Genomic DNA, 144179 nt, shown 5'->3' on the forward strand with positions numbered 1-144179 from the left:
TGTATTAAACATGTTTTAAATATTTTTATATTTAGCACTTTGTTTATTTTGTTTTACCTTTATAATTTTTATGTTATGCTCTTAAGAGGTTTCACCTTTAATCCCATTTATGAGTTATTCACTTTAAAAAAAAAAAATTTTTATTAAACTTTATCACTTATCTGAATGTATACTTGGTCCCTTTGATCAGCATGTACAATATCTGCATGTGTACCATCGTGTGTGGTGGGGCAGTTGATAGGGTCCATAAAAAGAGCATGGGCCCTTGAGTGCCTTGATGTGTGTTGCGGTATTGCCACAAATCATTATTCCTAGGGACAACTCTGATAAGGGAGCATAACTAATACATATATCTTCTGTTTGTACATACTGAGATGTAGATGCAGATCGCCATAATGCTGTGGCAGGCAATGTTCACATGTTTGTTTAAAACATGGCCATTGTATACGCTACGACGTGTACCGCACTTGGCACTACAAAAAAAAAAAACAAGGCAGTTTACAGTCGCTACTTGTCCAAAAAAACGGCCACAGAAAAAAATTACATTGCACACTATGCACGAGGCGTTGTCAAGGATTTGAATATATGTATAGCTTGCTCTATTTCTCTTCCTCTGTCTCTCTCTCTGTCTGTCTGTCCCTCTCTGTCTATATTTCTCTCTCTATATATATAAATATATATAATCTATGTACAGTAATATATATATATATATATATATATATCTAAATATATATTAAAATAGCTATATATAAATATATATATAGAGAGAGAGAGAGAGACAGAGAGAGACAGAGAGGGACAGACAGACAGAGAGAGAGATAAATCAATGTAGTGAAATAGATATACACAGACATACATACATACATACATACTGTAAACTTTCGCTGTTGTAAATATAGATTAGTTAACTTTAAACTGCGCCATTACATTTATTATGGGGGTCTATGGACGCACGATAGGGACGTGGTCTGTGACGTCAATACGCTCCGATTAATATTTTTGCACATGCGCACCATAAAATACTGATTATAAATGTTCGCTTCTGCGAATATGTATTCGTTTAATTATAACTGCGCCATTACATTTATTATGGGGGTTTATGGGCGCACGAATAGGGCGTGGTCAGTTACGTCAATACGCTCCTAATAGTTTTGCACCAGCGCACCAGAAATTACTGATTATAAACGTTCGCTCCAGCGAATATGTATTCTTTGAATAAAAACTGCGCCATTACATTTATTATGGTGGTCTTTGGGCGTACGATTGTGGCGTGGTATGTGACGTCAGTACGTTCGTATGTTTATATAAGCACATGCGCACCAAAAATTACTGATTACACACGTTCGCGCCAGCGAATATGTATTCGTTGAATTAAAACTGCGCCATTACCTTTATTATGGGGCTCTATGGGCGCACGATTGGGGCGTGGTCTGTGACGTCATTACGTTCGTATGTTTATATAAGCACATGCGCACCAGCCTCTTCTCCATTCTACAATGAGTGAGGAGAAGAAGAGGGCGTCTCCACTGGGCAGGGTGGAGCTATCCATGTTCGTCCAGTTGATGGACGAACAAGATTACGATATGATCAGAAGACCATATGACAGACCGAATTCTCGAAAGGAACGCATTTTAAGAAGAGTTTCCATCAAGCTCTTTGAGAAGTTTGGGGTGATGAGGACCAAGGACCAGCTACAAAAGAAATGGTCCGATCTAAAATTAAAAGAACCAGACAAGCTACTTGAAATAAGAAAAACGTTGCGTAAAAAGAAGCAAAAGAAGGAGGGTAAGAACTTTGTTGATGTTGTCATGCCTGTGGAATGGATGGGTGTTTAATGTTTTTGGTGGCTATGGTGGCAAACTGTGATTGTGTATGTTAAAGGAAGTTTGTAAACTACTACATATATATAGAGAGAGCGAGTGTGTGTGTGTGTGTGTGCCTGTGTCTCTTTATCTCTGTTTCTCTTTCTCTCTCTCTCTCTCTCTCTCTCTCTCTCTCTCTCTCTATATATATATATATATATATGTATATATATATGTGTGTATATAAATATATACACATATATATATATATAGTTATATATATATATATATATATATATATATATGTATATATATATGTGTGTATATAAATATATACACATATATATATATATAGTTATATATATATATATATATATATATATATATATATATAGATATATATATGTATATACTACATATTGAAAAGTGTTGTCACTGCAAAAAGTACATTTTTAATGAATATTTATAAAACGCAGTGTGTGTATATATATATATATATCTATCCCTCCTATGTATTTTTTTTTAGTATGTACTTTTTTTTTACAAAACTCTTTTGATTTATGCCTTTTTTTATGTCGGCAATTACTGTTCTAATAGACTATTTCTTTTGGGGGGGTGGGGGGTGGTTTGTTTGGCTCCATTTATCATACATGGTGTCTTTGTAGGCCCTAGCAACCATATTCCGCCGTTAACATTGCAAATAGTAGGAATTACAAAAAGCGTAATATAGTTGGTTGCTAGGGGGTACTGAGTATTCCACCTTGCGCCTGTAAACCACACCTAATTGCAGCACAGCTTGTTTACGAACGTATTGTTCTGAACGCAGGGGATGTTGACCCGAAATTTTATTCGCTTGAGCGAACGAATGTTGAAGGCAGGCGCACGCACGGTTCCCATGAATGTTTAATTGCCTGTTGAAATACATTGTAATTTGTAGTTTATAAATTTTCAAAGTTATTTTTTTTTTTTTTGTTTTTGTTGATTTAGCTCTAAAAGACAAAAAAACAGCAAGGAAGCAGACTGTGCCAGAGACCCATACACCAATAATTGGTAATTTTTTTTGTTCACTATGTCCATGTCTTGCATAAAAGGGAATGATTGGTTGTTTGATGATTACAAATATTATTATTCTTTCAGCAATCGACGAAGACAATGCAATGCAAGTCTCCGAGCCAACTGAAACTGCGGGACATCATCACAGTCAAACAGGTTTTTTTTTTGTTTTTTTTTTAAAACAACACATCTACATACATGTGGTGGGGACTAGATACACTATTCCACGAAACTATTATTGTTCGTTTTTGGACGATATCGACCGCTACGGACGATAATTGTTCTGTGGAATAGAGTGCAACGATCAGCCGGCATCGTTCTCGTTCATGTTGGCTGATCGTCGCAGTTGCTTGTTTTTCAACATGTTGGAAAAAACAGATATAGCAGCGATTTGCTGCCGTTGCTCCGTTGAAGAGGAGCGTCGGCAGCAGATGCTGCTATATCCTATATCCACGCCGCCCCCTCCCGCACTCACCCGCTCGCTGCCGCTGCGTTGAATTGCGGCGGAAGCGAAGGGCGAACGAGGAGCAAACGAGCACTGACAGCGCTGGCTTGCTCCTCTCAACAACACGTGGAATTACGGGCATTACAGCATATATCCAGCCCGCTACGAGTATGTGTTTACACATACCATCTGTATGGTATTGAGATATATAGATATATATATTTAGATATATATATATATATATATATATATATATATATATATATATAGAATCATCTGAAGTTTTTCCAAGATAGCTGAATATCAAGTTATTTGTTTGTATTAACTAATGTTTACTTTAACAGACACCGCAGCAGAGGCCAAGGAAATTCCTATTGTTTTGGATGATGAGGTCATCGACGATAATTGTAAGTTTGGTAGACTCTCGGCTGTTGTCAATGTAGTCGTGTGTGTGCGCCCCTAAAAAATTTTAAATTTCTATATTCTTTTATAGTCGTTACCCAAGTGGATGTGGCAGATTCAAGTGAGCAGGACCCGGTTGCAAGTACAAGTTCACAGACTGTGGGTAAGTGATAAAAAAATATAAGGCCCCTTCATTTTTTTTTATCCAATAATGTTGTACTACATTGCTGATTAATATATATGTTCTCTTTTTTTAGACCAGCAAGATATTCAACTGCCAGATTCCAGTAGCTGCAACCGAATAAAAAAACTATTACAACAAGGGTCCATGGAATTGCTTGCTATAGAGCGAAAAGTGAAACATCTACAAGAAATACATAGGCAGCTGAAAGAAGTGTTTGAGGCTCTACTGAAAGCCGGAAAGTTTAATTGAAATGTCATTACTTGTTTGTAAATAATTTTGACAATTTTGTTGCTGTTCTAATTTTTTTGTTAATCGTATGTGAGTGAGGCCATGGTACTATTCTGTTCATTGTAGAAAGGCCCTATTCCACTTCCTATTACACTTTCCCAGCTCCCTGCCGCCGCTATTCCATGCAGCAGCAGTGAGCGGGTGAGTGCAGGAGGGGCGGTGTGGTGCTGCCTGGGTGATCACTGATCGTCCGCGCAGCACATAGGGAATAGCAGCGGTATGCTGACAACGCTCCTCTTGAATGGAGCAACGGCAGCAGATCGCAGCTCTATCCGTCGCTTGTTTTTCAACCAGTTGAAAAACAAAAAAACTGCTTCGATCAGCCAACATAAACGATGTTAAGGCCGTATTCCACGGGCCCTATTGTCCCGTGGAATATGGCCTTAACAGCATTCATGTCGTCCGATTGTTGCAGTATCTTAATTTTTTCATTATTTTTATAAACAAGCGACTGATATAGCTGCGATCTGTTGCCGTGTCTTCGTTGAATATTATCGCATACCGCCGCTATTCCCTGTGGGCTGCGCGCACGATTAGTGATCACCCAGGCAGCACCTCCCGCACTCACCCCCTCGCTGCTGCCACGTTGAATAGCGGCGGCAGTGAGCGTGAACGAAGACCAAGCTAGAACGCAGAGAGCGCAAGTTTGATTGTTAATATCGGCCCGTGGAATAGGGGCTTTTGCTGGTCGATGCACTCGATTCCATGGGACGATTAACGACCGAGTACGGCCGATAATGGTTTTGTGGAATAGGGCCTAATCTTTCCTTGTCATATGGCCTGAAGCCTCAGTTTGTATTTACATGTGTGCCTATATGTCACAGGCGTTATTTTTCTCTCTCAAAGCTTTTATATGTTTAAGTATATAAATGCTGAAACGTCATAAAGTTGTCGACTTTTTTTCTTATTAAAAACAAAACATCTTGTGTAGACATTGTGGAATGCCGCTGGCTCATATAATAGATATATATATATATATATATATATATATATATATATATATATAATAGATATACACACACACACACACACACACACACACACACACACTTTGCGGTTGTGCAGACGGTTCAGCTGCACAGGGGCCTGCTAAGTACTCCCCCTTTCAGCCACACTATTTCCCTCTGAAGACTCCCACACTCACCATCTGACAACCCCCACTCACACTCTAATATACTGCTCATCGACCCTCTAGTGTACGGCAACCGTGGGGTGCACAGGGCCTGTGCACCCCACGGATGCCGTATATTACAGTGTAAACCATCTACCGGCAGGTTCCACCCCACCTGAACATATGGTGGCACAGTATGGAGGATTATTACTATATTGGGGGTCATAGAAGGGGATGTTATTACTGTATGGGAGGTCATAGAATAAAGTGAGCCCTCCGAACAAAGAATATGTCAGCTGTGAGTATCAATTGGCTTTTTTGGCAGAACATTTGGTAGGGGTGCCAGAAGTGGAAAAGGTTGGTGGGATACAAAGTGGGGCACAGGATTTTTTTGGACAAGGGGCTCTATGCAGTCTGGGGCCAGCCCTGGCCAGCTAAAAACTTTTTGGCTTACCACACAAGGTTACGATCTAGTTGCTCATTTGACAGCTATAATCAACCTAGCAAAAGCAATCAATTGGCCAAGTAGCCTATCAAGACATAGGACACCTGGATGCGAAAGTGCCATGACACACAGATTCTGCTACTCAACCTGTCAATACTTATGTACCTCGGCACAAGTCACTGGTTTGAAGGACATTGTCCTTGTGTATAGTTGATAAGACATTAATGTGTATAAAAGTTAAAAGTACTAATTAATTACACTCAATGCTTTATTTATTGAATTCTGACAGTAATTTCCAAAAATACAGAACTTAAAACAAGGGTACAACAAGACAAGTCTAGTATGCAACTATTTTGGATAATTTGTGTGATAAGACGGGGTATTTTTACAAATAGCCTTCTTGCCATGGCACAGACCCTTCCCCGTTAAAATAATTTTTGTACAAATCCCGGGCTGTAATAGCGTCGTGACTGTGTCGGTGAAAAGATGTAGGCTGTAGGGATGTAAACTGGTCCACTGCATCGATTTGGCCAGATCCACTCTCTTCCCTGGATGAAGATAAATAGGTTTGACTCTCATGGCGGCGGAGGAAATTATGCAATACACAGCAAGCCATTACCACTTTGTCTATGTTTTCAGGCTTGAGGTTAATAGCCGTGTGGAAGATTCGAAATCTATTGGCCATGATCCCAAAAGTATTTTCCACCACCCTCCGTGCACGAGACAATCGGTAGTTGAAGATTTTTTTCTCCATTGTGAGATTCCTGGAAGGGTAAGGTTTTAGGAGGTTTGGATGCAGAGGGAAAGCATCATCGGCGACAAAAACAAAATTCAAATTAGACACAGTCTTATCGTTACCAGGCAAATGCAGAGCTGACTGGCGCAACCTCTTTGAAAACTCAGTCCGCTCCAAAACACCCCCATCTGACATTCTTCCATTTGTACCTACATCCACCATTAGGAATTCATATTTGGCATTGACAAGAGCCATTAAAACAATTGAAAAAAAACCTTTATAGTTATAAAAATAAGAACCAGAATTTGTTGGCTGCGTAATCCTTATGTGCTTGCCATCAAGTGCCCCTCCGCAGTTGGGGAATTGCCACAGCTCTTTAAATTCATCTGCGACAGCCAGCCATTCCTGTTCTGAGCTTGGAAACTGCAATATAAATTAAAAATTTTAGGGGGGTTAAAAAAATATATAATTTTTAGGGAAGGTGGTAAATGAGTTATAAATAACACAAACAGTTGACTTTGTTGTTCAGGGGCCTTTACCTTGAAGTACTCTGCTTGCAACGATGTCACTATAGCTGTGCACGTCTCTGGAACTATTCGAGATAACATCGGCTGTGAAATTGCGGTTGTGAATTTTAGGTCTTGTAAAGACCTCCCTGTGGCCATAAAACGAAGAGTGGCCGCAAGTCTTTGTTCGGCTGGAATAGCCGGACGCATCACAGTGTCATGTTTTTCAATTAAAGGACGTACACGATCCAATAGCTTTGAAAATGTATCAGAAGACATTCGAAGATAATTACGGTAATCATCGGGATTTCTTTCCTTTAACTCACAGAGCAATGGCATATGGGAAAATTCTTCACGCTGCTGGAGCCATTTCTTTGACCAAAACCGCGGACGCTTTGATTGCTGTTCCTCCATTTGGATGTCCAGTTCTTCTTGGTGATTAATCAGCTCAGTCAAAATTTCCAGCCCACGCTTTCTCTTCAACATTGCCATTTCTAATTGCAATGAACAATAGAACCACCAGAAATCTCAATGTGCTTTGCTCTCTGCAGCTCAAAGGCAATGATCAAAATGGAGACTACAAGCTCCGGAGGCGGGTACAGTAGGCTGGACAGTATCAAATTGTCAAGGTTTTTTTAAGGTTTTGTCACACCTCTCTCACACCTCCAACTTCTATTCTCCGCCTACATTATCATCCTGGCGAACGTTTTAACGATCATGTAACGACCGCAAAATAATCGTATCCTTCACATTCCCACTACATTGAATGTGTAATCGTTCGTAAAAAATAGTCGTTTATTGATCGTTAACGAACGGTCGTTTGAGCGAGTTTATGAACGATAATCGTTCCGTGGAATAGGGCCATTAACTGTGCCACATAACAGTTGGTGGCAATAACTATCACACTTGCAGCCAGTTAAAATGGATTAAAGTTGACTTAACCTCTGTCCTGTGTCCTTGTGTGTTCCACATTGAGCAAGGAGAAAAAAAAGAAGACCAAAGAACTGTCTGGGGTCTTGAGAAGCCCAATTGTGAGGAAGCATGAGCAATCCCAAGGCTACAAGTTCATCTCCAAAGACCTGAATGTTCCTGTGTCTACCGTGTGCAGTGTCATCAAGAAGTTTAATGGTGCGTTCACACCTACAGGATCTGCAGCTGATTTTTTGCAGCAGATTTCATTTAAATAACTGAACACAGCGTCAAATCTGCTGCAGATCCTGTAGGTGTGAACGCACCCTAAAGCCCATGGCACTGTGGCTAACCTCCCTAGATGTGGACGGAAAGGAAAAATTGACAAGAGATTCCAATGAAAGATTGTGCGGATGGTGGCTAAAGAACCTCGACTAACATCCAATAAGTTCTAGCTGCCCTGCAGTCCGAGGGTACTACAGTGTCAACCCGTACTATCCGTCGGCGTCTAAATGAAAAAAGAGACTCTATGGTAGGATACCAAGGAAGACCCCACTTCTGACCCAGAGACATAGAAAAGCAAGGCTGGAGTTTGCCAAAACTAACCTGAGAAAGCCAAAAACTTTTTGGAAGAATGTTCTCTAGTCAGATGAGACAAAAGTAGAGCTTTTTGGGAAAAAGCATCAACATAGAGTTTACAGGGGAAAAAAGAGGCCTTCAAAGAAAAGAACACGGTCCCTACTGTCAAACATGGCGGAGGTTCCCTGATGTTTTGGGGTTGCTTTGCTGCCTTTGGCACCGGACTGCTTGACCATGTACATGGCATTATAAAGTCTGACAACTACCAACAAATTTAGCAGCATAATGTGAGAAAGCTGGGTCTCCCTCAGAGGTCATGGGTCTTCCAGCAGGACAATGACCCAAAACACACTTCAAAAAGCACTAGAATATGGTTTGAGAGAAAGCACTGGAGACTTCTAAAGTGGCCAGTCCAGAGTCCAGACCTGAATCCCATAGAACACCTGTGGAGAGATCCCAAAATGGCAGTTTGGAGAAGGCGCCCATCAAATCTCAGGGACCTGAAGCAATTTGCCAAGAATGGTCTAAAATTCCGGCAAAGAAACTCATTGATGGTTACCGGAAGCGGTTGTTCGCAGTTATTTTGTCTAAAGGTTGTGCTACCAAGTATTAGGCTGAGGATGCCAATACTTTTGTCCGGCCTATTTTTGGAGTTTTGTGTAAAACGATCAATGATTTGACTTTTTTTTTTAATTGTGTTTTGTGTTTTTTCATTGCAAACAAAATAAATGAAGACATTCTTACCAAAGCAATCATTTTCTGGAAGAAATACAGTATTATCTGACAGAATTGCAGGGGTGCCAATACTTTTGGCCAGCACTGTAGGTAATTCAGGAGCTACATAAAGAGAGCAACTCATGGTGCTATACTGTTTATGTAACACAAATTAAAGTCAATGGGAGTTACACAAAATGCCTAAAACAGCAACTAGCCACCATTTGTGGAGATGTGGTCCGGTCAAGTTTCTTAGAATATCCATTACATGTCCGTTACATTTATATATATACAGTATAAGAAAATTGTCTTTTAGTTTATATGTCTCAATCATTGGTTTTGCACTCCCTCTAGTGTCAGACAATACACATTAATGTAGTTAAACAAAAAGGTAACAAATAGAGATTAGCGAACCTGGAGCATGCTCGAGTCGATCCGAACCCGTTCGTTCGGCATTTGATTAGCGGTGGCTGCTGAAGTTGGATAAAGCCCTAAGGCTATGTGGAAATCATGGATATAGTCATTGGTTGTATCCACGTTTTCCAGACAACCTTAGAGCTTTATCCAAGTTCAGCAGCCCCTGCTAATCAAATACCGAACGTTCGGGTTCCGATGGACTCGAACCCGAACCCGGTTCACTCATCTCTAGTAACAAACCTATAAAATAACTATTAGTGGAATATCAAGAACATTCAAGTAAAAGTACAAAAATGGTATGGTGCCATCACCTATACCCTAAGAAGTAAGACTAACAGATGCACTTTATACTTTACAATTAAAAGACTCTTTCATGGCTTTGTTACCATTTCCAATCTCTGTTTTTAATTAAAATAAATAAAAATAACATAAACAGAACATAAAAAAATAAAAACAAATAAAAGTACAAACTAAGCACGCGTATTATAAGAAAAAACCTTCTTTCTGTTAGGCTATGTTCACACTGCGTAAGTTTCGTAATAATCAATGGCTGTGATTACAACGGAACTTACATAGTGCTGCCTTCTAAGGAATCCAGGCCAGAGAGTATACACATGATATACACTCTGGCCGGGATCGCTAGCGGGGTTGCAAGAAACTGACTTGTCAGTTTTCTGCAGATGCTATTCAGTGAATAGCGGCCGCAGAAAACCTGTCTGCAGCGGGGAATTCAGATGCTGGCGCGCACGGATACGCCCGCATGTGAATTCAGCGGCAGTGAAGGTAATCCGGCAGGTACTGGTGTACCAGCCGGGATGATCTTCTCTGACTCCGGCCGTTCCGTGACCCGGCCTGGTCAAAGAACGGCCGGTGTCTTATTACGTGGGAACATGGCCTTATACTGTAAATTATTTTAACTATAAGGCTACATTCACACACAGTAAAATAAAAACAAACAATGGCAGTCACATAAGTCTAAAAAAATTATTTTTTTTTCATAAAGTTCTGCATTAAAGGGGTTATCCAGGCTTAGAAAAACATGGCCAATTCCCTCCAGATACAGCACCACTCTTGTCCTCAGTTTGCGGGTGGGGTTTTGCAGCTCAGTTTCATTGAAGTGAATGCAGCTGAATTGCAATACCACACACAACTTGAGGACAGGGGTGGCGCTGTTTTTGCAAGAAAGTAGCTGTGTTTCTTTATAATCCTGGATGATTCCTTTAAAGTCTATGGAAACGGATAATATCAACACATTATAGGTGATCATTGGCGATCCAAGTATCAGTAATCTCTGTGGTCATTAGACTTTTCAGAGACCCTTGTAACATAAAGGTGCTGTTCAAAGTTGAAACCTCTTTAGTTATAAGAAGAAAGGCATGACAACCCTTTATTGGTGTTCTAGTAGTTGCATTTAAGTCTTTATTTTCCAGACTGTTTTATGGTCTCTGAGGTCCATCTTGGAGGGTTTCCATATCACAGTGTGAGAAAGCCTCACTGTTTATGGCTGCCATCCACATAGTTTAAACAGGGAATATCTAGGCATTGTCCTAATGCCTCTGACTGATATACAAGTGGTGATTAGAGGTGTTGGGGACATTGACTATGGTCTGAGTTAGCAGAGAACGTCTATTTCATTTCTTGATGGATAGAGTAACCACCCATCTTTTTCATCTTTGAAGTATGACAAACTTATTTTATTCCTCTATCAAGAATTCTCTAATTGTGTTATTTTTGGAAAGTTGCCATTGTGTTTCTTGGAGAAAGAATACTTTATTTATTTTTTAATTTTTAATTTCAAGACAAACATTGGCTTTTTGAGTGGTTTGATGTCCTTTGATCAATTCTGGGAGTTAGCCCGAGGACATAAAGTGGAAATGTCATAGTTGAAACTGGTAATGTTTCTCCTTGAAGAGGGCGCCATAAAGACGAGTTTAGACGTTCATGCTCTACTGGGAGATCTGGATAGAAGGACATGCAGAGCAGCTCTTGAATTCCACTCCTTGAAGGTAGCTCTTCCTTCCAGTCAATTCTTCACTCCTTTAAGAAGCCTTAGAACATGACTTTAAAAGGTCAAACCAGAAACTCTTCAGATGATGTGTAACCTTCTCTGCTGGAGGAGTTTCTACCTTGGCTTATTAAATCGCCAGTCACATTCTAAAGGCCCTATTCCACAGAACGATTATCGTCCGTATTCGGCTGTTATGGTTGATAATTGTACATGTCGGCTGATCGTTGCGTCATTTGTCTTTTAAACATGTTGAAAAACAAATGACTCATCTGCTATACTATGGGCTTCCCAGACGATCTAGCAATCACTGGGGCAGCCCATGACGATAGAAGTCCACTGACAATAGAAGTGCACTGACGATAGAAGTCCACTGACGATAGAAGTCCACTGACGATAGAAGTCCACTGACGTTAGAAGTCCACTGACGATAGAAGTGCACTAACGATGCAAGGAGCCTAGTGTGGTGGAGAATGGCCTGTTAGGGCCTAGAGGTCTTGTTGCAACTGTGACCTCTTCAACCTATTATTTTAAACCATACCATGACATCATAGGTCAACCATGTTAGAAAAAGATGGGTCACAAACTTGACCTTTTGTATTTTTAGTTCTGCATCCAAGCCAGTTTTTTCTTTACATAATAGCCAGGGGACAACATCAGATTTTAGGCATGTCTCATTCATGGAATGAATGCCTGGAATACTCCATCTATCTATAAAAATCCTTGTCAATTTCTTGTCAACAATGTGTTCTCCAGAACACTGGCCTTTATTGACCTCTCAAAAAATGTCAGTACAATATATGAGAAGATGAGAAGAATCTTCCCGTGAGAAGATTTCACACCCTCTCTACACAAGCAAAGCACATCTATTCCTCTAATCTCCTGGCACCATTCTCATTGGAAAGAAAGTCTTGAAAACTAAAAATGGTCCTGTTATGTTGTAAATCAATGTTTTATAGCAGAATTCTCAACATGACCAGAACAGAGCTGGACTAGAAGAAATTTATCAATTGTAATAGTTAACCCTGTAGTAAGAATTACATCTAAAGGGGGTATACCCATCTGGGACACTCATGGCATAGCCACAGGGCATGCTTTAAAAGTCTTTTAGATGCAGACCTACCTTTTCATACTGAGGGTTCCTCAGTCCTCTCTGGCCTCTTCATGGCCATCAGAGGAGGTAGGGAAGCCAAAAACAGCCAAAATTGGTGCATTTGTGTAAATTCCACTTACTTTTACGGGTGTTAAAGTGCCGCCCCCTTCCCCGTGTTCCCCCCCACCCACGCTAGACCCGGAAGTGTTGGTCCAATATACTTAAAGCATTCGTGTCGACCCCCGTCCGCCATCTTGTGACAATAACGTCGTCTTCGGGAGGACGGCCAAACCGCTCCATCCGTCCCTCATGCCGCCCCCCCTATGCCGCATCATCAGCTGCTCAGCCGTCATTGTCACAAGATGGCGGACGGGGTCGACGTGAATGCAGTAAGTATAATGCACCAACACTTCTGGGTCTAGCGCGGGTGGGGGGAACACGGGGAAGGGGGCCATTCAAATACATAACACACATTACAAAGTTGTCTAACTTTGTAATGCGTGTTATTTTGTGAATAAATGTTTAGCGCCGCACTACCCCTTTAAGCAAATGGTGTAGCCCCTGGGCTATGTCTTTTATGTAACTCCAGGTTGGGCTATGCTGTTTGCAGAATTTTATTCGCATTTCCTTTCTTCCCAGAATTCCCAGTAGAGCAGGTATGGCCTTTAAAGGCCCTATTACACAACTGATGTTGATGCCAGCTGATCGTGGTCTCTCAACATGTTGAAACGGCCAGATCATGACAGCATCGCTCTGCTGCTCATCGCTCCATACAATAGGAGTGGTGGCAGCAGTTCTATGCTGACTTAAATGCACCACCCGGACGATCTTAAAGGCCCTATTCCACCAACAGATCTGACGACAGATTATCTGCCAAAGATTTGAAGCCAAACCCAGGAACAGACTATAAACAGAGAACAGGTCATAAAGGAAAGACTGGATTTCTCCTCTTTTCAAATCCACTCCTGGGTTTGGCTTCAAATCTTTGGCAGATAATCTGTCGTCTGTTGGTGGAAAGGCCCTAAAGATTGTCCAGGAAGCCACTCCCGCAGCTCCCCACTTGCTGTCTGTGTGTGTAATCCCACAAACAGCGAGCACTGACCTGACAGGTCGGCACTCACTTTCCCCTCAAAATTGGGTAACTCACCAGCTTCGTCTCTTCTGGGTCATCTGATCACCTTCAGCACCCATGAACAGGACATAGATGCAGGTCCCAGAATGGGACCCCACATCTACATAGCACATCCCATGTCCTGTGAAAATGCAATATCATATATACCATTACTTTAAGTGTAGTTTTCTTACAACCAATATGCCTTGTATGTTACTGCAGCAATTTTCCCATGTGGCAGAGGCACAGAACGCAGGGCCCTGACCTTACATCTACTATTCCTGAGTGTACTCATGATATTACATCTTATCCAAAGTGGTCATCAAGCAGTTAAAAATCTGTCTGTAAACATGCTGCAGTTTAATGACACCACTGCGACAAGTTTCTGCTCAACACTTTCCTCGGGTCCAGGAAAGGGTGGGTCACATTTAGGGGTTTCCTGAACTTTTTATAGCTTGATTGGCAACACAGACACACGTTCCGCGACACCCCAGAGAATCCTGTTTTGAAACACCATGGTTCCTACACAACACTGCATTTTGTTATGCAAACTTTCTTTTCATATACTTGTCTCGTTTTTATGCTTTAATATATACCTGTTGGATATGTACTGTGTTATGCCTCGCTGCATTGTAATCCTGCACTTAGAGAGGTACTCCAGCAAAAATCTTTTTCTTTCATATCAACTGGTTTCAGAAAGTTATATAGATTTGTAAATTACATCTACTGAAAAATCTCAAGTTTTCTGATATTGATCAGCTGCTGTATGTCCTGCAGAAAGTGGTGTATTCTTTTCAGGGTGACACGGTGCTCTCTGCTGCCACCTCTGTCCGTGTCAGGAACTGTCCAGAGTAGGAAAGGTTTTCAATGGGGATTTGCTGCTGCTCTGGACAGTTCCTGACATGGACAGAGGTGGCAGCAGAGAGCACTATGTTAGAATGAAAAGAAAATGTTTCCTGCAAGACATACAGCAGCTGATAAATACTGGAAGGCTTAAATAGAAGTAAATTTACAAATATATATAACTTTCTGAAACCAGCTAATTTTATAGAAAATGATTTTCACTGGAGTAACCCCCTTTGGGCTGCGTTCACACTACGTATATTTCAGTCAGTATATGTATATTTCAGTCAGTATTGTGGTCCTCATATTGCAAAACCAGGAGCGGATTCAAAACACAGAAAGGCTCTGTTTACATAATGTTGAAATTAAGTGGATGGCCGTCATTTAATGGCAAATATTTGCTGTTATTTTAAAACAACGGCTGTTATATTGAAATAATGGCCGTTATTTACTGTTATATGGCGGCCATCCACTCAATTTCAACATTGTATGAACAGATCCTTTCTGTGTTTTAAATCCACTCCTGGTTTTGGTTGCAATACTGACTGAAATATACATATACTGACTGAAATATACGTAGTGTGAACACAGCCTAAAGTTGATCAGCTGTGATGGGATCATACCTGAGCCATGTAGGTTACCATGTCTCTCAATGCATTCCTGAATCATTTTTGCAGTGTGGCTGGGGCATTATCCTGTTCATGGTTGAGGGTAAGCGAAAAAGTAATATGCCAGGACTCAAGGCTTCCCAGCTGAACTTTACCCTGCACATTGCCCATCACACACCTCTGCTGGCTTGCCTATTTCCATAGTACATCCTGGTGCCATTGCTTTCCTAGATAAGAGACCTACAGTACATGCACCCACCATCCACATGATGTAAGACAAGACATCAATAAGCCTTGAGATAGTAATCACAGCTTACTGTGCAGAGGCTACCTCACACATCGATAGTGACGGACAGCTTTCCCCTGCTGGGTACTGTATACTATAATAAGAATATACAGTACATGGGGGCTGCCTTGTAACAATAGCGCTGTGCGGAAGCACTGGAACAGAATGGAGGTGCAGGGAGTAGGGACCAGGGCTCAGTCACCTCCCCCCCACCCTGCAGTTCCCAACGTGATTGTTGTTTGTAGCAGAGGGGTCCATGTCACCCCTTACCACAGCCTTACCAAGTATTTAAGAAAGATAAAAAACTAAAATAAAGTTACTATCTGAGGTACCCCTTTAAGTGCTATGCCTGAACAATATAGACACACCTATATATATATATATATATATATATATATATATATATATATATATATATATATATATACTCACATTATGTACTGTGGTATGACTGCTAAAACCACTGGTGATTTGTAGTGACCTATCACACACCAACAAACACGTACAGTGCTGACTACAAAGAGTTGTTGTGGAAACATAATTCTATAGAGAAGACATTTCTGCAGTACCCCTAAAGGCTTGTCAAAAGATACTAAGGGAAAACAATGAGGAGGTTAGAAGAATGTAACCTGCTTGTATGTTCCTATAGTGCACGGGGCGCTGAAGATAAAGGTTTCGTACCTTAATCCTCAGCACTGCTAATGAGGTGTTTTGGTGCACTAGGGATGGGACTACCTCCACCAGTACACCAATCTGCTCCGGCCAGATCGGTGCACTGGGGGGCAGTAATCCCGGCCACAGTGCACCAAAACACCTTTTTGGCATAAAGATTAAACACAACCTATATAGCCAAAAGAATTAGCCATATATAATTGAGCAGTCTAATGCTGCGTTAACACGGAGCGATAATTCGCCCAATCGATCGTTTAACAGTTTTGAAGCAACGATTTGGTTTTTATAATGTTCAGCGTTTAGACGAATAAATCATTAGAAAAATCGTTTGAAAATGCGTAAGAAAAATCGTTATTGCGATCGTTTTTAAGATCGCTTAAGCCCATCTTTTACATAGGGTAAATCGGTGAAAGACTGTTTACACGAAGCGATTGGCGAATTTTCAGCGAACGAAGAACGACGATTCAAGAACATGCTGAAAGATCAAAATGAACGATTTCTCGCTCGTCGTTTGCTGTGTTTACACGTTACGTTTATCGCTCAAATGCGATCGTTTATGCAAAAATTCGAACGATAATCTTCCGTGTAAACGCAGCATAAGGTAATAGGAATCTCAACTATCTACACACCGAGAGGGCTCTACGTACAGTATAAGTGGTCACTGGTCCTCTTTAATTCACCAACCTTAAACCTACTTTGGTTACAACGTACAAAAAGACATCAAAACACAGTAACATTCTAGGGGGGGAAATATCTACACCTGATACTTATTATTCATGATACTGATTCATTTTCAACAAGAAACAAAAACAAACATAAAGCCAAACATCCACAGGATAGCATTATTCTAGTTATAGCCCGGTCAGTCCGGTTGGTTCTTGGCTCATTCTTGTGTAGTCCTTGTTTCTGTGTCTTGCAGTATTCTGTTATCTTTGGTTTTTGCTGCATTTCTTCTTTAGTTCAGCACTGCTCAGCTCCAGAGTCTATTTGCTATTTGTGTTAGGTTTTGCAGATTGTGATAGGGTTTGCAGATTATGGTTTTTATTGAAGGGATTTGCAGATATGCAGTGTCCCAGAACATGCAGACTACTACTCCTATTATGGCCATTTCTCTTGTTGTGTCAATGCCTGTTCTGGTAAGTGTTTGCACTGCAACTGCTGCTGGTTTTCCCCTAGTATTCTCTGGTAATGTGCATTCTCATGTGTATTCTCATGTATTCCTGTGTATTATTACAGTGTACAGTGGTATGCAAGGCTGTTGATCACGTGACCTGTAACCATGGTTCCTCCAATGGCTGACTAGCTCTGGCCAAGAGCAACCATGTGACCTCCCACTTCCTGCTGACAATTTGGTCTTCCCCCTGCTTCCAAGCAAGGAGGTTGTGTGGTTCTATCCTCTCCCACAGAAGAGTGACTAAGTCTGCTGCTATATACAAGTCTTCGGCTGTATCTGCCTGCTCAAGTGTCCGGAGTCTTCTCTCTCATCTGGGTGTCATTCCGTTATCTCTCCTCATCGCTGCAAGGATTCACAGCAAGTATTATTCTCAAGCTAATCCACCCAGCAACGCTATACCTCTCATACTCCTACTCCCATCATCCGGCACGTATTCTCACAGCCTATGCAGCACCACTCCTGCTTTATTTGTCAAAGCATGCTATATACCCGGTTGCATCCGGACAGAACTGTTGCTACTAGTTACTTCATCTATAATAAAACCGCTGTTACTGAACCCTGGCATTGGTGTCCACTAACTGGTGCCCTGACTAAGTGCAGCGAAGAATCGCATGCCCATCATCACCCGCAGATTCCACAGACCGGCCCTACAGCTGTGCTGCCCTCAGGCCTATACCGTGACAAGTATACACCCTGCAGCTGCCCCGGTCATTGCCCGCTCATAACACCAGCACTGCGGAAGTGGCCCCCAGGGGCCAGGGCATCGCAGATACAGTGAGGGTCAGTGTTCGGGGATAGGTCTAGGTAGTTATTTAGGTTAGATATAGGGTAAGGTAGTTAGGGCATGTGCACACAGGCATAATCCACACCACACCCATTTGCGGGATGCACTGCAGCTCTCTGTGGACTACAGGCAGCACAGGGGGACAAACCCTAAAGCTCCTATTTACATCAATGAGAGCGTCAAAGTATAACCGCTTGAAGAAGAAATAACATGTCACCTTGTTATCTACATCCTACTAAAAACAGTAGAACTCTTTAATGGATGGGTTCTTATTTTTGTTAGTTTCCCTGCTTTTTTCTTCTTGTTACTGTCTGGTTGTTACATTATTCAGCTCTAATGTAAGTCCTGAGGGTATCTGAGTAATAGGAGCCACTTTTAGGACCCAGGAAGTATGGCTGCTATAGTAATGCTAGAAATACGTTTTACAACATTTTAGATCCCTACTTTTAAAGTCAATAATTTTCGCTATTCATTTAGCAATATAAGGATGAAATGTAATGCTTTTACATAAGTTTGTGCTGTGCAGGAAGTCACATATATACACAGACAGATATACAGTAGTCAGGGCTGTATTAACAGCTGCTGCTGCCCTAGGCACTAAACCTGAAGACGCCCCATCTTCACGCACCTATTGGCGATGCCAGACCTGACCAATACCACCATACCCCCCATCCCCTGGAAAAGACACCAGATTTACTGGCAAGTCTGAAGGGAGGAGGGAAACTAAAAAAATAAACACAAAAAAATTATTTTTTCTGTCCCCCTGCTCCCTGGTGCTGCCCCCCTGCAAGGTGCTGCGCTAGGCACCAGACCACGGGTGCCTAGTGGTAAATACGGCCCTGACAGTAGTAAGATATATATAGAATACATGTCTTGACAAAAACTAGCTTTTCAGGATGACGGACACTTCAAAAGGCAATGTCACCCCCTAGTGGTAAAGGCTAGGCAAACTCCTGCAATGGAAAAATGTACTATCCCTTGTGTTCACAATTCATAATAGAAATATATACATGAAATATCTGACAAGTCATGTGTAATATCTGCTAGCATTGCTAGGCCAGAGAAGGCTGGCTGTAATGCATCTCTACTCTTAGGCTAGGTTTACACATAGAGGAGGATTTACGAAGTTTTATCTTACACAATGTTCAGTATTTTTTCTATTTTATAAACATCAGTGTGCACCATCTTCTCCCCATGCTCATTTTTAGTTTTTGGTTAAAAAAGAGGGCCATGATTTAAGAATTTTGTGCCTTTTTGGACAGGGTTATTACATGGAACTTTGTTAAAAAGTCACAAAATATAAGCACAGCTCCACTCAAAAGGTGGTGCACAAACCAGAAAAGTGCACTTGGAGTATGAGCATATATATAAAACACAGCCGCAGTCTGGTCAGTTTTGCCTTAATAAGAAGTGGCATAAAGGAGAAAGCGCAAAGGGCTTGTTCACACTGAGCAAAAGAGGCGGAATTTCAAGCGGAGCCCGTGCCACGGACACCATTTGATTTCTTACATGCCCCCTCTCAAAGAATTGACGTGAAGAGTGATTGACAGGGCTGGGAACCAATGGCTCCTTGTCCTATCAAGCAGGGGCGTAGCTAGAATTCATGGGGCCCCATAGCAAAAAACTGTATGGGGCCCCCCTCCCCTATATATACTCGGTGATGTGGCCAAATAAAAAATTCTCTTGTGGCCAGAGGCAGAATCCTATGGTTATATACATAGGTGCAGGAGCAGACTACCTTTTGCTTAACCCTTTATTTACTGAGGTGTGTAAGTGACCCAGTGTTCTCTTACATGCTGCAACACAAAAAAGGGTTAATACAGAAGACAATTAGCTCTCTCCTTTGCTACTTTGGCACTGATAACCCCTGACCTCTGCAGCAACTCAGAGAACAGAGGTTATCAGAGTAGTCAGGCAGAGAGCTAATTGTCTTCTGTATTAACCCTTTTTTTCTGTTGCAGCATGTTAGAGAACACTGGGTCACTTACACACTGCAGTAAATAAGGGGTTAAGCAAAAGGACACAGGAGGCTCTTATCTTCCCCGGGCCCCCTCCCTTTAGCGGCGCTAAAGATCATGATGTTTTCTGAGACCAGCCGTTCCATGACCCGGCACGGCCGGTCTTGTGCAGTGTGTGAACATAGCCTTAGGGTGCAGGTGCAGATTTACAGATTTGTACCCCATAAGCCAGGGGTCAGGTTCAGAAATTAGGGTACAGGCAGAGTTCATCATCCTAGGGGTGCCTTTGCTTAATGTCACCAGGTCCAGGGTTACAAACACAGAGTTTAGAGCTTTGTTTCTAGTTAGGCTCAGGGTCCACATAGCAGATTACAAACCACAGTCATTTGTAGACAGAAATCAGCGATGGAGTCAGCAGCCAGTGCAACATACACTACTGTTCAAAAGTTTGGGGTCACATTGAAATGTCCTTATTTTTGAAAGAAAAGCACTGCACTTTTCAATAAAGATAACTTTAAACTAGTCCTAACTTTAAACAAATACACTCTATACATTGCTAATGTGGTAAATGACTATTCTAGCGGCAAATGTCTGGTTTTTGGTGCAATATCTACATAGGTGTATAGAGGCCCATTTCCAGCAAGTATCACTCCAGTGTTCTAATGGTACAATGTGTTTGCTCATTGGCTCAGAAGGCTAATTGATGATTAGAAAACCCTTGTGCAATCATGTCCACACATCTGAAAACAGTCTAGCTCGTTACAGAAGCTACAAAACTGACCTTCCTTTGAGCAGATTGTGTTTCTGGAGCATCACATTTGTGGGGTCTATTAAACGCTCAAAATGGCCAGAAAAGGAGAACTTTCATCTGAAACTCGACAGTCTATTCTTGTTCTTAGAAATGAAGGCTATTCTATGCGAGAAATTGCTAAGAAATTGAAGATTTCCTACAACGGTGTGTACTACTCCCTTCAGAGGACAGCACAAACAGGCTCTAACCAGAGTAGAAAAAGAAGTGGGAGGCCGCGTTGCACAACTAAGCAAGAAGATAAGCACATTAGAGTCTCTAGTTTGAGAAACAGACGCCTCACAGGTCCCCAACTGGCATCTTCATTAAATAGTACCCGCAAAACACCAGTGTCATCATCTACAGTGAAGAGGCGGCTGCGGGATTTTGGGCTTCAGGGCAGAGTGGCAAAGAAAAAGCCATATCTGAGACTGGCCAATAAAAGAAAAAGATTAAGATGGGCAAAAGAACACAGACATTGGACAGAGGAAGACTGGAAAAAAGTGTTGTAGACGGATGAATCCAAGTTTGAGGTGTTTGGATCACAAAGAAGAACGATTGTGAGATGCAGAACAAATGAAAAGATGCTGGAAGAATGCCTGACGCCTTCTGTTAAGCATGGTGAAGGTAATGTGATGGTCTGGGGTTGCTTTGGTGCTGGTAAGGTGGGAGATTTGTACAGGGTAAAAGGGATTCTGAATAAGGAAGGCGATCACTCTGCACCGCCATGCCATACCCAGTGGACAGCGCTTGATGGGAGCCAATTTCATCCTACAACAGGACAATGACCCTAAACACACCTCCAAATTGTGCAAGAACTATTTACAGCAGAAGCAGCAGCTGGTATTCTATCATAGGTAATGGAGTGGCCAGCGCAGACACCAGATCTGAACCCCATTGAGCTGTTGTGGGAGCATCTTGACCGTATGGTACGCCAGAAGTGCCCATCCAACCAATCCAACTTGTGGGAGCTGCTTCTAGAAGCGTTGGGGGGCAATTTCTCCAGCTTACCTCAACAGATTAACAGCTAGAATGCCAAAGGTGTGCAATGCTGGAATTGCTACAAAAGGAGGATTCTCTGACGAAAGCAAAGTTTGATGTAAAAACAATGTTATTTCAAATACAAATCATTATTTCTAACCTTGTCAATGTCTTGACTCTATTTTCCATTCATTTCACAACGTATGGTGGTGAAGAAGTGTGACTTTTCATGGAAAACACAAAACTGGGTGACCCCAAACTTTTGAATGGTAGTGTACCATCAATAACCGGACCTGAGCTCAGTACCTAGTACACCACTATGATAAGTGTGCGAGGAGAACTTATTACCAGAGAGAATATTGAGGGATTTGGTGTCTATTAAACTTTCAGGATCTGGGACCTGATATTAGAGGGTTGGTCCGAGGTCTCAAAAATTTAGGAGGTCTGGTATCTGACACATTTAAAGGGTATAATTATGTAAAGAATCTAGTCTGGGATCTAATTTAGGGCGTCTAATAAGGTTATAGGGCTGGTGTGGATAAATCCGTCTACTGAGAAGGTCTGGAGTCCTGTTAGTTAGGGTTTCCAGGTCTGATTATTACTGAATTACTTTTAGGGTCTGACATATACGCAATGAGGTTTGGGGTCTGTATTTAGAGTTCTTGCCTGGGTCTGAATTATTTGGGGGCTCAGAACTTGAAGCGAGGAGACAGAGATGTCTGGCCAACACCATAGTGGAAACTGTAGTTTTGCAACAGATGTTTTACGGCCAGTACATGAATTCGCCATGACAACCAATCGGCCCACAGCAACAATCTATACCGAAACTAGCGCTAAGAAAGCAATACAGTGTTTACAATACTAGCTCCGCCCCCTTGCGCGCTTATGCACGTAATATTTTGACGTCGTTACGCAACGTCCGGTTACGTGCGCATGCGCTGTAGAGCTCCGGAGTGAGTCTGCGTTCCGGGCACTGAATGGGAATAGGCGATTTATAACCGGAGAAATTCCTGTCATCATGGTGAGCGCTGTGCGGTGTACCGGCACCTTATCTCCGTGTACAGTGATGCGGGGGACAGCCGTGTGAGGCGGACGTGCTTCTCCTGCGCGCTTTCGGTTTCTGTTTGCCGGCTGTGTCTTGCTGTGTCACCGGCCTCCCGCCTGGTGCCGAGCTCATAGCCTGGCTATATACTGTGAGGGTGGGCTGAGGGTTGTGGCCCTCGCTGTGATCCGTAGTGTGGTCTCTGCCTCTGCCTACCAGCCAGGGCTCTGCCTTAGGGTCCGTTTACACAAAGATTTGAAGCCAAAGCCAGGAATGGATTTGAAAAAAGGAGATATCTCAGTCTCTCCTTTATGACCTGATCTCTGTTTATAGTCTGTTTCTGGCTTTGGCTTCAAATCTTTGGCAGATAATCTTTCTGTGTAAATGGACCCTTACTACTGGACTAACCTGGAGTTATCCAGGGATAGAAAAACATAGCTGCTTTAAGAAACAGCGCCACCCCTGTCTGCAGGCTGTGTGTGGAATTATATTTAGTCTCTATTCACTTCAATGGAACTGAGCTGCAATACCACACACAACCTGGACAGGAGTGGCGCTGTTTTTTGAAAAAAAGCAGACATGTATTTCTAATCCTAGGTTATGCCTCAATCCACAGGAGATGTTATGGGAGACTGACGGGGGGGGATTACCTCTGACTGCATATGCCCTCACTTTTGGGCCCAAAGCTTGTAGCCACATATATTATATATTATATAGCGCATTATGATCTCAATCTTGTTTTTCAGAACACCAAGGCCCTTTCCTCCCAGCTGAAGGACAGCATCCCAATCGCTGAGCTCTCTACTCAGTATGGTGGATATGGAGTTCAGGATACTCTGCGAGCTGGGTATGTGACACATGGATGTAATTGTGGAGATTTAAAGGGTTTTCATCAATGACCTCTCATCAGGATATGTGATCGGCAGCTGGCACCCTGCTGATCGGCTGTTTGCCAGAGATATAGCACTCACAATACAATAGGAACAGAGCAGGGATCGGACAGCGCTGTACATTGTGTAGTGACAGCGCTGGGTTACTGCAGCTCAATTCCTGTTAGGGCCCTATTACACCAACAGATTTTTTTAAGCCAAAGCCAGGAATGCACTATAAATAGAGAACAGGTAACAAGAGGAAGACTGAGATTCCTCCTCTTTACAAATCCATTCCTGGTTTTGGCTTACAAAAATCTGTCAGATAATCTGTTGGTGTAATAGGGCCCTTATCAGCCGGTTAGATGTAGCTAATCTGCTGATAACTCCCTATAGCGCGCTGAGGATGAAGGTAAGTTTCTTAGTTTTATCCTCTGCGCTGTTACCGTGATATTAGATGTTTATTCCCTTTGCTAATAAGTCACTTTGGCGCACTAGGGGCGGTATGGGGTTGTATGTTAAAACTCATGAGTGTTTATGTGACATTTGTACTCGATGTGCCGGGCTTTTACTTTTCCTCTCAGTTGTTCTCCTCTGAAAAAAACAAAATATAAAAATATTGGGAGAGACTAATGAAACTAACAGAAAAACTACTTGGTGCCCGCGGTGGCCGATCACAACACTTCTTTCATTTTCTACCTTGATTTTGTCCAATGAAAGCTGAGCTGTGATGGGTTGCTGTGGGCAGCAAAGAGTTTTATAAATCTGTAACTTTCTTCTTCTATTCATTACTAATATGGGTGTGGGCTATTATATATTGATTCACATAACCATGTCACCCAGTGTGAGAGACCTTATGTTTTTATGGATGAAATGTCACTTAGTTGTAACACAACAAAGTCAGATACTGGCATTGCAGGACTAGGAAAATAGGAAAATATATATATATATATTCAAAATAATTTACACCCTGTTTTTTTTATTGCAGGTTTTCCAGTGTGCAAAGTGACCTCTTACCAAGCCATAGCCTAGAACTGTCAGAGAAAAATGTGAGTATTAATCGGAAGACAAAAAAAAGTAGTACATTGTATGTTTAATGGCTGCTGATCTACCTGTCAGGATCTGAGTCCATCTCTGTTGATGGGGTCCATTAAAGGGGTTGTCCAAGAAGCAAAAGAGGGCTGAAGCCTTCCAATACGTAGAGCGGGCAGGCGTATATCCTGATCATGATGGAGCTTAATAGCTGAATGATATCACCCATGGTGAGATGACATAGTGCAGCTATTGGATATTGTGTGCAGATGAAACCACAACATATGTTTGCCCCTTACATGTCTTGGAGGACTTAGTTCGGAGATTAGAAATAGTCAGAAGTGAGCGTCGGTGAGCAGAAGGCCTTCCTACGCTCTTTAGACAACCCCTTTAAAGGGATACTCTGGCAAAAAAAATGTTTTCAAATCAACTGGTGTCAAAGGTATACAGATTTGTAAGGGACTTTTATATATAAAATCTCAAGTCTTCCACTCCTTATCAACAGCTGTATGTTCTGCAGGAAGTGGTTTATTCTTTCTAGTCTGACACAGTGCTCTGCTGCCACTTCTGTCCATGACCGGAACTGTCCAGAGCAGAAGAGGATTCCTGTAGGGATTTACTGTTAGTTCCAGTCACAGACTGGTGGCAGCAAAGAGCATTCTGTCAGACTGGGTGGAAAGCTCCACTTCCTGTGGGACATACAGCAGCTGATAAGTACTGGAAGACTTGAGATTTTCGAATAGAAAGAATTTACAAATCTGTATAACTGCTTGACACCAGTTGATTTGAAAAAAAAAAAAAAGTTGATATCCACAGCACCATCTTAATCCAACACTTTTGTGACACAGACAAAAAAAAATCGATGAGATTAGTCTTGTTGATTTTCAGGTGGTCAGTATAAAAAATACAGTGATAGGTTACGTGGCTTCCTATGTACTTGTGTCTGGGATTGGGAAAGTAGATTGTGAGTCTTTGGGGGGCAGAGACCGATGGGGACAATCTACAGCACTGTAAAATATGTAACTATTACACCTTCATGCATCTATTGCTAATATTTTTCATCTTGTATAGTTCCAGATAAACCAGGAGAAAGTCAGTTTCTCTACTCTAAGAAACATCCAGGGCTTGCATGCACCTCTAAAGCTGCAAATGGAGTTCAAAGCAGCAAAACAGGTACTTTATTATATTTACTTATAGAGGTATAAATGTGTGCATACATGTAGGCAGCTTGTCATAATGATAGGCATGTCTGTCGAGCACCAAAACACAGTAATCACTGAACTTAAGGAGAACAGTGAAAAAAACTCCAATGAAGTACTCAAGAGTCTCCACTGATGCTCCCAAAAATTTAAATATGCAAAAAAAAGTCCGTGGAGTCTCGGTTGTGAGTTTCAAAACACGGGATAGCCAGATATCTCTAGCCTGTTGCCACGGGGTGCCTCCATGATGACCACCCTGATAAATAGCCCCTTATGTCCCACTCGGTTGCGAGTATTGGAACATAAATAGGGAAACACCAGGGTGGCCCCTTTTTGTCAATGTCTAACTCAAGGTACGAGTATTGCGATCATAACAAGGGCTTGCCAAGGCAGGCTTCCATCCACAGCTGTCTGTGGATCATGGAGGCACCCCGTAGCAACAGGCTAGAGATATCTGGCTAACCCGTGTTTTGAAACTCGCAACCAAGACTTTTTTTTGCATATTTAAATTTTTGGGAGCATCAGTGGAGATTATTGAGTGCTTCAATGGAGTTTTTTTTCACTGTTCTTCTTGAGTTCAGTGATTACTGTGTTTTGTTGGTTGATTTGTCATTGCCCCAACTAGCCAGAATCCTACTCCACACTGACGATGGGTAAATACCCCAAAACAGCTGTCTGTGGATGGAAGCCTGCCTTGGCAAGCCCTTGTCATGATCGCAATACTCGTATCTTGAGTTAGACATTGACAAAAAGGGGTCACCCTGTTGTTTCCCTATTTATGTTCCAATACTCGCAACTGAGTGGGACTTAAGGGGCTATTTATCAGGGTGGTGTGGTGCTCTCCCTATCATGGAGGCACCCCGTGGCAACAGGCTAGAGATATCTGGCTATCCCGTGTTTTGAAACTCCCAACCAAGACTCCACTGACTTTTTTTTTTTGCGTCTCTGTCGAGCACTCTAAGAATACACTATGTGACAGCTAGTCTTTTAGGATCACCTTTTTCTGGGGTAAACACAGTTTAATGTTTTGTACCATCAGCACTATGGGGGGGGGAAAATTCTGTACCTTATTGGTGCTGGTATCCTGGTGACAGTCTTTTTTTTCTTTATTTTTTTTTACAAAACGCTGCTCAGCTCCTGTGCTCTGTGCCATTTAATGCGGCCCAGCTCTATGTACTAGAGGCGGGCCCGGCATCCCCATTGTGGTGATATCCCCTCCCCTTGGTGACGCGGCCCTGCTTGATTTTAATGGAGATGCATCACACATCAGTGCATAGAGCCAGGCCAGTGCACGAGAAGAAAACTGCGCCGGGTGCAGGAACGGACGGCAGTTTGAAAAACGGACCGTGTCAACGGTAGCCCGACACCGATAAGAAACCAGTTATACTTGCAGTCTGGTCATACTAGCATCAACAAGGTCCTATGATGGGTTGGTTCAGGCTCTACTGAAGTTAGTGAATATGCCGCTGACATAAGTATAGAGTGTATGGGGACCTTTAGTGGCATAAAGTTGCCCTTTTAGCAGGCCCGGTGGCACATGCCCTTCCTTCCTGATAAACACTGTAGGACTTTACGCTGAAAGAACTCTCCCTCCAGGGTTATAGTTCTTGTAATTGCGCACCTGATATTTAAAATGTGGATTCTAAATTTTAAAAAATTTTTTGGGGGGGGGGCCCAAAGCTATAGGCCCAAAAATGCTATTTTTAGTTGGGACATATATGGTTATTGTATGGATTGTGATTATTATTTATTTTATTTTTTTTGTAGATTCAACGTCTTCCATTCCTGCAGAGCTCTAACATTGCTCTGGACACCTTGAGAGGGAACGATGAATGTATTGGCTTTGAGGATATTCTCAATGGTAAAAGTTCTCATTCCGTCTGTCATTGCAGCCAATACTGTGTAAGGCCTCCTGCACACGTCTGTGTCCGTTTTTAAGATCAGGAAATACTGATCCTGAAGCCTATCAGTATTTCATGACAATAAAAACTGAACTTAAAAAATTTAGCTGACTTTGCTTCCCTTCCTGCCTAGCCAGCACAGAAGTGATGTCACTCAAACACCTCAGCTCTGGGGGGGAAGGGCAGATTCTGTATGTATTCCGGATGCTCCCATAGGGTTCTATGAGGCATCTGTACTGGAATTCCAGATAAAAATAGGACATGTCCTATAATTTCTGGCCCTATTTGGCACAGGTACACTCCAGGAAAAATCTGGACGCCTATCCGCGCCTAATAGAACCCTATGGGTTAGGAAATAAATCTGGATTTCCTAATAAGAAATCTGGATAGATTTTCCTCACATGTGCAAGAGGCCAACTCATGATTATCGAATGTCTTTTTAGGGCCGCTTCACATGTAGCGAATCACATTGGATTTCACGCTGCAAAATCCACAGTGATTCCCGCTACTGTGAGTTTGAATAGGGTCACATACCGGCACTGGTATTTTCATTCTGCTGCGAGTATGTAAATGCCAGCACCCTTAACCCGTCACCACCCCGAGCATACGTCACCTGGCCCGCGCTCTGGCTGCTTCTGAGGTTCCAGACTCCCATAGGTCCCGCCCAACCAATCACTGACTGCGACGGGGCCGTGCACTGATTGGCTTAGCGGGACCTATGGAAACTGGGAGCCTCAGATGCAGCCAGAGCGGACCAGGTAACATATTCTCCTGTCAGCAGTGGGTTAAGGGGGCCAGCATTTACGTACTCGCAGCAGAATGAAAATTTCATTGCCAGTATGTAACCCCTATTCAAACTCACAGTATCGGGAATCGCCATGGATTTTGCTGCGGAACTCGCAGAGTTAAATCTGCTGCGATTCACCACGTGAAGCTGCGCTAATGGTGTATACATGTACGGTATATATCCAGCTAGTAATATAATCTGGACTAACCACGATTCTCTTCTGCTCTTGTGATCACAGATGCTTTCAGTTTTCACAGTTGCGTATATCCTAGCGATATGCCAGCTTGCAGAGTCCTATTTAAAGTTGGGTTTGTCTTATTTCTCTGTGTGGGACAATGTTTGATCTCCACAAGAGCACAGGGATCCAGCAGTGTCATGCCAGTAGCAGCTCTGAAGTTTGCCAGCCTTTCCTTTTATCATTGTATCCCCATGCTAATAGAAGTAAAGGCAGAGGAGTCACAAGGCATAAGTGCAGGAAAGAAGCGTGTCTGTAGCTGACCAGCTGCCATTTATGTTTTGCAGATCCTGCCGAGTGTGAGATGATGGGAGAGCCCCACATGATGATGGAGCACAAGTTGGGCTTGTTATAATAAATTATTTCAGCTACTTGAATAAAATGTTCTGATTCTTTTGTAAAATCTGTGGACTGTTTTGTAATCTTTTCCCTTCAGCTGTATAACATGCAGCTATTTCTGATTTCTGAAAACTACAAAGTAAAAATGCTACAAGAAAACTCTGGTCTCTTTTTACGTTTAGTGAAACTTACTTGAAATCACTGGCAAATGCGGTTTTATGTTTGGGCTTGTCTACTGCGGATATCAAAACCTTACGATTTCTGTAATTCCAGCAAATATTGTGCCTGTTTATACCAATAATATACAGTGTTTTACTGTGAGATCCTTACAAGGTACATACATTGGAGGAGGCTAGGAAAATTTCAATTATTAAAAAATTGTAAATTACTTCTATTTAAAAAAAGTCTCCAGCCTTCCAGTACTTATCAGCTGCTGTATGTCCTGCAGTGAGTGGTGTATCCTTTCCAGTCTGGCACAGTGCTCTCTGCTGCCACCTCTGTCTTGTCAGGAACTGTCCAGAACAGTAGCAAATTCCCATAGAAAACCCCCTCCTGCTCTGGACAGTTCCTGACAGGGACAGAGGTGGCAGCAGAGAGCACCATGTCAGACTGGAAGGGATACACCACTTACCGTGGGACATACGGCAGCTGATAAGTACTGGATAGCTTGAAGTTTTGAACAGAATAAATTTACAAATCTGTATAACTTCCTGCTAGAGATAAGCAAATTTGCAGTATAAAAAAAACAACAACAAAATTCTTTGTTAAACTTGGCCATAGCATGTCAGGCTGCTGCTCTTGAACTCTGCTCCATGTGCCTGGAAAAGTTGACATGGCGAAGTGTAATCAAGCGCTTTGCTATGTTAATATTCAGGGCTGCGGAGTCGGAGCTAGTTTTGTCTGGAGTCAGAAAAAATGTACTGACTCCAGCTTTAAAAAAAAAAAAACAATAAAAAATCTTAGAATTTAGAATTGAGTTTTGATTATGAATTTTATAAGTTTTGCTCATCAATATACTTTATGAGCAACATTCCAATAGGACACTGGCCCTATTACATAAGGGGGGTCATGGAAAAGTTGTCGGTCACTATTTTGCAGTTTGTTTCTGAGCGGGAAGAGTCCATTGTGTGGGGGAAGATCTGTGTTGTTCTCTTCCTGGATGCTGGATGATTGTATATGAGCAGCAGTGTAATATGAAGATATCCTGTGTAATATAGAGAATATATGCAGCAGTAACCTCTGTCCTCAATGTGTTGTTTTATCTCTGGGAGAAGATTGTGTGTGTGTGTGTGTGTGTGTGTGTGTGTGTGTGTGTGTGTGTGTATATGTGTGCTATGGCTGCAGCAGGCTGTGTGTGTGTCTGTGCGTGCTATTGTGTTCTCCCACAGTCACCTTCTATATCGGGTATCTGGCAGTGTTAGCAGTGTATCTTTGTGTATGGTGAATATTTAGTTAAAAAAGCATAGAAGATTGTAAGCAGGAAAAGACCACCTGCTCCATCTAGTCTAGTTGTGAGCAGTTCAGGACACGGAGGCTGGAGACTGGCTGTATCCACTGCACACACAGGAGAATCTGCTTTATATACAGTATTTCTTTTTTCACTCAGAAGTCACCCCAGGATCATGTAGAACATTAGGGAGAAGCTGCTGAGCCAGTGTGATAAATAACTCCCCTGGTATATGACTGGCCATTTATGAAGGAGCAGGAGTCGGACCTGATAGGATACTGACTCCACAGCCCTGTTAATACTGTACTGTCCGCCACCAGTTCATTTAAAAACATTTTTTTTCTCCAGAACACCCCTTTAAGTCTGCTGTCCCATCAGGTCAGCTATGTAGGGGTTTATGGACACAATAAATTCCCAACATTGGAAAAAGGCGCAAATCTTCCTAGTAGGCTGCATGCACACAACTATGTTTAGTCCATGAAACTCTGTGTCTGTGTGCCGCTCACGTTTCATTGACTGAATATGTCCCTACAAATAGAAGACTGAGAATGGTGCTGAATTGGGTTACAATGCGCTCCCTAATGTCCAGAGTAAGGGCCTATTCCATGTTCCCGGCACAGTTCGTATGTACAGACTGTGTGCAACAGAACAAATTATCGGAACATCATGTATCATTATGATGCCAGGAGCTCCAAAACAGTTTAATTCTTCTTGGAACTGTACTAACTTGGCCACAAGGCTGTCAGTACAGTACCGAGAAGCTTTAAAGCAGGGATTGGGAACCTTTGGCCCTCCAGCTGTTACAAAACTATAATTCCCATCATGCCTGGACAGCCATCCAGCCATGATGGGAATTGCAGTTTTGCAACAGCTGGAGAGCTGAAGGTTCCCAATCCCTGCTTTAGGGTGGGTTCATACTGCGGAATTCCGCCGGCTGTCCGCGCGCCTTTCCGCCGGCTCCATAGACACCATTCTATGGGCCGGCGTATTCCGCTATCCGCCGAAAGAAGTGACATGTCACTTCTTTTGGCGGATAGCGGAATACGCCTGCCCATAGAATGGTGTCTATGGAGCTGGCGGAAAGGCGCGTGGACATACTGCAGAATTCCGTGTAGTTTATCCGCGAGAATTCCACAGTATGAATCCATCCTTAAACTGTTCAGCAGAGCTTGAACATTCATGGATTTGGGGTTTATGGAGGAGATGGCATTCGACCAACAGGTATTTAAGGTAAAATGGGCCCCTTAAAAGGTGGTTGGGGTATGACAGCTGTCTCACAGAGTTATTCCAGTACCTAGTAACTTGTTCTTAGTGGATAAGTGTCTGATCACTAGGTCAGACCGCTGGGACCCAACTCTCCCAGCTAAATTAGGTGGCAAAACAAGTATGGGCTCTGCTGCTCCATTCATTCTCTGTGGAGCCAATAGAGATATCTAAGTGCTCCATAAAGTGAATGAAAGAGATGTGCACAGTATTGTCTTGTTCTGTTCAGCCACAAGGGTCAGCTCACCATTGATCAGAAACCTTTATTATGTGGATAAATAAGGTTACTGGGTGCCCCTTTAAAGAGGTATTCCCATCTTGACAATGTATGCCCTATCTATAAGATAAGGCATAACTCGAGAACAGATGCACGACTACGACTGGATGGCGTCATAGTCGTGCATGTGTGCCAACACTCTATTCATTTTCTTTTGAACCCCTGGAGATAGATGAAAGCAGTTTCTGTTATCTTCGGTGCCTCCTTAGACTATCAGTGAATGGGTTTGAGGGTTCTAAAGATGGCATGGGGCCCCAGTAGTTGGAAAGCGCCCCCCCCCCCCATGTACTATGTCATGTATTTCCTTTACACAATGCTTTGAAGGTGGGCTGTTTTTCCAAGAATATGCTTTTGGATTACTTCTGCTTTGTAATATATATTAATGTGAATAGCTGGCAGCGGGAGTGCTGGTATCATGTTGGTGCAGAATAAGTATAAGTCTGGCTAATGATGGTGCGAGTCATATGAGGACGAGGCAGATTGTAGGCTTCAGTTACCGCAGGTCCCCGCTGGGCTCCCGGGAGAGGAGAGCTCTATTACCACTGCAGGTTTTGGCTCAGGTCCTTATTGTGATCCTTCAGTTTAGGTTTTGCAGGGTTTATATTTTCAGGCCCACAATGTGCTTAGTCACTACTGCAGCTGCTGAGAGGCGGCCGGGGAGTGCAGCTGATCTGTATGGGAGGCAGCCGCTTTTCTCACTGAGATTAATCAGGGAAAGGGCTGGAAGTGAAGAAAACTCCTTGTAAGCAGATTTCTTTCAGCTCATTGTGGAAATGTATTCTGATTGAAAATTGTGTTATGCCGCTTAACTGCATTTCCAGAGGATTAGATTGCAAAAAATGTGAGGATTTACCACAAAATGTGTAACTGGCCTATAAAGCTCTGAATAAACAGACATCTGACGTTACAGGGTATAAGGTCTGGTATAGGACTTGTGGCCATAATAAAGCTATAGAATACATCAATGTCATTTTTTGCAAGTTGCAATAAAACTTATCCAATGGACCCCTTCTCTATCCTTGAGAGTAGAGACAGTAGTGCTGGGAAAAGCTGGATCCGGGATCTGGGAGAAAACCGGCACCGACTTGAAAGGCAGCCGGCTGATGAGCAGAATGCAGATAGGAACGAAGTGGTTTGCTTCATTCTTACTGTAAATTCACTCATCTCTAGTGAGTCCACAAATTGGTTTTCCGCACACATGGTGACTGATGGCTTCCCTTGCATGAGCATATATACAGGTATACAGCTGTGTTATTGTAGATCTTGTACCATATGCATCTCAGCTTACATCAAACTGGAACAAAATTACAGGGCAGAACTCGTGTAATTGCTCTCCCACCCCAAGGGATGAGTGGGCCTCAGTGCTGCTCACCAATGAAAGTGTACTCATGCTGAGCAGAAATGGTGGTTGCCAATGATATTGGAGACATCAAGAAGAGCGCCATGTACCAGCCACGGTTGCATTTGGTGGTGGTAGTAGTACAGTGTACAGGGTAGGTGTGTCTAGTCAGTAGAGAACCCGTTGTGGAGTCTGGTAACTCTATACCCCAGAACCTCACTGACCCAAGGATCGCCCTTTAAGAAGAGTGGCGGCCATGTAGGGCTGGGCAGTATACCGCAAAAATACTGATACCGTCACTGGCGTTGGTTAACCGACCTCAACTCTGCCAGGACAGTATCTGCGGTATTCCCCCCCACCCACCCGGCGGCCGCATGCTCTGGTGCAGGGAGAGAGAGGGGTCCCGGGTGGAGAGGTGGAGGCGAGCCAGGACGCACATATACTGCTGCAGGGCAGGGGATGGAAGATCCTGCTGTGTGGGCTGGAGAGGAAGGCTGTAGATGTGACAGGCTGCGCACAGGCGGCAGCGTCCCCTCCAGTGTGAGCTCAGCGCTGCTGCTGCCGGGCGGCTCACTTCTCCTAGCTTCTTTGGAAGCTGCACGGTGAGCCCTGCCCCCCTCTCCCGCATATATAGTTGGGGTCAGGTATGGGTCGGCACCTCCATGCTTCACTGGCCACCGCACTCTGTCTCGCACAGGAATCCTCGGAGCCCCGTTATGTTTTGTCAGTGCTGGAAGCAGCCATGTGTGACGCTCAGTCCGGGACACAGGTATATGTGCTACAGCACTGAGTGACAGGGGCTGAGGATTCCTGTGCGGGAGAGAGAGAGCGGTGCCTGGGGGAGGAAGGAGGTGTCCACCCCATACCTGACCCCTGCAGCCACTGAGTGACTGGGGGTAGATATGAGAGATAGATAGAGAGAAATAGAAGATCATCTATCTATCTAAATCACAGGAAAATAGTAGCAGCACTTCAAGAGAGGTAGAAGTCAAGACCTGGGACCGTATTTAAATAGTATAGGAAAATCCACAGCACTCCTAATGCAATTCAATGTGCGATTTATTGAAAAAGCAAGTGCAGCATACAGACGCAACATTTCAGCAGCTATTCGCCACCATTTTCAAGCTTGAAAATGGTGGCGAATAGCTGCTGAAATGTTGCGTCTGTATGCTGCACTTGCTTTTTCAATAAATCGCACCTTGAATTGCATTAGGAGTGCTGTGGATTTTCCTATACTATCTATCTATCTGTCTATACATACACACTAATATATATATATATATATATATATATATATATACACATACACACATATACACTGTATATATAGATAGATACATAGATAGATAAAGCAAACAATATAGGCAGCACACTAAACGAACTGTGGAGGCCAGCAGTCGAATACCAAGTCAGCTAGTAAAAAATAGTCTGCAGCACTCTGATGGTGATACAAACGTGAATTTATTCCATATAACAATGTGCAGCAAACTTCACAAGTAATATACGATGTTTCGTCGTCTCCTACACCATTTTCAAGTGGCATTTGAAAATGGCATAGGAGACGCCAAAACGTTGTATATTACTTGTGAAGTTTGCTGCACATTGTTATATGGAATAAATTCACGTTTGTATTACCATCGGAAAATAGGGGTTTTCAAAACGGGTGTGGCTTTTAAAAGGGGCGTGTCATAATTATTGTTCAATATATCGTTACCGCGGCTAAATGTACGATAAACCGCGATATTGATTTAGGCCATTATCGCCCAGCCCTACGGCCATGTCTCAGCAGCCAATAAGTGAACTTGTAAACAGTGTGAGACGTCACTGTGAGGCTGTAATTGATGACACATGACATGTTACTGAGACACTGACACTTTTTGTTGGGGTATACCCACTCCTGTGGATTATTTAAGATGCTGAAACTGCATATATATTATACATTATATATATATATATATATATATATATATATATATATATATATAATCACTGGAGTAGTATATCTTTTGTAGTGAAAGGGTTAATACGACTTTGTTCGTAAACCGGTCAGGTTACCATCCTACTCCATGTAATGATTAGTACAATGACACACATTTCATGAGAATGTTTGCATTTGTTTAATTTCCATATGTAAATGACAACGTCCTGCTGGCATGATTCCCATTACTCACAATTGTATATGGTACGTTACATTTATCTCTTTATATCTTCTGACTTGTCCTTTATTATAATATATACATCTATTCCTCAATGTCCATAGATAAAATACATTTGTAGTTAAAGAAAATATACATCTGTATAGAAAAAAGCATTACAAATCTTTGGCAATAAATTGAAGTCCTATCCTCTACCTTACAGTGGTTGTCTTCGGACAGGTGATGATGGTTAAGGAGGTCCCACACTCTATCAGTGTAACTCCATTCTCACCATAGGTCGGGGTCCCACCTGTTAATGGTCACTGTCACTTCCAAAAACCTTAGACATGTCAAAAGAGACACGAGAAAAGTTTTGATCAGTTCAGATATGAGTGTCCAGACCCCACTGATGGGTAGAACGGACTGGGGGAGGCGTGCACTAAGCACCCCCTCTACCAGCTCTGATTATGCAACAAAGATGAACTCCGATAGTAAATCTATAGGACTGTCTCTTGTCGCACGCTAAGCCACATGCTCCTTCTTGCTCATTCATTGAGACAGTTTAACAATGAAAACTTTTTGTAATAATTCTACGACCTGTCCAAAGGTGGAAGTGACTTTTACATTGTCGCCTGACATTAAAGGGGTAGTCTAGGCTTAGAAAAACATGGCCACTTTATTCCAGAACCAGCACCTCTCCTGTCCTAAGTTTATAAATTCTATTCAGAAAATCTCAAGTCTTCCAGTACTTATTAGCTAATGTATGTCCTGCAGGAAGTGGTGTATTCTTGCCAGTCTGACACAATGCTTCGCAGCAGCTTATAAGTACTGGAAGACGAGCTTTGGAACTAGACATCATTTTCAAATCTATTTAAAACTTTCTGATGCTAGTTAATTAAAAAAAAAAAAAAAATCTCTAAATTACCCCTTTAATATTTGTCCTAAGACTCAATCTATCTAGTGGTCACCACATTCTAATTACTATGTCAGCCCTTTATGAGATGAGCAAAAGTGTTCTGTAATGGGTCTCGGTAAGCCGGACCACAACTATCATCCTAGTGCAATGTAAATGTTAATACGAAATCAAGAATTCACAGACAGCAATCATAGCATAGGGCATGATGGGAATTGCAACAGCTGGAGGGCTGAAGGTTCCCCATCCCTGTCCTAGGGGGGCCCTGTCTGGTCAGCAAACTATAAGAATATCCTTATCCACTTACAGCAAGCAGAGATGTCCTAGAGCTGAAAGACAAAATATATAAGAAAAATACAAGAGATTAAGCTGCATTTAAATATATTACTACATGAATCCCTTTAAGTGCATTGTTAACTATTTTATAGTTAACTGTACAACATATAGAAATACTCTACATAAAAGTACCACAACAGTCTGGAGCTGCAGGCTGCAGATAGGAAATGCCCAGCATTCTCAGGAGCTTCAGGAGATTACCCTGAGATACCATGCTCAATGCCAGGAGGTGGCTGGCAAAGCATAGAGCCCGCTGGTGCTGCACGTATACTGAGTGTCACACAACTGGTGTAAACATACACAAGATCTGCTTTTTACCAAATCCTATTCTATGTTATGGCACTTGTAATAACCATATGTTTGCATCATATATATATTTTTGGTCTCCATAGGGGACTATGGATTAAGAATTGGGTTCTTTGTGTGGTAGACTGATAAAATGCACATTTGACTTGGCTGAGTGTTCTAAAAAGGGGGGGGGGGGGTATACTGCTGGCAGACTCCTCTGGCACTTGGTTATTTCCATGAGAGCAAAAGGATCAAGCAGTTCACATCCAACACCTGCCAAACTGAGAGAGTTATAGAAGGTCCCTGTGCACATGAGATGATCGGCAGGTTCTCCAAGCGCATACAGTATCTACGGTGTACGGCCAGCTGTTGACAGACCACAAAGTAAGGTTTTGCAGCAGTCGCGACAGGATGTTGCAGTAAGCAATTTACCTTTCTTGTGACCCCAAAATTTAAAGGGGTTTGTAAATAAAATTTCAGAAATACTTCCTATATATTTATCCATGCAAACTCTGAGCTAAAGAGTCCAGTGATCGGTCCTACTCAGTAAGCGTCAACTAAGTCAACGGATCTCTACACTCGGATCCTGTGGATGGAGAGACTTATTCACTCAGCTGTCAGTTACTGGGTAGGACCGCCCACTGGACTCTTTAGCCCAGAGTTTGCATGAATTAAAATAAATAATTTTAAACATATTATTTAAGTTATAATTTAAGTATACAAGAATCTGCTTATCTCTCTATGCCTCTTTGCCTGTATCAGTATGTTCAATGTATATGTTCCCTTTAAGAGTAGTCAATGTTAGCTAACACCTATTTTAGGACCAAAAGCCAGTAGAGGTGAGGAGGAAGAAGAAGTGTAATGGTGACATCTATAGCGCTCTCGGCTTCAAGGCTTCTGGTCATTAGATGTTACATTACATTATCAAGTCTCTGCAGATATCACAATGACCCCAGTACTTCATACCACACTCCCTACAAAGAGCGAGAGCTTCACCAGTTCTCCTACAGTGTCGCCATTATTTCACGACTCCACCTCAGTGCTGGATTCTTCGTTGATCAGAAGGACGTGGTCCCTTTCTTGATACCCGATACACAGGAAAAGCCTAAGATGAGAGAAACAAGAACATAGTTGTACATTTTCCTAACAAAGCCAATGTGTTTTAGACGCATAGGAGTGATATACTGTAGGCCACAATATAAGGCCACAATATATAGTAGGCCCTGAACCCACAGGAGTACTCAGGTGTTACCAAGGATCTGTAGTTTACCAGATAGGCCCACCGGAAAAAGTATACATGTATATGTAGGTATGTGTTTGCTTCTATGTTAAAGATACAGAATTCTGGAATTCTTGATATGTCCTCCAGTCTTGAGGATGCCATATAATCAGAATCGTACTGTAGTTGTACATTTGTGCCAATAGCCAACTTATTAAAGGGGCTATCCAGTTTAGTAAACTGTGTTAAAGGGCAATTTATTGATGGTATATCCTCAGAATAATTAATCACTGTCAGATCCCTCCCACTGTTCGGCCATTTGTCACAGCAACTACTCCACTATACACAGTGAAACAAAGCAGGAAGCAGACAGCGCCGTACTGTGTGTAGTGGGCAAACTGGGTTACTGCACCTCAGCACCCATTGAAGTGAATGAGAGTCGAGCTGCAGTAACCCAGCATGGCCACTACGCAATGTACAGCGCTGTCTGGTTCCAACTCTGTTTCACTCAGCTGATTAAAGTGCAAGGCGGCTGTTGGCATCCCATCAATCTGATATTAATAACCTATCCTAAAGGATAAGTCATCAATAATATTTGTCTGGAGAATAATTCTAGCTTAACGGGGGAAGAAGGGGTTTCTGTTTCCTCTGTTTCGGATCCACATCTCTTACTGAAGAGTGGTTATAAGGGACAGTGATGCTGTCCTCCTTTTACATAGACATTGATGTGAATGGACATTGTGTAATTCTTGATTTCCCTTGTGGACGTGCTGCAAAAATACTGAATGCTTAGGGGAAGATTTAGCAAACATGGTGTAAAGTGAAACTGGTTGCTCGGGGCAACTAAACCAATCAGATTCCACCTTTAATTTTCTAAAGAGTCTGTGAGGAATGAAAAGTGGAATCTGATTGGTTGCTAGGGGCAACTGAGCCAGTTTACACCATGTTTGATAAATCTGCCCTTTACTGCCTGGTTTACCCAGATGAAGCCCATGAGGAGCCCTCAGCTCTTCTCGGTCCCATGCCTTTTAATGGGCAGCAAGATCCTGTGAGGTGCTAACAATGTAGGGACATGTAAAGGGGTGGAGGGGGGAATGGACACCAAGCCCTTCCTGATATATTCGATGGATCTTCCATCTCTTCTTCGTATGCTACTGCGGCACTGCATTCACAATCTTATATAAGTGCACATAATGTAGCATAATTCTCTATAACCTTCTGCGTACTTCCTTCTGTTAATATAATAAGGAAGTCAATGTATAACTCGTGCTCGCTGTCCAGCACAGACCATTGCATTACCTTAACTTCATTATCCAATATTAAACTATTGAAAACTGATTTCATTACCGGCAAGAAATAATTTTTACAAAGATTACACTGTTGTATACAAAGGACGCTCTTACCACACCACGCCAAATGGGATTAGGCAGAGGACGGCAGATAGCAGGAAGCAGAATCCAGGGAACCACAGCACCGTGGCCGAGTAGATGCTATTAAACATGGCAATAGTCAGGCTGCCGGTTAAACTCTCCAGACAGGCAATGCAAGCAAACAGCGCTCCTGTAAGACAGATACCTTTTATAGGGAGGAAAGCAGGCAGGAATTTTGGGGTAGACACTATGGGGGAGAATTATCAAACATGGTGTAAAGTGAAACTGGCTCAGTTGCCCCTAGCAACCAATCAGATTCCACCTTTTATTCCTCACAGACTCTTTGGAAAATGAAAGGTGGAATCTGATTGGTTGCTGGGGGCAACTGAGAAAAGTTTCACTTTACACCATGTTTGATAAATCTCCCCTTATTTCTTTTAATTGCCCCAGGGGCAGAGCCGGCTCCAGGTTTTTGCGGGCCCTTGGGCAACAGAGCCTCAGTGGGTCCCTCATCCATACATCCACTATGCACAATCACTTGAGACACCACTAACATACACTGACTGACATACACACACACTTAATGACATACACACTGACTGACATATACACACACACACTTACACACTTAAAGTGTCACTGTCGTGAATTTTTTTTTTTCAGAAATCAATAGTCCAGGCGATTTTAAGAAACTTTGTAATTGGGTTTATTATCCGAAAAATGCATTTTTATCATGAAAAGCAGTTTGAAGCTCTCCCCCCTGTCTTCATTGTTCTCCTATGGAGAGAGCTAAAGAAAAGACCAAAACAGGACAACAAAGAGTTAATCTACAAATCCCTCACGGGATATCTCCTGTGACAGTCACCAGTGACCTGTCTGAGCTCAGATTACAGCTGTCACCCAGCTCCGTGCCTGTAATCCTCTGTTATCTGCTTTCTGCTGCCGGCTAACTCCCTCCTTCCTCCTCCCCCCTCCCTAGAACAGACAGGGTACGTCTCCTGCAACAAGTCACAATTTTCAGATTTTTCAGAGTGGATGAAAAAGAGGAAGGAGGGGGGGACCTGGGAAAAGGCTTTTTACATGCAGATAATGGCAGATTTGGCTAATAAACCCAATTACAAAGTTTCTTAAAATCGCCTGGACTATTGATTTCTGCAAAAAAAAAAAAAAAATACGACAGTGACTCTTTAAGGACATACACATTACTGACACACACTGACTGACATACACACACTTACTGACTCACACATCCTGCTCCGTCTTCAGTGTCTTCTGATGTTCAGCCCTCTAACCCTGCACTACTGTGAGCAGGCTGAACATCAGAACACTGGGCCCCTGGAGGTCCTGGGGCCCCGACACTTGCCTTGGTAAGCCCTGTTCTGAATGGGGCCCTGCCCAGGGGACTTCACTTTTACAGTACATTGCAATTCTAATGTATTGCAAAGGACTGTTGTCTTCTGTTCTATTACTCCCTGTCTGTGGCAGGGTGTAATAGGAGCACAATCATGGCAGCTACATAGGCCGTCAGAAAGCCCCCAGCAGCTGTGACATTGCATCATGGAATGGCCAATCAGATGCCAGAAGTGACTGGCATGCACCATCTATTACGCTTTCCATTGCATTCCATTGATGCTGGAGTAAACTGTGTTTGGGGCTGGCTAAACAATCCGCCATGAAATCCCCATGTACTGTATAGTCCTCATGCATTTACTCTGTTCTCGCTATCGATTGTCGATCAGACCATATAACCATAATAGTGGGCTATACAGTCCTTCTTGAAGACTCTCTTTTTACCTTGCTCATTGTCCAAAACCACTTTAGACATCATTGACCTCAGGACAGGAAGCGGCATCCCAGAAAACAGCAGAGGAAGTCTCACTATAAAAACACATTCGACAAGTCTTTAATGGTAGCTTAAGCTAAACTAATAGCTACCTCATACTGTTGGAAATTCTAAAAAATTTACATAAAAGAATGATTCAATAGTTATAACGTAATTGCCAATCTGCAGTTACATGACTTATAAAATGATTGTGAAAGGGCAAACAATGAAGTTTGAAATATTTTTTTTTTTTAAGTATCAGAATTTTATTACTTAAACTCCCCCTAGTGGAGGCAGAAAACAGCCACGTTTCTATCATTTCACTCTTTGTACATGCAGGGGATATGTAACTAGGTATTAGGGAAATTGAACTATGAATGTTATAAGTATAAAAATATATTACAATTATTTAATCCACTCAGAATTTTGAACCTAGTTGATAAAGAAAAGAAAACTGTGTTTAAGGGTGGAGCTATCTTTAAATGGTTGACACATCCTCAACAATCTTATATAACATGAAATATTAGAAATGCCTCTATCTCATCATTTAGGATGGGTTCACACTATGGAATCTACACCTGTTCACGGCGGCGTGCATCTCCGCTCGTCCCATAGACTCAACTCTATGGGCGGGCGAATTCCGCCATAAGAAATGACATGTCAATTCTTTCAGTGGACGGCGGAATCTGCCCGACACTAGAATGGTTTCTATGGCACGAGCGGATATGCACTCCACCAAAAGCTGGTACGAGCAACAGAATTGGCCAGAACTTATCCCTGCGGATTCCGTAGTGTGAACCCACCCATACACTGAAAAACTGCTAGAAACCAGGACCACTGAGGGACCAGTTAGAGCTGCTCACAAAAGTCTATGACGGAAAGGTGGAGGATGAGGGGTCAAAAGTGGAAGAAGGAGTCACAGAGAAGCAGCTGCAGGCTCTAATTAGTGTTATATCTCACTCCAGTACTGTAAACACTGCTTAGTACTGCTCTATAATGTCTCCATGCTGATGCTGCTTCTAGGGGTGTGCTACAGTGATAAAGAGGAGCAGGATCCCCTCTTCTGTGTATGTTCAGTATATAGGAGATATAGAAGACATCATAACTGAAAATTAGATAAGATACCAGCTTAGCAGAAATCTGAAGGATAATGACTTCAAAGACTGGTTGCTACTTTAAGGGTGAATTCACATATCACGGTTGAACTGTATTTCTGCAGCGATTTCCACAGCAATTTTTCTCATTGCAATGAGGGCGTACACCCTTTGCTCAGTATTCTGTATCAGTATACATAAGCCACAAGTGGCCAGAATAAGAATACTGCTGTGTCACAGTGACCTTATGCTGCAGTCACATTTTATACTAGGATGGTCTGTAAATACAGTAACTGGTACAACAAGTCTCCTGGGTAATAGGTAACTTTTTTGTACTTTGCTTTTTAAAAAAAAAATTTAATGTTTAACTTGAAAATCAGCTGAAAACACAGAACAGTTGCAATCAGTAATATAGAAAAACTTATGTCAATGATGTATATAGGGAGAGGTGGAGGTAAGCTATGGATGACTGATAATGGTTCAAGTCCACAAGATGGAACTTAGGAATAAAGTAGCATTATGTTTTGTTTTGTTTTTTTAAATTATGCTTACCAAAAATGATCAGGGTCCCACGGTGTGGGAATAATTTAAAAAAAAATGTATTGCTTCTTAAAAAAGGCAGCGTTATAAAACCTTGAGCAAGGAGTGTAGAGGAGTAGATGCATATAGCGGCAAAGTGCACGGTTGGCGAATGTTGTGTTATACTAGGTTTACACAAAAACAGTATGCTATCATGTACTATGGTACAGTATGTATAGTAGTAGGTGCAATTTGTTTCAGAGGCCCAAAAAATTTACCTAGCTCAGGCAACGTTCTGCTACTATATGCTAATATAACAGGACGCAGCAGACCGCACTACTACATCCTGTCAATTTAGCATATAGCAGAGGAACTTAGTTATTTAGTAGCCACTTTAGGGTCAATGTAATAAATAGCATCTCATGCTGTACGCTACAGTATAGGTCAGCATCTGTTCTGTAACATACACTAGTATGCACCTGGCCTTAGCAATATGACTGTGATAATTATTCTCATATCCACATATATCAAGTTATTCACTATTCCAGCTATTTTTAGGCTTAATAATATATATATATATATTATTATATATAAGCAAACCTATCACCCCCGTGCCGGGGTGACAGGCTCCCGACCCCAGTTAGATCCCCTTATACATGTACGTACCTCATCCCGCCGAGTCCCGCTGCTGGAGCCGGCCCCGGGACGGAGATATCCTGGCCAGAAGCCGGCGCGCGCGCTCTGGAGAGAGGTCCGGCGTCCATAGAAAATGAATGGAGCCGTGCACGCGCTGCAGAGATGAGTCCGGCTCCATTCATTCTCTATGGACGCCGGACCTCCCTCCAGAGCGCGCGTGCCGGCTTCTGACCTGAATATCTCCGTCCCGGGACCGGCTCCAGCAGCGGGACTCGGTGGGATGAGGTACGTATAAGGGGATCTAACTGGGGGTCGGGAGCCTGTCACCCCGGCACGGGGGGTGACAGGTCCTCTTTAAGCACGCTCGGGTCTGTATGAACGCCAGCGTGCGGCATTTGATTTCTGGTGGCTGAAAAAGTTGGATGCAGCGGCAGCCCTGAGGAGTCCTGGAAAACATGGACACAGTCATAGGCCATAGGCTGTTTCCATGTTTTTCAGGCAGCATCCAACTTCTGCAGCCACTAGTAATCAAATGCCGGATGAACCCGAACGCACTCGAGGTTTGCTCATCTCTAGTTATATACATTTTCATGTACCCACAATAGCTATATTTATCCTATTTTACCAATAATTGCTGATTTCTGGTTATGTTCTACCTGACATGGAAAAAAGGCAATAAAACTGTGTTTATCTCTCTTACTGCTTGTGCAATAAATACTGATATGATAAATCCAGACTATAAATCTTATCTGGACATAGAAAAAGGTGACTCAGAAACGATAAGTTTTAGTGCCCATCCACTTATAAAGAATAATGTGTAAATCATAGGAATAAACCTATTGAGGGAATGTCACCGCTCCTGACATGTCTGATTTAGTTACCACCTATAATCCCAATTGTAGAACCCCTCTTCTTATAACTCTGCATTGTGCGGTCACTTTGTTATTACTCCTAGAATTAATAACTAGGTGTAACTTCTCTGAAGTTTAGGTACACTTTAAGGCTAGGTTCACACACAGCATATTTCAGTCAGTGTTGTGGTCCTCATATTGCAACCTCAACCAGGAGTGGATTGAAAACAGAAAGGATCTGTTCATACACTGCTGAAATTGAGTTGATGGCGGCCATATAACGGTAAATAACGGACATTATTTTAATACAGCAGCCGCTGTTTGAAAATAACAGGAAATATTTGTTATAAAATGGCGGCCATCCACTTAATTTCAACATTGTGTGAACAGAGCCTTTCTGTGCTTTCAATCCACTCCTGGTTTTGGTTACAATATGAGGACCACAATACTGACTGAAATATGCGTAGTGTGAACCCAGCCTAAGGTGCTTAAAATGCACTCTCTACAATATCACTTTCATAGAGCTTTCTGATTTAATAAAGGGGATTTTCACAAGATGTAGAAACTCATTGTCATTTAATATCACTCAAACTCCTCACACTTAGAGAAGCAAACATCGCCCTGCAGATTATCTCGGTGGCTGGACCTCAAAGTCTGAAGTCCAAATTATACTGTATGTGAGGCTATCCTGTGCTCAGTTACATATGCCATGGTGGCTTCCCTTCAGTGTAAGGCTGCATTCCCACGTTCCGTGTTCCTCACGGAACACGGACGTGGAATGACTGTAACGGACTCTCCCCCGCCCGGGCAGCATCTGTTATCAGATGCTGGGAGCGGGGGAACTGTTCAGATAGGGCCCTATTGCACGGGACGATTATCGTTCAGATTATCGTTAAATCGTTCGAATCTAAGCGATAATCGTTCGTTTCAATAGCAGTTAACGATTAACTACCGAACGAGAAATCGTTTATCATTTAATAAGACCTGGACCTATTTTTATCGTTGCTCGTTCGCATTGAATGAGACGTCGTTCGGTCGTTCGCAGTAGTGACGAACACAATAGCGATGACAAGACGACCGCAAGAACGATCATAAGTAACGATTATCGTTCCATGTAAATGGGTGAACGACTTCAGGTCTTTCGCCATAGCAGTCGTTTGGATTGTTTATCGTTAACGATTATGCGAACAATAATCGTCCCGTGGAATAGGGCCCATATGCGCCGCGCTGTAATGACAGAGCCGGGGGCTGCTTGATTACAGTGCGGTGCATATCTGTACAGTTCCCCGGCTCTCAGCACCTAATTACAGGGGGGGGGGGGAGGGATGAGGGGAATCAGTTACAGGCATTCCACGTTCCGTGAGGAACACGGAACATGGGAATGCAGCCAAAGAGTCCTATTAGACAAAGGCATTTTTAACGATTGACAATCGCAAACAATCGTTAACCTGAAATCGTTCACCATGTTAAACAGAACAATAGTCGTTAGTTACGATCATTACAGCGATCGTGACTACAATCGTTTACTCCATCTGATTCTAGCAAAAGATGGGAAGATTTGGAATTACTCTGAATGATTAGTGAACGAATGCAGAATGCGAACGATTAACAATGATTTTAGGGTCAGATCTAAATCAACGCTCAATGACACACAAACGATTTTTCGTTGCCTGCTATTACACAGGATGAATATGGTTTAAATTCGATCGACTTAACAATTTTCGCATGATAATCAGGCCCTATCCCTTTAGAAGGGCCAATGCATTTGCCACCGATATATTATAAGTAGAGCAATGTGGCACGTTTCATTGTACCTTTATCCTGGTTGAGTGTATACAAATTAGCTCTCCCCCTAAAAGAAAGCTCACCTACCTATTAGAAGTAGGTACCACATAAACCAAAGTCTAACCTACTAATAATTATTGGCCAAGCCAGAATCTCCTCATCTGAAGCTAGTTTAGGGTTCTGGTTCCTCATTGGCCCATACCAAGACGTTGGCTGGGTAAGAACTCTTTGCTACGAGTCTGAGAGGTAGAGTGTTCTCTTGTGGAGACCAACCAGCTGCCATAGTGAGTCTTATAGATGGTGTCGGATCCAGTAAAACCAACAGAGTGCTGCCCCCTTTGTCATCAAGATGAGTGGGTTTTCCAGCAGTCAGATACCATATTTTAGCAAAAGTGCAGATTTTTTTTTTTAACCCTTTAAACTTCTTGTGTCACATAACAAACATAGCTAAGGCTACGAAAATTGTAATAGTTTCAGTAAACATGGGCTACAGTGCATCTTACCTAGCATCATGGTCACTGTAGTGGTAGCGAAGGCAGCCATAGTAATGCCTGCAATCCATGACGCCATCCCAATGAAGACGATGTAGGCATCTTTCATGCAACGTGTAAACAAGAATACACCAAGAAAACTCCCAACGAAGCAGAGCGTGGACAGGGCTGACCCCCACCCAATAAGTACAGGATCCCAACAGAGAGGAGAACCCAACTCATAAAGAGTGAAGAGGCCCACCGCTCCAAAGTCTGTAAACAAGTAGGCCATGAAGGCGAACATGAGCAGGCTTATAGCCAGCCGCTTCTTGCTTGATGCATGCTTAAAAAGTAGAAAAACTCCGGAGAACAAATCCTTGAAGCCATCTTTACTCAGCACGTTCTGCTGGAATTCTGTCCTTTTCACAGTCTCTTCCAGTATAAAAAGAATATACAAAATATTGAGGATGTGGAGAAAAGCCGGAAGGGCAAAGGACCAATTAAATCCTAATGCTCTGATAATATACCCCGATGTGATCCCTGCCACCCCGCTCGACACCCCTAGGACCATGTCAATAAAGGCGATGCGTATATTCTTCTTCTGCACGTCTTTAGCTATGTCCGCTATATAAGAGAAGCATCCCCCAATAAATGTAGCAAAGCCGCCTAAGAATCCACTGAAGACAGAAGATATGTATAAGATTTCTAAGGGCAGGTCGAAGAAAGAAGTCGAGCTGTATGCGCCGAGAGTCACTAAGGCCCCTACAGAGGGCAGCAGCAGTGATGCTTTGCGTCCACGTTGATCTCCATAGGACACCAGGATCAATGCCATTAGTAGACTTGGAATAAGTGATGATAAATCCAGTGTTGTATAGAACATGGACGCTCTTTTTTGGACCTCCTAAAAGAAAATAGTTTCAGCGTTACAATGGATTCCCAAACATTTTTGTTGAAAATCTGTAAATCTGGACAAGGTTGTGTATGTGTATGAGACATTCTGCAAAGTTCCTAACATATGTGTGTGATGTCAAAAACAATATTAAGGGCTTCTCCACTCAGATTGCTGTATTATATCTTACCCCAGTGCTTGATGCAAAGCTTACACTGCTCTGTACTGCTCTATAACGTTCATCATGCTGCTGCTGCTTCTAAGGGTGTGCTATACAAATAGAAGGAAGCAGGATCATAGAAGCTAATCTCCATCTCCCTACTACAAGGACAACTAAAAGTTAGCAATGGAGCCTGAAAGGGGAAAACTGGTAAAAATAGCATAAAAAGTTATAATAATGACCAGAAACAGTGCTACTCCTCGTACCTTAAAAACCTTAAGGAGGCCAAAAGAATACTATTTTTTACAGGACTGCAAAGTGCACACGGCTGCACAATAAGAGTATATGCTTAGAAACAGGCCAAACAAAGTTTTACTCTACGGTATGTAAGTTATATTGAATGCAATGGATTCAGCACTTGTACGCTGTGGTATATATCAGCATGAATATTGAGGTCACCTTATTTACTCATATGGTCTGTTAAAAAACTCTTTTTTCTATAGCTGTATTGCAATTCAGAAATCTCTATATTACACATGTATCTTAGCCTTTGCCGTGTACTGCTGTGCTTTTCTGTTCTGTATTCTGTATTTCCGTTCCGTATTTCAGCCACAGCAGCATAAACCTGCATAGTCATAATTGTTCTACTGGATGTGTTGACCTTTTTTTTGTTTGTTCGTTTTATTTTAGTGATCACAGCCTTAGGGGACTCCAAAATAATTACTCTACGGAGAATCAATATTAAATCTGCAAATATAACCAGGCATTTTTTCTGGTTTACGCTGTGTCCTGTACATGTATATTGGTGCAGACCTTATAAGCACCCTAGACAGGTCTATTACGGTGCACTGATCTCCTGGCTTACATAGTCTGGATGCTGTGCAGAAAACTAAATAGCTATCGAGTCGCTTGATATTGGGTTCCAAGCACTTCCTCCAAACAGATCGTGTAATTCAAGACCTAAGAACATTATGAAAGATCAACAGAAACAACTCGTTATTAACCCCTTGAACCTCCACAGATCCTTCATTCCCATGCTGCACTAGAATTTTTGGAGATATGATGGACCAGTATAATAATATATATATATATATATATATATATATATATATATATATATATATATTAGATAGAGATAGATAGATAGATAGAGAACAAGAAAGTCCTGCAGCACTCCTCAAATGTATAATGCAGATGGGTGCCAGGCGGTCAGCACAAGGGACCAACAGTGCTTGAAGTATATAAAAGTAGAAAACCGCATCACTCCGAGTAAAGTCAAAAAAATACGATGTTTATTCCACCCAAAACTTGCAACGTTTCGATCCCTCACTGAGAGCTTTTTCAAGCAAAAAGCTCTCAGTGAGGGAGCGAAACGTCGCAAGTTTTGGGTGGAATAAACATTGTGTTTTTTTTACTTTACTGCGATTTTCTACACATACACATATATATTTTTCTAACTGATGATAGTGGTTGCCCGGCGAACCCTTTTATCAGCCACAGCAGCCGCCTACCACTCCTCAGTGATAACCTATAGTAACCTGGAGAGCTGACACTAGATGGCCCGTAGTTATATTAAAGGTTGTCAATGTGATGATGGTGAAGAGCAAAATAACTTTCACATAACAAGTCATCTGACTAGGAGATTAGAGAGTAAATCCCATGTCCCCTCCACCACAACATCCAATGAATGTAAGGCTACAGGTGAACTATAGCAACTATGGGGGAGGTTTATCAAACATGGTGTAAAGTGAAACTGGCTCAGTTGCCCCTAGCAACCAATCAGATTCCACTTTTTATTTTCCAAAGAATGTGTGAGGAATGAAAGGTGGAATCTGATTAGTTGCTAGGGGCAACTGAGCCGGTTTCACTTTACACCCTGTTGGATAAATCTCCCCCTATGGTTAATCTGCACCACCACCAGTTATTAGCCTCTCCTTACCTTCTGGTGTACATAGTTGGGGTTACTTTGGTTGGTCTCACAATGTGATATGTTGTCGCTGTAGAAGACGCTGCTATTGAACTTATCCTCCCAGAATCGCTGATACACGTACTGCTGCATTAAAGGGTAACTGGCAAAACTGGCGAAGCAGTAGACGGCCATGACTGGCTCCACCACGTAGAGGAAGCCCATCTTTACTTCCGGTCCAGGATTTCCAACTCGCAGAGGAACAATGACATGTCTACTGTGTTACCGCTGCAAAGACAAGAGTTATTACGCGTTAGAAATGACTTGGTGACAGCATCAGTACAACCATAGCTCCCAACGTTTGGTTCCCAATTTGATGGACATTTTGAGCCATGCCTGACAATGCTCACCGATCCTCGGGAATTAAAGGGGTACTCTTTTTCTTTCAAATGCACTGGTTTCACAAATTTATACACATTTGTTATTTACTTCTATTTAAAAATCTCAAGTCTTCCAGTACTTATCAGCTGCTGTATGTCTAACATGAAGTGGTGATTTCTTTTCTGTCTGACACAGTGCTCTCTGCAGACATCTCTGTCCGAGACAGGAACTGTCCAAACCAGGAGAGGTTTCCTATGAGGATTTGCTGCTGATCTGACTGAAAAGTAAACACCACTTCCTGCTGTCAGACTGAAAAGAATACACCACTTCTTGCAGGACATACACCAGCTGATAAGTATGGGAAGACTTTTTAAATAGAAGTAAATTAGGCTATATTCACACTACATTTTTGCAAACTGTTCATCGTATCAGTTTTTAATTGGTTATTTTTAAACGGACCGAAAAACGTAGTCAACACTACTTTTGTGTCCGTTAAAAAAACGCACCCATTTCAATCCGTTTTTTTTAAATGGAAGTTAATGGAAAAACAGATCCAAACGGTTGACACACAATTGCATCCGTTTTTACCATAAAACGTATCCGCTAAATGGATTGCAAATACACAGTGTGAACCCAGCCTTACAAATCTAAATAACTTTCTAAAACCCGTTGTTTTGAAAGAAAAAGATTTTCGCTGGACAACCCCTTTAACATATTTTAGGCACATCTGCATGAACTCTTCAAAAAGAAAAATACAAGACACAGCGGTTGGCACGACCACAGTACTCACACAGGAGCCAAGTAAAAAATGCAAGGAGTGGAATTATAATTTATGTAGTGCTCACTCTAATCAGAGAAAAAGATTGATGCAAAATCGAAATGAAAGAAAAATTGAAAAGAGGGCACTCACCATTAAAATTGTCGTCTTTATTTCATTATCTTTAAAACGCCCGTGCAGCTAGGAACGGGGACGCTAGCATCGGCATGATTGCTGGAGGCGTAACAGCTGTTTCACACGTGATTCGTGCTTCTACAAACGCATCTGTAGAAGCACGAATTACGTGTGAAACAGATACAGGATTTTCATCCCACCAAAGACATCACCCGCAATGAGTCTGTATGCTCTCCTGTGTTTGCGTTGGTTTCCTCCCAACGGAAGGAATTCAGATTGGGAACCCTAATGGGGACCGGGGGCAATCGGAGCAATAACCAGTTATTTAAAGAGCTTATTATATAAATAAAGGAATTGTTAAAGCCAACAAAGTCTAATTTAGATGCCTAAGATAGGTGTTGGGAGTTCCTTATCCTATTTATTGTGGTCCTGTCCATCCAGTCAGCATTATTGCTTGGACTGCTGAAACCTTCTGTATCCTCTCTTACCTGGTACACTGCTCCCTCAATTACTTCTATCACCTATAGGAGTGGACTCCAGAACCCCTCCAGGCCACAACCACACAACGTCTTTTTTTGCTTGCTTGACACTCATTTTTTTTGTTTTTTTTACGGCTGACATGTAACGTCCATACACAGACCATTATCTTTTCATTATTTCTAAATTGTTATTACTAGACACTAGGGATGCACGATGCACCGAAATATCGATACTACTATCGATATTTCGGGCCAAAAAACGATTCGGTACCAGGATTTCCTGGTATCGATACTTTATATTAAGCTGCCTAATAACGCAGCTTAACATAAAGTATAGAGCAGAGAACACGGCCGGCGGCTAGCTAAGCGCCGGCCATGTTCTCTGTGTGCTGCCCTCTGCCCCCTGGCGTCACTTCCTCCTCCTCCTCCGCCCGCCCCTTCCTCCGCTCACTGCAGTGAGAAGTTATAGCCGGCACACAGCGATCGCATGTGCCGGCTATATAACTGTGCAGATGCGGCTGTCACAACTGACAGCGGCCTCTGACCCATCCTGAGCCTCTCCAGAAGCAGTGGGGGTCGGCTACTGTGTGTAACAGACCCCCCGCTGCTAATCACCCGCAGCCCGTCACACCGCAGCCTCCTGTCCCCCCTGTCATGCAGCCGTCCATCTGCGGCGCTGTTCCTATGCATATTCATGTGTGCACACTCTCGGTGGCTGCGCTTCCTGACCGGCCTGAGTGTGCACACATGAATATGCACGGAGGAACGGAGGCCTGACAGCTGGGAGCTTCCCGGAGCTGAGGGGAGGGGGATTTGTAAAGGGAGCTAATTTAAGGTGGAACAGACAGCCTGAATCTTGGCCAGCAGCAAAGGTTAATCTTCCTGCTGGCCGAGGTTCAGGCTGTCTGTTCCACCTTAAACTCCCTTTACAAATCCCCCCTCCCCTCTGCTTTGACAAGCCTCATGCTTTGAGTGGTACCGCAGTGAGAGCAGGGGATGTGTGCAGACATTGCAAACATCCCTGCCCTCTGGTGTGTCCCCCCCCCCACATCCCTGCCCTCTGGTGTGCCCCCCCCCAGCCACATCCCTGCCCTCTGGTGTGCCCCCCACATCCCTGCCCTCTGGTGTGCCCCCCACATCCCTGCCCTCTGGTGTGCCCCCCACATCCCTGCCCTCTAGTGTGCCCCCCCCCACATCCCTGCCCTCTAGTGTGCCCCCCCCCACATCCCTGCCCTCTAGTGTGCCCCCCCCCACATCCCTGCCCTCTAGTGTGCCCCCCCCCACATCCCTGCCCTCTGGTGTGCCCCCCCCCCCACATCCCTGCCCTCTAGTGTGCCCCCCCCCACATCCCTGCCCTCTAGTGTGCCCCTAACATTCCTGCCCTTAAACCCCTGCCCTCTGGTGTGCCCCCCCCCACATCCCTGCCCTCTAGTGTGCCCCCCCCCCCCCCCCCCACATCCCTGCCCTCTTGTGTGCCCCCCCCACATCCCTGCCCTCTGGTGTGCCCCCCCCCACCACCACATCCCAGCCCTCTAGTGTGCCCCTAACATTCCTGCCCTTAAACCCCTGCCCTCTGGTGTGCCCCTAACATTCCTGCCCTTAAACCCCTGCCCTCTGGTGTGCCCCCCCCCACCACATCCCTGCCCTCTAGTGTGCCCCTAACATTCCTGCCCTTAAACCCCTGCCCTCTGGTGTGCCCCCCCCCACATCCCTGCCCTCTGGTGTGCCCCCCCCCCCACATCCCTGCCCTCTAGTGTGCCCCTAACATTCCTGCCCTTAAACCCCTGCCCTCTGGTGTGCCCCCCCCCCCACATCCCTGCCCTCTGGTGTGCCCCCCCCCCACATCCCTGCCCTCTAGTGTGCCCCTAACATTCCTGCCCTTAAACCCCTGCCCTCTGACAGGAACTGACCTGCCAGGCAGAGTAACCCTCTCTTGTCTGTCCAGACCTGGCAGCCTTCACCAGCTCCCTGCAGTGTGGGGGTTGTAGTCTGTACCCAGTGGCTGATTAAATGTACCCTGGACTGTTCACCCAACCTGGATCCCCCCCCGTCAATCCGCCCACTACTGCCCCCCCCCATGCTGTCCCCAATAAACACAATGTTTGGTCCCTTGCTGCACAGAGGATGTCAGGAGAGGAGGGGGCTGATCTTATAGGGGAGGTCACAGCAGCACAGAGGATGTCCGGAGAGGAGGGGGGTGATCTATAGGGGAGGTCACAGCAGCACAGAGGATGTCAGGAGAGGAAGGAGTGTGCTGATCTTATGAGAGGTCACAGCAGCACAGAGGATGTCAGGAGAGGAGGGGGCTGATCTTATAGGGGAGGTCACAGCAGCACAGAGGATGTCAGGAGAGGAGGGGGGTGATCTATAGGGGAGGTCACAGCAGCACAGAGGATGTCAGGAGAGGAAGGAGTGTGCTGATCTTATGAGAGGTCACAGCAGCACAGAGGATGTCAGGAGAGGAGGGGGCTGATCTTATAGGGGAGGTCACAGCAGCACAGAGGATGTCAGGAGAGGAGGGGGCTGATCTTATAGGGGAGGTCACAGCAGCACAGAGAATGTCAGGAGCGGAGGGTGCTGATCTTATAGGGAGGTCACAGCAGCACAGAGGATGTCAGGAGAGGAGGGTGCTGATCTTATAGGGAGGTCACAGCAGCACAGAGGATGTCAAGAGAGGAGGGGGCTGATCTTATAGGAGAGGTCGCAGGGTCCCAGCAGCTCAGAGGATGTCAGGAAAGGAGGGGGCTGATCTTATAGGAGAGGTCACAGCAGCACAGAGGATGTCAGGAGAGGAGTGTGCTGATCGATAGGGGAGGTCACAGCAGCACAGAGGATGTCAGGAGAGGAGTGTGCTGATCGATAGAGGAGGTCACAGCAGCACAGAGGATGTCAGGAGAGGAGGGGTCTGATCTTATAGGGGAGGTCACAGCGTCCCAGCAGCACAGAGGATGTCAGGAGAGGAGGGGGGTGATCTATAGGGGAGGTCACAGCAGCACAGAGGATGTCAGGAGAGGAAGGAGTGTGCTGATCTTATGAGAGGTCACAGCAGCACAGAGGATGTCAGGAAAGGAGTGTGCTGATCTATAGAGGAGGTCACAGCAGCACAGAGGATGTCAGGAGAGGAGGGGGCTGATCCTATAGGGGAGGTCACAGCAGCACAGAGGATGTCAAGAGAGGAGGGGGCTGATCTTATAGGAGAGGTCGCAGGGTCCCAGCAGCTCAGAGGATGTCAGGAAAGGAGGGGGCTGATCTTATAGGAGAGGTCACAGCAGCACAAAGGATGTCAGGAGATGAGGGTGCTGATCTTATAGGGGAGGTCACAGCAGCACAGAGGATGTCAGGAGATGAGGGTGCTGATCTTATAGGGGAGGTCACAGCAGCACAGAGGATGTCAGGAGATGAGGGTGCTGATCTTATAGGGGAGGTCACAGCAGCACAGAGGATGTCAGGAGAGGAGTGTGCTGATCGATAGGGGAGGTCACAGCAGCACAGAGGATGTCAGGAGAGGAGTGTGCTGATCGATAGAGGAGGTCACAGCAGCACAGAGGATGTCAGGAGAGGAGGGGTCTGATCTTATAGGGGAGGTCACAGCGTCCCAGCAGCACAGAGGATGTCAGGAGAGGAGGGTGGTGATCTATAGGGGAGGTCACAGCAGCACAGAGGATGTCAGGAAAGGAGTGTGCTGATCTATAGAGGAGGTCACAGCAGCACAGAGGATGTCAGGAGAGGAGTGTGCTGATCTATGGGGAGGTCACAGCAGCACAGAGGATGTCAGGAGAGGAGTGTGCTGATCTATAGGGGACGTCACAACAGCACAGAGGATGTCAGGAGAGGAGTGTGCTGATCTATGGGGAGGTCACAGCAGCACAGAGGATGTCAGGAGAGGAGGGTGCTGATCTTATAAGGGGGGGGGTTGTATTTTTTTTCGAGGTATCGAACTGGTATTGAGTATCGAACTAAAAAATCAAGTATTGGTATCGAACTCAAAATTCTGGTATCGTGACATCACTACCTTAAACCCCTGCCCTCTGGTGTGCCCCCCCCCCACATCCCTGCCCTCTGGTGTGCCCCCCCCCCACATCCCTGCCCTCTAGTGTGCCCCTAACATTCCTGCCCTTAAACCCCTGCCCTCTGACAGGAACTGACCTGCCAGGCAGAGTAACCCTCTCTTGTCTGTCCAGACCTGGCAGCCTTCACCAACTCCCTGCAGTGTGGGGGTTGTAGTCTGTACCCAGTGGCTGATTAAATGTACCCTGGACTGTTCACCCAACCTGGATCCCCCCCCGTCAATCCGCCCACTACTGCCCCCCCCCATGCTGTCCCCAATAAACACAATGTTTGGTCCCTTGCTGCACAGAGGATGTCAGGAGAGGAGGGGGCTGATCTTATAGGGGAGGTCACAGCAGCACAGAGGATGTCAGGAGAGGAGGGGGGTGATCTATAGGGGAGGTCACAGCAGCACAGAGGATGTCAGGAGAGGAAGGAGTGTGCTGATCTTATGAGAGGTCACAGCAGCACAGAGGATCTCAGGAGAGGAGGGGGCTGATCTTATAGGGGAGGTCACAGCAGCACAGAGGATGTCAGGAGAGGAGGGGGGTGATCTATAGGGGAGGTCACAGCAGCACAGAGGATGTCAGGAGAGGAAGGAGTGTGCTGATCTTATGAGAGGTCACAGCAGCACAGAGGATGTCAGGAGAGGAGGGGGCTGATCTTATAGGGGAGGTCACAGCAGCACAGAGGATGTCAGGAGAGGAGGGGGCTGATCTTATAGGGGAGGTCACAGCAGCACAGAGAATGTCAGGAGAGGAGGGTGCTGATCTTATAGGGAGGTCACAGCAGCACAGAGGATGTCAGGAGAGGAGGGTGCTGATCTTATAGGGAGGTCACAGCAGCACAGAGGATGTCAAGAGAGGAGGGGGCTGATCTTATAGGAGAGGTCGCAGGGTCCCAGCAGCTCAGAGGATGTCAGGAAAGGAGGGGGCTGATCTTATAGGAGAGGTCACAGCAGCACAGAGGATGTCAGGAGAGGAGTGTGCTGATCGATAGGGGAGGTCACAGCAGCACAGAGGATGTCAGGAGAGGAGTGTGCTGATCGATAGAGGAGGTCACAGCAGCACAGAGGATGTCAGGAGAGGAGGGGTCTGATCTTATAGGGGAGGTCACAGCGTCCCAGCAGCACAGAGGATGTCAGGAGAGGAGGGGGGTGATCTATAGGGGAGGTCACAGCAGCACAGAGGATGTCAGGAGAGGAAGGAGTGTGCTGATCTTATGAGAGGTCACAGCAGCACAGAGGATGTCAGGAAAGGAGTGTGCTGATCTATAGAGGAGGTCACAGCAGCACAGAGGATGTCAGGAGAGGAGGGGGCTGATCCTATAGGGGAGGTCACAGCAGCACAGAGGATGTCAAGAGAGGAGGGGGCTGATCTTATAGGAGAGGTCGCAGGGTCCCAGCAGCTCAGAGGATGTCAGGAAAGGAGGGGGCTGATCTTATAGGAGAGGTCACAGCAGCACAAAGGATGTCAGGAGATGAGGGTGCTGATCTTATAGGGGAGGTCACAGCAGCACAGAGGATGTCAGGAGATGAGGGTGCTGATCTTATAGGGGAGGTCACAGCAGCACAGAGGATGTCAGGAGATGAGGGTGCTGATCTTATAGGGGAGGTCACAGCAGCACAGAGGATGTCAGGAGAGGAGTGTGCTGATCGATAGGGGAGGTCACAGCAGCACAGAGGATGTCAGGAGAGGAGTGTGCTGATCGATAGAGGAGGTCACAGCAGCACAGAGGATGTCAGGAGAGGAGGGGTCTGATCTTATAGGGGAGGTCACAGCGTCCCAGCAGCACAGAGGATGTCAGGAGAGGAGGGTGGTGATCTATAGGGGAGGTCACAGCAGCACAGAGGATGTCAGGAAAGGAGTGTGCTGATCTATAGAGGAGGTCACAGCAGCACAGAGGATGTCAGGAGAGGAGTGTGCTGATCTATGGGGAGGTCACAGCAGCACAGAGGATGTCAGGAGAGGAGTGTGCTGATCTATAGGGGACGTCACAACAGCACAGAGGATGTCAGGAGAGGAGTGTGCTGATCTATGGGGAGGTCACAGCAGCACAGAGGATGTCAGGAGAGGAGGGTGCTGATCTTATAAGGGGGGGGGGTTGTATTTTTTTTCGAGGTATCGAACTGGTATTGAGTATCGAACTAAAAAATCAAGTATTGGTATCGAACTCAAAATTCTGGTATCGTGACATCACTACTAGACACTGGAAAGTACCTGACACGCCAACCTTGCAGCAGGTTCTTACATCACACCAGCTTTGGCTGCTTTGCTTCATAGGCTCTGTGTTAATCTTCTTCTCATTGTACAACAACCCTTGTTAGTTACTGAGCTTTGATATATAAGGCCTTATTCACACGGCCCGTAAAGCTGTCTGTAATTGCGGATACAGTTCAGCTTAGAGCACATTGATTTATATTCAGCTATTCACACAGTCCTTTTTAATTTTGATCCGTAATTCGTTCGGTAAAAAAAAAAATAGGACATGTCCTAGTGCAGATTGTGACTGCGGTACAGATTGCCAATAGAAGTCTATGAGATCCCTATTTTTTACAGACGTCACAGTTGTCACATCCATGACGTCCGTAAAAAACATGGATTGAATATAACCAAAGTAGTACTATTCACATTTTACAGAAAAGGAACGGATACAAATATGGATGATTTTTCACAAATCATGGAGTAAAAGTAACAGGAGGTTTTGCGGCCCAGAAAGATCGCTGAACCTGTGAAAGAGGCCTAAGTATTACTTTTATCTAATCGAACATTCAGACTCATATAGCAACTACTCTGTCGATCCTTTCAAGATTTAAATGAAGAAATCCTACCATTTTCTGTTTGCTGCTTGCAGCATATCTAAGTGTCTCCGTGGTAACCGACTACAAATAAACTTTGTGTAGTCTGATACTCCCTACCATCTATCCTCTACAGAGGAAGCTTGTTATTGTTTAAAGGGAACCTGTAATCACTTTCATGCTGCCATTGGGGTGGTCCCTGGCATCTTATACCAGTCCTACCGATCTTAATTGATAGATTGCCCCCTTTTTGGGTATACCAAGAGATTTATCACTCAAGTCTCTTGGAGTGGATATAAAGCCACCAGGGACTGCCCCAAAGGTTTGGACAGCATGAACGTGACAGGTTCCCTTTAAGACCACCAACCAGGTGGACATAGCAAAAAAATTACTGAAACATACAGCAGTATACATAGGTAAACCCAAGCATAGCATGACAACATCAATACTCCCATTTGCAGACTACAGCCTTTTCACAAGGATTATATTATATAATTTTGTTGAGTCACTCTCCAGCGTCTATAAACTCCAGAAATGTAATACCGCACAACAGAAGGGTTTTTTCTGCCAACTTCCCTAAAGCTTCAAATAACAAGAGAGGAACTCTAAAATCTGTTCTACACTCACCGGCCACTTTATTAGGTACACCTGTCCAACTGCACGTTACCACTTACTTTCTAATCAGCCAATCACAGCAACTCAGTGCATTTAGGCACGTAGACATGGTCAAGACAATCTCCTGCAGTTCAAACCAAGCATCAGTATGGGGAAGAAAGGTGATTTGAGTGCCTTTGAACGTGGCATGGTTGTTGGTGCCAGAAGGGCTGGTCTGAGTATTTCAGAAACTGCTGATCTACTGGGATTTTCACGCACAACCATCTCAAGGGTTTACAGAGAATGGTCCGAAAAAGAAAAACCATCCAGTGAGCGGCAGTTCTGTGGGCGGAAATGCCTTGTTGATGCCAGAGGTCAGAGGAGAATGGGCAGACTGGTTCGAGCTGATAGAAAGGCAACAGTGACTCAAATAGCCAACCGTTACAACCAAGGTAGGCAGAAGAGCATCTCTGAACGCACAGTACGGCCAACTTTGAGGCAGATGGGCTACAGCAGCAGAAGACCCCACCGGGTGCCACTCCTTTCTAGGGATGTCACGATACCAGAATTTTGAGTTCGATACCGATACCAGCTTTCGGATTTCGATACTCAATACCAATTCGATACTAAATAAAAAGTTTGAGAAAAAAAAATACGTAAAAATACAAATATAATTTCCCTTTTCCCTGACTACAGATATGTTCCCCCCATGCACAACATTTTTATTTATGTGACTTCTTGATCACTTTGTTACATTTTATAGTTCGGACAATTCACATGTAATGGATACATGTATGTTCTTTTTTTTTTTTTTTTTTTTTTTTACTTTTTTTTGAAAAAAGGGAAAAGGGGGGATTATTAGAACCTTTATTTTTTGTTTTGTTTTAAAACACTTTTTTTTACATTTTTTATTCCCCTCTAACCTCAAGCATACCTCTCTGTGCACAACAACTCCCAGAATACCTTCTTGTGGGGAGTTGTAGTGCACAGGGAGGTATGCTAGGAGTTGTAGTGCATAAGAAGGTATGCTGGGATGTTTTGAAAGGCTGCTGCCGCGCAACTGCAACTCCCAGCATACCTCCTTGTGCACTACACCTCCCAGCATACCTCCTGGTGCACTACAACTCCCAGCATACCTCCTGGTGAACAACAACTTCCATCATAATTCCTTGTGCTTTGCAACTCCCCACAAGAAGGTATGCTGGGAGTTGTAGTGCACAAGGAGGTATGCTGGGAATTGCAGTTGTGCAGCTCCTGACACAACAACTCCATGCAGCATACATTCTTGTGCACTACAACTCCCAGCATGCCTCCTCGTGCACAAAGAGGTATGCTGGGGGATGTAGTGCACAAGGAGGTATGCTGCTGGGAGTTGTAATGCATTAGCAGCCTCCTGGCACACCAACTCCCAGCATGCCTCCTTGTGAACAACAACTCCCCACAAGAAGGTATTCTGGGAGTTGTTGTGCCACTGTATCTGTGGGCCCCGCGGGAAGGGGGGGGGGGGTGACAGGATTGTGGACCCGGAGGTTGGGGAACTGGCTGGTGTAAGGGACCGCTGCCGCAGCACCGGCGGGTCCCGTATTTGGAATGGTTGAATGACTGCCGCCCGAGGGATTGCGGGCCGTAGTCATTAGCAGTGAGGGGCCGATCCATATGCAGCAGACTCGTGCTGCATATTGAGCGGCTCTGCAGGGGTTAAATGCCGCTGTCGGTTATGACAGCGGCATCTACCCTTTAAAATAGCCGGCACTAGCGATCGCTGTGTGCCGGCTATTTAAATTTGGCGCCGCCGGGAGCGGAGAGCTCGCGGGGGCGGAGGAGGGGACACCAGGGGGCAGGGGGCGGCACACAGAGAACACGGCCGGCGCTCAGGTAGCTGCCGGCCGTGTTCTCTGCACCATACTTTATGTTAATCTGCACTATTATGCAGATTAACATGAAGTATCGATACCAGGAAATCCTGGTATCGAACCGTTTTTCTGACCGAAATATCGATAGTAGTATCAATATTTCGGTGCATCGTGCATCACTACTCCTTTCAGCTAAGAACAGGAAACTGAGGCTACAATTTGCACAAGCTCATCGAAATTGGACAGTAGAAGATTGGAAAAACGTTGCCTGGTCTGATGAGTCTCGATTTCTGCTGCGACGTTCGGATGGTAGGGTCAGAATTTGGCTTCAACAACATGAAAGCATGGATCCATCCTGCCTTGTATCAACGGTTCAGGCTGGTGGTGGTGGTGTCATGGTGTGGGGAATATTTTCTTGGCACTCTTTGGGCCCCTTGGTACCAATTGAGCATCGTTGCAACGCCACAGCCTACCTGAGTATTGTTGCTGACCATGTCCATCCCTTTATGACCACAATGTACCCAACATCTGATGGCTACTTTCAGCAGGATAATGCGCCATGTCATAAAGCTAGAATCATCTCAGACTGGTTTCTTGAACATGACAATGAGTTCACTGTACTCCAATGGCCTCCACAGTCACCAGATCTCAATCCAATAGAGCATCTTTGGGATGTGGTGGAACGGGAGATTGGCATCATGGATGTGCAGGCGACAAATCTGCGGCAACTGTGTGATGCCATCATGTCAATATGGACCAAAATCTCTGAGGAAGCTTCCAGCACCTTGTTGTATCTATGCCACGAAGAATAGAGGCAGTTCTGAAGGCAAAAGGGGGTCCAACCCGTTACTAGCATGGTGTACCTAATAACGTGGCCGCTGAGTGTATGTTTTATCCAGTAAAACAAGGTGTACTGGATGGCGACACATCTGTCCATCGGTTGTGTCTGCTCAAATACACTGAAGTGAGTGGGTCAGAGCTGCAGTACCACACACAACCTGTGGACAGTTGTGGAGCTGTTTTTGAAAGAATGGCAACCCTGGTGTTTTTTTTTTAAACCTTTTAAAAGTCCTTTAATATCCAATGCTGATTGAGTCATGGAAGAGCTTGACTCACCAAATCTGGGCAACCTTCGGCCCTCCAGCTGTTGCAAAACTACAATTCCCATCATGCCTGGGCAGCCGAAACTAAAGCTTTAGCTGTCCAGGCATGATGGGGATTGTAATTTTGCAACAGCTGGAGGGCCGAAGGTTCCCCATCCCTGACCTAGAGAAGGGATGGGGAAAAGGACAGGATTTGCAGCTGTAATATGGATGCATAAAGACAATCATATTATAGCCCATCCTAGAACCACAATATGACTGTTCTAACCTTTTCTACTGTGTAAGGTGGAAAATAAAGTAAACCCCCCCCTTCCCCCCTTACTCATATAGTGATAGCGAGAAGGTACATGTCGACTCTTAAATCAGGAAGTTACATGTGAGCATTTATCTGCTGCTACTGCAAAACTAGTTCCGGTGTTTAACAGCTCAGAGGCCATATTCACACACACACACACTAATATATATATATATATATATACACACACTGTATATAGTGTGTGGGAATAATGTCTACCGATGTCCACATGAGGCCAATCTTATGCAGAAATCCATTCCATACATCTACATGGACTTCTGCAAACCCCACTCACCCCCTGTTCTTTGGAAAAGATTTTGTGGGAACTTATTAAAGGGACAGTTCACCAAAAGAATTATTTCAAGTCAACTGGTGCCAGAAAGTGCCAGAGATTTGTAATTAACTTTTATTAAAAAAAAAAAAAAAAAAAAAAAAAAGTAATCTTCCAGTACTTATCAGCTGCTGTATGTCCTGCAGGAAGTAGTGTATTCTCTCCAGTCTGACATAGTACTCTCTTCTGCCACCTCTGTCCATGACAGGAACTGTCCAGAGCCAATCCCTATAGGAAACCTCTCCAGACTGGACAGCTGATAAGTACTGGAGGGCGTGAAATTTTTTAAATAAAAGTAAAGTGCAAATCTTTGGCACTTTCTGGCACCAGTTGATTTGAAAGAAAAACATTTTTCATGAACAACCCCTTTAAGGCCTGGTATACATGTTTGTTTATATTCCAGAACGTTTATATACACAAGAAATTTTGAGAACTGTAATATTGTGTGTGACGCCATGCTCCCTTGCAGCAAGTCCTGTTCACTTTGTGAGTGCTGCACAGATTGGCAAAAAGCTTTACATTTTTGAAAAAACCTAAAAGCCTGCAACTTCTGCCTAATCTGCCCCATACTCTGACCTTAATGGGGAACTATCAGCAGGTTAGACAAATCTAACCTGCTGATATGTCCCTACTGCACAAGAGACGCCGAGGAGGAAGGTATGTGTCTTACCTTCCTCCTCTGCATGGTTCCGTTGCAGTAAGTCGTGTACTCTATGGTCTTGTGAGACCGCTAGAAGCACAGCCCACCCCCATAGCACCAATTAGGCTGGCCCCTGACCATGGGAAACATGACTAAATGCACCGGAACAGCCCCAAGGAGGAAGGTAAGAGACACATACCTTCCTCCTCAGCGTCTCCTGTGCAATAGGGACAGGGTTCCAGATGGCGACCAAAATGGTAGCCAATGCGACTGATATCTTGCAAATGGCGCCCAGATTTATTAATCTGGGCGCCATTTGCGACTGGCCCCGGCGGCGGCTGTCTCTTTAAGGACTTCCGCACGCTGCACCGAAGCACGTGGCGCCTCTGCGGCCGTCCGTCCAATGAATGACGGACGTGCTGGATGACGTGTGCGGGGACACGCTTCTCCAGTGACGTCATCCCGCACGTCCTTCATTCATTGGACGGACGGCCGCAGAGGCGCCACACTCCTCCAGCGCCTCTCTCCCGCCTCTCCTCACCCGGAGGTTCTTCAAGTGCACCCCAGCGGCACCAAGATTGTGGATAGTGTGTGTGAGTACAACCGGAGGGACGGCAGGGGTGGCGGCCGGCCACTAATCTGTGTGGGGGGACCGCAGCCTGGGCGGCTGATTGGTAGTGTCTGTTGTGATGGCGGCCAGGTGCGGTAGTCAGTGCGGGGGGGGGGGGGGGGGTATGTATAGACTGCACAGTACCACTTCCCTCAGTGTGTGTGTGTGTGTATATACACTGCACAGTACCACTTCCCTCAGTGTCTGTATGTATACACTGCACAGTACCACTTCCCTCAGAGTGTGTGTGTGTGTGTGTATACACTGCACAGTACCACTTCCCTCAGTGTCTGTATGTATACACTGCACAGTACCACTTCCCTCAGTGTGTGTGTGTGTGTGTATATACACTGCACAGTACCACTTCCCTCAGTGTCTGTATGTATATACACTGCACAGTACCACTTCCCTCAGTGTCTGTATGTATACACTGCACAGTACCACTTCCCTCAGTGTCTGTACGTATATACACTGCACAGTACCACTTCCCTCAGTGTGTGTGTATGTATACACTGCACAGTACCACTTCCCTCAGTGTCTGTATATATACACTGCATAGTACCACTTCCCTCAGTGTCAGTATGTATAGACTGCACAGTACCACTTCCCTCAGTGTCTGTATGTATATACACTGCACAGTACCACTTCCCTCAGTGTCTGTATGTATATACACTGACTCAGAACCTGACTTGTAGACCACCTCACACATTCTAGTGGACTGTATATTGTTGTCAAGTTGCAAGCTTTTAAGTTCAAGTTCAGAAGAGTAAGCCTCATTAAAAGGCTAGCCAAGTGAAGCTGAAGTACTGAGTCAGACTGTATATGGTTGTCAAGTTGCAAGTTTCCATGTTGAACGTTTTCAAACTAAGAAAAGAGAGAATCTAAAGGAGGAGGATGCTGCCGTGGCCTCTGCACACAGTAAGTCCCATGTAACATAACATTAATTTTACATGGTTTAAAATGTTGGCGACCAAATATTCTATTTGGCGCCTAAATTTTTCAGGTTAGGAGCCAATGGCTCCTAGGTAAATTTTTTAGTCTGGAGCCCTGAGGGACATACCAGATTTGTGTAATCTGCTGACAGTTCCACTTTAAATAAAATCCCCCCCCTTTAAGGGTCTATGGGGGCTGTGTCTCCAGAAGGGGGGCTTCTCTGTACTTACCACTAAGGGACGGTTCACACTGAGCAAACGCGGCACAATTCCACGGCGGAGCTCTCCGCCGTGCTCAGTGTCCTGCTTTGAGCGAATGGGAGAGCGCACGCCTATCCGCTCCCTCTGCGCTCAAAGAATAAACATGTTCATTCTTTGAGTGGAGAGCGGCGGCAGTGGACGAGCGTGTACCCTCTCCATTCACTTAACAGCAGGACACTGAGCACGGCGGAGAGCTCCGCCGCGGAATTGTGCCGCTTTTGCTCAGTGTGAACCGGCCCTAAGAATGCAAAACAGGGCAGAGTTAGTTCCTCTCCACACAGATGATAATTCAGTTATAATGTGTGATGTGGAAGCCTTATATCAGCCTATCTAACCATGAATCTGATAACCTGCGAGTGTGAACACAAAGCTGCTTCCGCTCCAGTAATCTCCAGGCGGGGGATGGTAACATTATAAAGGTCCCTGTCCTAGTGGTCTATGAGCAGGAGCACACAAGACCGCCAAGAATCAGGAGGACTGCTATTAGTCTATAGCCCGTGATAATGTCCAGGGTGTCTCATACTAAATCCTGGGTGCAGGTCTGTATATACAGAAGAGGGTTCTGGGTGCAGGTCTGTATATACAGAAGAGGGTTCTGGGTGCAGGTCTGTATATACAGCAGGGGGGTTCTGCGTGCAGGTCTGTATATACAGCAGGGGGGTACTGGGTGCAGGTCTGTATATACAGCGGGGGGTTCTGGGTGCAGGTCTGTATATACAGCGGGGTGTACTGGGCGCAGGTCTGTATATACAGCGGGGGGTACTGGGTGCAGGTATGTATATACAGCGGGGGGTACTGGGTGCAGGTATGTATATACAGCGGGGGGTACTGGGTGCAGGTCTGTATATACAGCGGGGAGTACTGGGTGCAAGTCTGTATATACAGTGGGGGGGGACTAGGTGCAGGTCTGTATATACAGTGGGGAGTACTGGGTGCAGGTCTGTATATACAGCAGGGGGTACTAGGTGCAGGTCTGTATATACAGCAGGGGGTACTAGGTGCAGGTCTGTATATACAGCGGGGGGGTACTGGGTGCAGGTCTTTATATACAGCAGTGGGTACTAGGTGCAGGTCTGTATATACAGCGGGGGGTACTAGGTGCAGGTCTGTATATACAGCGGGGGGGTACTGGGTGCAGGTCTGTATATACAGCGGGGGGGTACTGGGTGCAGGTCTTTATATACAGCAGTGGGTACTAGGTGCAGGTCTGTATATACAGCGGGGGGTACTAGGTGCAGGTCTGTGTATAAAGCGGGGGGGTACTGGGTGCAGGTCTGTATATACAGTGAGGGTACTGGGTGCAGGTCTGTATATACTGCAGGGGGTACTAGGTGCAGGTCTGTATATACAGCAGGGGGTACTGGGTGCAGGTCTGTATATACAGTGGGGGTACTGGGTGCAGGTCTGTATATACAGCGGGGGGGACTAGGTGCAGGTCTGTATATACAGTGGGGGTACTGGGTGCAGGTCTGTATATACAGCGGGGGGGACTAGGTGCAGGTCTGTATATACAGTGGGGGTACTGGGTGCAGGTCTGTATATACAGTGGGGGTACTGGGTGCAGGTCTGTATATACTGCAGGGGGTACTAGGTGCAGGTCTGTATATACTGCAGGGGTTACTAGGTGCAGGTCTGTATATACTGCAGGGGGTACTAGGTGCAGGTCTGTATATACAGCAGTGGGTACTAGGTGCAGGTCTGTATATACAGCAGTGGGTACTAGGTGCAGCTCTGCATAATAAACTCAGATGTAATAAGGCGCCAAAAGACGGTCCATATTATGCTATCAGTATATTTATAAATTGGAAGAAATATATAAACTCTATGCTAATAGTATGAGATACACATATAGCAATACAGGAATGTCCTAAGCGAAAACCTTCACCCCCCCCCCCCCCAACTACCCCAAAAGCAGCCGATACCCCTGATGAGTTATATAATACACCAGCCCTCCCCAACCTGTGATTCCCCGACTGTTACAAAACATGGCATGATGGGAGTTGTAGTTCTACAACAGCTGGAGTAGTAGTAGTATTAGTGCAGCAGTATTAGTAGTAGTAGTAGTAGTAGTAGTAGTAGTAGTAGTAGTAGCAGCTGCTGTAGTGGTGGTAGTGTAGTAGTAGTAGTACAGTGGTGGTGGTGGTAGTATAGTAGTAGGAATACCATAGTTGTTGTTGCAATCACTTAGAAACTTTTCCTTGTTCTGATACTTTATAAGCCATTTGCCCCCCAGGGTTCTATCAAGCAGTGCAGCATTGGCTATTATACATTATTCATCATACATTATGTCGCACAGGTTTATTATATAGAGATTATTATATGTCGCACAGGGTTATTATACAGAGATTATTATATGTCGCACAGGGTTATTATACAGAGATTATTATATGTCGCACAGGGTTATTATACAGAGATTATTATATGTCGCACAGGGTTATTATACAGAGATTATTATATGTCGCACAGGGTTATTATACAGAGATTATTATATGTCGCACAGAGTTATTATACGGAGATTATTATATGTCGCACAGGGTTATTATACAGAGATTATTATATGTCGCACAGGGTTATTATACAGAGATTATTATATGTCGCACAGGGTTATTATACAGAGATTATTATATGTCGCACAGGGTTATTATACAGAGATTATTATATGTCGCACAGGGTTATTATATAGAGAGATTATTATATGTCGCACAGGGTTATTATACAGAGATTATTATATGTCGCACAGGGTTATTATACAGAGATTATTATATGTCGCACAGGGTTATTATACAGAGATTATTATATGTCGCACAGGGTTATTATAGAGAGATTATTATATGTCGCACAGGGTTATTATACAGAGATTATTATATGTCGCACAGGGTTATTATACAGAGATTATTATATGTCGCACAGGGTTATTATACAGAGATTATTATATGTCGCACAGGGTTATTATACAGAGATTATTATATGTCGCACAGGGTTATTATACAGAGATTATTATATGTCGCACAGGGTTATTATACAGAGATTATTATATGTCGCACAGGGTTATTATACAGAGATTATTATATGTCGCACAGGGTTATTATACAGAGATTATTATATGTCGCACAGGGTTATTATACAGATTATTATATGTCGCACAGGGTTATTATACAGAGATTATTATATGTCGCACAGGGTTATTATACAGAGATTATTATATGTCGCACGGGGTTCTTATACAGAGATTATTATATGTCGCACAGGGTTATTATACAGATTATTATATGTCGCACAGGGTTATTATACAGAGATTATTATATGTCGCACAGGGTTATTATATAGAGAGATTATTATATGTCGCACAGGGTTATTATATAGAGAGATTATTATATGTCGCACAGGGTTATTATATAGAGAGATTATTATATGTCGCACAGGGTTATTATACAGAGATTATTATATGTCGCACAGGGTTATTATACAGAGATTATTATATGTCGCACAGGGTTATTATACAGAGATTATTATATGTCGCACAGGGTTATTATACAGAGATTATTATATGTCGCACAGGGTTATTATACAGAGATTATTATATGTCGCACAGGGTTATTATATAGAGATTATTATACGTCGCACAGGGTTATTATACAGAGATTATTATATGTCGCACAGGGTTATTATACAGAGATTATTATATGTCGCACAGGGTTATTATACAGAGATTATTATACGTCGCACAGGGTTATTATACAGAGATTATTATATGTCGCACAGGGTTATTATACAGAGATTATTATATGTCGCACAGGGTTATTATACAGAGATTATTATATGTCGCACAGGGTTATTATACAGAGATTATTATATGTCGCACAGGGTTATTATACAGAGATTATTATATGTCGCACAGGGTTATTATATAGAGATTATTATATGTCGCACAGGGTTATTATACAGAGATTATTATATGTCGCACAGGGTTATTATACAGATTATTATATGTCGCACAGGGTTATTATACAGATTATTATATGTCGCACAGATTAGACATTTCCTTCTAATAGAAAACCAATATGTGGCAGCTAAAGCTTCTAACGCAGAACAGTCAGTCAGCCGTGGATAGTCACCTGCTGTGGGGGATCCTGTGGACAGGTGTCCCGGTGCCGGCACGTGAGCAGGAGGAGACCGGAGACCGTCAGCCGCTCATCCCGGACTCCCCGCGGCCCCGGCGTCACCCGCGCTCGCTGTCACTGTTGTTGTCATTCTATTCCCCGCCCCTTCTCCGTGCTCATTGGTCGCCTGTAATCCCCGCCCACTCAGCTCAGCCGCTGCCGCGCGCTGATTGGAGGCGAGCAGCGTCCGTCTCTGTACAGTGACGCGTACAGTGTTTTCGGGCTGCAGAATAGTTTCGCTGAGTTAGTAGGGAGGCATGTGCATAGTGATAACAGGAAGACGGGCTGATAATAATAATTATAGAGGAAATGTTAATCATACATAGAGTCAGTCACGTGACCGCTCCATAGAGTAGTACAGGGGAGGTAGAGTAACTTATACAAACACTGAGAAGGTCAGGTGTGTAATGAGTAAGCAACACTGCAACCAGGTACTGAGAGAGGGAACTTGTAATTCTCTTGTGAACAGGGTTGTAACTACCACCATAGCAGCCATAGCAACTGCTACAGGGCCCACCGCATCAGGGGGCCCAGTGGCCCACTCCTGCAATACACTGGGTCCCCTAAACCGTCATCATTTAGGTCACCAAGTAGGCCTTCAGGTGTTGCATATAACCCTTTAACTGCGAGTGCTTCAGCCGAGCACTTGCATTTAAATGTTAAAGGTTATGACTATAATTGATGGGTTTGTGGTCAGTCAGGGGGAGATGGGGAAATCAAAAGTTTGCTATGGGGCCCAGTCATTTCTAGTTACGCCCCTGCTTGTGAATGCATCAGCTAAAACCTTATATCAAATTTACACATACTCTGCACTACAGTCTATGGGAAGGCCATAAACCTGTCCGAATCCTGGGGGGTGTATCAGGTAATGCTTGCTATATAATGGTATCCAAACAGGCAATGAATAACTAAAAGGACTGAAAGCCATAAAGGTAGGATCAGGAGCACCTAGATTCATCCAGCACATAAGAGAAACCCATGCAGGTGATCTACCAGGAGTAGAGATGAGCGAACCGGGATAGAGTCCATCCGAACCCCAACATTCGCCATTTGATTAGCTGGGGCTGCTGAACTTGGATAAAGCTCTAAGGTTGTCTGGAAAACGTGGATACAGCCAATGACTATATCCATGATTTCCACATAGCCTTAGTGCTTTATCCAAGTTCAGCAGCCACCGCTAATCAAATGCCGAATGTTCGGGTTTGGATCGACTCGAGCATGCTTGAGGTTCACTCATCTCTAACCAGGAGTAATGCTGGGTTTACACGGAGCGATTATCGGGCAAATTCGAACGATAATCGTACGTGTAAACGCGGCGAACGATCGAAAAATCGTTCATTTTGATCTTTTAACAGGTTCTTAAATCGTCGTTCGCAAAAAATTTGCAGATCGTTCCGTGTAAACAGTCGTCACTGATTTTCCCTATGTGTGAGATAGGCTTAAACGAACGCAAAACGATTCAAAATCGTTAATCGTACGATCAGGCGAATTATCGCTCACTGTAAACCCAGCATTAAGGTCCATTTACACAGAAAGATTATCTGCCAAAGATTTGAAGCCAGAGCCAGGAACAGACTATAAATAGAGAACAGGTCATAAAGGAAAGCCTGAGATTTATCCTCTTTTCAAATACATTCCTGGCTTTGGCTTCAAATCTGTCAGATAATCTTTCTGTGTAAATGGACCCTAAGGCTGCATTTCCATGTTCTGTGTTCCGACGTGAAATGCCTGTAACGGACTCTCTCCCCCCGGGCAGCATCTGTAATTAGATGTTGGGAGCGGAGGAACTGTACAGATATGCGCCGTGCTGTAATGAAGCAGCCGAGCAGCTCTGTCATTACAGCACAGCACATATCTGTACAGTTCCCCTGCTCCCAGCATCTTATCACAGGGGAGAGTCCGTTACAGGCATTCCACGTCCATGTTCCGTGAGGAACACGGAACGTGGGAATGCAGCCTATGATTTGCTGTCATCAAGAGTCGAGCTGGACTAGGCAGGCATAGGCTGTTACTTATAAACAAGACCGGATTGATCCTTCAGACAGGGGTGGAGGGGCCTGATGGACTGAATGACAAAGTGGATTGTAGCTTCCTGTTATGAATAAATACCAGTGCAATTTCCATTGTTTTTAAGTTTTTTTAAATTAATTTGTATATGTAACCACATGCATTTATTGCATCACAATTGCTGTATTTATACAGGGATGATGTAGCCTATGGGTGGGGTCTGTTAAAGCACCTGCACAAAACAGGCTGTTACCTGCTCGTGGCTGACGTCTCCCCTGATGGTGTCTGCCAGGGGCGTAACTAGAAATGGCTGGGCCCCATAGCAAACTTTTGATTGGGGCCCCAACCCCAACCCGCCCCCTCTCGATCGACCACTACGCCATCAACACACTCAGCTCTACACAGGTCCTGTACACCATATAAATTACAGTACAGTTATATCAGGTGACTTACAGGGGACGTCTTCTCTGATCGGAGTTCTTTCCTTTTCATTTTCTTCTCCATCTCCTTCTCCGAGCCACAAATCCACAGAATCTGCCAGAAAAACATATTAGTCTCCTCACACTGGCACCATGCTCATCTCTCTATACTGCACATCTGCATTGGCCTCTTTACACCCTCATTTAGTGGGAAGGCTGACTCTATGTAATCCCATTTTATTATATGGCCCTCCTCTCTGTCGCCCCTCCTTATAAATAGCCCCCTTATGTTGCCCCCCTTATAGAAGCCCCCCATGCTGTCCCCCTTATAGATGCCCCCCATGTTGTCCCCTAATAGATGGTCCCCTATGTTGCCCCCCCTATAGATGGCCCCTCCTATGTTGTCCTCTTATAGATGGCCCCCTCTCCCCCTATATTGTCCCTTTATAGATGTTCCCCTCTCCCCCAATGTTGTCCCTTTATAATATCCCTCTTCCCTATGTTGTGCTCCTCTCCCCTATGTTGTCCCCTTATAGATGGCCCCCTCTCCCCCTATGTTGCCCCCCCCTTATAGATGTCCCTCTCCCCCCCTTCCTTATAGATGTCCCTCTCTCCCCCCTTCCTTATAGATGTCCTCCTCTCCCCCCTTCCTTATAGATGCCCCCTTCTCCCTCCCTTATAGATGGCCCTCTCTCCCCCATTCCTTATAGATGTCTCCCTCCCCCCTTCCTTATAGATGTCCCCCTCTCCCCCCCTTCCTTATAGATGTCCCCCTCCCCCCCCCTTCCTTATAGATGCCCCCTTCTCCCTCCCTTATAAATGTCCCCCTCTCCCCCCTTCCTTATAGATGTCTCCCTCTCCCCCCCTTCCTTATTGATGTCCCCCTCTCCCCCCCTTCCTTATAGATGCCCTCCTCTCCCCCCTTCCTTATAGATGTCCCCCTCTTCTCCCCATCCCCCTTATAGATGTCCCCCTCTTCTCCCCATCCCCCTTATAGATGGCCCTCTCCCCCCCCTCCCTTATAGATGCCCTCTTCTCCCCCCCCTCCCTTATAGATGCCCTCTTCTCCCCATCCCCCTTCTCTCCCCCCCCCCCCCCCCCCCGGAAAGCAGGTTTAAAAAAAAAAAAAACTCACCTTACAACGCGCTCCCCCGGCGAGCCTTCTTCCTGTCAGTCCCCCGTCTGATGCGCGGCTGCCGGGGGTGTCGCGTCCTATCCCCGACAGCGGGCGTATCATAGAGCTCTCTGTGGGCTTGTGCTGCGGCCGCGGCTTCCGGCACAGAGAGAGCTCTATGATACGCGCACTGCCGGGGATAGGACGCGACACCCCCGGCAGCCGCGCATCAGACGGGGGACTGACAGGAGCGCTGTCGGTCGATCCCGTGCTCCTCCTGGCCCAGTGACTCCTTTTCCCTATGGTTGGGGAAAGGAGTCGCCGGGTCAGGAGGAGCACGGGACCCGCGTCACGGGCCCCCTGGTGCGGCGGGGCACCGTAGCAGCCGCTATGGCTGCTACGGCGGTAGTTCCGCCAGTGGTGTCTGCGCTATGGAAATAAAGAATTGGCATTAATATCAAGACTGGTAAATGCAACTTTTAGTCTCTTTAGTTATTTAAAGCTTTGGCTGTCCAGGCATGATGGGAATTGTAGTCTTGCAACAGCTGGAGGGAGTCTGTTGGACACCTGTGGCCTATAGCATATGGATATGGGCAGGGGGGAACTACCACTATAGCAGCCATGGCGGCTGTTATAGGGCCCGCTGCATCAGGGCCCTCTGTGAACCGCTCCTGCAATACACTTGGCCCCCTGAGGCGCCATCATTTGCAGCACCAGGTGGCTGATCGGGCCCCCCGGGATCTGCAAATGTCTCTTTAACTGCAAGTGCTTCCGATAAGCACTTACCCTTATAACTACACATTTCCCAAGCATCCCATACTTTACAATGCATGCATATGTGGGTACACTAACTATTACTACCCACAAGATATGAACATTCAAACATCCCAGGGACCATGAATCCTCCTGATAGGCACAGTACTTGAGAAATGTTTACAGAGGTGAAGGCTACTTGGAAAGAAACAAGTTTAGAATTAAAGGAGTAAAATTTCATAAGAAGCTCTTGTGATTTCCACATCCAGTGCCACTCAATGTCTGCCAAGTGCCACTTACACTGTAACATCCATACCATGACTCCATTCTGCATTCCAGCCCTCCCTACCTAATGGTCTGTTCTGTCATAGAGTGAAAAGCTTATGGAGTAGTTAATGAGATCTTTTCCATGACTTACTGTATAAAAAGGTACTTTATGGTGAATTCCTTCAGACAATTGACCGTTAAAGAGGTATTTCAGTGATTTTTTTTTTCTTTCAAATTAACTGGTGCCAGAGATTTGTAATTTACTTCTATTTAAAAATGTCAAGTCTTCCAGTACGTATCAGCTGCTGTATGACTTGCAGGACAGAGGTGGAAGCACATTATATCAGACTGGAAAGAATCCACCACTTCTTGTAGGACATACAGCTGCTCATAAGTACTGGAGCTTTTTAAATAGAAGTCATTTTCAAATCTTTAGAACTTCCTGACACCAGTTCATTTGAACATTTTTCTCCAGTGTACCCCTTTAAATGCTGCTGGACCCTTACTCACAGAGAAAGAACCTACAAACCAAAAGGTTTTTGGAGCTTGTAGTCTCTGCTCTGCCTGCGGTGTGTAATAACTGATTGTTTCCCACTTGGTCCCAGGAAGTCTCTACTCACTTTAATGTGTACCTGTTGTTATAACTTTCTAAATTAACAGTACATGTGATATAAAGCAAGTTTGCAATTTACATTTATTTTTTTTATTTTTTTGTTATCATGGAAAACATGGCACTTCCTGTTTTGACTTTTTTTTTTTTTTCTTCTCAAGAAACAGGAAACAGTCAGAGAACAGGAAGTCCTGTGTTTTCCAGGCCATCTGAGCCCTCACAGAGAGAAGGCAGTCATGTGACTGATGGACACACTGAGCCATGACTCTCTGTTCTGGCCGGAATTCCTGTGTTTAGTCGGTTTTTTTCAGAAAATCTGCCTTCAGGAGACTGGACCTGGATTTCTGGTAAGTTCAGCTTTGTTTCACAGCATAACAACAAAAAAAAAAATAAATGTAAATTGCAGACTTGCTTTATTTTCGCATCTAAAGTTGATTTAGATTTTGAAAGTTATAACGACAGTGACATTTTAGGTTGCAATGGCCAACCGTAGGATGCAGATTTGGTCCTAGGCCCGATCTGAAGCCCTGTAAGGTCATGTGATAGATATGTACATATCTATCTACAGCCTGAGTAATTTTCTCCATCTCTTCAGCCTGTCTTTCTCTCTTTCTCTTTGTTTTTTCCTGAGAAGGTGTCAGGACAGGGGAGGTACTGACAAGACACGACAGTGAGCCCTGACGCTGAACCCACCAACAGTCCTGGTCGCTCTGATCCTCCAGATTCCAGATAGGCAGAGAAAACAGTCAGTCCTACTTATGGTGCGTTTACACGAAACGATAATTTCCCCGATCGTACGATTAACGATGTTGGAGTAACGTTTTTTTTTTTTCATAACGATCAGTGTTTAGACGGAACGATACATCGTACAGAAAAATTGTTTTGCGGTCGTTTTGCGATCGCTTAAGCCTATCTCACACATTGGTTAAATTGGCGAACGACTGTTTACACGGAACGTTCTGCGTTTTTTTTCTGCGAACGGCGATTTGAGAACATGTTGTAAGATGAAAATGAACGTCATTTGATCGTTCACTGCGTTTACATGTACGATTATCGTTAAATTCGATCGTTATTGCGCAAATTCACTCGATAATCGTTACGTGTAAACGCTGCGTAAATCAAGTCTCCCAGTGATCAGTTTAACTCCCGCATTACCAGATAGCTGAGAAGCAAGCGGGTGTGGCACATAACAGTAAAAACAGGCCCAGTTCACACTAGGTTACTGCACAATCCTGACAGAAGGGACTAGGATCAGGAGGTCTATGGGTTTGGATTCTTTGCAGGTACAAGGATCAGCCCCAAGTAATCCAGGGTGTATGACTATCAGAAAGAAGAAGGATAAGAGATCGGCACACTTCTCTCTACACTCACCACTCCTCCTGTAGTAGGAAACCAACTGCATCAACCACCAACAGGCCCTGCAGGGATCCCAGTGGTACACTGCTATTGTATCAACATAAGACAACAATCATAATCAATCTGGAACATATTACCCAAAGAAACCCCAGCCTAATAATCCTCCCTCAATGTATATGCAGTATGTAAAGCCCTACCCGAGCAGTGTTATTTTGGTGACATTTGCATAAACCTATAATTCTTCCCATAGACTGGTGCTGTAAAGTATATTCTCATTTGCTGCTCTCCGTGACTGCACATGTGGTCTCCTCTCCAGCAGCGGCTGGGACTGAACCCCCCCGCTGATCAGTGGTTTATGATATCTCCTATCAACACCTCATAAAATAACTTTGTCACAAAGCCCCTTTAATTGGGGTAATAAAATATTTTTACTACGTTGACAAATAAAACAAATCAGAAAGTGTTATCATACAAGACACAATCTGCAATAACTGATGTCTCTGGTGCTTCACATAAAGGGATTTATTCCAATGCAGATGGCTGTGTGCAAGAAAAGAGACAGAAACATTCACAAACTCATAGTAATAAGTGTATATGTGTGCCTCTCCATTACTGTGCAGGTAGGAAGCCTATTATACAGTAGAAGGGGCCCCAGGTTAGGGCTGACATACGGGGGTATACTGCTCCATAAAACATCTGAGATGTAATTATCCCCTGCTAGTCCTTACTGTACCTGCATATTCCTCTGATTTCATGTGGGGGCATATATGCTGTATTCCCTCTGAAAGCTTTGTTTCTAGGCCACAATGTCCCCCTGAGTAAAGCACCCAAGAGAACCTTTATAGCGTTATTAAAATGTCTTAAAACTTATAGTTCCTTCCTGATTCACTGCATCCTGGGAAGAAAGTATATGCAAAGCAGCCCCCCCCCCCCCCCCACACACACACACACACACCACCACATAGCTACATAGCTTTCTATTATAACCATTGTCTTACTCCAACTAGGAGCCTTAATACATGACTGGGGCTATATGCCAATCCAGAAATCTTTCCTAAAAGAAAGAGAGCCTAACGGTAGAAAGCGGTTTTGGGTTGTTTGTCCATCATCATTACAGAGTGGATCCACTAAAGGGGTTAAAGGGGTTATCCAGCGCTACAAAAACATGGCCCCTTTCCCCCCTCTTTTGTCTCCAGTTCAGGTGCGGGATGCAATTAAGCTCCACTTACTTCAATGGAAGTGAGTTCCAAACCACACCCAATCTGGAGACAAGAGAGGGGAAAAGTGGCCATGTTTTTGTAGTGCTGGATAACCCCTTTAATGAGAACCAATCGGGCTGATATGATTCCCTTAACCCTTTGAGGACCAGGCCTAAAATGACCCAGTGGACCGCGCAAATTTTGATCTTTGCGCTTTCATTTTTCCCTCCTCCCCTTCTAAGAGCTCTAGCACTTTTAGTTTTCTATCTACAGGGCCATGTAATGGCTTATTTGTTACAGGAATAGTTGTACTTTGTAATGGCGTCTTTCATTCTACCATAACATGTATGACGGAATCCCAAATATATTATTTATGAAGATATAAATAGGTGAAATCGTAAAAAAGAATGCAATATGGTAACGTTTGGGGGGTTCCTGTGTCTACGTAATGCACTATATGGTAAAAGCGACATGATACAATTATTCTATAGGTCAGTCCGAACACAACCATATGCAGGTTACACAGATTCTCTCATGTTATATATATATTTTTTTTATGAAATCCTTTTTTTTGGCAATTAAATATTAATAAAATGGGCCTATTGTGACGCTTATAACGGTTTTATTTTTTTACCTATGGGGTGTCATTTTTTCCGCCATGATCTCTAGTTTTTAATAATACCATATTTGTGAAGATCGGACGTTTTGATCACTTTTTATTATCTTTTTAAAAATTTATAATGTAACATAAAATCGGTAATCCGCGCACTTTTTCCCCTCTTTTCGTCTACGCCGTTCGCAATTTTGCTTGTTATAGTTTAATAGATCGGACAATTACGCACGCTACGGTATATTATATGTTTATCTATTTATCTATTTTTATATGTTTTATTTGTATAATGGGAAATGGGGGTGATTTTAAACTTTTATTGGGGGAGGGGTTTTGGGGTTGTGTGTTAGTGTTTTTAACTTTTTTTTTTTTTTACACAGTTGAAGTCCCTTTGGGGGACTTGTACATACACTACTTTTATTTCTACACTGATGATTGCTATGCCATAGGCATAGCATTGATCAGTGTTATCGGCGATCTGCTCATTGAGCCTGCCTGTGCAGGCTTAGTGCAGCAGATCGCCGATTGGACCGCACGGAGGCAGGTAAGAGACCTCCGGCGGTCCGTTTTACCGATCGGCGTTTAAGGGGTCAATGACACGCGGCAGCGCGATCGCTGCAGCGTGTCCTTACCGGTGAGGTCCTGGCTGCTGGTTACAGCCGGCCCCCACCTGCTATGAAGCGCGCCTCATAGCTCAGGACGTACCGGTACGTCCAGGGTCGTCTGGGGACAGACTTCCAGGACGTACCGGTACGTCCTAGGTCGCCTAGGGGTTAAAGAGGATGTACCACCCGGTACATCCTCTTTAACCTGAACCCACGGATCGATGGGCGCAGGCACGGGGAAGCCAGTGCCGCGGTCCGTTTTTCGGACCGCCGCCCGATTCCCGTGCACGGCGCCCTTCGATCCAGCGGTACCTGACGGTGCTAAAGCACTGGAGGTCGGCCGGCCCGCCCCCAGTGGGAGGGAATTCCCTCCCCTGTATGACGCTGCTCGCTTAGAATGAATGGAGCCGCGTCATACAGGGGAGGGAATTCCCTCCCACTGGTGGCGGCCCGGCCGACCTCCAGTGCTTCAGCACCGTCCGGTACCGCTGGATCGAACGGCGCCGTGCATGGGAACCGGGTGGCGGTCCGAAAAACGGTACGCGGCACCGGCTTCCCCGTGCCGACACCGATCGATCCGTGGGTTCAGGTTAAAGATGATGTACCGGGTGGTACATCCTCTTTAAGCGTTGTAAACAGCTCCTGCAGCAGTCGCAGCAAGTACTGGCCGCAGCTGCAGCAGGAGCTGTATAACCAGAAAAAAAAGCACTTTAACCCCCAGGCTTGTGACAGGCAGAAGCGGGGAGGTAGTCATCTGGGCGGCTCCCTGCTCGTGCCTAGTCACTGCGCTCTGCCTGTCAGCGCGCTCCAAGGGATGATTGACAAGCAGAGAGACCAGTAATGGACCTCTCTGCCTGTCACTCATCACCTTGGAGCGCGCTTTATATTCATTTCCTGTAATAAGTGTATATTAGTGATTTGTATAACTTTTGGTGGGCCAATACAATACTTTAATAAAAACTTTTGCTAGACTTCTCCTTTAAATTTCTCATTGTCCTTTGGTCTCACAACAATAGGCCTCAATAGCCAGCACTGTCCTCTGTTCTGACAAGGGGCAATAACCCCAAAACAGCTGCCTACAGATCAGATCAAAGAGATCTCTGGCTTGGCATTTGTTTCCAGCTTCATGGTGATCCAACACTGCTAACCCCTCCAATCAACTGTCTCACATCTTCATTTACATAGAACAGAGCAGGAACAGTATAGGTGAGTGCCCTAGCCCTGACAAACAGCTAACTGGCAGGGTGCCGCATATTGGCCCCACACCAATTTAATAATGGTGTAAAAAATCCTTTAATTGTATTTTTTCATTCAGAATCCAGAATGAGCTATTATGTTCTGCCCGGGCTCTCTGTCCCCTCCATATACTGTAACTATAGCTTTAGTATGTATGTTATATAAATGTCCTCCATCTTAACCCAACAGTATTGTCACATCTCATATTCCAAAGTGAGGGATCAGTATGCAATCTTCTCACATTATGAGCGGACTACAGTGACTCATCACATAGCCTGGAGATCCCTGAATAGTATAGTTATCTCCCAGGACTATAGACTGCAAATAATCTCCGTTCTAGATGTCTATACAATCAGATCACTGTCAGTTTCTGCTCCTGGGCTGCTCAGCAGCGGAAATCTTGACATTTTGTTTTCTAGATGAACCCTCTAAGTCGCCCTAGTCAATAGCCGACCATTGTAACTGGTTTATTCAAATATATATATATATATATATATATATATATATATAATATATATATATAATTATATTTATTGTATAATATTTACACATAAGGATTTGGCTAGGACCATAATAATTATTCAGTGGAAATATCTTAGTTTACCTAACTGTATCTACTTGTTCAATTTGGCTATGTTCACACAAAGTTTTCCCTCTCCGTTTAAAATTTTGTCTGTCAATTTGAGTTTTAAATGACATCCGTCTCATGCATTGAAGTCAGATACATTGTGGCAAAAATGGACATCTTTTTAAATAGAAAAAGTTCACACGATATATAACCGCTGTGTGTGAAGTTCAACCAGGCCGGTACCGCAGTGCATTTCTTTCGAATTGGAATGCAGACGTGATGTCCGGAGGGGTAAAGGGTGAGTGCAGCCCTGGAAATTAAACCCCGCTGTCCCTGGCTACTTGACAACCATCCTAAACAATGGCCCCCAACTGGGAAACAGTCCCTTTCCAAGGTCCCTTTAAAACCAAATCGCAGGCAACTCCTATAGGCAGTTGATGCCTGAGGGTATGTGCACACTTAATAATTCTGACAAACTCTGTCGCAGAATTCTCAGCTCGCGGACTGCAGCGCACGCGCGTCTCCGCCAATGTCATAGACTCCATTCTATGCACGGGCGGAGTCGCCCTCCGTCCAAATAGTGAGCTTGATCATTCTTTGGACGGATGAAAGAATCCGCCCGTGCATAGAATGGAGTCTATGACACGGGCGGACAGGTGCGCGCCCTCCACAGTCTGCGAGCGGGCGCGAGCTGAGAATTTTGTGACTGAGGTTCCGTCAAAATTACTCAGTGTGCACATACCCCTTATATAAAGCTTCTCAGGTCAGATCAAGGAGACTGCTACCGGATCTGACTGACAGTCTCCTGACAGCATTCACACGCTGCACAGCATGCGGAAAAATGGAACAGCCTTTCCTTATGCTGTGCTGATATGTCAGGTGAGGATGGCGCTACCACGGGTGAAAGCAGGTTTGTTACAACGGGCACATTCCGGTGTGCCCATATTCCAATTACCCATACTAGACAATGTAAAGTGTCTCCTGGCACAATTTAAGTCAACAAATACTTAGTCTAAATTTAATCGGCCTGATAAGAGGGGGAAGCAAGCGCTGACCTGTGAGCTCAGTGCTTGCTTCCCCCCTTGTTCCCTGCTCACTGCACGGTGCCCCTTTTCCACCTTAGACCATTCAGGCAACCCATTGAAGTAAGTGGTGGTCTGCTGCCACCGCCCCTATTACACCTACGTGACGTACCACAGATTGATCTTGACTAGAGATGAGCGAACCTCGAGCATGCTTGAACTTGGATAAAGCCCTAAGGCTATGTGGAAATTCGGGATATAGTCATTGACTATATCCATGTTTTCCAGACAACCTTAGAGCTTTATCCAAGTTCAGCAGCCGCCACTAATCAAATACCGAACGTTCGGGTTCGGATCAACTCGAACCCAAACCCGATTCGCTCATCTCTAATCTTGACCTTTCAACATGTTGAAAAACCACGATCAGCCGCCATTGTGTAAATAGGACATGTGTGGCCTCATGAACGATATCATGATATCATGCCGTATAGCCTCGGCCATAGAGAGAAATAAGAGATTGGTACTCTTATTGAGCAGTGGAATAAAGCAAGTTTACACTGTCTCTCACGGTATTAGTAAATCTGGGCCACTGCCCTTTAATAAATTTGATATTACATGAAAGCTGATACGTTTGTGAAAATGTTGCAAGAGCTTAATCACTCTTCTTGTTTAATAGAAAAAGAGGAAGAAACCCATGAAGCTATCAGTACTAGATGCAATACATGATACACAAGCCCATGATAGACGCTACGGAAAGAAATATACATATTAATTTAAACTTTAATGAACAAACATGATGGACACATCAATATGAAGAACAACCAGTAACATACAAGTGACACGTCCGATTCATGTTTTCCATCACTTTCCACAATGTCATATGATAATCCCTTAGATGCCATTTTCTCTCCTCCTGGGAGTCCCAGAACCATCTGATCTCTGTTAATTATTCATCCATTTTGATGTTGTGTCCTGCAGTGATATTAAGGGAATTTTCATTTAAATTCAGATTTTAGCATATCTGTTACACTTGACTTCCTATTCCCGTCCTCTATAGTACATTCTTTCTAATCTGTTTCCCGTAATTGCTAATGTAATTCATAGAAGGTGACATGCTAGCACCAGAGAGATTCCACTTTAAAGCCATATTGTCAACATTAATTGTTATGAAATGTACAGCACATGAATGATGAATGGATTTCATGCGTTTAAAAGGAATGGCAATCGGGTACACTTCCAATGGCGTATACAGAGGACAGCCGAAAAGGTAAAAATATGGCCCATTAGAGAAGCTGCTGGATGCTATTGCCCAGCTAAGACAAGAGGTCCTGGCATCTCCATCCCAAGATCATGACTCCACCTCCTGGGGTGTTTTCACACATGTTAAACCTTTTTGCATCAATTTTAACTATTTAAAAAAAAAATTGTGGCCAGTTGTTAGCCCTCTCCTCGCTTCCCACTGCTCCTGCTGTAGCTTCAGAGCTGGTCTTTAAACTTACAGTCCGCAAAGCCAATCACTGGCCGAGATTGGACCGCCGTGGCCAGTGATTGGCTGAGTGGCCTATCAGGTCAGAAACCCGCTCTGAAGCTACAGCCGCGGCTCTGGAAAGCGAGCAGAGGTGCTGAAGAACATTGGGAGTGTAGAGAGGTAATGTATACAGTTTATTATTTTTTTTACACAGTCATGAACTGTGCATCACTATTACACGTAGCGATGCGTGCCCGATGATTTTAGTCCAGGACCAAAAGAGATGATCATCTGTGTCACGGGCTGATCACTGTCTCTATCATATGGAGCGATATTCAACCAAATCGGCCTCATTCGGACAATTATCGATCAGTGTAATAGGGCACTAAGCCTGAAAACCCCTTTAAGCATGTTACAGTATAGGTTGTGTGGCAAAGCCCCATGCTTTACAGGTTCAGTGTATAATTGTGTAATGCACTAGCCGATGGAGACCTGCGATTGTAAATGTAATGGTGTCTAGTGTATTCAGCCCTATTTATGTATACCAAAGAACAGTGGAAGTGCACAACGCAGTGTAATTTTATGGATTTTCATCTTTTATGCACAGCTACATGTAGAAGTAAAGCATGTTATGTGGAGACATATGTGCATGGACATATTTTAACACTGGAATTTCTCCTAGAATATTACCATGCTTACTAAAGATAAGATGGACCTCCAGGGCCGTATCTGCTGCTCACACATTGTAGAACCAAGCACATTGTGCCAACTAAGCAATTCACAGCTGAAATGTGATTAACCCATGATTGTACTGAAGGCTTTACAATGATTTCATCATAGGCAATACTTTAAAAAATAACAAGGTTAAATATATATAATTTTTTTTTTTTTTTTTTTGTCCATACGTGTGTGTAGTGAGAAAGAGATTAAAAGTCTATCACCAGCTACAAATTAGCTCATAAAGGGGTTATCCAGGCTTAGAAAAACATGACCGCTTTCTTCCAGAAACGGCACTACACTTGTCCTCATTCCTATTGAAGTGAATGGAGCTTAATTGTAATTCCACACACAACCTGAGGACAGAGGTGGTGCTGTTTTACTAATCCTGTATAGCCCTTATAAAACATTCACGGTTCTCATTCTGTTTATTGTAGTAAATAAATTGATGTTTTTTTCCAATCCTGAATAACCCCTTTAAATTTAATCTGTCAGCTCCCCGGCCCTACCTAAGGTGCTGATAGTGTGCTCTAGCTGGCAGTCCCCTAGTGAGCATGGTGCCTTTTGGTAATTTGTCCGTGCAGCGGATTATACACAATCTCAGGTCTCCTAATGTAATGAAGAGTCAAAGAGGAGTTGTTTGTGCCACACTCTGGACGCCTCACCACTCCTTCTTTCTCTTCATGAATAATCTATGCTTCCCGGCCTCCTGCTCACTCAGCTTACAGCCAGTGTCTCTGATTGCAGATCAGTCCTCTATAGGCAGTTTATGTCTGAAACCCCCCCCCAGATATAGTTGAATCTCTGAGCCCAAACATGTTGGAGCTGTGGTCTGGGGGTAACTCTCCTGTCTAGAGACCTACCAGCAGTTCATTCTTTGGTTCAAATCCCCTGATGGAAATTAAATATAGGTCTTTATTTTTTCTCATTATTGTATCATTTTTAAGGCTATGTTCCCACACAGTGCACTAAAGGCATAATGTTCTCAGGACACTGCTATACTTACCTTGAGACTGAGAAATAAAGCCACATGCTCAGCGCACCTAAGAGCCAATTTGCGTCTTCAGTAAAAGCAATCTCCCTGGACAACAATGCGATTGATGAAGATACTTAAGGTAGTGTTTCTTAGGGTATGTGCACACTACGAAATTTGGGCGGAAATTTTAAGTAGAGTCTGTGCGGCGGTCTCCACTTCCAGCTCCAGTTCCGCCTGTTCCATAGGCCCAATGATATTCTGAAGCTCAATCTACCGTCCACCCAAAGAATTTTATAGGGGCTAGCCTATAAATCGACATTTATACCCTGCGATGCTCCTGCTGGAGATTTTTAAATAGAAATTTACAGATCTGTATAACTTTCTGTCACCTGTTAATTTGTAAACCTTTTTTGTTTCACTCCAGAGTACCCCTTTAATACCCTTATAAATTCCTGAAGAAACACCACCATGTTAAAGTGCTTTTCTTTCCATGTGGTTTAATATGCTAGAAATAACAGAGTGTGAAGGAGCCTTTGCCTGTCTTTGTACATAGAGAACCCATTCAGGTATACACGCTATCTAGGCGGATGGGCTCTTAAGCACAGCATAATAGTATATGATCCAAGAGCTGCAGCTATTCTGTACGGATACTTTGTCTACAAGATGTTTTATAGACGACATGTGATGTTATTTCCTTGTGTTGTGAACTGAGAAGAATAGGTCTGAATTATTCAGAAACCGGTTACTGTGGATTTTCTGACCAGAACGGGGGCTCTACAGTCTAGCCCGTCCTATGGGTGACTTTTGCCTCACATCTGATTCCATTTCAGCTAAATTAATGTAAGGCGGCGACTTGATGTGTACTGCGCCTTTTCTCCCCTTTCGGAGACCTACCTATGACTTGACTCTTATAAATCCTTAATAGAATTGTCACATAACATTTCCAATGTCAGTTTTTCCTTGAAAGGGCGCTGGGAATGGACTGATCTTTCCCTTCAAAGCAACAATTGCAGTGTTCAAACAATCCACTTGCTTGGATGATCTCTCATGTAGTTTTAAGTGTCCTTTTCCCCAAATACCTTTTGGTGCTACTAATACTTTCCAGCCAGCTGCTTACATAAGACGTGTCTGTTGTGGCATCTGCCATGGGGCTTCAGCTTGTGAACATTAGATGTACAGTAATGGTACATGGAGATAAAGTATAGATGGTTTTATAGTATAGTATTTGGTGCTTTCCTTTATATACTGTATATGGATTATGTGTGTACAACCTCCTAAGGGAACTATTCCAAAATATCCTTAAAGCGACTGTACCACCGGTACATCACTTTTCTGTTATTACAATGAATAGATTGGTGCCGACACGGGGATGCCGGTGCCGCATTACTTTTTTGGAACCGCGGCCTTGTTACCACACACGGTGCCCGTCTGTTACCGAGCACCAGCCCGTCCTGAAACACTGGAGGTGGGCCGGCTGGCCTCCAGTGGGAGGAGGAAACCTCTATGACATGGATCAATTGATTCTAATGGAGCTGTGCCACAGAGTGGAGGGGGTTTCCTCCCACTGGGGGCGGGCTGGCCTACCTCCAGTGCTTCCGGATGGTCCGGTGCTCGGTAATAGACTGGCGCCGTGTGAGGGAATTAAGCCACGGTTCAAAAAAGGACTGCGGCACTAGCACCCCGTGCCGGGATCGGTATATTCATGGTTAAAATAGAAAAGTGATGTACCGCTGGTACATTCGCTATAAATGACATGACAAGAGCCTTTGCCTATATACCCTGTTAAGATGAAGAAAATTTCATCTTTTACCTTGAGAGAGCCTCTAAAAATCATCTTCAAATCCTGAGAAAACCACAAGAACATAAATAAAGCTTACATACATAAAGCTTCATTGCTCTTTGTACCCCCACTTATACAAATGTATAACACACAGCACAGTGGGCATTGCACCTATATTAGTGTCATCATTCAGTATGAGCGCAGGGCCAGGATTAGGCAGACCACATAAACCATGACAAAATTACTATGTGTGATGATCCCATACACAGAGACGGAAGGACCTAGATAGATAAAGTCCCTTTAACTTATGTCTTGACATGCTGAAACTAGAGGGTGAGACAGTGAGGTTTCACAGAAGAGAAGTGTAAGTGTATGGAGTGCATTTATTTAGAGGCTCTGGTCTGCAGTCTGCATTTATTTAGCAGTTCTAGTCTAGGGCTCTAGGTTTGACTTACAGTGTCTGGAATTTGTGTTCTGTATTTATTTAGAGGGTCTGAGCTGGGGTCTATATTTATTCAGTGGGCCTAGTCTGGAGTCTTCTTATTTAGGGGTCTGGTGTGGGTCTGTGTTAAGTGGGTTTAGGCTTTGGCCTATATATATATATATTTTTTTAGTGGTCTTGTTTAATATACAGGGTCTGATATGAGGTCTGTGTTTATATAGTTGTCCTAGTCTGGAGTCTGTTTTATTGGGGGGTATGATCTGTATTTCTTCAGGGGGTCTAGTCTGGAGTCTGTTTTATTGGGGGTATGATCTGTATTTCTTCAGGGGGTCTAGTCTGGAGTCTGTATTATTTAGATGTCTGATCTGATGTCTTTATTATTAATAAGTGTGATCTAGGGTCTGATCTGAGATCTCTATTTGGTGGGTCTAAGCCAACCTAAAGGCCCTATTCCACGGGCCAACAGAGAGGAGCAGGGTCTTAAGCAGGGTCTGCTGCCGCTGCTCCTATTCCGCAGAGCGACGGCCACAGATCGCTGCTATATCAGTCGCTTGTTTTTCAATCTGTTTGAAAAACAAGCAATGCAATGATCCGCCCACATGAACGATGTCAGCTGATCATTGCCCTCTATTCCACGGGATGATTATCGGCCGTGACGGCCGATATCGGCCGAACGCGGCCGATAATTATTCTGTGGAATAGGGCCTTAAGAGTCCTAATAGACGAAGCAATTTTAACGATTAACGACTAACCATAAGCTATCGCAAACAAGATTGTTAACCTGAAATCGTTCACCATATTACACAGCACAATAGTCGTCAGTTACAATCGTTACTGAGATCGTAACTGCGATCATTACTACGATCATTTCCTCCATCTGATCCCAGCAAAACAATGAACAATCTGCAATTACATTGAACAATTAGTCAAAAAATGTGGAACTTGAGCGAACAAATGTGGAATAACAGCGAACGATTAACGATAATTTTAAGTTCAGATCTAAATCAACGATTAACGACACGTGAAAATTTTTCAATTGTTGCCTGCTATTACACAGAACGGTTATTGTTTAAATTCGAACGATATAACGATTTTTTTGCACGATAATCGTCTTGTGTAATAGGGTCCTAAGTAGAGATAAGCGAACTTGGAGCATGCTCGAGTCCATTCGAACCCGATCGTTCGGCATTTGATTAGCGGTGGCTGCTGAACTTGGATAAAGCTCTAAGGTTGTCTGGAAAACATGGATACAGCCAATGACTATATCCATGTTTTCCACATAGCCTTAGGGCTTTATCCAACTTCAGCAGCCCCAGCTAATCAAATGCCGAACGATCGGGTTCGGATTGACTCGAGCATGCTCCAGGTTCGCTCATCTCTAGTCCTAAGTGTTTGGTGTTTTCATGGTAAGAGCGCCCCCAGCCTCCTGCCACCCCTGCTGCTGCCTGCTCTGTATCCATATTGGGATTGTTCCTTTATAAATACTCCAAACTGAAAATAGAAACATTGACACAGTGAACAATAGGAATTACACATCAGTAATATGCTCAAAAGGTCTGACTCCAAACATCGGCATCAACAAAGAGATCCATAGCAATACACAACAAAAAAATGGGAAGTTAGTAGTATTACCAGTGACAGCTATATGAGCACTTGGTTAATGTATGTACAGAACTCTATAGTTACTATAGATATACAGCTACATACAATGGTAGAGGTTGACATCAGATCACTAAGGGAGAGGTACAATGGCTTAAATTAACTTGTGCTCTATGCACAGAATAGAGGATAAGTTTCTGATTCCAATAGTCCAGTGGCTGGGTCTCTGTTATCTCCAGATTGGAGCATGGACTCCTTCGTTTTTAATGGAGCGGTAGAGTGACATACATACTGCATCTTTATTCACTGTCACTGGAATTTAGCTCATGGACCCCTATAAAGCTAAATTTTTGGAATATAACCACTAAAAGGTGTCAAACAGGTATGACAGTCAATAGGTCCCTTAAACCTATCATAGAGTATGGGTGGTTTCATGGGCTTAGTAAGAATGACATACGCTCTTTAATATTCCCTGTGTCATAGTGAAGAAGATGAAATGGTGACGTCTATTATAATACTTCCCTTTCTCTTTATTATCTGACACAATAAAATTCACAGTTCTTGCCGGACTGCTGATAAAGCAGCAATAATATAACATACACCCACATTGTCAGCAGACCATAGAAACAACAGACGGGGCCGACCAGATGGCCAGAGGTCATGTTAGCCATTCTTGTTCCTTATTTTATTATATCGCATGTATAGTTTGTATAGCAACAAAAAAGGTTCAGTACAGTAACAGCAATCAAATATACTGTACTATCAGACTCTTGTCTCTGTTTTCATCCACTAGGGGGCGTGATCAGCATTGTTAACTGAAGTCATAGGTTCAATTCCAGCTATGTCAGGATCTGCACAGACCTTCTCTGATTTGCATTTGCTTCCTCTATGTATTGAAACAAACTTTATGCTGACTTCCTATGAAACTGACCTATATGTATGGAGTGATTGAAATGTATTCACTGTAAAGTTCTGCAGAACTGTTATATATATACTGGATATCTCTATGTATACAGACGTCACTGTGGTTATTATTATGTGTATGCATGTATTATGTATATTGCAGCAGGTTTTGTTTTTCAGAATCAAAACACATCACTGAATTCTAGGAGGAACCAGTAGTTCTGCTGAAATATAATTTTAAAGCGGTACTCCAACAATTTTTTTTCTTTTAAATCAACTGGCTTCCAAAAGTTATATAAATTTGTAAATTACATCTATTTAAAAATCTCCAGTCTTCCAGTACTTATGAGCTGCTGTATATCCTGCAGAAATGGTGTGTTCTTTTCAGTCTGACATGGTGCTCTCTGCTGCCATCTCTGTCCGAGACAGGAACTGTCCAGAGCAGTAGCAAATCCTTATAGAAAACCTCTCATGTTCTGGACGGTTCCTGTCTCGGAAAGAAGTGGCAGCAAAGAGCACTGTGTCACACTGGGAAGAAAACACCACTTCATGCAGGACATACAACAGCTGATAAGTATGGGAAGACTTGAGATTTTTAAGTAAATTACAGATCTATATAACTTTCTGAAACAAGTTGATTTGAAAGAAAAAAAAGATCACCATCTCCCTTTGACAGGTAAGTGATGTGTAACCTTATATGGGTCAGAAAACAAGAGCCTGACATGGACACTTAGAAGAATAGATCCCAGCACACATCAAGTAGATTTCTGCTTAATTAAGCAGAAATCTACTTGATGTGTGCCGGGATCTATTCTTCTACTGCTCTGGGACAAGTCCTACCACGAGCACCATCAGCCTAACAGAGTGCCGTCTTCTACAACTACACTATATCTGACATGGACATTTGACTTCACCTCTAGGGGTCACAGAGCACGGAACTGGGAAACTTTCAGTGGCCACATAGAAAATCAGTGGACATAGAGAACTCGGGAGCACTGGGTTACATACTGGGGAACACTGGGTTACATACTGGGGAACACTGGGTTACATACTGGGGAACACTGGGTTACATACTGGGGAACACTGGGTTACATACTGGGAAAGCCTGGGTTACATACTGGGTAGCACTGGGTTACATACTGGGGAGCACTGGAGTACATACTGGATAAGACTGGGTTACACACTGGGGAGCACTGGGTTACATTCTGCCTCTCCACTTATATCATAGAAGATTCTCCTGGCAGATTTTTTCCCTTTCCGTATTCATTGTCCCTCAGTCACAGGATACAAGTGACTTGCCAGCTACATAGAGATGGGGCGGCTGTCAGCGAGGTGATACGTAGACACTTATAAACCAATTGTCGCCCGCATTTCCTTACCATAACATCCAGGAAAGCACCTTAGTTGGTTTTATTAACAACCTGGATTGATGAACCGGTGAAGGCGTCAACAAAGAACAAAACCCGTCTAAGTGTTCCTATCAGAAAGTGACAAGCATATTAGTCTCACAGCGGGCTCTTTTATATCCCGCATTTCTGAATTTTAAGCAGCCTGTAAGACATATAAAGCAATTGACAGACTTTAATGTGTGATCTGTGCACAGTACGAGGATGGCGCTCAAGGACAATCGTCTCCATGTGCTCGCAGAGTCATCCATCCACCTCTTCTGTGATCCTTCTTCTAGGCCCGAGACCAGTCTGCAATAATAACAGAGCAATGTCATAGGCATCCATCATGTGGGGACTGTGTCTGCGGATGGCAGGCTGTACAGGAGGGAGATAACAAATGACAGAACGAGGGTCAGATTAATGAATGAGGGCATTGTGCAGCTTGGAGACATGTTGATATGATAGTTCATTGTCAACAACTCATTATTAGCCAAAGTGAGCCCTTTACTGGCTGCAGATGAGAGTAATTGTGGAGGGCGGCCATGGCTTCCATCATCTTGTATTCCATCTATGGAGTAAGGATCCTATTCCACGGGCTGATGGGGGCCCGATCAGTATTGTAAACGAGCGCCGTTCTGCTAGATCGGCGCTCGTTTACTGGGCCTATTACACGGCCAATAATCGTTTAGCGAGGGCTGGAGAAGACCTGCAACATGCTTAGGTAAGCATGGTGCTTGTGAAATCGTCGGTCGCCGGCAGCACATTGCTATTTCACGTAGCGATGCACCGTCGGGGCCCGATGATTTTAGGTTTGAAACTAAATAAACGATCAGCCGATGACACGATCATTGGCTGATTGTTGTCACTATTCCACAGAGCGATAATCAGCCGATTTAGCGCATTATCACTCCGTGAAATAGGCTCCTAAGTATAGGGGAGATGTGATATGTCAGCAGCACGGGACAACCCATCTATTCTTTCCTATGCACAAATGTATTTAGAAATCGGGTAACTCCATATAAAGAACATAATCCATTTCTATTTATGTGAAAAAAAATATATTAGTATAAATGTAATATTTTACCTCTGTATTTGGATTTCTTGATATTCCACAATCTTTTAAAGAGGACCTGTAGCCCAAAAGAAAAAAATGTTACTACCATTAAAGGAGAATTGTTTTTCTTTTAAATTAACAAGTGTCAGAAAGTTATATAGATTTATAATTTACTTTCATTCAAAAATATTAAGCCTTCAAGTACTTATCAGCTGTTGTATGTCCTGCGGGAAGTGGTGTATTCTTTCCAGTCTGACACAGTGTTCTCTGCTGCCACCTCTGTCTGTGGCAGGAACTGTCCAGAGCAGGAGAAGTTTTCTATGGTGGTTTGCTACTGCTCCGGAAGGTTCCTGATATGGACAGAGGCCTGTGTCAAACTGGAAAGAATACACGATTTCCTGCTAGACATACAGCAGCTGATAAGTGCTTGAAGACTTGAGTATTCTGAATAGAAGTAAATTATGGACAACTCTGGATGACTTTCTGACACCAGTTGAATAAAAAAAAAAAAAAATCTTTCTCCGGAGTACCCCCTTTAAACAGCCTAGGGTTCCCCTGATCACACCCCTTTTTACAGATTCTTGATATATCCTTCCATTCCCAAGATAGGTGGGTTTATAGTTTGACAATTTTGAGGGTAGTCAGATGGGTGTGAACCTGAAGGGGTATTCCAATCTTAGCTGGATTATACAGACAGGGGTGTATTAGACATAAAGGCATCCAATGGAAAACAATGTACAATCCTGCCCATCACCTAAGGGTCACTCCCATAATTAAATTGAAGGTCATATCCATCTGACTATTAACTGAGTTGTCAAACCCATATATCGTTGGAATAGGAAAATGCATTAAACTGAATGCACCATTAGGAATATTGAATTTTTTTCCCCCACTACCTTGTCGGTGGCGGTGTGGGAAACAATCCACGATCGTCGATGTAGCCATCTTGTGACTGATTTACTGACACTTACTGACAATGACTGACTGACAAAGACACTGGCTGACTGACTAACACACTGACTGACAACTGACAGACTCACACAGATACTGACTGACCCTAACACACTCAGGCACTGACACACAGCACTTACAATTTAGGGCCCTATTACACCAACAGATTATCTAAGCCAAAGCCAGGAACAGACTATGAACAGAGAAAAGGTCAATAAGGAAAGACTGAGATTTCTCCTCTTTTCAAATCCATTCCTGGCTTTGGCTTAAAAAAAATTTGTTGGTTTAATAGGGCCTTCAGTCTTCTTCCTCTTCCTCTCTGCCGAGCTGCTCTCCACACTCTTAAGGTTGATGACCTTCGGGTCATGTGATCAGGTCCTTCACTCTTTTTTCTTTTTCTGTGCCGGTCCTGCTCTGTCTCGTGTGTCTTCTGATATTCAGCCCACTCGCCCTGCCCTACAGTGAGCAGGCTAAACACTCTCCCTCTCCCTCTCCTGTGGGCCCCAGCACTTGCCTGGGTATCCCTTGCACTGAAGCCAGCCCTGCCGGGGGAAGGGATTATAATTAGAGATGAGCGTACCTGGAGCATGCTCTGTGTCGATCCGAACCCAAACTTTCGGCATTTGATTAGCGGTGGCTGCTGAACTTGGATAAAGCCCAAAGGCTATGTGGAAATCATGGATATAGTCATTGGCTGTATCCATGTTTTCCAGACAACCTTAGAGTTTTATCCAAGTTCAGCAGCCCCAGCTAATCAAATGCCGAACGTTCAGGTTCGGATCGACTCGAACCCGAACCTGGTTCGCTCATCTCTAATTATTATTACACTGAGGTGTCTTGCCCGCCTTCATTGCATAGAGCGACACAAGATGACCACAGCGACAAGCACGGTAACATGGTAGCACTTAAAAAAAAAAAAAAAAAAAAAAGGACTGCAACACCAGGATCCCTGTACTGGCACCAACAAAAATGTCATTATTCCTAATGGTACGTTAGCTTTTGGTTGTGGAATCTGGGGGCGCACTATACTATTGAATGGTAGTGAAATCTAATGCATTTCTTGGGGTTTGCTACAGTTGAGTTTAATAGGCGTTTATGTCTTTAGTCCCATGTAGCCTCATCGGTTTCTTAGTCGGACAGAAAGCATTATATAACCTGCAATCTTTAGCTAAACTACCGTAGCTGGATTACACATGATATAGAGCTATCTAAGGATGTATGCATGCTATAAATAGGAATCTTATCATGGGGTGAGAGTTAGATGTAACAGATAAACTAGCACGAGTGAGCAAACAGATGATATTAAAGCGTCACTGTCGTTTAAAATTTGATTTGCAGAAATCAATAGTACAGGCGATTTTAAGAAACGTTGTAATTGGGTTTATTAGCCGAAAAATGCATTTTTATCATGAAAAAGCAGTTTGAAGCTCTCCCTCCCTGTCTTCATTGTTCTCTATAGAGAGGGGAGGGGTGGAGGGAGATGAGGCACCAAAACAGGACAACAAAGAATTAATTTACAGCTACATCACCGTCTATCTCCTCTGACAGTCAGCACTGACCTCTCTGACCTCTGAATACCGGCATTTACACAGGTCCCGCTATGTAATCCTTTGTCCTCTGCCGCGGACTGATCTCACTCCCCCCCCCCCTCCCCTTTCCATAGAACAGATAGGGCCCGACTGTGTAAAAGAGTCGAGATTTCCTGATAATGAGCAGTGAGTGAGAGAGGAGGGCTGGGGAAACTCTTTTTAAATGCAGATAATGGCATATTTGCCTAATAAGCCCAATAACAAAGTTTCTTAAAATCGCCTGGACTATTGATTTCTGCAAAATAAATAAATTAATAAAGTAATAATAATCATCAAAGGACAGTGACACTTTAAAGTTTCTCCCACATCTGATGGAATGAGCAGGCTTGTCCTCCCAGTTCTCACAAATCAAACCTATTGCAGTACCAAAGATTTCCAGCAGAGGGAGCTCTGGCTCGTGAATCCCATGTATACTGTGTACTAGGCTGATGCAGCCACTGGATGTTGCAAGCTTCCAGGGATGAGAATTATCTGGTACGTTGCAGCTGCTTCTCCCTCCATCCTTTGGGCAGGGAAATCTTCAGACAGCTTATTATGAGCATGCAAGGAAGTCAGTGCTGGCAGAGCAGGCGCTGTAGATGGTGAGCAGGGTCCTGACTGCCTCTTCATTCCAGCATCCAGCCTCCAGGTCTTCTGCTTTGGTTCTTTGTCTGTGAATGGAAGGTGACGCCTCCAGGTTAGGTAGATCCCGTCTCCTGTGCCATCATCATCATCATCATCAGCCACAGGGCGAGCATTGCAGGAGTGTGTGGGAGAAGCACCAGCTAAGGTAAAGTAAAGCAGCTTATGCACCATGCTCTCTACATGGCTTCACTGCCTCTTCATCCATATAAACCACTGTCAGCAAAGTTAGGAAGTTGCATTCTATTCCATCCTATAGGATTGTCACAGCAATGTCTGCCTTTACATGCTGCAGGTTATTTGTATACAAGACCATGGGGGCAAAGTTCTGCATGAGTTACTGGATGGAAATGGAAATTGATACTTGATTCTTCCTTCAAGGATCTGCAGCTGATGGCAGGCAGGGAGAATGGGGGGAGATGATACATTGTAGCAGCCTGAAGGTTCTGTTTGTTTTGTCTCTTTTGTGTTTTTGTTTGTGGTGCATTGATTAACCCTTCAGGGGGAGGAACTGGAGGTGGAAGTTGGTGACAGGCTCTGATGGCAAAAGAAGCAAATGCAGGTCTGCTGTGTGATGGGGAGAATGGGAGTCAGGGTCTGAGTAATCAGATATCAATTATCTGGAGTGTGCAGAGCTGGAAGGGTCCTGGAAGTGTTTACTGGGACTGGGAGGAGGGAGATGGCAGAGAGATACATAGGAGCTGGATGGAGAGAGAGCATAGCTATGTGGATACAAATATAGATCGTATCGGAGAAATAGAAATGTATAGGAACTGATTTTATTATTAATTAGAGGAATAGTTTGTTTGTTCACATACATATTAGTTATTTACTTGATAGATGGATGATGGGTAGATATTACAAAAATATATAGATATTAGATACAAGGATGTATGGAAATAAGATCTATATTTAGATGATAGTTATTAGAGAGAGTTATATATATATATATATATATATATATATATATATATATATAGTTATTAGAGAGAGTTAATATATATATATATATATACACAGTAGATGGTGAGATACTATAGATAGAAGATAGATAGTTACTATAGTATATGTATATATGATATAGGATAGATAGGTGATAGATACTATAGATAGTTCCTATACTATATGTATATTATACGATAGATAGATACTATAGATAGTTCTTATACTTTACTATATGTATATATGACATTAGATAAATAGGGATAGATAGATGCTTACTATAGAAGGTTCTATTGATATATTATATAGCTAAGTTACTCTCTCTCATTGTTACTGTTATGTGTTAGTTCCAGTTACTGTAGACAGTGTGTAAAATAATGTGTTCTCTGCACATCGTGTAACCATTGGGTATGTGTATATACAGTAATAATACAGATATGGTGTTCGGTATATAGGGGACCACTAGAATGACTAGACTGAACTGTTTATTGTAAACATTTAAGTCTTGAACTATCTGATGGTGGAAATCTATAGAGACTTATTACCTACATTTTTTTTTTTACTAATTTTTCTAATCTTTTTATTTTTTTCTTTGTAATAATTTTTTATTTTATTTAGTTTTAGTATAGTATTATGAGAGCAGGCATCTTGTGTTAGCAGTTTTAAAGATTTAGAGGTATTCTTTATAGTGAGCTCCATGGGCATAGGTATACTGGACTAAATCTGCCCCAATTTTCTTGGATTGGAGAATTTTCTAGGCATGTTCTGTGGCCTGTGCAGAGAAAGGAGCTGGGCTCTGAACCACAGCTGTTGTGACTCTGTTTTTATCTATCTACTGGTGACCATTTACTGTACTCTTGTCTGCAAGAATGAGGAGCAGGAGATGGCTGGAAAGTGATCTGTGCATGACATGAAGCGTTAACTTATTATTAAGCATATCTTATATAGATAGTAATGTGCAAAAGGTAAAGCAAAAAGGGGAGTGAGGACCCTGCTCCCAAAAGCTTACACTCTATAAGATGAGAGGGGTCACAAGAGGTAAAGTACTTGCTTCGTACAATGAAACACAATTATTTTGAGGACTTGTTCAGCTCAAGAGCTAATATGTGACATTGCTCCTGGGATGGATCGATACTCTTTGTATGCTATTGACTGCTCATTCACCTGTAAGAAAACATGCAGAGATCCATGGTAATGTTATAGTCATTATAAATGTTTATCTGCTCTCTCACACATCCGTTTATTGGTCCATCAGGTCAGAAATGTGAAGCCGTCCTCCTCTCTACACTTGGGGCTGCATTTACCATTGATCTATCGCTCTCTCCCACATTACTCTTATAGGCATCCAAGAAGCTGAGGTTTGGGGAACTGTTTGACAGGGACATTTATCTATATGTAATTCCTGATGCTCATGTAGTGCCAGCATATTCTGAGTGCATAGACATTGCCATCACTCACATCAGTCACTGAAGTTACAGTCACAGAGGCAACTTTCATAAGAAGCCATTGAAGCTACAGTATCACCATATTGTGAGGAGGAAACCCATACAAATGCAGGAAGAAGGTATAAACTCTAGGTGGATATCCTTGGTTACTCAAACCGAGGACCTGAGTGCTACCAGAGAATGGTGATATACAGCCGCCATGCAGGATGTTTCACAACATGCAGATATTTGGCTAACCGTATTCACACCCCTGCCACCAGGGCCATTTTGAGAGCGGTGCTAACTATTCATAGATTTGGAACAAATTATATTTGTTCAGAATTTTACAAAACAAACTTAGATTGTTTTGTGACTTGCTTTAGATTTCTTTGAACGGTCAGCTATACATTGTATATCTGGCTGCATATGCCCTAAGACTTGTAAACATACTCACCTTCCTCCTGCTCCTCTCTCTAACCAGGCCTGGTGTCTTCCTCTTTGGCCTCTTATGTCTACTTAGTCTTCACTAGAGTGCTGTATTGTTTATATCTATCTGTAGTGCTCTGTTGATCACTGAGAAAGATGCTGTTCTGATCCTGGCTACAGACAGGAGCAGGGAGCAGATGAATATTCCCACACTACCCCACAAAATAGCAGAGACCTATCAGAACAAGAAAAGCCCATGCTTTTCTATGATAAGCAGTTATATATTTTGGCCCAACTATTATTCACTGAGCAGGAGGCATACAGTTTAGTTTGTATGGTACCTTAGCATAGGGCGCCACAGAAACTACATGGAGAAGCAGAGACACCTGTCATTTTTACTGAAGTGCCTGTTCTTCTAAAGTAAGCAGTAATGTGCTATGCATCACTGATTACTGTATGGATAATGGAGGTTATTGGCAATGATATGCATTGCCACTTACAGTACTTCCTTAGACTCCATGGGTCAGATGTTCTGCACCAAGTACAAGGGATCTTAAAGGAGTACTGTTTTTAAAAATTTAAAAAGGAGTAATGTTTTTAGATCTGCCCATGGATGGGTTGTGTTAAAATACTAAAGCACACTTACCTCACTGGTTTCTGAGTCACCACAATCTTGCTACTCCGTCCCACTGTTTAACGACTTCCGAGTCCTGGGCAGTGATGATGCAGGCCCGGCCAGCAATCCACGACTAATTGAGGACACCTCTGCAGCTGCTGATTGGCTGTGTGGGCCTGCAACATCAAGGCACAGGAGCCAGGGAGGTAAGTGTGCTTTATATTTTTCACACAACCCATCCCTGGGCATATCTAAAAAAAAAACTCCCTTGCCTGGAGTACCCCTTTTAATTGCATCCATTGCATCCAAAACAAATTTGACATCTTGATTTAAGCAAAATCTCCAGAAACAAATCTCAAAAGATCGGATCATCTTACAGCAAACCAATGAGATGTTCTGTAGCTGTGTGCACATCTTTATCCGCAGTCCTCATGGACACATGGTGAGTGAATGCTCTAGTGTAGTGTAAGATCATATTCTACATAATGAGATCTCCAATCTGTGAATTCTTCCTAATGAGAAAACACATAGCATATTGTGCATGGCCCAGGTTATAGGACACACTGGAGCTCAGGATTGTCATTCCTTTGGAATAGAATCCCTTCACTCAGCATTAGCATTAGCTTTTATTACAAACAGATGTTCCATGTTCGAGCAACACCACATCCAAAAAACAATGCAAACCAGTTAGTCATCTGTGTTATCCAGGAGAGGAAAGAGAGAAGCAAAGCCCCCGTGAGAGATGTAAACAGAGTCTCCTCCAGATGCGCCTTCAAAAATCCTCCTGAGTAGTCGCTCACTTGCGTTCCTCTCTACTTTTTTTTGGTCTGCCAGGAGCGGGTGATAGCGGCACAGTTCATTTACAGTTGTGGTATGCCTTCTATAGAGCTGGACTGGACAGTGGATTCATCCACTGTGAGCAAGTGACACATTAATTGTTCAGTGATGGATTATTAACAGGAGAAAGAAAGAAAAATTCAAAAAGTTTTCCTTTTATCATTAGGCTATGTTCTCACAGGGTACGGACAGCAGCCGTTGTTGAATTGAAAATAGCATTGAAATCAATGCAGAATGGTCAAAAATAATTGACATGTCAAATATTTGCACGGACGCAGCGAACAACGGCTTGTATAAAATTTATTGTGAGAACAACGGAGTTGTTTGCATTGATTTCAATGCAACACATTTTTACGACTGTTCTTTTCATAAAAATACGTTGGGTGAACATAGCCTAAATGTGAATGCATTCTTTAAAGTGAATGTACCCTAATGAATAGAATGGCCCCAAAGCTGGTGGTGCGGTCTTTTTTTTTTTTTTTTTTTTTTTTTAAACCGTGGCCCGGTTACCGCATTTGGTGCCATTCTATTCCCAGGCACCGGCTGGGGCTGAAGCACTGGAGGTAAGGTGGCCCCCAGTGGGGAGAAACCCTCGCCTCTCAATGACGAGGCTCCATTGATTCTAATGGAGCCGCTTCACAGAGGGGAGTCCCTGCCTCTACTCCAAAGCTTCAAACCCAGTCGCCATAGAAAGTTGCCGTACATGGGAACCAAGCCATTGTTCAAAAAAAGGACTGCAGCACCAGCTTCCCCGTGCCGGCGCCGTTCTATCCATGTCAGACACTTAAAGCGAATGCACTTGATAGTACATTCACTTTTAAAGCCAGACTACTGGGGTCACTATAGACTTCTAGTCGGCCATAACGTCAGATTTGTCTCAAAGATTTTAAGTCATATGCGGAATATAGGAGTCCGCTATTACACCTCCTGATGTGTCGCTGGGAATTGACAGAAGATGACTTAGGTTGTGTTTCTCTTTTAATATACACATTTTCCAACCATTGTCTGAATAAATGGAAATGTCATTTGGTATTCCTACATATCACATAGACAGTGGTGATTTTCTGGCAGGTTCATTATACAGTCCTTGCATCTTCATTCTGTATTCCTTCATATCTCCTGTAGTGGTGTTATCTATCTATCTTATCTATCTATCTATCTATCTATCTATCTATCTATCTATCATGGTCCAAAAGTAGGTGGACAGTATGTGTAATAGGGTTATGAAAAGGGGAGATTTATCAGACATGGTGTAAAGGGAAACTGGCTCAGTTGCCCCTAGCAACCAATCAGATTCCACCTTTCATTTTCCAAAGAGTCTTTGAGGAATGAAAGGTGGAATCTGATTGGTTGCTAGGGGCAACTGAGCCAGTTTCACTTTACACCATGTTTGATAAATCTCCCATTGACTTGTCTGCTTTCCATAGGGAATCATTTAGTCACCTCTTACTGGGTATGTGATATAGACTTATCCAGCCATTTACTTAATGAAAAGAAAAGATCTTCTGCTCACATGCATATCATAATTTGACCCTTGTGAAAGTCTCTCAGATCTCTACACTTGCCCATTTTTTTCAATAACTGCCTGTTCACTTGCTGCCTAGTACTGTATATCCTGCTACTTGACAGGGGCCATTGTCATGAGATCATCAGGGTTATTGACTGTGAGTGGTGTGAGTGTTCTGGCTGATCAGTGCAGTGACATAAGTCACTACAATAGCTTACAGACCTAGAAAGTATAAGAAAGACCTTGCATTTCCCTAAAAAATATAAATTTTAATATTACCCTTCTGATCTTTTATATAAAACTAAGTGTCGGTCATTTGAGGGAAAGATAGTCATATAGTAATCATTATAAATATTCTTATTAGTAATGTTTGTCTCTCCTTACACATATTCTTTATTCTGTGTCTTTTATTATGCAATAGAGCTCTGTCCAAGGTACTGAAAGAGAATAGCCCATCATTTTCCTGGGTAGATCCTCTTGTCTGTTTTAGGCTCTGTTCCCACAGGGACTGCTGCCAAAAAGACAGCCGCCTGTTGATGGTTATGTCTGCAAATAATGGTTATGAAAAAGTGAATATAAAAAAAATCTTTGTAATGTATCTTATCAGACAAAAACTGCTTTCTTCTTCTGTTATTAATCACCCTCCCATGGAAACTGAGATGTTAAAAGGTTAGGAAAAGTCCATGGACATCTCCATTTTCAAAGTTTCCTCTATTAGTTTGACAACCGTTTAGGAAAATGCTACATAGACCTGCATTAAAAAAAACCTGGGCAGCAGATTACTTTTTGGTGTATGTACATAAGTGCTGCTTATATTATTACAGAAGAATCCACACATCTATTAAAGGCGTTATTCACTTTCCCCAACTTATGACGAGAACAAAGGTTAGATAGACACTGTTGTCTTAACATACTTTGCAAAGATGAGTAGTTCAAGCAAATATAAGAAACTTAGTCATATATCTTATAAGACAAAAATGATTTCTTCTCCTGTTTATTAAATGGTTGATGACAAAAAGAAAACTAGGTCTATAGTAATGCATTATGTTTAATTAAAGGGGTTATCCAGTGCTACAAAAACATGGCCACTTTTCCCCCTACTGTTGTCTCCAGTTCAGGTGTGGTTTGCAATTAAGCTCCATTTACTTCAATGGAACTGAGTTTCAAAACCACACCTAATCTGGAGACAACAGTAGGGGGAAAGTGGCCATGTTTTTGTAGCGCTGGATAACCCCTTTAAACATATTCCAAACTTGCAAACATTTCTTGAAATTAATCCGTTGAGAGATATAGACTCACTGATTCCGCCCCCCCCCCCCCCCCCCCTATGTGCTGCTTAGTTTCATAACCTGATGCCCTTGGTAATGTTCAGTAAACTGGGCTGGCAGGTTAAGCCCTGGTATATGGAAATAAGGCCTGGGTATTTTATTTAATTATTTATTAAAGGCATTATCCACTATTCCCAACTCCTCATGAGAACATCATGAGAGGTTAAATAGGCACTGTTCTCTATACAAACTTTGCACAGATCAATATTAAAAGTGAATGAAGTGATTTTGTACTATATCTTATCAGATAAAACGGCTTCCTTCTCCTGTTATCAGGATGCAAACAAAGATGCTACAAGGTTAGAGAAGGCCCGTGGGCAAGATGAGGAGGTCACTTTGATTTCCTGAACACTGTAGTGCCTATAGTCAGCTGATCGCATGGGGTAGTAGACATTAGACCCCACCAATCTGAAACCCCTGCAGCGACCACAAAGTTATGCTTCAACTTGACAAACTTTTCCCTGTGAAGGTTACGGAGCTGGGAGCAGATTTATATGCCAGTCCCATACTGATGCAGTGTACTTCATCTGCCTGGACATTAGGCAGGAGTGCGCAGAGCTGAGAATATAAAGGAGATCTCCAGACCTTACATCACCATAGGGAAAGAAATCATCTGATTATTGGTTTTATACTAAACCCAAGGAAAACCTATGGTGCACAACATTACACAAGACCTTTATCTCCTGAGGAATAACAATTAACAGCTCATTTGTATTCAACCTCCTTCTTTTGTTAGGTAGTGATGAAAAGAAACCTGGCTGTATGAAATGTATGTATGTAATTTATCATCAGACCATTGTGCTATACTTCACACATACAAGTCCTTTGAAGATTTCTACAAATCTGTGAACATCATTTTGCATGCTGATTGTTTTAATAAAAAGTGAGACTGGAATTGCATATTCACATATAAAGCTCTAAATCCTCTCTCTAGCCATAGAGGTAAATTACAGAAAATATTCTGCCTCCAATCACCAGTAGAGGGAGCTTTCATGCACTGATTAAGTTCTATACAGTAAGCTTCTAAGTAGTTGAACAGGAGCCTGCATTTTATCATCATTTGGTTATGTTCCTACTATATAAACATATATATATTTGGTTATGTTCCCAATATATATTTTTGGTTATGTTCCATATATATTCCCAAAGTGGGAACATAGCCTTTCTATGTATGTGCAAAAAAACTGGAAACTCTTTAGATGAAAATCTGAGAGTTTAAACATATGAAATTAGTCAGTTCAATAAAACTCAAAAATCTGCTTCAAAGCATTTGTAGACTAGGCTGCATGACTTTGACCCATGCTTCATGTACCTTTAAGGGTTTCTGTGGAACAACATTAAAGAGGTTTTCTGACAACTACAAAAATTTTTAATTTCCTGATACTGTAAACGAGTGCCGATCTGCTAGATCAGGCCTATTACATGGCCTGACAATCATTTAGCAAGGGCTGCACAGACATTGTTAGCGATGTCTGTGCAGCCCTTGCCCAAACATGTAATACTTTACCTGTCCAAGCTCTCGTTCTTCTCCTGCGCTCTGTATGCATTCTGTCACTGGACTCTGCAGCTTCAGAGTGGCCTGTCTGAGCTGACAGGCCGCTCAGCTAGGCGGCCGATGATTTTAGGCCTGAGCCTAAAGAAATGGTCAGTTAATGATCGTTTCATCGGCTGATCATTATGTCTATTATACTGATCTATAGTCGGACGTTTTGGGCCGATTTGGCCAATTATCGCTCTGTGTAATAAGGCCCTAAGTCCATGCGATCAGCAGCAATTCCAGGGATAGGAAATTAAAGAAGTTTACTAAGAATAAGAGTTTAAAGTAGGTGCATGCTGCAATACCGACAGAAAGCTGCAGGTGCTGTGTCTCTGGCAAACAGCTGATTGGTGGGGGTGCCTGGTGTTGGTGGTATTCCACTAATCACATATTAATATTCAGAGGAAAGGTCATCAATAAAAATGGCCTGGAAAACCTAAGATTATGTTGTCTCAGAGACTTGAACATTGTAGCACTGGTTGTGCTTAGAGCAGTGTTTCCCAGTGTTTCTAAGCATAATACTCTTTAGTGAAAGAATTTATAGTAACATGCCCCCAGGCCTGTGATCCTCCACTATATTGTACATATTGAAAGCATAGCATAAACACAGTGCATACACCCCCGGAGACATGAGGGACCCTGGTGTACCATACCACAGGCTAGAAACCAGAGCAGTGTTATTGTGTCATTGTCTCTTTCAGCTGTCTTCTTCATTTTGAGGGATTTGCTTACAGTGTTACTCCATGTTTTCCTTATCTACTATAGCGTCTTAATATTTAGTATATTTTATAGGGTTTTTAGGTGTCCTAAAATTACTGGAGCTGGTGAAGAAAAGAAAAATACGTTCCCCTGCAACTCCTGTTGCTGCTCCTTCCAGTCTCCTGCTGCTCCTCATATAAACATTAAGGATTGTTGGCAGAAAAAGACCACTGGGTCCATCTAGTCTGCCCTTTTTAGTATTTCCTTTCTTATTATCTTAGGATGGATATATGTTTATCCCAGGCAGGTTTACATTCTGTTACTGTAGATTTACCTACCACATCTGATTCAAATCTTTCCCCCAATAACCTCACTGTGTCCTCTTGTTCTTGAGTTCAGTTTTTTTTTTTAAAAAACAACCTTCCCCTTTGATCCCCTTTTAGTCCTCTAACATATATAAAGGTTTCGATCATGTCCCCTTCGTTCCTTTAGACAATACAGATTCAAATCCTTAAATGGAAATTATAAGCAGCTTAGACAAATCAAACCTGCTGATAGCCCCCTATAACGCCGGGGACGTTGAGGAGGAAGGTATGTATCTTACCTTGTAGCCCAACTTTGGACCTGTTATATTTTATTAATATCTTTTTGTAGCTGAGGTCTCCAGAACTAGACACAGTATTCCAGATGTGATGTCACTAGATCTCTATACAGTGGATCACAGTCTCCCCCTTCCTAATGGTTATACCTCTAGCTATACAGCCCAGCATACGATTTGCTTTCCCCAACACCTGGTTGCACTGGTGACTCATTTTAAGGCTGTCAAAATCACCTCCCCTAAATCCTTCTCTTCTGAAGTCTTCACTAACACATAAATGTCAATACAATATTTGTATAGTGGATTTCTTCTCCCTAGAGAGGGAATTTGGGGTACAAAAGTAACTTCTTTTATTTTTTTATGATTTTGACAATCATATGTCAAGAATGAAAGGGAAAGAGCGGCATATCAGAGGGACACAAATTTGTCAAATTTTAAGTATTTGCAAAAAAAAATTAACTTGACTATATTAATTGATATGGAAGTCTCCCCCCCCCCTTTAAAGGGGTTACCCAGTGGTACAAAAACATGGCCACTTTCTTCCAGAGACAGCACCACTCTTGTCTCCAGTTTGGATGCAGGTTTTGCTGCTCAGTTTCATTGAAGTGAATAGAGCTTATTTGCAAACTGCACCTGAGCTGGAGACAAGAGTCGTGTTGTCTCTGAAAGAAAGTGGCCATGTTTTTGTAGCACTGGATAACCCCTTTAAGAACCAGGGTAGAAGAGAGATCTTGTGGAACTGGTTGGCAGGTGGGCAATGTGGGATTTTGCACCAAAATGTTGGCGCACAAGTCTATTATAAAGTAGGACAACTCGCTGTGTGGGATACCCGAAATAGACCTTGTGTCATGCACTGCCCCCTGTGGTCCTACACTAGGTATAACATCAGATCTGCCTGCAGTATTCTTTTAAGAATGAAGGCAGAATAGCAGTCTTGTAGAACTGGTAGTCCTTTGATATCCTGTAACCAGAGCAGCGCTCTTCCTTTCATTGTACATCAGATGTTATTCCCGTAGACCCAGCGGGAGACTATATAATCATATTCCTATTGCTTCCAGTTAGAATATTTGTGCAGACATAATATACTATAGTCCCAGAATTGGTAAACCTCTGCTATACCCGCCACTCTGTCACCTCTGCTTCATCGAGGCTGAAAGCTATTGATGCGATACTTCTTCTGTGCCGTAGATTTCTTATTACTGAATCAGCAAGACTGTCAGCTAAACATGTCCATTACAGGCTATAGAGGCCGATAATGGTTTCATAACAGATACCTCGTATTCCTCCATCGTAAAGGAAGCTGGTGGTTTCTAGGAGGGATGGTGTGAATCTCCATTGTCAGGCGGCGTTCCCGGCGGAGTTAATAATGCTGACTTAATTAATTTGTAACCCTGAAGGTAGATGAATCGATACGGACGTGAATGCGGCTCCAGGACAGAAAAGCCGGGGCTAATTATAGCTCTTACCATCAGAACCGCAATAACCAGGCAGCATGTATATACTCACACATCCAGGGTTTATACTTACCCCTCTAATTTCTCTGGAACCCATAGTAAGAGAAGCCCTGCCCATCATAGTAATACACTATAGTTGGGTTCAACTGAGGAGATGCATCATTTAGAGCTGTGTTTTATTTCTATTTTTAGATAACCCCTTTAATTTTACAGCCATAACTTCTTAGGGTACCTTTTACGCAGCGAGATTTCTCTGGCAGAGTTTTTGAAGCCAAAGCCAGGAACAGACTATAAACAGAGAGCCGGTCATAAAGGGAAGACTGAGATTTCTCCTTTTTTTCAAATCTGTTACCGGCTTTGATTTAAAAAAATCTGTCAGATAATCTGTGTAAATGCACCAATAAGCTATGTTCCCACACAGTATTTTTGCTCAGTATTTTTCAACCAAAACCAAAAGTGGATTGAAAACACAGAAAGGCTATGTTCACACACTGTTAAAAGAGTGAATGTCTGTCATTTAATGGCAAATAACGGCTGTTATTTCAAAACAACGGCCATTGTTTTAAAAAAAAAATGGCAATTATTTCTCATTAAATGGCGGCCATCAACTCAACCACTCCTGGTTTTGGTTAAAAATACTGAGCAATACTAGATCACCCAGGCAGCCCCTCCCGCAGCCCCCCCCCCTCCCATAGCAGCGGGCGGGAAAAGAGGGGCAAGCGAGTGCTGATCTGAGTAGCATCAGCCTGTGTAATAGGGGCATATGGATGTGCACTTAGTAACTTTGCTCACTGTATATACTGACAGCAGTGTACTCCCTGTGTATCTTATAAAGCTAACATCAGACTCCCCTCCTCCAGGCTGTACTACCTGCTGTGGCGAGTCTGTCCATAAGATGGCTGACATGGAGGAACATGTGACCATGCCCCACCCCCTGTGTCCACCACCGAGCCTGTATATGTCTATGAAGGATACTGGGGGTGGGGCATAGTCACATGCTCCTCCATGTTGGCCATCTTATGGACAGACTCGCCACAGAGCAGGACAGCACAGCCTGGAGAAGGGGAGTCTGATATTAGCTCTATGAGGCACACAGGGAGCTGCTGTCAGTATATACAGTGAGGACAGTTACTAATACTGTATACTGAACTGTTTTACTATAAAGTGGCCAACCCCTTTAAGCACATAGATTATATTAGAGCTTGTTTAACTAGTGTTTTAATGGTGTCTATTGGTTTCCATTGAAAACACATAAAGATAAGTAATTGGAATGCCACAGAATAGTTCTTCAATCCCAGGACCACAGGATTCCAGGACCTTTGCTTCTCCTTCTACTCGCCACATTATCCCTGTACAATGATGCACTGATGCAAGTGCTAGGTTGTAACTATGGCAATGTTTCTGCTTCAGCGGTGGCATCAGACTGCTACAGCCCCATCGTCTCATCACTGTAAGTTATGCAGCCATCAAATTGCTCATTATTGATTATTTGCATAAATTCCGGTAATGGCGACAATTACTTTATCAATTCCGTCTTCTGTTACTGGTGTTTATATGGCGTTTGCACATAAACAAGATTTCACATTCGGATCAGCTAATTAGAATGATGTCTGGCAATTTGCTGTCTAATTCTATGAGAATTATGTTCTTCCTTGTTCAAAGACGATCTTCAAGATTCCCCTTATTGGTGGATCACTTGCTTGGAATTGTTATCGCCATCTGTAAAGATATTATGCCGTGTGCTGGGGCTAGAAATGTGGTGTTGTGGGTGATGGGTCACTTAGGCACTTGTCACAGTGGCCAGAAGTGGTGTTGGAACCTACCCCCAGACAAACTGGCACTGCACTTGATAGAGAGGATAGCCCAAGTGTAGGTGCAGATTTACTTGAAATCTTCAGTGCAATACAATATAGTGGTAGTAGTAACTTTAAGGGCAGGTGCAGGTTACAGGTAGTTAGAAGTAGTAGTACAGAGAAGAGCGTAAAGATGTGTTTTAGGGGCCTTGTAGTGTACTCTGTCGGGATAGTTTTTAGTATGAGGATAAGATGAAGAATGAAAAATACTCATACTCCCGTTTAGATAGTGTGCTATCTGACCGCCTTCTTCCCTAACCAGTTCAGCGAGGGCCAGGTTGGGTAGTACAAGCCCCAGGTCTTTACAACTGGGCATAGCAGACTTTCTGAGACTTCCCAGAAGAGCTGTGCACAGACGGTAGGATACGTCAGCTTCCAGCTCTTTGGCCTTTACTGGGGTCAGTACCTAGCTGTGGTTACTGGTCTTAGGTTACTCAAGAGGGATCCCGGACGTGGACAAGGTTTCACCAGAGGACGGCTACCCCTCCCAAGGGTTTAGCACTGCATGCTGGAGAAAGGCAGCAACATAGAAAAAGTGCGCTTGCTTGAGTGTCTCAGTCTCTCCCCATCTCTACTGACAAGGGACTGACTGAAGAACCCCCACCAGGAACTAACCTCCCTTTTATAGGAGTAACTGAACTGTGTTGTGATTGGTGGGGCTGGTAAAAGGTGATTTCAGGTCGTTGGCCATATCTGTCATTTGAGATTGTTTACCGTTAATCGTCAAAAATTGATTTGTGGAATAAGACCCTTAGAATTTAGAGCAGGGATGGGGAACCTTTGGCCCTATAGCTGTTGCAAAACCACAATTCTCATCATGCCTGGACAGCCGTTGGCCATTAAGCGGTGCTACTTGATGCCTCCATGTTTTCAATCTGATTATTAAAATATAATGGAACAGTTGTTAATAAAATGGAAGATGTCTCCATAAATGGGTCCTTTTCTGGGCGTTAAGTTGAGTTGACAAGTATGTTATTCTCACTGAAGGGTGTGAAAGTTCCCACCTAGGCTGCGATCCATTGATAAGTCAGGTCTGCGGTTCACATGATGCCTGTAATTGCTTGTTAGCAGATCAGGCGTAGATGAGTTACCACATCCCATATATTATATATTAGATTATCACGAGGGGGGTTTTCTTATTAGCACTTACAGATGAGATCAATGCGTCCATTTGAATACTCATATAAGATATATATATATATATATATATATATATATATATATATATATATATATATATATGTGTGTGTGTATATATATATATATATATATATAATGTATGTGTGTAAGCTCTATCTATCTATCTATCTATCTATCTATCTATCTATGTGTGTGTAACTATGACACAGACCACCTACCTAAATAAAATACACCCATTCATGGCAATGGTCTAAGCCATGCATGGGGAACCTTCGGCCCTCCAGCTGTTGCAGAACTACAATTCCGATCATGCCTGGATAGCCGGAGCTTTGCTTTGGCTGTCCAGGCATGATGGGAACTGTAGTTTTGAAACAGCTGGAGGGCCAAAGGTTCCCCATCCTTGGTGTAAGCCATTGCCATGGCCTCCAAACTCCTTTTATCTAAATCCAATCATGTTTGGCATGTGCTGGAAAACGGGCTTGATCCATGGAGGCTGCGCCTCACAACGTACAGGACTTTTGAGGGTTTAGGTAATATTGGGCAGATGGTGTTAATATAATATCTAATCAGTGTGTGTATATATATATATAAATATAAGCTATGTTTGTTGAGTCATGTCTGTTAACCAGGCACAGTACTCTTTTAAAGGGGTACTCCAATTTCAAATCAACTGGTATAAGAAAATGCCCAAAATTTGTAATTTACTTCTATTAAAAAAAAAATCTCCAGTCTTCTATTACATATCAGCTGCCGTATGTCCTGCAGGAGGTGGTGTATTCTTTCCAGTCTGACACAGTGCTCTCTGCTGCCACCTTTGTTACAGGAACTGTCCAGGGCAGTAGCAAGTCCCTATAGAAAACCTCTCCTGTGCTCCAGACTGGAAAGAATACACCACTTCCTGCAGGACATACAGCAGCTGATAAGTACTGGGAGACTTGAGATTTTTTAAATCAAAGTAAATTACAAAATGTTGCTGGAGTGCCCCTTTAAATGAAAAAAACAAACAAAAAAACAGTACTCCTTTAGCTGTCAGTCCTCTGTGACTTGCTTTTTATTTAGTTCTTTTGCACATTGTTCATATAAGTAATAATTAATGGCTGGCATGTATCTCCACTAAGTTTTCATGTTGGAACCTGAGTTGCTGGTGTCTGTGAGCTGTTGAGTATCACACATTTGACTCTCTGGGGTGGAGATGCAAAAAAGTGTTTGTTTTTTTTATTCTCCAGAAGAAGATATATTGGAGCAGTCATCTGAGAGGCAAGGACAAGGTTTGGGATAGGTTTTTTTAACTTTTTTCCAGCGGTGTGAAGAGCTGTAGATTAATGTACCATGTGACATAAAGGGAACATCTACAATTTGCCTCTGTATATCAATCAGTTCTTATGACCCATGTCTCCTGATTCTGCGTGAGGCGCCTTTTTTATTATTTTTACTATGCTATTTTGTGTGTTTACTATGCTATTCTGAGGGAGTAGTAGTGGAAGCAGCTTGTATAGATTCATACACATACACAAAGGGCAGGATTGCACCGCTTGTTTGCTTGTGCAGTATTTTTAGACTTTTACTGTGTCTGCACTTGGGGCACCTTTTTATAATACCCTCCCAATTGTCCAAACACATAATAACTCTATGAATAGCATATTAGTACAAACTGGAAGATGCCGGGCTACTTTAAGGCTATGTTCACACTACATAAGAGACCGGCTGTTCCGTGACCCCTGTTTCCAAAAAACGTCCGAAAATAATGATCATGTTCATTATTTTGACGCCCGCGGCAAAAACGTCCGTCATTCAATACGCTGTGTGCATTGGACGTCCGTCTTCCCATTGAATTTAATGCATTGCATTGCAGTCAGTTAAAAAACAGACGTTATTTTAATTATGAAAATCGGCCGCCCTTTTAATATTTTTGACATTGTGTGAACATAGCCTTCCACCACGCCAAAAGTAAGGCCGTTGTTGCCATCGGCAACAACGGCCGTACTTTTACGTAGCTTGAACATAGCCTAAAGGAAAACAAGAAATTATTAATAGTGTCCTATAGGGTGCAATAAATGTGTTAAAGTGGAGTGGAGGATTCTGGGTTGTTTTGTGGGTCCTTTGGGTTGGAAGGGACCAGGTGTGGGGTGTTATAATGTCTAGGAAAAGTGTGAATCATATTTTGGGAAATATAGGTTGTGCAATTTGTGCAAAATTACATCTTTAACTTTTCCCATGAACAAAACTTATACTGCCAAAAAGTTGTAGAAAATGAGAAAAGTATTTGTAGAATGTAACTAATGTTTAAAATGGGATTTTTTCATTGCTATATCATTATTGTGTTAGTTGACCTATATTCCACTGAATGTCTCCTCCTTTTCCAGATTTTATCTGTCCGTCGGATTTCACATAACAGAATTTTGCATTGGATTTCAAAATGTCCTCTAGTTTCTCCATGGTAGATATCAAAGGCACTATCCCTCAATCCTGCCCCTTTACCATGGTGCCTATAGGGCATAGAGTCTGCCATGAGTCCCATGTCTGTAAGGTGCAGGATATTGAGCTACAATAAGTAAGCAATGGTGGAATACAATAATTTTTACTTAAGTTGCTTCCAAGGCTAAAAACAATATGTGCAGCAGCATTCAGAATGCCAGTATGTATGTCGCTTTAGTGATATTACATTCACTGTAATAGTAGAGCACAGTCGTATGAAACATTTAAGGGGTCCATTCAATGCTCTTTGATTTTTCTCCAGCAATGACTTTCCCCGACTAGTCCCCCCTTATTTTTGTCTAATCCCAATTATCATGGCCATGAAGCCGTGAACAGCACAGACTTAGCCCTTCGGAAATATTTTACATCACATCAAACATAATGTGTGGGGAAGATGTTTTAAAGATTTACATTTCATTATAAAATAGTCCGGGATGTTCTCCACTATGGGTCATCAAAGCGCCAGCGCCAACCCGTTTGAAGTTGGCGATTTGTTCTCTGAAACATTAGATGTGCAGAACATATGTATATTTATTGTTTCATGGGCAGGAATAATACACCACCTGTAGTTCCCAATGGAAATAAATAGCCTGGCAGGCAATTTGTTCACACTTAGCTTTAATATTTGGCTAACAGCGGAAGTACGTCTATATGAAGAATGAATGTATGGTAATATGCACTCGCGTGTAGGCTCATTTATAGCTATGCCCACTAGCATGAAGTATATTTGTATATTGCTCTAATATGATTACGTCCTTCTTCCTGCTATAGAAAACATGCTAGATAGTTAAAGGGGTTATCTGGCTAACAAAAAAAAAAAAAATTCTAAATAATATTTTAAACAATCCCCCTTCCCAATACCACATATACATGTATATAATATTTTGCACCCTTTCCCTATTTTTTTTCTCATATTTATCCATGCTGGATGTCTAAATTCTTCTCCTTTGTGTCCATTCTGACAACACTCTTCTCCTTCTTTCCCCCCTCCCTTTGTAGACACAGGACATGTGATCTTCTCTTTGGGGGCGGGACTGCCAGGAAACATCATCTGCATCATCTCCATGCACTTGTGCTGCTTCCATAGACTTACATGTGTCCTTAAGCCTAGGTTTCTGTAATATGAAATGTTATAGTTCTATCTCTGCTTGCTGTCAGTGAATGCATGCATATCTGTACCTGTCTTTGAGTCACAGCTCCGCATATTGTAAGTGTTATGGGTATTCTTAGAATCTGCATGGAACTAGAATGTTTTCATTCCCAGTCAGCAAGCAGAGATCTAAACCTACACTGCACTGCACCCCCGGTAAACAGATGCCTGTTATGCAACATATAGCTACACCATGCGTGCATCAGGTCTGCTACATTATCAGCTAGTATAGAATACATATTGGGATGTTGTGATGCAAGATAAGTGAAAAAACAGTCCTGTCAGTCCAGTCCTGTGCAATAGTAATGACAGCAGTGGGCTAAGGGGCGAGTACACAAACGGACCAATCAGGGAGATGCATGATGGGGAATGTAGTTTCCTGGCCGGCGCCATCTTTGATATAGATCGGCTTTTAGAAAAACTTGTAACTGGGGAATAGCAGCAGCTAGAAACACAGGAGATGGCTTAAAATACTCAGTGGGACTTGGTGAGTAAGATCAGCTAGCATTTCTTTTTTTAGCTCTTAGATGGATAACCTCTTTAATGACTTTTCTACATAAAATTCATGGACTTGAGTCATTAGCTAATTGTGAACATTGTAGCATAAATCTAATTTAAGAGCTAATCCTATACTCTAAACAGGATTAGAAAAACCTAGCAGCTTTCTTCCAAGAACAGCACCACTCTTTTCCTCAGGTTGTGTGTGGTGTTGCAGCTCTGTTGCATTGAAGTGAATGGAGCTGAATTGTAATACCACAGACAAAAGTTGTGGCGCTGTTTCTGGAAGAAAGCAGCTATGTTTTTCTAATCCTAAATAACCCCTTTGGCAGCATAGCCAATTTTATTACTTTGTTCCCCTTGCCGTCTAAAATGTAATGTAAATTGCCCCCCCCCCCCCAAAAAAAAAGTCAGTTTAACGATAGTGAAGGCCTTTGTTGTTCAGGCTTAGAAAAACATGGCCAATTTCTTCAAGAAACAGCACCACTCCTCAGTTTGGGTGGGATTTTTCAGCTCAGTGCCATTAAAATGAAAAGAGCTGAATTGTAATACCACACACAACCTAAGGACAGGTGTGGCGCTGTTTTTGTAAGAAAGTAGCTATGCTTTTTATAATCCTGGATAACCCCTTTAAAAGATCCACTGCTCTGATTCTGCATATAGTGATGTCACAGTCATCTTCCCCTTATCAGATAATAAAAACCATGATGAGATAATGAGCGTCTTAGTGATTCCGCAGAACATCCTCCACATATCAGGAAGGCTTTGGTGCGTGATTAATAGCCAACGTTTTATAATGTTCTATTACGATAACAAGTGTCATTAAGAGATTCCTAACACTGATTTCCATTAGCGATTACTCCGATTCTCAGTACTGTTCATTACCATGTTACCAGTACATAGTATATTGTAGATTGATTTAAGTCCTTTCTAGTCCGTGTTATGATTTCATACATTATTCAGATAGTCAGTGAGAAATATCCTATATCCAACTGTAATCGAGGCAATAGTATATTATGTTAGAGAAACTCTCAAAAGTCATATATTGTGTTATAGCTGGGCTTGAGGGAAGTTGCATGAAAGCAGATTCTCATATTGAAGGGGTTTTCCTTTGCGTCCTACCACCACATGCAGTAAAGCAATGAACATGCCCATACTCACCCCTCTCGCTCCACCACTGCTCTGGCTGCCCGATCTTCTAATTCTGACTATGTTTTCATACTGCTGACTTCCTATGACATCACACTCCCCTGCTCAGCTCTATGACTGGCTGAATGTGGAAAGAGATGTCATTGGTTGCCAGCAGAATGAAAACACAACTGGGACCAGGAAATCGCATATCTGGGGCAGCAGGGGAGTAAGGAGGGTAAGTATGGGCTCATTTATTGTTTTATTGCACAGGGATGCAGGATGCACAGCTTTATATTATCTTGTTATCACAAGGCAGAAAGCATTATAAAATATAAGACTGGACACAGCATATCATGGGAAAATTTACTCAGTAGTGGTAAAGTATAATGAGGAGAGAAGGTTCTTAAAGCGCACCTGCCAGCAGGAAAACTGGGGTGTGAATAATCAAATAGCTAGATAGGGCCAGCAATCAGGAGTCTGGGCACAGCTTTTTTTTTATTTTTTCAATCTTCATCTTTTTCTCATCTTTTCTGCAGCCAAAATATAAGCCTTAATATCTATCTCTGTAGCCATATGCCTCCAGTTACCCCAATTGTCTGACAGCCAGTAGATAAAGACAACATTGGATGGACTCAGCTGTGCTCTTGCCTTTCTGGAGGACAATCCCTGGGCTCTTGTCATTCTTAGAAAAGCCCCCTTGACTCTTATTCTGGGAAACGCCCCCTGGGCTCTTGTCATCAGGGGAAACGCCCCCTTGGCTCTTGTCATCCTGGGAAACGCCCCCTTGGCTCTTGTCATCCTGGGAAACGCCCCGTGGGCTCTTGTCATCCTGGGAAACGCCCCCTTGGCTCTTGTCATCCTGGGAAACAGCCCTCCGCCCAGGCTTTTAAGCCTCATTTACTTATTATTTAAAAGGCTTATCTTAGTGTTGGGTGCTGGAAAGGACTATGGACTATTAAAAAAAAGGTATGCCTTGAATCCCGATGACTGGCCTTATCTAGCCATTGGCTTATTTACACCCATTTTCCTGCTCACAGTTCCGCTTTAAAGACAATACATGACATTGATTTCTATTAGGGCGAAGTTTACCCAAAGTATTATCAATATCAGTGTTCAGCAAGTGCAGAAAGGTCGAGAGCTGAGAATTGATTTGCATTTATTCCACTACTTTATAATATGATTCCTATCTCCCTTGAGTCCGGTTTATACAGTGCAGACACAGTATGGTTGATATGTTGTGTCATGTTTATTTCTGTTCATATCGGGTATTGCATCTCAGGACCCTCAGTAAACTTCAAGAGAGTTGAGCTGTAACACCACATAACCTGTGGATAGGCGCGGTACTCTTTTTGGAAGAAAGCAGCCATTGTTTTCAAATCCTGGAAACCCCTTTAAGGGGCACTTCAACTGATTAAGAGGCTATGGGTTCCCCGAGACACTGATTCAAAGGGGGAATTCACAGCACGATTTGGTTCCTAGAGGTTGGACCTTCTCCAATCATAAAGTGATGGCATATTGACATCACTTTATGATTGGAGAAGGTCCAACCTCTAGGAACCAAATCGATCCTGAGTTAAGAGACCATGGGGCAAATTTAGTGCCACCATTATAGTCGGTGCAGAGAACTGACGCATGGCACCATATAAGTGAATGGGGCTGTTCCCTGCACATTTAGATGGCCCGGAGCCACAATATTGAATTTTTTCTGTGGCCCCTTCATTCTCTGGAAAAATGGAGATCCAGAGGTGAAACCCCACGCTGATCAAATTATAATGGTGCAGCCACCGAGGGCGAGCCGGCATGGGCTCAGAAGAAGCGAAGGTCATCCTGATCTGCTGGGATACACAATAGATTGTTGACAATTCCCACCAAAATCCATAGGACAGAGATGGGGAACCTTCGGCCCTCCATCTGTACAATTCACATCATGCCTGGACAGCCAAAGATATGGCTTTGGCTGTCCAGACTAGAGATGAGTGCAACGTTAGCATTCTAGGGCTTCATCCAACTTCTTCAGCCACCGTTATTCATACGCCGAACAATCAGACTTGCGCGTGCACTCATCTCTAGTCCAGACATGAAGGGAATAGTAGTTTTGCCACAGCTGGAGGGCCTTAGGATGCAGCATCAAGCGGTATGGCCTATGGCCAGCCTCATATTCCAGGTGCAGTTATGAATCCTTGTTTCCTTGCAGAATATGATTTCTTGTTGCCTGATTTAGACAGCCAGGCTTCATGGAGCTTTCTGTGTGGGAGCAATTCTGTGCCGCCTGGAATCGTGACACAATACCTGATGTTAAGAAAGTCACATTTAAATGGCCATAAAACCTTCATACCATTTTCAGGTCTTATATAAAATTTGCTGGAGATAAGTAGGTGTGAAAAGCGGTATCAATGGCGAGATTGGTTGCTGCTTAGCAATGGCAGCAGTCATTGTGCCTGGATTACTTATTTATTACTGTGAAACATATTGCAAAATGTGATAAAATACATGTTTATCACAGCTTGATTCCTTGAGGAATCTCTATATCTCAGCTTTCTAGAAGACAGTTCTCTACCTTGTTATTTAAAGGAAAATTAAAATTCATGTCACCCAATGCATTAGTGGCCAGGCCATTGTAAAGGAATGACTTGGGGGCAGAACGGAGAGGTAGGGGGCCACATGATACTGCTTAGTTCTTAGGTCTCAAATTCAGGATTACAGAAAAGGGTCTTTTTTTTTTTTGTTTTCTTTTTTTTCTAGAAAAACTGCAGGTCAGAACTATTAGCTAAAATGGAGCTAAGCTGCAATACCAGGCACAGTCATGGCCAACAGTGGCGCTGTTTCCAGATGCTTTACTTAAGTTGGTGCTGCTAAATAGTAGGCCGTAATGTAAAAGGGTTATATAAAAAAAAGTGCTGCTTTTCCCCCACAGAAACAACGCCACTCTTGTCCTCTGTTTGGGTGTGGTATTGCAACTAAGGTCCATTGAAGTGAATAGAGCAGAATTGTAATACCAGATTGAGCATGAGGACAGGGGTGGTGCTGTTTTTGGAAGAAAGTTGCGATGTTTTTCTCATTTTGGATAAACCCTTGAACGGGGTTGTCCAGTGTGGTCAAACTTTTTTTTTTTTTTTTTTATAAATAGTTGCCGGTGCATATAAAACATGTTATCCTTAACTGTCTGCGCCCCTGGGTGTCTTCCTCTGGTGTCTGCCGCTGACTGCAGAGCCTCTACGTCCGAGACTAACTGTTTTAGGGAGTGACAGCCCGCTAAGCCAACCACTGGTCACAGGGCTGTCTCAGTCGGTGATTGGCTGAGCAGGCTGTCACTCCAAAGACTATTTTGTCTCGGAAGTAGAGGCTCAGCGGTGAGTGGGGGCCACCGGCTACATCATATGAGGACCCCCGGGGACTCAGACAGGTAACATGTTTATTGTTTTATATACACCAGCAGCGTAAATTAAAGAAAGGCCAACCACCGGACAACCCCTTTAGCAACTGACAATGCAACCATAATAGGCAGATTCACCCTTGGCCCACTCAGGTGCAAGAACATTAGGACTTTCACAGGCAATGCCAGGTTGGTTTCTTTCTGCCATCTAGCGCTACCATGCGTGTTCTCCGATATGTGGCGCCATTATCTATACCTTTTATTTATTGCTGCCTATACTACAGGGATGAAGGTGATACATGAGCGCTAAAGAAGACCGCAGCATCCTGGACATCCAGATCTCACATCCAGCATCTATACAATATACACTTCTTATGGGAAATCCCTATAAAGTGCTTTTTTTCCCTGCACTTACTACTGCATCAAAGCTTCACTTCCTGGATAACATGGTGATGTCACTTCCTGGATAACATGGTGATGTCACTTCCTGGATAACATGGTGATGTCACTTCCTGGATAACATGGAGATGTCACTTCCTGGATAACATGGTGATGTCACTTCCTGGATAACATGGTGATGTCACGTCCCGACTCCCAGAGCTGTGCGGGTTGTGGCTCCTGGAGAGGATGATGGCAGGGAATTGTGAATGGGTTGTGAGCCGATCTCCCTCATTTCTGGGGGACTGTGATATTAGCATACAAAGGGAATAACCTAACCGGTGGCGCATGCTATTCTTTTCTCCTTCAAGGGATGAGAAGGATATTGAGAGAGAAATATGGGATTTTATGCGGCTGGTTTGATTTTTATTTTTTCCATTACGGCTCTCTGTACTGTGTGGGATCCACTCAAAAAAGTTATTCAAGATTTCTCTGATTGAAATCTCATGATATTATAGCCCTCTTCACAAGTCCCATTCATAGGAGATTGTTGTAATGACAGATTTGGCTGGTTTCCAAACACTATCTCAGCAATGAACGCTCTTAACCTTATCATCTCCTCCCACTCCATCAGTCATTGGTGAAGGCTGCTGTCAATCATTGGAAAGATAAGGGAAAGGTGAAGAGAGCATCAACACTCATAGATACAGCAGATTTTTTTACCCATTATTATCCATATTCATACCGAATTTTTTTTTTTTGTGTTGTCAGTGTAATTGCTAGACCGACCCATCGTGATCATATTAAACATGTAAAATAATTCTTTAGCAATTCTTTCCAGGCTTAACAACATAGCGGCTTTCTTCTAAAACGGTTGTGTCAAACTGCAGCCCTACAGCTGTTGTAAAACTACAATTCCTATTACGCCTGGAAAACCCAAACCAAAGCTTTGGATGTCCAGGCATGATGGGAAATGTTGTTTTGCCACACCTGGAGGGCTGCAGTTTGTCCTTATGCCCCTATTCCACGAGTCGTTTGGAGGAGCTATTAGCGCTCGTTTGCTCCTCGTTCCCCGCTCGCTGCCGCCGCTATTCAACGCGGCTGCAGCGAGCGGGTGAGTGCGGGAGGGGCGGCGGGGAGCTGCTGGGGGGGCTGCCCGGGGGATCGCTGATCGTCCGGGCAGCCCATAGGATATAGCAGCATCTGCTGCCGACGGTCCTATTCAACGGAGCGATGGCAGCAGATCGCTGCTATATCAGTCACTTGTTTTTCAACATGTTGAAAAACAAGCGACTGCAACGATCAGCCGACATGAACGATGTCGGCTGATCGTTGCACTCTATTCCACGGGACGAATATCGTTCGTAGCGGCCGTTATCGGCCGAATACGAACGATATTGCTCCTCTAAACGACCCGTGGAATAGGGCCTTTAGTTTGAGGCTGCGTTCACACTACGTATATTTCAGTCAGTATTGCAACCAAAACCAGGAATGGATTAAAAACACAGAAAGGCTCTGTTCACACAATTGTGAAATTGAGTCGATGGCCGCCATATAACAGTAAATAACGGCCATTATTTCAATATAACGGGCGTTGTTCTAAAATAACAGCAAATATTTGCCATTAAATGGCGGCCATCCACTCAATTTCAACATTGTGTGAACAGAGCCTTTCTGTGTTTTTAATCCACTCCTGGTTTTGGTTGCAATATGAGGACCACAATACTGACTGAAATATACTGACTGAAATATACATATACTGACTGAAATATACGTAGCGTGAACGCAGCCTGAATGTGGTTTTGTAGCTCAGTTTCCATTGACGTAAATGGAGCTGAATTGTAATGCCACACACAGGGACAGGAGTGGCGCTGTTTTAGCACAAAAGTAGCTGTGCTTTTTCAAACCCTGGATATCCCCTTTGATTTTCCCTTTCCCTTTGACCCTATTTTGTTTAATTTTGCAGTTAACTAAACAATACATACATAATGCTTCTCTATGGGGGACATTTACTGGCTTATGCCAGGGAGGAGGTGCAGATTCTCCCCTTCTATGGTCACCCACTGAGATGGTCAAACATACTCAGTTCAACAGCATATTGTTTGTGTATCCAAGCAAGTGGGGTTGTGGGAAAGTATGTGTAGTGTTGCATGGCAACAGTTGGGTCACAGTTCAGTGAGGAAACCAGGAAGTGATGAGATCCATGGGTGAGAAGAATAGTACAGTGAAAGAAGTAATTTTACTAAAGTGCCTCCTCATGTATATGTGTGTGGTAAATATCTGATTTTACCACTTTTACATTGTGGAAAAACTCCTTTAGGGTACTTCACACTTACCGTATCCGCAGCAGAATTTATTTAAATAACTAAACACAGCATCATATCTGCACCATCAAATCTGCTGTGCATCTGCTGCGGATCCTGTAGGTGTGAACGCACCCTTAGGGCAGGTTCACACTGAGGAATTCTCGCGGATAAACTTTGCGGAATTCCGCGGGCTGTACGCGCTCATGGACATGCGCCTTTCCGCCGGCTTCATAGACACCATTCTATGGGTCGGCTGATTCCACATTCAGCCGAAAGAACTGACATGTCAATTCTTTCGGCAAAATGCGGAATCAGTCGACCCATAGAATGGTGTCTATGGAGCCGGCGGAAAGGCGTGCGGCCCTGCGCGCATACAGCCGACGGAATTCCGCAGAATTTATCCGTGAGAATTCCTCAGTGTGAACCCACCCTTAGGGTGCCTAAGGTGCCACACAGGATCTGCAGCAGATTTGATGGCGCAGATTTGAATCTGCAGCAGATCCGCAGCATCAAATCCGCCATCAAATCTGCTGCAGATCCTGTATGTGTGAACGCACCCTTAGGCTATGTTCACACTACGTATGAGACCAGCCGTTCCGTGACCCCGGCCGGGTCACGGAACGGCCGGCCTCTGGCTGGTTTATCTCGGCCGGTACTTAAGTACCGGCCGGATGATCTTTCCGGCCGCAGAGCTCTGATGCGGGCGCATCAGCGTGCGCCCGCATCAGAGCTTACCATAGCACACAGTGAAGCGAGCGTCCGGAGCCGCTCGCTTCACTGTGTGAACTGACAGGTCTTTCACTGAATTCCGGCCGCAGAAAACTGAACTGTCAAGTTATTTCCGGGGCCGCACAGATCCCGGCTGGAGCGTATACGATGTGTGTACACTCTGGCCGGGATCCCATTGCTTAATAGGCTGTGTTCCGCAGCGCAAAATCTACGCCGTTGTTGCCATCTGCAACGACGGCCGTAGTTTTACGTAGAAAGACAGTAACTGTGGTCAGCTCCCAGAAATGATCATGCTTTCCTAGATCACGTAGAAAGATAGAGCGCGTAGGAAGAAGCCCCTGGATTCCGGGGTGTCAAATAGCAAGAAATGAAACTTGATTCCTCCAGCTCATATAAAATTCCACTTTATTAATTCCAAACGTCTAAAACATTAGCCGACGCGTTTCGAGCCTACTTGGCTCTTAGTCTGTCTGTCTAATTGTATAGATGCCATGACTAAGTGTTAATATACAAAGTTACAAACATGGTTAAAAGCATATATACATATATAAGTGCACACACAAAAAAAACACAACCACAGGAGAAAATTCCTATACATCATAGATGGACAACTGTTTTAATTCATAATGGGTGTTTATCTAAAGGCCAGTACAGTAGCCCATATTACATAATGGATGGTAGGCTCTAGTGACAGTCAGTCCAACTATAAACATGTGAATAATGCTAAGTCTGTCCAACTACAAATATGTGAATAATACTAAGTAATACATATATAGTATGCTGAACTTAAGGTACAATACGTGAATATATATAAGAAAAGACGGAAAAAAAGGGGAAAAAGAAAGAACATAGTACCTGAATCCGCAAAAATCTAAGGGAAATAACTATGGTAGTTTTACGTAGTGTGAACATAGCCTTAAAGGGTTTATCCAGGCTTACAAAAATATGAAGCAGCACCTCTCATGTCTTCAGTTTGGGTGCAGGTTTTGCAGCTTGGTTCCATTAAAATGAATGGAGATGAGTTGTAATACCACACACAACCAGGGATGGTGCTGTTTTTCCAAGAAAGTAGCTGTGATTTTTCTAACCCTGGATAACCCCTTCAAAAGGGTTATACAGGCATAGAAAATCACGGCTGCTTTCTAGAAATAGCATGATTCTTAGAGGGGGGGGGGGGGGGAATTTATGAGGACCGGCGTACTGGTACACCAGTCTAAAATTAGGCCCTGCCCCCTTTTTTCCAGCCGGATTCACCCGTAAACCCAGCTGGCCGGGCACCCGGCTTACCAAATCTATACCTGCTTCCAGCAGGTGTAGATTTGGATTATGATTTACACCTGCTACCCCTCCTGCCCGCCTTGCTGCGCACCCCCTGCCCGACCATTTGGCGTTTGGACGATACTGCATCCGTAAGCCAGGGAGAAGGGACGAATCTGTGCCTTCTCCCTTGCGTACGCCCCTGCCGGAATTTTCATAAATGCAGTTCAGTTCCATTGAAGCGAATGAAGCTACATTGCAATAACGTACACAACCTGTTGGAGCTGTTTTTTTGCAAAAAAAAATAAAAATAAATGGATAACCCCTTTAAGTCTGACTCTGGATCCTCCTTCATGCACAGTATTTCCCCAATAACTGGCAGAATAAAATTCAGTAAGGAACACATATGGTCTATAAGTGCTCCCAAGTGTGTAATAAAGCCAAGCTGTGTCCTTATACAGAGAGCCCACTCCTCCTCTTAGGTGGGCCACGTCTAATCGCTCAGGAGCATCTCCAGACTAGTTCCTGGCACACACCCGGTGTAATGAATATGGGAGCTTTATGTAAAGTAAGCAGAAAGCCATTTCCATTTGCATGGCAAGCATATATTTACATAATTGAGATGCTTTTCCACCGTTCTGTTTCTGTTGGAGCCATCTGGGGTCTCTAGACAGGAGTAGCATATGTCGCAGTATGGCTCCGGCACAGGACCTCTCCTCTCTGCGTGCAGCACTATGGTTCCTAGGTATTTATCACCAGCTCCATTTTTATTCCTTGACATTTTTTTTCGCACTATAGTAAATAAAATGCAGTCTAAATGCAATATGCAATGTGTCTGGGTATCACTTTGAACTGGTTTCTTTCCAGACAGTTCCTCCAGAGATGTCTGTATCAAACACACCCTACGGGGTCCAAACTCCGGGGGTCAGATGGAGAAAACAGTCTGCCGAAAAGCCCGTTACTGATCCTCTGGAGTTTTCTTAATTAATCCCTTGGCACCGAGGCTGAGAATGTAAATCACCAGCATCTACCTGTCTGCAAACAAAGAGAGGCGGATATGTACATCTTCTATACCACATACAGAGCCGAGCTTAGAGATGTGCCCAACATCAGACAAAATGCCTGTGTTTCTCCCATTATATCACACTGTCCCAGCAGTATCATCGAGGGTATGATATGCTGGTTTCAGTAAATAACTCGTATCCATTGTATTCAATGAAAAGTTCAGCAATTTTCTAAAATACTGTGGCCTAGACTTGCCAGCAGCAGTGTAAACTAAAAGGGGTGCTCATATATATATATATATATATATATATATATATATATATATATATATATATGTGTATATATATATATATATATATATATATGTGTGTATATATATATATATATATATATATATATATATATATGTGTATATATATATATATATATATATATATATATGTGTATATATATATATATATGTGTATATATATATATATATATATATATATATGTGTATATATATATATACAACCTCATTAAAATAAATGTATACTTTTTTATCTATACATCAAATTCCATTGAGTAGCAGCAATAAGGGACCACACAGGGCTCTCTGCTGCCACCAGTGTTTGTGTTAGGAACTACAGAGCTGTCTACAGTTTGTTTGCTGGTAGGTGTAGGGAGAGGCCAGTCCCCTTCACAGCGTCTTATACTCCATCACCCACCTGACAAGCACTGCACAGATCTGGTTGTTTGTTCCAAAATCTGTAAATTTTTAGAAATTTGGGTTATGTTCACTTGAGTTTGTTAAGATAGCGGTCACACAATTTAATACACATAAACATAGGGTATACTCGCGTATTCATGCTCAGGTGGTGTCCTCCTCTGAGTCTCCAGTGTCTCCTGCTGATTGTAGCCGCCTCCAGCCTGTTCAGCCAATCACTTATTGAAACAGGACAGCACCGCTGCCAGTGATTGGCTGAGCAGGTTGTCACTCCGGAGACAGGAGTGACACTCATCCAATCACTGGCCATGGGGCTGTTCCTTCTCAGTTACTGATTGACTGAGCCAGATCAGAGAGGGACACCAGGAGACTCAGAGGAGGACACCAGGCGAGCGTGGACACTTGAGCATACCCTTTTGTTTAAGTGTAATAAACTGTGGTATATCTTAATAAACTCATTAAGAACTTTGCAAAAAGTTTGGTTGCATACCGAACCGTTCCCTTTGCAAAGTACAGAACAAAACTCTGTTTGTAAGATCAGGTTCGCTCATCTCTAATTGTTTCTCCAAACAACCAGCAGAATTGTGAATGCAGCTCTGGAGTATAATATATTATACAGTGGGCCATAGCCAAGAGCTGAATTCACAATTCTTCATGCTTCAGAGCTGAACTCAGCATTAACAGCTGCACTTTGCTCTTCTGGGTTGTGTAGGCTTTACACCAGGGGCTGAACAATTATCTGATATAGGGAAAAAAACAACTCTGCCAAGATGCAATGCTGCAAAGAGCTTTGTGCTATAGGAGCTTAGCTCTGTATGTGTGATTTTTATTAGGTGTGGGCTTTAACATAGGCTTCAATTCAGGATCACTACAAAATAAATTATACAACGTACAGTGGTACCTTGGTTTAGAAGTAACTTGGATTGACAGCGTTTTGCAAGAAGAGCTCACAATTTTTCAAAATTTGAACTTTGTTTAAGAGCATTGCTTTGGTTTAGGAGCTCCCTTTACTGGGTGGGAGGGAGAGTAAGGGAGGGGCATGGTCTGCATAGCGGGGTCTACAGCACTGTAGTCTGACCAAGGAAGTCTCCCTCACTTTCCAAATCATAGCAGATCCACTTTAGGCTGGGGCTTGCATCAGGGGACAGGACTGTGGAGGTAATCTCTTCATAGCTGTAACCCCTCTCTCCCCGGACAGAGTGCTACTATACTGTGCCCACATCTGCCCTGCTCACTCATTCATGCTCCCTGCAGTCTCTGTCAGTCCTTGTGTTTTTGCCATTCTCTCCATTCCTGCTATAATGTGTCTGCACTTACACTCAGCTATACACACTACTGCTATAATGTGCCTGCACTCACACTCAGCTATACACACTACTGCTATAATGTGACTGCACTCACACTCCATTCACACTGCTGTATTAAAAAGTTTCTGTCACTGTCCTCCTGCACAGCTCTGTTACTCTCACTGTTTGTTTCATGCTGAACACACACCCCTTCCCCATTGCTGTCATGTGACCACACAGACCTCTGGCAGCAGCCCTGCTTCTCTATTCTAGCCTGTTGTACTATCCTACTGCATTATGGGGATCTGTATTTCCATCCTGTATAGTTTTTTTTCAGGTTTATGCACTTACTATTATACATTATACTCCACATGCTGATTGCTATACTGTACAGTAACCTATAATATCACATATTAAGCTGTTTCTCATTGTTTGTTTCATCAGTTCTACATGGTGTTCAGAATAAAAAATTATTATTTTTGGAATGTGGAACCAATTGTCTGCATTTTAGTGATTTCTTATGGAAAAATTTGCTTTGGTTTAAGAGTGGATTTGGATTACAAGCACAGCCCCGGAACAAATTATGTTCGTAATCCAAGGCACCACTGTATTATTATTAGTGGGTTTATTCTTGCAGTACTCAGGCCCTGGGTTCGAATCAGACCATGGAAAATCTGCTTTGAAATTGTATGTTCTTTCTATTTATGAACAGGTGTCAGAAATATACCATTAAGTTAATAGTGTTTGTGATAGGGAACTTAGATTACGAGCCCCACTGGGGATGGGAATGATGCAAGTGCTGAGAATCTGTTGGCTCTATATAAACATATAGGCTATATAAGCTAAATCAATATATAACATGGTCAGAAATGAACATCTACTTGTAAAGCGTCAGTGCACAATTGGATTAAAGGTTTTATATACTGTCGTTTATATGCTCTCTCTCTAGAGTCACGAACTCCAATTGTTGTATAATAACGTGTTCACATTAGACATCCGGTCTAATAATTAGACGCCATTTAGATACAATTGCTCCTGTCCTCTCCAAACACTGCCGGCAAAGATATAATTATAAGCGAGATTTTCATACACAGAGGCTGTTTCCATTATTCAATCCATCTCTAGTTTATTTCAATGCCGGCCGAGATTGACCTGAGCGAATGTAGAATGTGTGTCAGCTATGGCTGACCTTAAACTGTCATCAATCCGCCGAGCCTCTGCGCTCTTACATTACCTTGTTATGGTGCCCCGCAGCTGATCGCGCCGACACTCCTCCACGTTACACTTACAATGTGCTTTGATGTTACAAGACTTGCAAAGAGCCCCTCGCGTCAAGTCATCTCCACGTACCTTCTGGTTTTACTTCCCAGTGTTTATGTTCTTACAGAAGTCAATCTCTGATTTTATTACAGGCTCTTTCTATTTATAACATGTTTTTGTTTGGTGAAAAAATAAAAATAAAAAAAAATCTGGAGTTTATTGGCCGTGAAGCATCGATAGCTCATTTCTTAACTGCCTAGCAATATAAGAAAGCAGAGAGGTACATAGCCGACCATGCCTTATACATAAAATATCACCATGTGTATTAAAGGGGTTGAGCGTTTTTAAAAGAAACCAATGTCCGTAAATGTTATTAAAGGAAAAGTCTGGCGATTCGTAAAATCCTGCAGCTGGCGGGGCAAGGGGGAAATTGGTTACAAGTACGGACTTACCTCTCCTGTTAGGCTGCATTCACACGTTCCGTAAAGTTGTCAGTGCTCACAAATCCCTGTACACGGACAATTTTACAGCCCATTGCTTTTTATTGGGCTATTTAGACGCTCTGTGATTTCACGTATCTATGATCCGTGCCGTTAAAAAATAGGACGTTACATTACTTGGAACAGATGCACAGAAAGGATTCCCCATAGAAATCAATAAGATCAGTGTTTTTCACGGATGTGACATCCATGTTCATCTTTGAAAAATATGGATGTGATGTAATCAATGTAATTTAAAATGCTTTAAAACAGATCCGTGAAAAAAACGGACGTGGATGGGAAATGGCTGCAAAATGGACTGTTTTGCACGGATCACGGAGGTAGCTAGCAGACCACAATCCCGGACCAGGAAAAACACTGAATGTGTGAATGCAGCCTAAGAGTACAGGACTGGCCTTGGGACCCCGGCCCTAGTTGTGATGACGTCACGACTCGGGAGGAAAAGGCCTATTCCGGTTGATGGACTGGTGGCTCAGCCAATCCTGCCCCAGTCACTGGCTGGCTGAGCAACCAGTCCATCAGCTGGGTCGTGACATGTCAGTGCCGGAGATCCCAGGCCCAGCAGGGGTCCCGAGGCTGGTTCTGCTGCTCACCGCAGGCACGTGGAGAGTTAAAGCCCCCATTACACGAGCGATGTGGAGAGCAAGCGAGTGCCGACCTGACACCTACAGGATGAATGGAGTTTCTGACACAAGTGTGAACCTTGCTTTAACCCTAGCAATGCCGTGATTAGGAGCCCTTTTGGCTTGAGCTGGGTAGGATTTTTAAATGCACTTTACACCATCATTTTTTTAAAGGAAAGTAATAAAGTTTTAAAGTTTTTCGATTGATCCATCCATGTAATGGAATCCCTAGCCTCAATCTTAGGGATGCTATCATGAAGACGGCTTGAAATGCGTAGGAATATTTTAAGTGCGCTTTACACATCTTTTTGCACCTCCATGTTTTTACACATCTTTTTGCACCTCCAAGTGAAGAAATAAAGCTTGAGGTTTCTAGTAGGATCCGTGTGCTGGAATACCGAAATATCTTCCTTGTTGTAAAAGAGGCGGGATGGCAGCCTGAACCGTGCAATGGAGGACTCTTCCCAAAATCCATCTCCGTGGGCAGTGAGATGACTATTGCTTATGTGTTTTTTTTATATATAAAGTAACGGCTGAGGTCGGTGACTGAAGAAATACGGAATATCATGTACAGCTGGAGACATTAGTGTGCAAGCGGGATTCGGGAGAGCACAAAGGCGGGCAACAAAAGTAATACATGGAATGGGTGGACTGCAGTACTTAGAAAGAATACTGAAATTATGGGTATTTGGTTGGAAAAAAGATTGCTGTGGAATGATCTAATAACTATGTATGAATATATTAAGGGGTACTCCAACGGTAAAAAAAAACAAAAACATCTTTCAAATCAATTGGTGTCAGAAAGTTATACAGATTTGTAATTTACTTCTATTTAGAAATCTCAAGTCTTCCAGTACTTATCAGCTACGGTACGTTCTTGCAGGAAGTGGTATATTCTTTCCAGTCTTCTCTGTCCGGAACTGTCTAGAGCAGGAGAGGTTTTCTTTGGAGATTTGTTACTGCTCTAGACAATTCCTGACATGGACAGAGTTGTCAGCAGAGAACATTGTGTCAGAATGAAAAAAAAATACATCACTTCCTGCAGGACATACAGCAGTTGATAAGTACTGGAGGGTTTAAGTTTTTTTTTAATAGAAGTGATTTACAAATGTATATAACTTTATGACACTAGTTGATTTGAAAGATTTTTTTTTGCCGGGGTACCCCTTTAAGGGGAAATGCAGAGACCTCTCCTATAATGAAGGACTGTATCAACAAGAGAGCACCATGTACATCTAGAGCAGGGATGGGGAACCTTCAGCACTCCAGCTGTTGCAAAGTTCCCATCATACCTGGGCAGCCAAAGCCATATCATAACTGTAATTTTGCAATAGCTGGGGTGCTAAAGGTTCCCCATCCCTAGCATATAATGTTTGTACACCAGGGGAGAAGGATTCCTTACTGTAAGACTATGGAGAAGTTGTCATGGTGAAAGAACATTAGTCTGAAAGTCTTTCTGAAATGTAATAATAATACAAGATCTCAGTCCTAGATTGCTGCAGAAAAATTATTGATCCAGGATTTATTCTGATTGGAATATTTCAAGACAGGAGGCAACCCCCCCCCCCCCCCCCCCTCACCAAGATGTGGAAAATTGGTTTCTGTCTTTTTTTATTTATTTTTTATTTTTTATTCCTATCAATCATTTTGTGTAATAGGTTGAACCAGATTTTTTTTTCTTTGTGTTTTTTCAGCTTTACTATGTTTCTGTTTGTTAAATGGTCATTTTGAACCTTGATAGAGAATGGGGAGAAAAAAAAAATCTCCAAAACTACTGACCCCTTCTCTCCCCATCAGTCTGGCAGTGCCACCATTGGGTTACCTGCTGGAGTGCTGTAATGATGACCCCATACAGAACACTGTAGTTTTGTTTTTTTTCCTCCCTCTCCCCTTCACCAATTCCTCAGCAAATGTACAAAGCCCATAAAACGTTTTTTTTTTTTTTTTTTTACTAAAAACTATACTTTGTTTTTCTTGTACTAATTTATTCTTATAGATTTTTTTTTTATGGAGACTTTGCAATGTTATATCCTTCTAGCAGGGAAGCAACATGTAAGATATGGAGTCATATGCAGCATGGAGTCAAATAAGGCTGTGCTGTCCATGGTGCTGAATTCTCCTTTCTCTACAGCAGGGGTAGGGAACCTTGGCTCTCCAGCTGTTGCAAAACTACAACTCCCGTCATGCCTGGACAGCCAAAGCTTTAGCTTTGGCTGTCCAGGCATGACGGGAATTGTAGTTTTGCAACAGCTAGAGAGCCAAGGTTCCCTACCCCTGCTCTACAACCTACCTTTAATACAAATCTACACCAAATGAAAGGGTGCTCTGAGCATTTGACCGATCCGACCAATACTTCAGAGACAGACTTATATCAGCAGTGACAGCCCGCTCAGCCAATCATTGACTAAAGTAAGTCAGCACTATGACCAGGGGTTGGCTGTCACTGCCAAGATGTGTCAGTCTCAGAAGTGTTGGTCAGAGCGTTCAGGACCCGACCCTGGTGTGTGAGAATAGGATGTTTTTATGCAACTTCAGCAATCAAAAAATATAAATACCAAGAGGACCCCATTAAGACTTATTATAATCTTATTATAACTTACGCCTAAATTCTGATCCATGAGCATAAAAAAATCTAATTACGTTCATAGAGGTCACATATACAGGTCTAATATTCTGTATAGGTCACAGCAGCAGCAGGGGAATTGTTTAGCTTGTTCAGTAGACACCTCGGCTGCAGAATAAGAGGGAGATTCTTCACCACCATCCATTGACTAATATTAGACACCCCCAGTAAATTTCCAAAAGAAGAACCACGCCATCTAAGATGTGTTCATGTTCTGAGATGCATTTGGATGTTCTGCAGCAGCTGTGGCATGGAAATGTAATGCACATAACTTCTGCTGCTATAGAGCTTCTTATAGTAATGAAAAGGATGCACCTCAAAAGTGCTGTCATATTGACTGCCTGGTTCGAATGAACAATTAAAATTTTATAGTAACCACACTAACACATTGTTGGTTAAGGTGGATCATCTTTATTCAAAGATGGCTGCCAGTATATATATATCCTAGGGGCATGTGTTCTCCTACTAAGGCTTGTGTTAGTTCTTCATTGGCTAAGGTATGAAAAGAGTTACTTGCATAGCACTAGTGTTTACATAAGCTTTAAGGTATGTAAACATTTCTATGTGTATTCACTAAATATACAGAATATTATCATGACATTGGGTAACAGTAGGAGGTAGCACTACAGGTTAGCCCATTGGTGGGTGACACAGCGGAAGGAATTTCCTGTATATGTGAGGTTTGACAGATGTGTTCTCTAGGAAGAAATACAGAACACTTCCACTTCAGTGCATCTCGCTATAATTGTCAGGTTCAGATATAATGTGATGTTTATATTATTGTTATGAGATTATTTCTTTTGAGCATGTATAGTGCTGATGCATGGTCTGGTTAACATAGACTTCTGGAGAAGTCCAACATAGAATATATACAGTACAGCTGTAATAACGTAATTGCGGAAACACTCCATGTAATGCAGTACGGGATTGCCTTATATTCTACACCATAGGGGAGATTTATCAAATGGTGTAAAGTAGAATTCTCTCAGTTGCCCCTAGCAACCAATCAGATTCCACTTTTCATTCCTCAAAGATTCTTTGCAAAATTGAAAGGTGGAATCTGATTGGTTGCTAGGGGCAAATAAGACAATTCTACTTTACACCAGTTTAATAAATCTCCCCCAATATATATATAGTGTGCCTCCATTTCACCTCTGAGAGTTCTTTTTTTTTTTGTATTTTTGGTTATCTTTTACACTAAGGGCGGTGATGGATTACAGTAATGCTTTAAAATTTACTTAACCCCTTAGTGATCGCTGATACGGCTTTTTGCGGCGGTCACTAAGGGTCCTTATTCTGCTGCCATCAGCTTTTTACAGTGATGGCAGAGAATAAGATAGCGGGGCCGGGACGGCCCCCACCCTATCCCCCCAGCTACCGGAGGTAGCTGAGGGATTGGGGCAGTGTGTGGGGTCCATCCAGGCCCCCCCTTACCGACGATCGCCGCTATTAACGTTATAGCGGCGGCCGTCGGTAAAGGGGATTACTGGTGCCACTGCCGACTTTAATCTCCCCCGCCGTGAATCCACGGCGGGGGGAGATGAAATAAGTGTCCATCAGACCCCCCTAGTGCCCCGATAACTAACCCCCTCCCCCGGCGGCCATTATTTCCAAGATGGCCGCCGCCATCGCTGTGAACGGACTAATGTCTGTTCAAAGCGATGGAAAAGTTAAAATGAATGAAAACCCCATGCTCTCCGCCACCGGAGGTAGCGGAGAGCATGGTGCAGTGATCAGGGACCCCCCTGTGGCGTCCCGGTACAAGCGATCAGCGGTATATACTATATACCGCTGATCGCTTGTGCCATGTGCATCCCGGCACTTTTTATCCCGTGTCACCATGAATGATTGGTGACAGGGGATAAAAAGTCATGTGTCCTGTCCCCCAAGTGGCGCCGACCCCCCCAGTCACCCCCGTCCCCCAGTCACCCCCCCTTCCCCATATACGTTACCTGATCCTGGAGCTCCTTCCTCCTCGACGTCCTGGCTGGTTATGAAGTGCGCATGCGCTCCACAACCAGCCAACTCTGAAAATTTAAAGTGACAGAGACCAATTTGAGACAGAAACACACACTTTTTATTATTATAGTAATAATTGCAGTTTACTCCCAAATTCCCCCTAACCCCCCCCAGATTACCCGTAACCACTGCACGTTGCCCATAACAACCGCACGTTGCCCGTAACCACCGCACGTTGCCCGTAACCACCGCACATTGCCCGTAACCACCCCAAATTGCCAGTGACCCCCTCCAGATTGCCCGTAACCACCCCAAATTACATGTACCCACCCCAGATTACCTATAAGCACTTCAGTTTATCAGTAACAATCCCAGATTGTCTGTAACCCTTCCAGGTTGCATATAACCCTCCCAGGTTCCCCGTAATCACGCCAGATTACATTTAACCCCCCAGATTGCACGTAACCACCGCACGTTGCCTCTGACCACCGCACGTCGCCTCTGACCACGCCACGTCGCCTCTGACCACCCCAAATTGCCAATGACCCCCTCTAGATTGCGGTGCCCATGCCAGATTACAGGTACCCACCCCAGATTGCCTATAAGAACTTCAGTTTATCCGTAACCACCCCACATTGCCCGTAACCACCCCACGTTGCCCGTAAACACCCCAGATTGTCTGTAAGCACTGCAGGTTGCCCGTAACCACCCCACGTTGCCCGTAACCATCCCAGATTATCTGTAAGCACTGCAGGTTGCCCGTAACCACCCCAGATTGTCTGTAAGCACAGCAGGTTTCCCGTAACCAGCCCACATTGCCTGTAACCAGCCCACGTTGCCTGTAACCACCCCAGGTTGCCGTAACCACAGCAGGTCGCCTCTGACCACGCCACATCGCCTCTGACCACACCACGACGCCTCTGACCACGCCACGTCGCCTCTGACCACCGCAGGTTGCCTCTGACCACCGCAGGTTGCCTCTGACCACCGCAGGTTGCCTCTGACCATCGCAGGTTGCCTCTGACCACCGCACGTTGCCTCTGACCACCCCAAATTTCCAATGACCCCCTCCAGATTGCGGTAACCATGCCAGATTACAGGTACCCACCCGAGATTACCTATAAGCACTTCAGTTTATCCGTAACCACCCCACATTGCCCGTAACCACCCCACGTTGCCTGTAACCACTCCACGTTGCCTGTAACCACCCCAGGTTGCCGTAACCACAGCAGGTTGCCCGTGACCACCCCATGTTGTCCGTAACCACCCCACATTACCTGTAACTACCTCAGGTTGCCCATAACCACCCCAGACTGTCCGTAACCACCCCACATTACCTGTAATCTAATTTTTTTTATTTTATTTTAGTAACTGCGCTATTCTAATAACCATTACTAGCTGCGGTTTTGCTCCAGTAAATTGGTGCTCCTTCCCTTCTGAGCCCTGCTGTGTGCCCATACAGTGGTTTATGCCCACATATGAGGTACCGTTTTACTCAGAAGAACCTGCGTTACAGATTTAGGGGTACGTTTTTTCTCCTGTTCCTCGTCAAATTGAGAAATTTCAAACTAAACCAACATATTATTGGAAAAATTCGAGTTTTTCATTTTTACTGGACAATTTTTGAATACTTTCCTCTAATACCTGTGGGGTAAAAATGGTCACCACACCCCAAGATGAATTCTTTGAGGGGTGCACTTTCCAAAATGGGGTGACTTTTGGGGGGAATCTATTCTGCTGACACTACAGGGGCTCTGCAAACGCACCTGGCGCTCAGAAACTTTTAGCAAAATCTGCATTGAAAAAGCTAATTGGCGCTCCTTCCCTTCTGAGCCCGGCTGTGTGCCCATACAGTGGTTTATGCCCACATATGAGGTACCTTTGTACCTTTGAATCTGCGTTACAAATTTTAGGGTACTTTTTTCCTTTTGTTCCTCGTGAAATTGAGAAATTTCAAACTAAACGAACATATTATTGGAAGAATTTGAGTTTTTCATTTTTACTGTCTTCTTTTGAATACTTTCCTGTAATACCTGTGGGGTCAAAATGGTCACCACACACCAAAATGAATTCTTTGAGGGGTGCACTTTCCAAAATGGGGTGACTTATGATTTTTTTTTTCTCTGCTGACACTACAGGGGCACTGCAAACGCACCTGCCACTCAGAAACTTCAGCAAAATCTGCATTGGAAAAGCTAATTGGCGCTCCCTTCCTTCTGAGCCCGGCTGTGTGCCCATAGTGGTTTATGCCCACATATGGGGTACCATTGTACTCAAAATAACCTGCGTTACAAATTTTGGGGTGCTTTTTCTCTCATGTTCCCTTTTGAAAATGAGAAACTTTAATCTAAATGTATACATTATTGGAAAATTTTCCAATTTTTTACTGCCTAATTGTGAATACTTTCCTCCAGCCCCTGTAGGGTTAAAATGCTCATTATACCCCTAGATTAATTCTTTAAGGCTGGGTTCACACTATGTATATTTGAGGCTGTATTTGTGAGGCTGTATAGCAACCAAAACCAGGAGTGGATTGAAAACACAGAAAGGCTCTGTTCACATAATGTTGTAATTGAGTGGATGGCCGCCATTTAATGGCAAATATTTGCTGTTATTTTAAAACAACGGCTGTGGTATTGAAATAATGGCCGTTATTTACTGTTATATGGCGGCCATCCACTCAATTTCAACATTGTGTGAACAGATACTTTCTGTGTTTTCAATCCACTCCTGGTTTTGGTTGCTATGAGGACCTGACATGAGGACCAAATACAGCCTCAAATATACATAGTGTGAACCCAGCCCCCAGGTGTGTAGTTTCCAAAATGGGGTCACTTATGGGGGTTTTCAGGATACCAAACTTCTAAATCCATTTAAAAAAAGAACTGGTCACTAAAAAAATCAGTTTTGGAAACTTTCACGAAAATGTGATAATTTGCTGATAAATTTCTAAGCCCCATAACACCCTAAAAAAGTAAAATATGTTTCCCAAATTATGCCAGAATAAAGAGGACATATTGGTAATGTGACTTAGTAACTAATTTATGTGCTATGATGTTCTTTTTTTTAGAAGCAGAGAGTTTCAAAGTTCATAAAAAACCATCTCAGAATCGCTGGCATACGTTAAAGCATCACTGAGCTATAAGAGCATAAAGTGAGACAGGTCAGATTTTGAAAAATTAGCCTGGTCATTAAGGCCCAAACTAGCTGCAGCACGAAGGGGTTAAAGTTTAAAAAAATAAAATAAATTTTTTGCAGAAGTTTTGATCAGTGAGGCAGAGACTCCCACCAGTCACTAAAATGAAGGAGAAGAAGCGCTCGGCTGGGCACTGTGCCCCTTTTTGTTTCTGTTTGGGTCCCCTCGAATGCCAAGTGAGTGCTGTATGGTTTCAGCGAAAATCACTAAATCGGTACTCAGATTTCCAAAGGACCAAGCAGAAATGAAGGGGAACAATACTCTGCCAAACTTTTTAGTGATTGTTAGGGGTCCTAGTTCTTGGACCCCTCCTATCAAAACTTTTTTTTTTTTTAAACGTTATACTTTAAAATGTACCTGTTGGTAAAAAAAAACTTTTGACATGTCATATAGACATGGCAAAGTTTTGATCGGTCCGAGTATACTGTAGGTGTTTAGAACAGTACCAATGAGGAGATAGATTGGGGAGAAGACACGCTGCAGCGCCTCCAATCTCTGCTCTGAATTAAAAAAAAAATAAATTCAGAATTATAATGGCCTCCTATAGAGCCAGACTCTTTTTCTTTTAGCTCTGCAGCTGCGATCCTCTCCCCCCTCTATCTCCCAATCGGCACAGGTCTGAACACTCAGACCTAGACCAATAAAAGCTTTTGAAGTTAGTTTTTTTTTATAAGGAAAGGTATACTTTAAGGATCTGTGTTTTCCTGCTTCAGACTTTTGTGATATTATAATCCTCTCATCTACGATGACATCATAGTCCATAGTGGCCAAATGAGGCCACATTCTCTGACCCCATACATCTGTTATTATAAGGTATATGTGCCCTTTTCTTATGTTTGATCACTGGTGCCCTCTTAAAGGGGGTGTCCAGCGAAAATCTTTTTCTTTCAAATCAACTGGTGTCAGAAAGTTATACAGATTTATACCTCTATACTTTACTTCTATAAAAAAAAAAAGTATACTTCCCATACTTATTAGCTGCTGTATGTCATTCAGGAAATGTTTTATTTTCATTCTGACACAGCGCTCTCTGCTGATATTTCTGGCCAAGAAAGGAACTCTTTCTCGGTTTTCTATAAATTCCCATAGAAAACCTGCTCTGGACAGTTCCTGTCTCGTCCAGAGATGTCAGCAGAGAGCCCTGTGTCAGACTGAAAATAAAACACTTCCTGCAGGACATACAATAGCTGATAAATATGGGAATACTTGAGATTTTTAACTAGAAGTAAATTACAAATCTATATAACTTTCTGACACCAGTTGATTTGAAAGAAAAAGATTTTCGCTGGACAACCCCTTTAAAGGCGTCACACACTGCAATCTGTTGGAATGCATTTACTTATGTCTTGTAACATGGCAATATGGTGGAGTGATGTAACACGTACTCCTCATGTATCCACTTTACATTGCTTGTCATGCAAAGGAACATTACAAGACATGAAATAGCTTATATGTGATCTGACACCACCTGGTTGTGATCTGGTTTGACACTTTGCTATGTTGAATGCTTCTGTGGCCAATGTATATTTTATTCTATATTCATTATTAATCATTACATACATTGTACATGGAGGGGTGTATGTAACCGAACATCTGTCCTCTTTGATTGCTTATGGGTATAGAAATCAAGTGTTATTACATGTTAATGGTGTATATGCAGACTGGGACATAAAATGGGGATTTCAACAACTCCACCATATGTAAATGGCGTAAATGGTAAATGGCGTCTTTCCTTTATTATTGTAATGTGGAAAACAGTGATATTTCTATTAGGGAAAATGTTAAACATAAAAAGCTTCAACTTTATAGTGACTTCCATAGAGCTAACTTTAAATTTAAAAATTTGCATTAGAGACCCCATTTGTACATGCAGGTTATGGTACAGGTTTTCTCTTATGTATCAAAGGATCCAATGGGTCAGCTTAGGAGTTAGCTGAAGGGGTGAAAATAATTGTTTCAAAGCAAATGGTGTCAGAAAGTTATGCAGATTTGTAAATAACTTCTATTTAAAAATCTCTTCCAGTACCTATCAGCTGCTGTATGCCCTGCAGGAAGTGGTAGATTACTTCCAGGCTGACACAGTGCTCTCTGCTGCCACCTCTGTCCATGACAGGAACTGGCCACAGCAGGATAGGTTTTCTATGGGGATTTGCTACTACTCTGGACAGTTCCTATCATTGACAGAGGTGGCAGCAGAGAGCACTGTGTCAGACTGGAAAGAATACACCACTTCTTGCAGGACATACAGCAGCTGATAACTACTGGAATACTTGAGGTTTTAAATAGAACTTTCTGGCACCAGTTCATTTAATTTTTTTTTTACCAGAATACCCCTTTAAATTAACAGTATGTCCCTGAAAATGCAATGTATATTGTCATATTACAGAGATGACTAATATAGTGGTGTCACAGTGCATAGGTAATGTGTACGGTAATCATTGTCATAGTATGTCGCCATAATACACCATTTCGGGGAGATTTATCAAACATATTATAAAGTGAAACTGGCTCAGTTGCCCCTAGCAACCAATCAGATTCCACCTTTCATTTTCCAAAGAGTCTGTGAGGAATGAGAGGTGGAATCTGATTTGTTGCTAGGGGCAACTGATCCAGTTTCACTTTACACCATGTTTGATAAATCTCCCCGTGACCAAACCCAGTGATGTCACAGTACATGGATAATAAACACTGACAATTTCGCAATGCTCCATATAATGATGTCACAAAACAACGTCCGTGTTCTAGAACCTAGCAATGTGGATATTATTGTGTGAGGACAGCAGTGATGTCATAGCACATAGCACTGTCTTTGGCCCAGCTACTCCAGAGCACTGTCTATAGCTACTATTACGTTTCTGGTCTTTTATTGTAGCTGTGTAGATGTGAGTATTGGGTAAAGCTGTTTTTCTCCTTCCGCTTAAGCGTGTGGTCCGCCATTCTAACCTTATTTTGTCTTCAATTTCCCTTGAACATCTTGTTTTTCATTTATATACATCCTTTGGCATATCAAATTAACATATTTTCTTCTTATTTTATCTAAAATGAGTAGTTTACTATATACAATTTAATCATTACGCTGCGTGCTGCTACGCCTGTAAGACCTTGTTATTTCCTATCCTACGGCTATGCTGCTAATTTGCTTATATGTAGTCGTACGTATATACGGTATCTTGTTTGCTAGTAATATCATTACGCTGATTTTCACCCTACTGACTCCATACTGTATTATTTACCACTCCTAAATATTATTTTTCAAATTCCAACTTTATTTATGGAATTTACATAATTTTGCTACTTGAAAAGAAAAAAACATTCTGATAGGATATGCTGTACGCTCTTCTGCTCAGATCCCAAGTGGTTTGGCGTTTGCTTTCAAAGATACTCACATACTCCCTGCTCCCCCCCATCTGTGGCCCAACCAAATATTTTACTCTGAAGTTTCAAGTAAGCATTTAGAGGTTATTCCCGCACTAAGGGTATGTTCACACTTAGCAAATACGGCGGAATTCCGTGGCGGAGAATCCGGCCGTGCTCAGTTTCCCAATGTGAGTGGAGAGGACGCAAGCTCCGCCGCAGCTGCCACTCTCCGCTCAAAGAAGTGACATGTCACTTCCTTGAGCGGAGAGCGGCAGCTGTGGAGGAGCACGCGCTCTCCAATAGATGGGCTATGGCACACTGAGACAGGCGTATAACTTTCCGCCACGGAATTCAGCCTGTTTTATTCAGTGTGAACATACCCTTAGGGTCACTAGACGGTCACACAATACACAGGTTTGGGCCTGACCATAGCAGTGGGGAGGAGGTGAGTATGTTTACATCACTCAGAAGCAGAAGTGTGCTATTATTATCGAATATTCAATAAATATTCGGTGATCGTTCAAATCCCCCTTCTTCCCTATTTTTTTAGCCAATCAACATGCAGGGAGGCTGCCACAGCCTCTTGGTGTTCGTAGCATCGCAAGAAACAAGTATAACAATGATTGGATTGCATAGTCACATGACCCAATAACACATATACGTGTGTTCATCCAGTGCTTCATGCTGCTACGTCATACATAAATACACAGGGTGGTACAAGCAGGCTGCTGTGCTACTATAAGGCACTCTGTTTACCAAGTGCTACATAATACAGCCGTCCAGCTTTACCTATAAAATATTCATACACCCTTTAATAACCAGGTAATTCACCTGTATAACATCGACTTGTGACTTTATTACCTGCGATTTTGGGGAGTCAGATGCTTCCCATGCTGTCCCAGTTGCATTCCAGTGGTGTTGGCATCATTTCCTGAGGTGTCATTGTGGACTTGGTGAACCTCCAAGTGGTCGAATAGATGTTTTTCATAAAACGAATACTTGTTCCCATAGACTTTAATGGGATCGAATATTTGAATATCGGGGAGATATTCGAACGAATGTCGAATATTCGACTATTTGAATATTTCACTATTCGCTCATTACTACTCCTAAACACTAAGCATTTGCTCAGTATGTAGTTTCCATGGCATCCTAGCATAGGGAATAACCTCATGAGATGGGAATACCCCTTTAAATAACAGAATTGTTAGGTAAAAGATTTCCACTATTCAGACATCACTTCTTAATGAAATGATGTGGGAGGGGTGATTAGCCCCCCCCTCCCCCCCCCCCCCCCCCCCCCCACACACACACACACATGCACGCACACACTGTGTCTTACTGTTGTGTATGTGTGATATTGAAATAAGATTGTGAGCCCACTGGAGGCAGAGAGTCATTACAGTCTGTGTACATTGCTACCCATAAATAATGGGATTTTTTTCCCTCTGTGGATATATAGGTAATAACTATAATAAAACAGGTTGAATAGCTGAAAGAGCAACAATTAATTTATTTTTTTATTTTTATTTTTTCCAGCCTCCTTAGAATTAAAGAGTCACTGTCGTATTTTTTTTATTTGCAGAAATCAATAGTCCAGGCGATTTTAAGAAACTTTGTAATTGGGTTTATTAGCCAAATCTGCCATTATCTGCATTTAAAAAGCCTTTTCCCAGGTCCCCCCTCTCTCCTCTTTTCAATCCACTGCAAAAAATCAGGAAATTGTGAGTTGTTGCATCAGACATACCCAGTCTGTTCTATAGAGAGGGGAGGGGGGAGGAGGGAGGAGGGAGTTGGCTGACAGCAGATAACAGAGGGTTACAGGCACAGAGCTGGGTGACAGCTGTAATCAGAGCTCAGAGAGGTTAGTGCTGACTGTCAGAGGAGATAAAGGGTGAGGTATTTGTAGATTAACTCTTTGTTGTCCTGTTTTGGTCTTTTATTTAGCTCTCTCCATAGGAGAACAATGAAGACAGAGGGAGATCTTCAAACTGCTTTTTCATAATAAAAATGCATTTTTTGGCTAATAAACCCAATTACAAAGTTTTTTTTAACATCGCCTGGACTATTGATTTCTGCAAAAAAAAAAAATTCACGATAGTGACACTTTAAATAGAAAGATATTTCCATTATGGTTACTCAGAAATGACATTCATAATCAGACTGTGACTTCACATGGAGATGGTATGGAGGCACCCAAGCTTCCATATTGGGGCTGCAATACACCGAGCTCCTGTGTCCCAAGAAGTCGAGGAATTACTAGTGACCACAATTGGAGGCAGTGTCTATTATGGGATATCTATTATCCATATTATGGGATATTATAGGATGAGCCATGACTCTTCTCTGCAGACTCCTTGCTCCAACACATATAGTAGTTAGATCTCCTCTGTGTCCCCATATATTGGTTTAGCTTCTCTGTGCAGTTAGGCCCCCAGCATATAGTATCCCCATATAGCAACCATCCACCCCTTACCTTGCAGTTAGTATACCCCTGGTAGTTAGCCCCCCAGTAAAGCTTATCCACAATGTAGGTATCCCCCCTAGGTAGTTTCTGTGGTAGTTGGCCCCTCTTAATATGCAATATCCTAAATCATCTCAACCTGTAAATAGCCCCCCTACCCATGTAGACATCTGCCCCTGTAGACAGCCCCTTTCCCATGTAGACATCCCCCCATAGGCAGCAGCGCCCCCCCACATTTAGACATCCCCCATGCAGGCAGCCCCCTCCCTATGTAAACATCCCCCTTCTCTTGTAGACACCCCTAGGCATCCATTTGGTTGTTATCCGCACCCCCACCCCCCATGTATGTGGGAAAAAAAACAAACATGAACAAAACCATACTCACTTTGTGGCGCTGTACTCCCTCTCACCAGATGCTGCCCCTGTTCCTTTCACCGTCTGTTTAACAGCAGGAAGCACCAAAAAAAATGTGATTTGTTCCCTATAAATCATACTGATCTTGAGTGTTGCTGCGTTTACACGGAACAATTATTGTTCGAATTTAATAACAATAATGGCAATAACGATTGCATTTGAGCGATAATCGTTCCGTGTAAACACAGCGAACGATCAAGTGACAAGCGAGAAATCGTTCATTTTGATCTTTCAACATTTTCTCAAATGTCGTTCGCTAAAAATTCGCAGATCACTTCGTGTACAGTCTTTCAAAGATTCACCCTATGTAAAAGATGGGCTTAGGCGATCTTAAAAACGATAGCAATAACGATTTTTCTTACAAATTTTCTAACAATTTAGTCATCTAAACACTGATCGTTATAAAAACTAAATTGTTGCTTCAAAATCGTTAAACGATTGAGTGGGCGAATTGTCGCTTAGTGTAAACGCAGCATATGGTACGACACTTAACCGAGACTGGTCTTGAATATGTACGGTTAGCCACAGTAAAATATGAAATCATACGTTCTCTTCCCTCACCCACCAGGGAATCATAGTGGGCTGGATGTGGCTCGGGTAGAAATGTTTTTCTATATGGCTTTGAGAGTTGAGGTTTTCCCTTCAGTGCTCACGTGAAAAAGAATAGTACTAGTGAGTTAGCATAAAAGGCTCAGCTGCCGCGGATCTTTGTAATTGCTATTCTCTTGGGAACTAAAATGTTTTTCTCAAGCAGAGCCGAGGTGGTGAATGGTGGGAAGGGGGGATCATTTGGTTTTGTTTGTTTTTTGTTTTTTTTCAGCATTGCAAATATCTGGGTGAATTTTGCAGCAGTTTCTTCTCGACATCCTTGATTGCTCTCGGCTTCCCAGGTCTCTCAAGATTTTCCTCAGGGGTGTCAAATCTTGTCCACGGCAACTGTGCTTCTGTTTCAATTGTTCGGCATTAACATTGCATGAACTCGCAGTTTAGTGCCTCCCTAGGTAGGTGGCCCCAATGTTAATGAGAAAGGAAATGGCTTCTGCATGCACGCCACACGTGCATCATGCTTTATGGTTCAGTTAAACAAGTGAGGACACGGGAGAGGGTTTGTTTACCGCAGATGTGCAGAACATTCCGGCTATTAGATTTTCTTGTTGTATTAGGGTATGACTGATGGCGGCAGCACCAAATACATACATAGCTGTGTGTCACTCTCAGATAAGCTGCAGTACAAGTTAAGCTTTAATGTATCTGTTCTTATATGTAAAAAATATGACATGTTCTGTTACCAGTTGACTCTTGTGTTAGTATTCATTATGTGATATTCACAGTTGCCATATAGGCAAACCACGTAGATGTATGGTGCCACAAGTAACAGGGAAGGGTAAAAAGGTAGCAGTTGACCTGTACATTTAGCTCAGCTTTTATGGTCCCTCACATCACTACTTTGGGTGACCAATTGGCATTGGCTCCCTGGATCATCACACCAGCAGGGGGCAGTGTGTGGTTCCACAGTAAAAGGCAGGATTTAAGCCCTCAAAAAACTTCAGATGCGATTGTTGTTGGACCTGGATTTTCTGGTTTCTAGTTCACAACACCTCTGCATAAAAGCGACAGTAGATGTTAATAACAGGAAATGTAATGAGTATTATGACATCAAATTTTCTTCTGCTAATGGCCTGGAAATGGTCCAAGCAGAGACAAAAGTATGTAATGAGGGTGTGGATAGTGGACAAGAAAACAGCCACATTTAACCACTGTCCCCAATACCCGCTTGCAGTTTGGTGAGAATAGTCCCTAGATGGTGGGTAATTTCTTAAAATGACCATCCTGCTCTCTCTAGGTCTGCCAACTGGGCAAAATGTCTTTGAGTGCATCGTAGGGTCATGTCTACCAGTTAACAATCTGTCACCAAGAACAACACTATCCAAAAAATAGTGCAGTGTGTGAAAGCATTTTTACTTTTTCTTGTGGGACTCCTCAGTATACAGTGGGAGTGCCGACGATTAGCAGCCTGATGATCGGCTGTTTGCCAGAGCTGTGGTTGCCTATTAAATAGAGCGGGAGCTGAGCTGCAGTAACCAAGCATAGGCAATAGACAACTTACAGAGCCATCGGCTTTTGGTTCTGTTCACTATGTGTTGTGGGCCCTGGAGAAGATCTAATCAACGGATAAGCCAGCAATGGAAAAGCCCTTTAAAAGTGGTATTTATGTTGAGCGAGTATGCTCGGTCAAGCATAGTGCTTGATCGAGCATTGGGGTGGTTGATCGAGCACCTACCCAGGTAATGGTGGCCATACATCTTTAATAACTGACTGCCGAACAATTGCCAGCATACCGCCTGAGTTTGTCTTGCTAAAACCTATTACCTTTTTTGTTCTACTTTTTGCATATTTCACTTAAAGTGACTCTGTACCCACAATATGACCCCCCCCCCCCCCCCAAACCGCTTGTACCTTCAGATAGATGCTTTTACTCCAAG

General features: G+C 43.3%; 3 protein-coding genes across 3 annotated transcripts; 1 reads left to right on the top strand and 2 right to left on the bottom strand.

Moving 5' to 3' along the window:
- Positions 1-6115: 6115 nt before the first annotated feature.
- LOC138794142 (uncharacterized) lies at positions 6116-7251 on the bottom strand. Its single transcript, XM_069972909.1, has 2 exons — positions 7006-7251; positions 6116-6889 (listed from the first exon to the last, which is right to left on the bottom strand). The coding sequence occupies exons 1-2, from the start codon at positions 7249-7251 to the stop codon at positions 6116-6118; spliced, it is 1020 nt and encodes a 339-aa protein (XP_069829010.1).
- Positions 7252-22805: 15554 nt separating this feature from the next.
- On the top strand, positions 22806-29361 carry POMP (proteasome maturation protein). Its single transcript, XM_069969872.1, has 6 exons — positions 22806-22914; positions 23682-23782; positions 24793-24853; positions 25908-26009; positions 27803-27896; positions 29246-29361. The coding sequence occupies exons 1-6, from the start codon at positions 22912-22914 to the stop codon at positions 29311-29313; spliced, it is 429 nt and encodes a 142-aa protein (XP_069825973.1). The 5' UTR covers positions 22806-22911; the 3' UTR covers positions 29314-29361.
- Positions 29362-35716: 6355 nt separating this feature from the next.
- Positions 35717-69472, bottom strand: SLC46A3 (solute carrier family 46 member 3). Its single transcript, XM_069969873.1, has 6 exons — positions 69347-69472; positions 50050-50304; positions 47095-47962; positions 41679-41762; positions 39918-40074; positions 35717-38400 (listed from the first exon to the last, which is right to left on the bottom strand). Exons 2-6 carry the CDS (start codon positions 50239-50241, stop codon positions 38319-38321), a joined length of 1383 nt encoding a protein of 460 aa, XP_069825974.1. The 5' UTR covers positions 50242-50304; positions 69347-69472; the 3' UTR covers positions 35717-38318.
- Between the last annotated feature and the right edge of the window lie 74707 nt (positions 69473-144179).

Source organism: Dendropsophus ebraccatus, chromosome 5 (genome assembly GCF_027789765.1).
Source record: "Dendropsophus ebraccatus isolate aDenEbr1 chromosome 5, aDenEbr1.pat, whole genome shotgun sequence".
NCBI lineage: Eukaryota > Metazoa > Chordata > Amphibia > Anura > Hylidae > Dendropsophus > Dendropsophus ebraccatus.

Bases quoted from the DNA above. Each gene is read 5' to 3' on its own strand.
- SLC46A3 (XM_069969873.1), bottom strand. From the start codon at position 50,241: ATGGGCTTCCTCTACGTGGTGGAGCCAGTCATGGCCGTCTACTGCTTC. The intron at 47,963-50,049 runs GTAAGGAGAGGC...ATTTTCTTTTAG, and splicing joins CCAACTATGTACACCAGAAG to GAGGTCCAAAAAAGAGCGTC. The intron at 40,075-41,678 runs GTAAAAAGAGAG...TCTGTCTTACAG, and splicing joins GGTTTTGGACAATGAGCAAG to GAGCGCTGTTTGCTTGCATT.
- POMP (XM_069969872.1), top strand. The intron at 24,854-25,907 runs GTGAGTATTAAT...CATCTTGTATAG, and splicing joins TAGAACTGTCAGAGAAAAAT to TTCCAGATAAACCAGGAGAA. The intron at 26,010-27,802 runs GTACTTTATTAT...TTTTTTTTGTAG, and splicing joins AGTTCAAAGCAGCAAAACAG to ATTCAACGTCTTCCATTCCT.
- LOC138794142 (XM_069972909.1), bottom strand. From the start codon at position 7,251: ATGTCTTCTGATACATTTTCAAAGCTATTGGATCGTGTACGTCCTTTA. The intron at 6,890-7,005 runs GTAAAGGCCCCT...TTTATATTGCAG, and splicing joins TGCAAGCAGAGTACTTCAAG to TTTCCAAGCTCAGAACAGGA.